We start from the raw sequence: 144179 nt of genomic DNA, 5'->3' as shown, positions 1-144179 counted from the left end.
ATATGAATCCAAAAATATCAGATTTTGGATTATCACGCATTGTTGAAGGAACACAGAGTCTAGAAAATACTTTGAAGGTTGTGGGAACACGGTAAATAACTGATTTTTCACTTTCATATACACATGGCAGTTTTGTTTAAGCCAGAAACCAGAAGGAGCAATTTTATAGATACAGGCTAATCTGTTTCCTGTGCAGTGGCTATATGTCCCCGGAGTACGCTATGGGTGGGGTATTTTCCGAAAAATCTGATGTCTACAGCTTTGGGGTGTTGGTATTGGAAATTATTAGCGGCAAGAAGAATACCAGCTTCTATATATATGACCAACAGCTAGGCTTTCTAGCTTATGTAAGTACATACTTTAACTTGTAGTGTCACATGTAAATTCATGAGCAGTTTATTCCATATAGCTAAAGCCATATATATGAACATTTTTCAGGCATGGAACTTGTGGAATGAAGGCAGGGGGGTGGAATTGGTAGATGAAATGTTGGGTGATTCATACTCCTCGTCAGAAGTACTGAAATATGTGCATATGGGGCTTCTATGTGTACAAGACAATGTTGTGGATAGGCCAACAATGGAAGATATAGCTTTGATATTAAGTAGTGAGAACGATGGTCCACAACCTAAGCTGCCTCTATTCACCATCCCAAACTCTAATTATCATCCTCAACTACACACTGAGAACACTACCTCCTCCAAAAATGAAGCTAGCTTTACAATACTTGGAGGACGATAAGAAGAATACGAGCTTCTATTTATATGAACAACAGTTAGGCTTCCTTGGCTATTTAAGTTTATACTCTAAATCCTAATGTAATTGTTGTCTACAGATTTTGGGTGTGAATGACAATTAATGGGATTATTTTTAGCCATGGAACTTGTGGAATGAAGGGAGGTCACTGGAGTTAGTAGATGAAGTAATGGGTGATATATTTTCCTCATCAGAAGTAATGACATGTGTGCATGTTAGCCTTTTTGTGTATAGGACAATGATAACAAATTTGTAGTCATATTTGTAAATATGTATAGGACAACCATGGTGGATGTAGCTTCAATTCTCAGCAGCGAGAAAGAGGGTCCCAAACCTAAGCTGCCGGAATTCACTATAAAAATACTTGGAGTATACTAATGTTTCCAAACACTAGCAAATTGTTAGGATCACAAACTTAATACCTTCCACAATATTGACTCATTCCGAGATGCCGTTTTGATTTCCAACTTCTTGGCGGATGCTTTTTTGCCTAAGTGAGTCACTCCACAAGCTTGAAAACCGGCCGGTGTAACAAATTCCGATCCAAACCATATAGGAATTTTCTTAGGTACCCACCACTATAGGTAAAAATGTCAATTTGCATTCTAAATTTGGTCATAATTATTAGTTTTCCATCCCGAACTTGCATTTGAGTCAATTTACCTCCTAAATTTAGTAAAAATTGCCGATTTGCTCCACATCCGTTAAATTTAATGTTTTCCATCCAATTTTAAGTCATTTGAGGAGTAGTATTGTCATTATATATTTATTCATATTTAATAATAAAATAAATTAATAAAATTACTTAAGAGGAACACTTGATACTATATTTTTTTGTTTTTTTCGAAACATGTTATTGATTAATATATTTATTATTTACGTGATATGGTATGTTAAAAGATATTAGAAAAATATAAATAAATACATAGAAAATTAAAAATAAATGTGTACATATAAATGTATGTATATATATACACAATACACTATATTTGAATGAGTTGGTATGTTGAATATATAATTTCAAATAGGGTTAAGTATGTAGAAAAAAGATGTAAATAAATAATTTGATTAAAAATAATCCTCCTTTTAAATAATATATATATATATATATTTAAAGAAAAATATAAATAGAATATGACAACATTACTCCTTATGTGCATGACATGTGACATAAAATTGGATAGAAACGATTAAATTTAAAAGATGGGGTGCAAATTGACAATTTCAGCCAAATTTTAGGTGTATTTTAGCAATTTTGCCTTCAGTATATGATATCTACATTTACAAATATGACTACAAATTTTTTATCATTGTGGTCAATCGAATTATTATTTAAATAATTATAATTTTATTATAGATAATTACTTCACTTACAATATTTTACAATTTTTTAAATAAATTATTGTAATGATAGTAATTTTAATGTGATAATTTTATTTAATTAATTGTAAATATTTGTACGTTATACAACTATGTAATGCTTTTGCCATCAGATTAATTGACCTTACGGTAATGTAATTTATAAAACAACTATGTATGTGGGTGATATCATATACTGAACATAATTGGAAGCAATGAAATAGCCATTGCCACATCCTAGCTGCAGTAACACGACTTATCCTCATCTCATTATTATGCTCCAGCCCTGCCGTAGGAGTTAAAAACAACTCTTTTGCATTCTGTGCACTAGCAAGCAAGGAATGAGCTGTAGATTTCCATTGTCGCCAGATTCCATCTAACTCCATTTCAGTATGCAATTGCAGGGTTTCATATATTACTACAGGACTAAAATTAGCTTCACCAGTATCACCATCCAAGAAGCCAGGCTCAACCAAAACAACAACATCATTATCCTCACTACTCGTTTCAGATGCCTTAACAACATAACTAGCATCATCCAAGCCTAAAATCACTTCACCATGTGAAAGAGTAAAATGTGAGCTCTCCGAGATTGGAATGCTACCTCCGAATGTAGTTGAAGCTGATGATGTCTCCACCGACCACACAGACGGAGCAATTGTAAAAGCTGATAGTGACCCAAGCTGCAACAAATTTGCATCCGCTTCAGTCATTGGTACCTTTTGCCTGAGTCCTGATGGTTTTATCAAATCTTCAAGGTGGGTCTGTGAGTTGGGGTTGTGGCACAACTGATGAGACGGGTGACTGAAATGTTGGAACGATGGTGAGACTAGCAAGTTCGCGGTCGAGCTTGGAGGTACTAGTGACGACGACGACAGTCGTACGGCCCTCAGAGACGACTGTGGCGTCGCTTTTGGAGTTCGCTAAGTTTAGGCTTATTTCATGGTACTCGGAAACATTAGAAATCATGGGCGAAAGAGATGGGTGTGTCGCCGACAGGTTCGATGTAGCGGTCGGATTATGTGGACCCACACCGAGCTCACCCATCTCTGTCATCACCTCTAGAAGGGCACCGCCATTGGAAGCTTTATTGACCCAAGCACGGCGTTTGCGGTTCAGTTTGGATCGGGAGTAGCTACCCAGACCAGAGTAAGGATGTGGGTGTTGGTTCTTTTTGGAAACGCGACCTGTTGCGGCGAAGGCGAGTCAATGTCCGACACTCTTGAACGATCTCTGTTGGAGAGAAAAGGATTTGGGATCTGGAAATGGGCGTTGGGGGGCGAAAATTGGGACTGAGGGCGATGGAGAGGTTGGTTTGTGTGACTGGTGTTGAGGATTTGGGAAAGTTGAAGCAACCCGAGTTATGGACTGGGTAATTGCAGGAGTAGCAGTACCGTGGTGGGTAGTGGTTGGGTGGGGAAATTTTGAGGTGAGAGATGTTTGTGAGAGACGTTCCTGAGACCGACGAAATGCCTCCTTGCAACTGTTACCATAATCGACAATAGTTTGCTGCATAGCATCAAGCTGACTAAGGATGTCTTGTACTACTGTTGTCGGAAAGGGATGTGGTGCCGGAAGAGCATGAGGTGAAAGAGAGTGTGGTGGGTATGTCGAATAGAATGGATGTGCAAAGTGTGGTGGTGGCGGCGGCGGATAAAAGTGGGCGGAGGGTGGGACGGAAATGGTGGGAGTTGAGAAGCCAATCAGACCTGGTTCTGATACCAATTGATAGGATCGTAATCCATTAGGAATTGAAACAAGAGAATTAAAGGAACATAGAACAAATTAAAACAGGAATTTAAACAAGATTGAAAGAGAAGATAAATGAGCAAGTTTGATATTCATTTTATAGCTTTCTTCTTATAATAGAAGTTGGTTATATAGCTCAAGCTCAGAACATACTCTAGAGACCCGACACTAAGAGAACCTGACCAGCTACCACATAAATGTAAGGCCAACATTAGTAATTACTACTAAAAGGTCCTAACAGTGGGGCACCCCGTTTACAAATTACAATATTGGATTATTAGGTAGCGGATTAAATCATCATCATCAGTTTATCGCCTCAGTAATTTATTATGCGAAATACGAAAAAAATGAAGAGGAAGATGAAAAGCCAGAGGATTTGCTTGACCCCTTTCAGGTACTTGACTGTTTCTACTTTAAAAATATCTGAACACTGCAAAGATTGAATCTTTTACATCAAATTTTACTGGGTTTTATTCCAGCTGTTTGCCATGGTGATATGATGATGATGATGATAATGATGATGGGTTTTAAGATTCTGTCATGTAAAGATTGATTGGTTTCAGTCATGGGTGATATTTACGGGGCTTTCACTTACTTTTCTCGAATTTGTTTGCTGCTGAATCTACCTACCATATGGTTTCTTTGCTTAATTCTGGGTCTCTCTAAGGGATGGAGTTTACTTCCAAAACATAAGGTTCAAGTCAAATAGTCAATTGTTGATTGTGTCACTCGTTGAAAACTTTCACTTTAAGTTTGAATGTTACTATAAGCTAGTAATGTTACTATAAGCTAGTGACCAAAAGTCCAGAACATACAGAAGATAGTTTGAATGCTATTGAGATTTTAACATCTCAACATAATGTCGAATTTGTCTGCCATGACTTTGCAAACATTGGCAGAACTATCATTGAATTTTCTGCATTACATGGTCTGCATTTTTTTCTTCTCTTTTTGAAAGAAACCTGCTCTGCACTTAATTCTGTGTGGTGTGTGGTTCAGGTGTTTTCAGCACTTTCAGTAGCCAAGCTAACCTTGTGAAACAGAAAATTATTGAGATTGTTCTTCCGCTTAGCATTTTAAAGTAGGGATGATGCAACTAGGTTGTGTTAGTTTGTTTTCTTTATTCATCTTTAGTTTGCTTCCGTTGCAGTATGGTGTGGAAGTGTATAACATAACTCCTTCACACCATTAGCAGAGGGACAAACTCTAGTCTCTCCTAGCCTAATATTCGAATTAGGCTTCTTCAGTCCAAACAATTCTGCTAATAAGTATGTGGGGTTGTGGCACAAAAGTATATTTCCTCGTAAATATGTATGGGTGGCTAATAAAGTTAGTCCTCTTGCAGCTACAGACACCTTGGCTACTTCCAGATTGGGCAGCAATGGGAATTTGGAACTCATAGATGGCAAACAGAGCTATGTCTGGTCAGCTAATATATATAATTGTTCATCTGCAGTTCTCTTAGATGATGGAAACTTTGTTGTCAAAATTTTTATGGGAGCTGTTATGTGGGAGAGTTATAATAATCCTAGTGACTCACTACTTCCTGGCATGTTGATGGGATATGATAGAAGTTCTGGTAAACAGAATTTCTTGACATCTTGGAAAAGTGAAAATGTTCCATCACCTGGGATATTCTTGCTCGGACTGTCAGCAGATTTGCCAGCGCAAGTGTTCATTTGGATTAATAGATCTACTCCTCACTGGAGAAGTGGGCCATGGGATAAATCAAATTTTATTGGCATACCCTCATATGTGAATGCTCAATATCAAAATCCAAATAGTCTGATTGATAATGAGACACAGGGAACAAGGTATTATTCCTTCAGTCTTGATAGTCTTCCAGGTTTCCTTGGATATGTAGACATATCTTCAGAAGGAATAATGGGAATTTTTTTTTCAGTAAGTGGCAAGAACTGGTATCTCGACTCGTACTCATTGAACAACCCATGTGACGTTTATGGTGCCTGTGGACTGTTTGGGGTTTGCAAAGCTTCTGAATCACCAATCTGCAAGTGTTTGAAAGGGTTTAAATCCAAGTCAAATGAGGAATGGAGAAAAAGAAACTGGCCCCAAGGTTGTGTGAGACGACCAAATTTGTCTTGTGAGACACGCTCAAAGGGATCAGTCTCATCAATAGAATCAGATGGATTTCTAAGATGGAAAGATTGAAAGTACCCGATTTTCATGAATATCTGAATTCTGTGGCGGCAGACAAGATTGAGGACTGCAAGATAAAGTGCCTGAATAATTGTTCTTGCCTGACTTATGCTTATGTTAATAACATTGGGTGTTTGGTCTGGTACAAGGACCTTATTGATATTCAGCATTTTCCACCATCACTTGGAGTAGATCTTTATGTCCGCCTAGCAGACTCAGAACTAGGTAAAGCTACTAGCTATTTCACGATTCTAACTTCTAGCCTTATCTGTATTTGTATGTTGATTAGATTTTTTAATTATTTTTAATATTTTGTTTTTGTTTTCTCCAGGTAAAGGAAAGCCAATAAAGTTAATTGGCAGCCTTACAACTATTGGATTTATGGTCATCTTGGTGGCTGTAGTCTTCAGTTTGCACAGGTGGCGGGCTAACCAGATGCGTAAGAGAATTTGATAAGGAAGTTGAATTATTTACACATCATAAGAATTTATATTGTCTGTTACCCAAATGTTGCACCTTGTTCCTTTCCAATTCTGTGTTTGATAGTGTCATTAGCAAAATTAGGATACACCGAATTAACACGACGCTTGGAACATAGAGACGGTCTGCGAGAATATATAGGAAAACATGATTTTGCAGAGCTAAAGATATATGATTTTCATAGCATATTAATCGCCACAGACAACTTCAGCATCACAAACAAACTCGGGCAAGGAGGCTTTGGCCCAGTTTACAAGGTATTTTCTTTCCTAAGAAAAACATATATAGCATGTCTTGAGGTTCAAGATATGACTATGCATGCAATGATGCAATGACTAATATGTGGAAAATCGTGTAGGGGATGCTACCCGAAGGGAAGAAAATAGCAGTAAAGAGACTATCTAGTAGCTCAGGACAAGGTGTCGAAGAGTTCAAGAATGAGATGATGTTAATCTTCAATCTCCAACAAAAAAACCTTGTTAGGATGATGGGTTGTTGTGTTAAAGAGGATGAGAAGTTATTGATTTACGAATTCTTGCCAAACAAAAGCTTGGACACTTTTCTATTCGGTTAGTTCCACTAGCTAGTGTGTTATTTTTTTAAATGAGCTAGTGTGTTATTTTATCTGCAGCATTTTACTGTTTTTACTCATACTTACCTGTATTCATTTTAACATGAAGATGCATGAAAAGTTCTTGCTAGCATAGAGTTGTGTTAATTTCACATGAACTGAATTTGTCAAGTCAAAAGTACCAAGGAGTTTGACTGAGGAAGACATTCAGCCTGCTCGTTTAATCTCATCAGTACTGTCAAATACTTTTTGTTTCTGTTCGGTTCATATATGCATTATGTCTCACTAAGTACACATGTCAATATTTAGTACTCATGGTCAATAAGAATAGCATTACAAGTCTAATTGTGCCCATTGAATATTGATTAGATCCGACAAAGAGAGCAGTGCTTGATTGGGCTACACGCTTTAATATTATTCAAGGTGTTGTTAGAGGGCTTCTTTATCTCCATTATGACTCTCTTGTGAAGGTGATACAAGAGATTTAAAAGTAAGTAACATTCTCTTGGATGAGAAAATGAATCCTAAAATCTCAGATTTTGGATTGGCACGCATAGTTGAAGAAAATACTCAGAAGGTTGTTGGAACACGGTTAGAATCAGTTCTATAAGCCAGAAATCAAAAGAAACAATTTTGTTAGATACGTACTAATGAGTTTGCTGTGCAGTGGCTATATGTCTCCGGAGTACGCCATGGGTGGGATATTTTCTGAGAAGTCTGATGTCTATAGCTTTGGAGTTTTAGTATTGGAGATTATTAGCGGGAAGAAGAATGCTGGTTTCTGTTTACATGACAAACAACAAGGCTTTCTAGCGTATGTAAGTTTATACTCAGAAACCTAATGTAATTGCTACAACTTTGGGGATTAAACAAGTCTTAACGACTACTAATGGGATTGATTTTCAGGCATGGAACTTGTGGAATGAAGGCAGGGCACTGGAGCTAGTAGATGAAGTATTGGGTGATTCATATTCCCCATCAGAAGTAATGACATGCGTGTGTGTCGGGCTTCTTTGTGTACAGGACAATGTTGCGGATAGACCTACCATAGTGGATCTAGCTTCAATTCTAAGCAGTGAGAAAGATGGTCCACAACCTAAGCTGCCTGGAGTCACTATCCAAAACTCAGCTTATCATCCTCAACCACACCCTGAGAATACTAATTCCTCCAAAAACGAAGCTAGCATTACTATGATTGAAAGACGTTAAGCAACGTACCATATATCACTGAAGGTGCAAGTAACAACCCCCGTTATCTTTGGGGTAGATAATACTTTGTATCAAAAAGATTTATCTTTTATAGTAACAAAACTTAATGCACACTGTTGAGTTATATTTGACAAGTAACCTCTTTTCAATTGCTCTAATTAAACCTTGTTTAATGGAATATTCGACTAAATGCGAGCGAAACCTCAAAGTTGGCACCATTATCTTCCTCTATCAGCTAATGCTTTGTAATTTGACATTTTAAGGAACTGGTTGTGTGAGAACTTTTATGTTTGAAGTTTGAACTTGTATATTAAGTACTATCAGAACACAAAGTCTTCAACTTAGTAATCATCACTAGAAAAATTAATAATAATAACTGACAAGCAATAATTAAAGTCTGCATTCTATGTTTTCTATCAAAATTTCATGAAATTAATGGATTCATGAGACCACCTATAACAGTTTTCAGATATAGAATCTTGCTGTTACACCAACTCATTTGAGATAAAAAGGCTTTTCCTTGTGCAGACTGCACTGAAATATATTGGTATTCGACAAAATGCCACAACCTGTTCTAACCATAATTTTACTAAGCTATCCTGCGCACTAATTATCTATACCAATACCAACTGTCTTTTCAACTTTCTTTTGAACCAAATCAAAACAACAATTTTTTTCTTCACAAAATTCAGGGTACACTAGGAAGACACATAATACTGGAACTGTGGGTATACCAGAACATGGAAACCTATATGTTGCCATTGTTCCTAAAGAAAACATAGCAAATACTTTAACTAACATTATTTACGTGTATGCATTCAGTACTAAAGACGTGAATAAATACTGAAGGCCAAAAGTGCCAAACTTAGTAGGTTCTCAACTCATGAAAAAAAGAAGTCTATTTCATTAGTCTCCCAAGTATAATGATTCACGTAAAGGTAGTCTTTCCTATGTCCCAGTCATCACCATCTGAAAGAACAAGATTTTAACAGATTTCAAAAAAATCTAAGAAAAGAGCCACTTATTTTATGTCCCATTCATCTATGTTTACACTTGCAAATGCACAAAGTGCAAAGCTATAGAGAAAGAAGCAGGTAACCATCCGATACCAAAACTTGGCCATAGCAACACATCCAGAAACAACTACCTTGACTCTCAATAGATTGATCCTGTATACTACTTTGAATGCAAGATTTAGGAAGAAAATGAATAACAAATCCGGATGGACTGTGGATGAGGCATGATATATTGTTCGAGTAAAATCTATCCAGATTCACCTTCTTTTGGATCAATCAGCTCATTGAGCTCTTCTTTAAGCTTCAAATAGCAGTCCATCAAACTAGGATCCATGAAGAAGTCGATATAGCCATCCAACATTCTCAAATGCCCAGCCCAAGGGCGAAGGAAAAAAACACAAAGAAATGAATCAAGGAACACAAAATCACAAGAAAATTCCCTGGGATGAATGTCTTTGAAAAACAAACCTGGATTCCATGTTTAAGAGCACCACCGAAAAGGATCAAAATGGAATCAGAGACACCAGTAGAATCGCGTATGAAAACAGTGTTAACCTTTATTTTTTCACCAAAGACCAGCCAGGGGTAGGGAATTCTTTGGTAACGTGCATTTACAGAATTCTGAAATTGAGACCATACAATTAAGTACTTGGAGACTTGAATGTTCTAAAAGAGACATAAATCTACATATAACATAAGAACATTAGTAGAAAATCTATTTACATAATCTATGAGAATGAAATTCACACTCCTTAATTTGCAACTCCTTCTCCTTTTGGATTGAATTTCTTTTGAAAGACAAACTTGGTTACATGCCAAAGACAAATTTAAGTAACTAAAAAAGGAACCATGGAGCGTGGATCATAAACTAGGGAGTGTGAAATTCACTCAACATTATTTACTATGATTACTTATATGTATTTATAGATCTGCGCAAGATTGCAATGTAATAGAATATAATTTGAATGAGTTCCATTTTATCTGTAGATTATCGAAAACCAGCTCTAAGCAACTTACAGCATATAGTAGAACCTGGCCGTCAGCCATAGTTTTGAAAGACATGGATGTCTCTCGGTGCTGCAGATATGGAGATAAGTTAGCTAGTGAACTGACAAGTAAGAGCTGATGATAATTTTCAAGGGAGAAATCACACCACTACAGATGATATGCCAGGGAAGAGTCCAGAAGTCCAGAACATATAATTGCACGGACCAAGGACTGATTGTGACTTAGCTTGTTGTTAATGCTTGCATCCGCATCCACCAAACCAGCATCTTTTAAGATATAACTAAACTGTTTCCGAAGAGACTTGAAGTGTTTGGGCAGAGAGAAAATTTCACCAGCAGTATTCATATGCTGATCCTTCTCTTTCTGCATCTTTCCATCCTTCATATGCATGAACAAGAGCCATATGATCGCTGTAATCTTTTGCAGAAAATCTAGATTTCGCTGTACCTGCTAACTGAATGGTACAGACACGCGGAGTACGAAGACTATAGCTCACTTAGATAAACACTTCTAGCCATGCAAAGGAGCAAACTTTAAATGCACAAACAGATTGTCATATGGAATCCTGCACTCACATCTTTTTTGTCTTGGGGCAAAAGAAATGGATCTCGAACACTTAGCCCAGACACTATTGTAAGAACTGGGTCAAAGCAATGAATACAGCACCCATAATCAGCATTTTCCCTAGTTTGGGATCTACTGGAAGAATTGACAAATATTTTCCTGTTAAGAAACAAAAGAAAGAGGAGAATTAATAATTTGAGAATTTAGAAGACTGATAACAAATTTAGTTACACATAACGCAGTACAGGTTCAATCAGGACACAGACTTACCAAGATTTGTCAAATTTCATTCTCATCCAATGCTCCAATTAACTTAAGAAATCCAATAGCATTTTGAACCTGTCAATCAGTGATAAAAAGAAAATAGTAAAATTTGAAATATACACAGGTAAGAAACAAGAAATGAACAGGGTAGCATGAGCTGTAAAAGTTAAAATGCCAAGTTATATTTATCTGACTTTGAGACAATGGAAAAATAGGTCACATAGAACAGCTGTAAAATTTAAACTGCCGAGTTACGTTTAATTGACTCAATGGAAAAGTATAAAATTGAATGCATTTGGGACCAGAAGAAGTCAGAAGTATTAGGCCTACTATTGTATGTACTTGTAACAAATAACAACTATGAGGATGAGAAACATCCAACTGTACCCGGACTTTCATAGTTCCTCCAATGCAACAAAATTCCTTATCACTTTTTACTAACAGTCCACTTTCTGGACTGTAACAGGTCGACATCCACATTAAGAACCTACAAAGCCTCAGGGAGATATTTGAAGGAATATGTGTTTATAATGATGCGTAAACTCCCTTAAACTACTAAACCAACCGGAGACCCAGTAAGGCCAATACAAATAGTTGAATATCTTACTGTGGCAAGGTCACCCACAGACAAGCACAAACAAAATACATGAGAATAAATAAGAGAATATCACAAAATAAAAAAGAATCAAATTAAGGCAGAATTCATCTTATGTGTGAGAAGGGATCTGGTTTACTTTCGTGTCTGTCACTTCAAAATGTGACTTGACTTTGACTCTACTGTACCAAGCTTCACCCATCAATCAAAAGGGACCACATTCTAAACACAACAGTGACAGAAATCTGAGACATGCATACTATTGAATAATTATCCTTTTTTTTTTGGGACATAATATGATAATCATTCAAGACATTAATTTTTGGACATAATATGCTAATCATTCAAGACATTAATTTTGGTCATCAAACAGATAACATAAAACATTATGATCAAGAGTTACAGCAAGTGGTTCAGGTGGTTGCAGAGCAGCTGATAAGAATTCTCCTATACTACCAACCTGTAAACTTTTGATTTGCAAGCTGAGAGAATTCAAAGGAGTCCTTAGAAGTTCAGGAAGTTTGTATTCTGCAAAAGCATGATACACACATTTGGAGTAAAGGTGGTAACACTCACCTGGCTGCACCCGACCAGCCCTTCCCCTTCTCTGCAACCAGGTACAATACAGCACGACATAAGTAATTCCTTCCCATACTCAACAGATAAGTCTAAGCAAATAACTATTAAGAAAAAAAAAACACATATAAAGCAGTACAGAGAGCATTAGTGCCGGTTCACCAATATAACTCAATGCTTACCAAATATACCGGGGCATATTAGAATTTATGGACAAGAAAATACTAAACTACACATAAGCAATCACATCCATTCAAACACAAGGACAGAACAGATGAAATTTTACACACAAGATACATAACAAAGATGACTTTAGCAGAGAACTTTAAATGGAAAAGAAACTTAAAAAAGAAAAAGAAAGACGAAAGAATCAATAAGTTATGATGCCAAATAATTTAGTGCTTTGCTATACAGAACACTACTGGTAAAGTGGCCCAAGGTACAACGACTTACTTGCCGAGCAGATGCTTGAGATATCCAGGAAGGTAGTAAACAAGGTGTATTATTCAAAGCATCATATGTAGTTTCTTTTGCTTTTCCACAATCCACCACAAAAACTACGTCATTAATTGTAATGCACGCTTCTGCCATATTAGTAGCAAGAACTATTTTACGTACATTAGGAGGCGGTTTCCCAAAAATGAGGTTCTGCAGGAAAAAGAAAGTTGATGAGCAGTAGACTTAAAAAACATATCTAAGGGCATCTTGAACCCTTATTCCTTGTCAAATTTGGGACACTTCTAACTTTTGGTCATCTCCATCATTGAACAGTTAAGTCTAAAGTCATTAGAAATGAGCAGTAGGGAAGACTCTACCCTGGGAGCCAGGGCCTTTGCGGCTTACAGGAGTTACAGCACAGAAGTGATCATTGCTATCAAACAATACAATTCTGAAAGAATAAATAGGAGATTACTTTCCCATCAGACTTCAAATATACAGTAAAACTGTAAAGGTACTCCCTGGTGAACAGGAGCCGATAGATAACAACACATCAGATACAGATGGCACAACAAATGGTGGAACAAATTTGGTCCTTGCTGAATGTCTGTGTTGTACCGGCACTCCAATAGTAGTCATAAAATTTATTGCCAGGGATCAAGTAAGTTGGAAATGAACAGACCTAATTAAATCTAACTTAATGTCAGAGAAAGAAACATATAACTAAGATTGACTGCCACAGTTAATCCTCAATACAAACAGACAGTTGATTTTAATCATATTGACCAGAAAATATATAGAAAAAAATTACCAATGAACTATATATTTGATGATTATAGATTATTATTGGATTATTCAAAACCTAGTGAGGTTTTGATTATCATTAATATTAGTAGTAAGAATAACTGAGTGAAAAAACTGAAATCATTGTTGCAGCAGAAGATCTTGTTAATTTATAATATGAACAGCAGCGCAATAAGAACTGGTTTACCACCCCCTTAATGACACTATCATTGAAGATGCGCTAACAGAGAAGACAAATCCACACGGGTACACAAATCATGTAAGAAACAAGTGTTGAGCAGCACTATCACATGTGATCAGTAAACATAGTATAAGCAAATTGTTAATTATGTTTAAGTTTACACTGCTGGCCAAACAATAAAGAGTAAACTAATTGTTTTGATAAGGAGAATAATATGACACATTTTAAGGAAACCATAAGTTTGAGAGGGAAAGAGATTATTTTTTGTTTCTTTTCTGAAAGCAAAACTTTAGTGTAATTAAAAACAACAGATTACACAGCGGTGGACAAGAACACATGATGAGGATACGTCACAGATCATCAAAACTTCACACACTAAACAAATTTAGGAAAAGAAAGCAACCACCTAATACAGGAGAACCTTAATTCCTATACATTAATGATGCGATCAAAGATGGAGTCCCTGAATTCAGTGAATTAGAGTGAAACGTCCAAAGGAAACTCAAAAATAAGAAAGCAGAATTCTGAGTTTTTTGTGTTGTGTGGTATATCACCATCCTAACAATTAAGCTAATCGTATGTACAAATTACACTCTTTTACACGAAGTAACAGCTAAACATGTGCAGGTGAAGCAATATTGATTTTTACAAAACGTTTTTCATTTTCGAGCATGTTAAAAGCCTAGAACACATTGATACAATGTTATCGAGCTTCATGAGTTAATGCACATGTATAGGCAGATATTGATATACACTAACCTGTTCAGAAGTGGCCATCGACCCATGGCAAGTTATAAGCAAAACTCTGTTAGGATCACCTAAAAGAGGATGGGCTTTTGAGTTGATCCCTCAAACAGCTGATATCCTCCCACCCAGTCATGAATACCAAGACAGCACCAGGCCGTTCCTTCCGACATATATGACATAAAACTGCTTCGATAAGATTAAATCCTATGCAATCAGCTGTCCAACATGATAATGAATCACGTGCTCTGGGGCTATAATTCTCAAAGCTTGATTTACTAAGAGCATCCTGTGTAAGAGTCATAAAATAGGTGAGACCAAACCAGCTTTATGCATACTATCAAAATTACATATGCAGCCTTTTGTGTTCCACAATTAGTCAATATGTTGCAAAACATAACAATAGAAAGAAAAACATTGGAACTTTGGGTGTTTTCCCATAACAATGTATGGGCGATCTCAAAGAGTGAGTAATGGAAGATATCAACGATGACTAAAATTTTAGCAAATTCTTGTTTGTGTATGCATCTTGTTTTCTAGCATCCACATCTCCTACTAAGCTCAGTACTACATACAATGCGGCATCTAAAACTATGTTATGAAAAATAAACGCTCCAACAATTTTCCACACTATTCGGATCAGTGCCAATGGATTAGAAATGATTGTCATATTTCTATTTGAAGTAAACATATAAGAATACTAATTAAATAAGATACCAGAATTAATGGCACAAAATTATAATTTATGTCTATCCTAGAGCTCAATGGTCAATCCCCGGTATCAGCCTAATACTGTAATCTGCTCCCTTCAAATGATAAAAAAGCTGTCAACGGCAAGCAACCACCCATCAGTTCAAAAATTGACAAGCAACCACCATTAATTTAGCTTTCTTTCCCCAAAACCTGGAAAAGGGTGCTAAACGGCTCAGAGAATATATAAGGCTTGTCTCTTTTGAGCTTGACTGCCAGTGATGACCCTCTGAAGAGCCGCCAAACAAAGGAAAACTATTTCCGGTCCACCCTGTGAACCTTCACCCACATGACCACTAACGGCGCGTGTATCTCACGCTCTGTTAATCTAGTTTCAAATTAGGGTGGAATTGCTTATCAAGCATATATCCACCCGGCGTAGTGCTCATATTAGGATTGTTCCTCATCTCTGCTCCTATAACCGCCTTCGCATCCTCACGGGTCACCGCTTTGTCTCCGCCCATTTCCTGAGTGGCTTCCTCTAAAACATCAACCAGCTTGGTCTTCTCAGCCTCCCTTGCGTTAGCACTTAGCAGAACTGCATACTGAGCTATAGCAGCAATCCTCCGGGAACAATCTCACTACTTCCAGTGGCTCTCATCTCTGCGGCTTGAATCGCAGCTGCGTCGCTTTGGTCTATCGGCTTATCACCGGCAGAGAGAGCATTTGCCTCGAGCGCCTCGCCAATTGTGATCGCATCGTGCTCAAGAACTACTGCTGCCGGAGACGCCCCAGGTGGTGGCTCCACATATTGTCCCACAACCTGCCCAGCAACTCTTTCCGTTTGGATCTTGGTTTGGGGAAACATTGGTTGGGAGGAACATGCAGGTGTCATCAGTGCAACAGAGACTTTCAAGATTGACAATTGTGCCTCTCTCTTACCATACTGGAATTCAATTACTCTTTCTTTCTTCTTTGCTGATCTCTTCAATTATCCAATTGAATAATTTTCTTCTCCTTTTCAAAGCTTCATAGTCGGTTTACATAGAAACCCAACCACTTTTATAATCAATTCCGCATCATAAACATGAGACTTATGTTCTGCAATTATTAATGACTGGAAATTAACCAAAACCCAGATCCTCAACTTCAATCCTCAACCGAACAAACCCAATTATATGCAAAGGACAAAAACAATTCTCTAATCCCTCCTTCGTCATCCTCGCCCAGCTATTTCTCGCCACCGAGATTGAAAAGTCGGCGGTCGGCGGTTTTTGACTTCGTCTTCCCGATCCAAGTCCGGCATCAGTTCTTGGTCTACTGGAGAGGAGAACTTCAACAAGCAAAAAGAAAATGAACTTTGTTCAGGAAGGTTTCGTTAATCTCACCGATTCCTTTCACCAAGAACTGTATTTTTACCTTCCACGTGCATTCAAAAAAACGTTAACAGAAGTATATTGACTAAAGTGAGATTTAATCAATTTCAGAAGACGTGGTTGTAATAGTGCCATGTAAGCCAAGTGAACCTTCACCATGTGAAGGGAAGAATAAATCACGAAGTATATTCAACTCCCCGCAACCAAAGAAACTCTCATTCTTTGTACCAAAAAAAAACTCTCATTCTTTCGCAACCATAGCTCCACACAAAAGCCAACAAATGCACAAAGAGTACCACCTTGATTTTCCCACCAACAAAATTCTGTGCAACAAAGATTAACAATTTTCAGAATAAGCCCAGATCACCAACAAACGCCTCCATAAACTAAGACCATCTTTAATAATGTAAAATTAAAGGACCCACATTCCACCACTCTTTTATGCAAGATACACCAACATGGGTGTTATCAAGGTCCTCACTTTTCACATGAGAAGAATTCCACGAACCACCAATAAATGAGTAGAAGCACCTCAGTGGGAAAACCAGCCTCTCATATCGAATTTTAGGCCCTATCTTTCAAGTAATGACTATTATCTTGTTGACAAGCTAATCTAACCTTCTCATTCAATTTCTGAACAAGATGGAAACTAATTCAATGATCCATCTTCACCGCTCATAAGCAAAATATCTTCCCAATTTTTATATAACCCTTGCTACTTTAATTGGGATTATGAAGATGAGACAAAGTAAAAATGCTACTCAAGACTGAAAGCATGGGGACCTCCGCATACAAACATAATCTTTCCTCTGTCCACTTGACTTCCTCAAGCTCCATCAAATTCCCAAAAAGTTATTTTGGACCCGCACCAAATATACTTTAATATCGAGTCAGATCGTGCGAGAACTACTATTAAATGAGATATACCAAAAATTTCGGCATAGTCTCCCTTGAAAGTAGCAAACTCTACCTGCACAAAAAGACACTCACTATATCTCAAATTCAACCTCGACACCTGGAGCCTCCGTGCTCTCCCACAATTTCACAACATCCACAACATAATTTATAAATATAATTCAAAATGCATGACGGAGTATGCAATATTCGTTACCTAATCTCATTAGACCCCTGAAGTTCGTAGCTCGTCCTATACCGCAACCGCCCAACCCACTAAGACCACGGGGTCACAACTATCATACAACATTCTATAAACATTGAATCGTGTAAATTTACACTTATAACGACATTTCACTCGGGAAGTAAACACGAGACCATACGACACTCAGCGAGTCACTAGTCATCTCCTTTCTAATCTCTATCGGAACTATGCTAGTACATCCCCTCTCTTCTAGCGACTCGATAATATCAATACCGCTTCTGTTTCATCTCCTCTCTTCATGTTCTGCCAGTTCATCCCCTCTCTTATGGTTCCCCCGGTTCATCCCCTCTCTTTCGGTACCCTCGGTTCATCCATTCTCTTCTGGTTCTCCCGGTCCATCCCCTCTCTTCCGGTACCCCCGGTTGATCCCCTCTCTTCTGGTTCATCCTCTCTTCCAATCGAATCATGCCTAGTGTGAAGAATCATGTCGATTGGTGTAACCCCGAGCTCTGGAGTCGCCGGAAAACAACGGCGGTGGCGTTAACCTTCGGCTGAAAACTTGCGGTGGTGAATGTGTTGCGTACGGCGGTCAGTGCGGTGTGAGACCGATATGAATCGACAGGAAACCACGAGACGGTTCGAATGGAACTGGTGGCGCGTCGATCGGTGGCCGGACATCGGAGATCGGCGCCAGAGACGGAAATGGGGTCAGGATGAACAGTACCCGCCCGATTTCAAATTTTCAAATTTTCTGGTTTTCTTTAATTTAACCCCCTATTTATACTAAATTAAAAAAATGCCCAAACGCTCTTTTGATTCGTAACTTTTCCATACGAACTCCGATTTAGCCGTGTCGCATGTCCACGAATTCGTATCGACGAGCTCTACAATTTTCGTGAAAAAAGTTTAATCTAAATGCATGAACGATTTAATCTAAATGCACGAACGATTTATGCATGTGATATGTAACTCATAGAGGGAATACAAAATACAACGAATTCTCAATGAATATAATCAACACAGAATAAAGCTATGAGACTAGCTAATGCAACAACTTCTTTTCCCAAGTTTCTCTCTCTCTCTCTCTCTCTCTCTCTCTTCTCTCAATCGTTGATGCTTAATATCACATAGGCATATGTATGAACGATTAAACAATAATTATGTAAAATAGAGATGCATGGTAAACGCACTAAGCAATAATCTCTTCCTCTATTTTCCTCCTTGATCTACCATAAATGTTTTCCCATAAGCATGTATATATAATGGACGTGAGATAAATGAACGTTTCCCAGCAAGTCCACATATTTTGATTGAATCACAAAGATCATTGATTCTTAAGTGCAACAATGCAAATACGAATAAATAGTTTTGGTTAAGCACACAATCAAATATAAATGATGCAATTAAGATTAGAGCTTTCACAAGTAGAGATACTAACATGACCTCCTTACTAGCATTCCGGGCTAACTTGTGAGAAGCTCTATTATAATGAGCACAACATCATATATGAGAGATATGAGTTTATCAATGTCAATAACAAGGTATCACAACCTATTCTATATGCTCATAATCTCTCCATCACAATTTCTGAAATGTCGATTGATAAGAGAATAGACTTCTTCCCCTTACTTAATGCATATCTCCTACAAAAAGAAACACATATCATGCACAGCTCCACCACCTAGCTAGGGTTAAATTTCTTAACAAACTTACCCAAAAAAACCGTGAGTGCACTTAGGAAAGAATTAAATAATATACCATGCAAAAACAATCCTAATTAACTTCAAAAACCTTTTCCAACCAAAGAATGTGTTTCCTTATATATATAGGACAACTAGCTCTCTACGTACATGCATAGGTATACACCATTTAAACCCTAGCAACCATATATATATATATATATATATATATATATATGAAAATAAAGTAATTAAGAAGATATGCTCAAGAATATCGGAATTAAGTCTATATGGTAGCAAGGAGACCTTGAATCCAATGCTCTCATTCTCTTATTAGGAAATCTTTTTTCTGTTTGATCTTCGATTTGATTTCCGTTTTCATCTCTTACACTTTAAGCTCCATCAACTATGGAGGCCAATGTATCTTCAATCTTGCATCGGGATGGAGTATTCGAACATGGGTCGTCTATCCTATTTATCAATCACTATGGCATGCATCATGAAGCATTGTCCTATCATGAAAAGAGGTGATACGGATGGATATGTAATGGAAATCTTGGCATGCACGTGCATTTGACAGAATGAGTTCATCTTTTAAAAAGAAAACCTTAATTCCTCGAGTTTATTTTGTGCGTATCACAACCTCACTTGACATCCATTTTTCATATATTATAAGAAACTTCAATGACATAATTTAAAAAGAAATTATTTTAAATTATATAAATCATTCTTCTCATTTGTATGTAATAAATTAATTATTGTTCTCTATATTTACTTTTTTGTATGCTTTGTACATCGATCATCTCTATTAATTAAGCACAATTAAAGTGTTCCCAAAGGAGAACGAGAATGACAAATATGATGGCTGGGTTGGTAAGGATAATGTGGATGAGCATAAAGCGGGGGAATGATGGAGGCAATTATTTAATTTGAAGAATGAAGAAGTGGCACTAAAACAGTATGAAGATGCAACCATGGATGTATTGAAATGTCCCTGCTATATTATGGGATGTAGTATGAAACGAGATTAAAAGAACAGTATATTCTCAGTATGATGATTTCATATATACTTTAACCAACAAAATTTCAAAATTGGTTTCTAATTTGACACAAGAAGATTTATTGAACTTTGTATGGTGCTATAACATTTTGTTTGTTTTTTTTTAGAACGACATTTTTTTTTCCTTTTAAGTTTTCTGCTTTTCAAAAGACTTAGATATAGTACTGCTTCGAACACCCTACCCCCTTTATAAAAATGTGTGGGTTTAGTTATGATGTGGAAAAGAAATATAGACCTCGAGTTCTATGATAGCTCCGAAATTTTTTTAGATTTTGTACACATCAAACCTTTCAGGGAAATGTTGAGATTCATAGGGTTTTACGGTCACCCTAAAGATAAGCCGCTCCTATGGAAGTGCCTTGAGCAGTTATGAAAATAACTTTCAAAAGATCTGTGGGTTATGGGTGGGGACTTCAATGAGATTTTAAATCAAACAGAGAAAGTTGGTGGATCCATTTCGGAACTGGAAAGATGAACTTGTGAACTGGACGACTTACAGTTTAAGGGTTCTATATTTACTTGGAGGGGCAATGGCAACATCTAGGAAAGCTTGATAGGTGTGTGGCCACTTCAACTTAGAAGAGGTTCTCGCCTAACTACAAGGTCGTTACAGATAGATTATCCTCTAACCACACAGAAAAACATACGGCATAAATCCAAAATCATAGAATAAAAATTGAAATCATTATCTCTATATATAATTCGAAAGTCATATAAAATCTCATAGACAAAATCATAATAACTTAACAAAACCAAAACAATAATCATCCAAGAACAAGAACAAAAAATTCTGAAATCTACACAAGAAAATCATAGAGGTAACACGTTGAATTATCCTTCACGGCTTAAGACAAGATAACTAAAGATCTTCAAGAGGATGAATGTCATATGCTTCGCGCTTAGAAGTAGAAAGATGGTGAAGGGCTGGATGAAATCAGATTCTATGGTTCTTGGTGGTGAGTCTGTGTTTGGGCAAAGCTTTAGCTATACGTATGCAAGGATTGATGATGATTCTTTTGTCTTTGCCATGCTCTATATATAGGAGAAAACATGGCCCCAAGTTCTCCTCACAACCATTAGATCAAAATAAAATTAATGACTGAAATAATTCGGCCGAGCCCACTGGACCTCTGAGTAATGTTTTCGTCATCACTTCCTCCAAGAATAAGATATTGATGCGATCTAAATAAGGAAAATTCACCAACAGTCCCTGAACTCATGTGGTAAGGACAATTTGATCTCTGACCTTTAAAAATGATCAAAGAGATCCCTGAACTCTTATTCTGATATCAATAAGGTACTTATGTCAAAACTTTTGGAATATTCCGTTAAAATATTTTGTTATTTGTTAGTTGAGAATTTATTTCTTTGAGTTGATCTAATCGAGGATTAAACCTTTGGAGTTGTTCTGTAACTTTGTTATTGCTTTTTTCTCTAAATAGATAATCTAGAAATTCAATCAGACTAGGTCTTGACGGATCAATATCTGCTACTCCAATCTCCTTTTGGAGATGAATATGTTCGTCGTATAAGATTTTAATATTATACAAACGTATTCTATGGAGTACTGGCTTTCTCGAATATGTTTTGAATGAAAGCACATTGCCACTTATCAGTAGCTTTTTCAGTACAAAAAGACTGGTAATTTTTAGGTCTGACTTCTTATTTATTAGATAAAAGGAGCCAATTTTGTGGCATAAGCCTGATTTTCACTTGTTTCTGAGCGAAACAAGCTCTAATACCAGCTAGGGCGAATCTAACCGATGCTTAAAATGTGAAGAGGTTTCTGATCTTCTTCAAAAATTTCTTGAAGAACTTTGATATTTTCTTGGGATGCGTAGATTCAACGCTGTATTCTGTAGATAATATCCCAATAATTTTTGGTATTTCTTGGAAGGTTCTCTCTATTTCTTATTTGTTTTTTATATTTTTTTTGTTGCAGTTCTTTTAAAGACAGTTTAGCAAATGCTAAAAGTCTAAGTCTATAAGCTATGATAATTGCTATGATGATAAAATAAATGTTTACCTTTGAGTATAGATGGTATATTTAAATATTAGTAAACTGCTTAGAAAAATAAATTTTAAGAATTAGGTCCACCATGTTCCGTCAAAATTTTAACAAAATGACAAAATTAACAGAAAAAAGAATGTTTTAACGGAATATTCTAAAAGTTTTGACAGAATAAGAGTTCAGAGATTTATTTGATCCTTTTTAAAGGTCAGGGAAGAAATTGTCCTTACCACATAAGTTCAAGGACTGTTAATGAATTTTCCTCGATCTAAATTCTACGAAAACTAGACTCGTTGATCTTTCCATCCATATATGACACGTTTTCTGATTTATTGTAAGCTGTCCAACGGAGTCCGTCGAAGTTGGACTATGATTTCTGACGTATTTTTAATCTTATCTGGATTGAGCTTTAAGTGCATATCTTCTTCCTTCTTAATATTCTGATTTATTATGCAGGAAAATCTCTTCAATTATACCTTGGAAATCCATCTCCAACTCTATGCAAGAATCCAACTTCGAATAGGAATCCATCTCTTAAATGCACACATCTAGAACTTCTCATAATCCATCTAGGATTTGTCTTTCCTGAGAAGAATAAGAAAGTTAGAAAATAGGAAATTAGAGTCCTAATCAAGTAAGGAAACCTATCTCAACAATGATTTCTAACACTTATCACGTTTTTGTCATCAAATCACACATATTCGAGTTAAGCTTTCTAAACACTTATTCTAACAAAATGAACTAAAAACACTAAATAAGAAGTAACCAAGAGTAAGAATATAGCATATATACATTAAGAATGTCATACTTTGTCCTCCTATCACAAACCAAGAGTATAAAGTACCAAGTCCAATACAGTTTCCTCCTTGTATGGCAAACCTTAAAATCCCACACAATTTTTCGGAGTATCTTGCCCAAACATGGAAGCTAACCGAGTTCGTGCCAATAGATGGTAAATTATGCCTACAACAAATTGTGCAGTTGATAATAGATAAGCGAGTGGAGGATTCTATAAGATGGTTTCAACTAGTATATTCAACAAACAATGAACCTATGAGATGAATTGAAATGTCTCTACTATATTATGGGATGTTGATCAAGGAGCATCTCTAGACTAATTAAAGAATGATTATAATTAATATGGTTTAAACAAAACCATACAAACAGTTTACGGCTGAGAGTATAGATTTCTACACCAGTCAAATTTGACAGTAGAAACATTTTTAATAATTGAAGTTTTCTAATTAAGGCAATTAGTAATGTATAAAAACACGACATTCATAATGAAATAAAGAGGCACTTTACAAACGATTTTTGTCTTGTAAATCTTTCCTTGTCTAGTACAAAAGTCACTCTCCATAAATGTGATAGGAGCACATATTGTGACGTTCTTAATGTATATATGTTCTATTCTTATGCTTTGCTACTTCTTATTTCGTTGTTTTAGGTTCATATTTGTCATTTGTATGTTCTAAGTAGAGCTATGCCGAATTTGGATAATTTAATGATGAAATTGTGCTAAGTGTTAGAAATCCTTATTAAACTAGGATTCCTTACTCGACTAGGACTCGATTTTCCTATTTTCATTCTTTCATATTCCTTAATTGTCGATTTCTTTTCAGGAAAGACAAATCATACTTGAACAAGGAGTAGTGACGCCATGATGCATTCCTAGTGAGACAAGGAAATCATGTCCGAGTTGAAGAAGGAGAAGAAGAGGCCGGCCTAGCTATTCGTAGTTGAACATGGAGAGATGCCGAGCAGCCATATGTGTTCTCCCTATTGGATTTGGTTTCCTACATCAAGTTGGATTTGGAGTACATGAATCAAAGTCCATAACAAATAAGATTTCAGCTTCCCAATTGGATTCTATCTCCTAAAAGGGACGGCAATAAGGCTTTTGTGACTCCTATATATAGAGGCACGGCCTCCCCATTTAATGATCATCAACCTTGCACACAAGCACAAGCCATAGCTCTGCCGAATCAGTCCCTCATCCACCAAGAAATCCTAAAACCGAAATTCATCATTTTCCATCCTTTGGATTCGAAGCAAGTAGACTAGGATCTTCGTTTGCTTGGAATAAACCCCGTAGGATTATTTCAAAGTGTAACTCTATGATCTTTATGTTTTATTTCGGTTTTCTATGTTCTTGTTTTTGGATGATTTCTGTTTTTGTTTTGTTAAAGTTTAATTCAATCTTGTCTATGAGATAGTTGTGACTTTCGAATTGTGTAATGATATGAAGTTTTTGATTTCTATTTAATGATTTTTGGTTTTATGCCGTGAGTTCTTGTTCTATGTTCTTGATTAAATTTCGGTGTGTTCTTATATTACATGTGAGATTAAGATAAGTAGTTGATGTTACATATGTTAATCATTCAAAGCTAGTAACGATTATGATACAAGTAGTGGATTAATTGTTCTTTGTTTTTTCCACCGATTTTGATTCTAAGTTCGGCGTTGGATAGGTACTTTAAACATGTTGATTTCTCTATGTGATAATTAATTGCATGATGAATTGGTATGTTAGATTTCGTAGCAAGACAAGTAGTTGAGCTCGAATGTATCCATGTATTAGGAACCAAGTAGGAACTTGATGAATGATCGAACTTAGTTTGAACCTTGATACCTACGGCATGAACTTGATTGAGAATCGATTTCGATTGCTTTGTTCTTACATGATTTGTTTGGTGATTGTTTATGTGTTGGTTGGTTGATCACATGTATATATTAGTTTAGGTTTTATTTTCTATTTTTAATCTGAAACTTATATCTCAAACTCTTTTATATCTTTATGAATTCGTATTAAGTGTTTATGATCCTAAGCCATTGCTGGATCCCCGGTTTGTGAACGATGCCCTCTTGCTTTATACTACTTACGATGCTTACAAGGTTAAATATTGATGTCGAGTAATCAAGTCCTATCAAAATGCATTGTTTTTTTTTAATAATTCTTGATTAAGGGTTCCCTAGAAACAAGGTCAGGTTTAAAGAACATTAAATTCTCAGTATGATTCATATCTACTTTAACAACATAATTTCAAAATTGATTCCGAATTAACACAAGATAATTTATTAAACTTTGTACGGTGCTATAACATTTTGTTTGTTTTTTTTAGAATGAAATTTTGTTTTTTCCTTTTAAGTTTTCTGCTTTTCAAAAGACTTGGATGAAGTACTACAACGATATGGTTGTCGAATCCGATCTGATTTCTTATGGATCTTTACTATTGTTGTCCTCATCTTTGATCCGGAAGGATTAAAGAGTGAGAGGTATGTGATGCTACTTTTCATGCTTTTTATTATAGACCTATTCACATACCCACCATCTCTCTAAGCAACATCATGGAAAAGAAACTGGATTCATTGTTGGAAGATTCAAATTTCGTGTATGTTGTTATATGCAATTAAATTGCATGGTTGAAGTAATATAAACAACAAGATGATTGAACAAGTGCAAATCCGATAGGCAATAGGCACTAGCAAGTTTGGATGAAAAATAGTGCAATAGCATGTATGGATGAATATATTAGCAGTGGATTAAAAGAGTGTTAATGCAATAACTAGTAGCAGGTCTAGATGGATACATGTACAGTAGTAGAATTCTTTGTAAAATGTCAGTAGTAATAGAGCGTTTAAACAATCGGTAGTAGTAGTGAGTTTGTTAACAATAGACAGTAGCAGCTTTAGCAGCCGAAATAGCCGAGTGTTTTTTTTTTTTCAAAAACAATAAATATCATAAATTTAGACTTTTTCTTTTTCCCATATATTATTTTACAAATGGACTGTTTGGGACTGCAGCGTGGTTAGTTTACAATTGACAACATAGTTATGGATTGTGCAAACAGCTACATCATTGATAAAGTGCCGAGAAGCGGCATAGCACCAGAGGCCATGCCGACATGCTTGGAGAGTGTAAAGGAACTTGTTGAATAACTACACCCGTCAGGTAACTACCCCTGGGTTTTCTCAGACTTCTTGACGAAGCTAAACAAAGTGCAAAATCTATAAGTCCTCTAAACTATCAGTACAAAACATTTCTCAGCCAGCTCGATGAGTTCTTAGAGGACGAAAATATAACAATAGAAACGGGCCAGTTTGTCTCCCTTTTAAATCTACATCCTTGAGAAAGTCCTTTTTGGTTATGGTTTTTGTGTTCAAAGACTCTAAACTCAGTATCAAAGATGAATCAAATCTTCCAACATAGCTGAGTCAAATATCTGACCGTCTTTTTGTTAGAATTGTCCAATCTTAATTTGTTGTTCTCTTGTTGAAACTAGAATTCTTTCACATGTGCAGCTCTTTCTTTTTCCTTTCTAACTGAAAAACTACTCATCTTATTCACCCAGACTGTCTCACATAACCTTCATAAGTATATATATATATATATATGTTTTTTAATGATCTTCATGTAAGGCCTATTTCATAATCATCTCTCTTTTTCTTTTGTGGAACTGCTCTCTCCGTCTTCTGGATTATTTTCAACCACTCTCTCAAAATAGCTGTGATATGAGCACTTTGTGCGCCGTTCTTAACATGTTTTTACCTCCAGTTGTACTTTACTTAGCTCTTGTTGTTGTAGTAGTATTGAGTCATTTAGTCGAATTAGGAGTCTATGGTGACGTTGGTTGCATTTTGGTGTTAAAACAGGTTGAAACACACAAAAATTATCGAGAATCCTATTTAGAGTTGGATTCCTTGTGTAACTAGGAAACTTAGTTAAATTAGGAGTCTTCATTAATCGGCATTTTTATAACATTTGTGATATATTGAGAATCCTACTTGCATTAAGAATCCTTTTTAAACTAGGAAACGTACTATTTGGGAAATTCCTACTTAAACTGAAACTCTTATTCCGTAACTTTCCTAATCGTACTTTCATATTATGTAACTTACTTGTCTTTATTCTTGTCTTTTATTATTTTCAGATTTTAAAGATGAGATTGTGTAGCTAGATTGAAGAAAAAAAATAGAGGAAAAGAAGCAAAAGAGGAAAAGAAGCAAAAGAGGAAAATAAAGAAAGAATGAACCACCTAAAAATGAGAAAAAAATAAAGAATTTATCAAAGGAGATTGCACCAACCAATGACAAAAATTAGTGAAAGAAAAATAGAGAAAGAAAAAGGAAGAGATAAAGGAGGGATTAAGTAAATAAAAAGAGATAATGCAAGAGATAAAAAAGCAGACATCTAAAAAGGAAAAAAAATGAATTTATCAAAGGAGATTGCACCCACTAATGACAAAAATAAGTGAAAGAAAAAGAGAGAAAGAAAAAAGATGAGATAAAGGAGGGATTAAGTAAATAAAAAGAGATAATGCAAGAAAGAAAGAAGAAAACAACCAAATTAAAGGAGAAAATAAGGAATTGATCAAAGGAGATTGCACCATTTGCATGTTCTTATAATTATTGAAGTTTGTATTTCTATTATTGTGTTCTACTCTTCTTTTACTTGCTCTTAGATAATTTTCAGATATGTGCATATGAATTTAGTGCTTGAATGCAGTCCCTAAGATTGTATTTGAGTGCTATCTTCATCATCCATATTGACACAAATCGAATCATGCCCTAAGTAGGTTCGGTTTGTGTTAATTAAAGTGTTGGAAATTTGCATGTACCCCATGGTGAGTGACGCCACCGTGAAGCATGTCTACAACAAAGATATGGTGCTTAAATGTAATCTTGTTTGATTTCTACCTTAACTGTTGTTAAACTTGAGTGCATGCAATTTAGGTGAAGCCCTAAGTCAACTTAAACGTCAATAGAAATCTTGCATGAATTAGAATGCATGATATAACTAAACTTGTATTTATGTGGTGCATTGCTAAATTTGATTTAGTTTGGTAAAGAGAAGTCAATCATGTAAATAGTTATTTAGGTTTTATTTTAGTAGTTAATAATCAATCTCAAACCCTCAATTATTTGTTAACACTAAAAGTTTAGAGTTCTCTTCAATTTTCCAGACTGAACGATATCTGCTTATTCTATACTAACGATGAGATTTTACAGGGTTAATTGTGTAACGCTCGCGCGTCTCATCAAGATGCGTGTGTGTAACTTACTTTTTAATAAAGAATATGCATTTTACTAGAGAAAATGAATTTTAATGAATCCTACCATATGCTGTTAAAAATTTTCTTTATCTGATTTGAACAATGGTAATGGATTTTTATGTCAATTATGTGTTTCGTACCTTTCACATTAAAGCATACGTATACTAGCAATAGGATTTCAACAATTAACATACTAAAATAGAAAAAGGATAATAAAATTAAAATTAAAATTTCGTATCATGGTGACTATTAATATCACATACTTATGCGACGAGAAGTTCTCACGTATGTTGTGGGAAACACCTAAGATATGCATTACATGATCTTAATAGGGGTTAATATGACGTATCAGAAAGGCTGGTGATGAATGTATTCATGTGCAGTCATAAGCTCTGTGCAAATGGGTAGATAGTCTAATGGTGTGTCTGTTATATTTATCGACCTATTGGTGTATTTAACTGGGAGATGACATCACCATATATTAGTAGATTATACATCACAATATCAGTAGAAATTATGAGACCACCAGCAGCACAGTTGAAAATATTTTGATCTTTAATCTATTATTATCAAAAGACATGTGAAAATGAATATATATATTTATACACATAAGTGAAGTTGATTGGCACTGTGGATGCATATAGCGCTATGCTGGTAAAAGTAGTCGAATGGAACGCACTTGAATGACAAAAAGAAACCTGTCGTTAGCATCTTCAATTGCAAAGAGAGAAACACAAGAACATCTGAAGAAGCATCAAGAGCCATATATATTACTAAAATGGGAAAAAGATATGTTCATCTGGATACAATATTGAATATTGTTGTACATCAAACTCAAACCCCAACAAAATGACCAGCCTCAGTTTGCAGCCAACAAACAGTTTCAGTTCAATTCAAACAAAGAAACCCCATGGACCGCAACTGAAATAAATACTAGTAAACACTATCCATCCTCCCCTTCCTTTTTACCGAAAAAAATCTTTCCCCTTGCCATTTATGCAAACCTTCATTGGGAAAACCTAGCATAGCTACCATCTATAAATATATCTGAACAAAATCTTAATCTCAAAACTAGACATGCACCTACTGATGCTGCAAAAAGCAACCAAAACTTCTTTATTCGCAAACAAAGATGCTTCAACCCGTCCTGGTTTTGCAGATGAAATTCAATCTGAGCAGCTAGTCCTCATGATGCCGTTGAATTACCACCTGGGGTCTGTTTAGCCACATAAACTTGCTTCATCTTGGATGGAAAGCTCTTTTCAGCACCGATAGATTGATTCCTTCCATGGAACCCCATCCTTCGGTGGGGCCACTCACCACCTGAACTATTTTTCTGGGATCCACTTCTCTGATAATACGAGGAATGGCCATACTGCTGATTAGATGTGTTATTCTTGTGCTGAGAAGGCTGAGATTTGACATTAGAACTTGTGTTGTTTTGTCCACTAACACTGCTACTACTGAGATTCTGATCAACATCTGTCTTGCTAGCATCCCCACTGGTGCTTAAAGCTGAGCTCTTAGTGCCAACACTCCGTGTTGAAGCCCCAGTGCTGCCGGAGCTGGAAGGGTCTACTAATCCCAGTTCATCTGGGAATCGGGCAACAGTAGCATCTGAAGCCACAGGAAAATTCCGACTATTATCAAAAGCTGCTGAAGCTCGAGACTCGGGGAACCTGCTCCCACTTAATGCTTGGTCAACAGAACCATGGCCTTGGCTAAACTTCATACCATCTCCCTGTTGCTGCAATGGCATTGACAGAGGAACAGACTGAGGAGGTGCAGCAGGACCATGAGGCCAACGAGCTTGAATTGACATGTCAGATGACTGGAAAACAATTTATAGCAATGGTTAGATATGGTTAATACACCACACCAGCATAAAATGCATGATATGTATACAAGGAGGGGCAACCCAAAAGGGCCATATATGACATGAAAGGTAAGGGATTGACCTCAGGTTAATAGTTTGAAATTTTACCTGGAAAGGAGAAACATCAAACATGGCCATAGGTGATGGCATAGGAAGGAGCGGTGACCCAGGTGCCAAATGCTGGATTGGAGCAGGTATGTTAGTAGGATTACGCTGTGTAGAAACCATATTCATGTTGTTCATCTCCACTTCACTCACACCCATGGCTGAAGATGCAGGGTTGTGCTTCCAGTCAGGCTGCTTTCCTGATGGGATATAGGTAGTACCCATGAAACTCAAGCCAACTTGCCCAAATTGTCCAACAGGTGCGAAATGGTTATAAACCACCATGTGGGGTGGCCCTTGAACACCTGGTATGCCTCCAGCTGGACTGATAAAAGGACCAGTAAAACCTGCTGGAGGACCATAGAATGAATCTACCCCAGAATGGCATTGCTGCCAGGTCCCAAGCGGAGCTGAAGGAGGCGCACTGTTCTTTTGGGATTGTGATTGGTTTGTAGACGCAGATTCATCTGGAGGTCCAAAAGCATACACAGGAGCCCCCATCATGGGATTCATCTCATAAAAGGGAAAATGGGAAGGTGGGCCACCAGGAAAGTGTGGAAGCATCTGGGCCGAAGGATTCTGAGGACTTGGTACAGGTGGCCATAGTGAAATTGGTGGGGTCTCTACTGATAGATCTGCTGGAAGGGAAACACTGAGAGACTCTTCTGCCCTTGATTGACTGGCTAATTGCTGATCACCATATCCACCTAACAAAGATAAAAGACCACTTTAATTTAATAATACTCTTAAGAACGAGAAAATATAGCTCATTACTGACACCGGACAAACCTGTTGATATCCGATCAACATCAGCACCTTCAACACCCTTGGGACACGGGGCCACAACATAATTGGTTATAAGGAAAGTATTCTGATTTGGTAAGGGTGGCTCTAGGGAATTTGGAGCCGTCTCAACAGATAGATCTGTTGGAAGGGAAACATTGAGAGACTGTGTGGCCCTTGATTGACTGGCTAGTTGCTGGTCAGTGGCTCCACCTACCAAAATTAAAGATGCTCAGTATTAAAAAAAAACAGAGAGATTACGAAAAGAAGAAACAAGACACATTAAGTAAAAAAATTAATCACCTGCAGTTATTCCATCAATATCAGTACCTACAAAACTCTTCGAATCCGCACCAGAGACAGAGCAAGAACCCAAATTGGCAACGATTTCGTCACTACTGATCGCTGCAACAGCAACAGCTGAAGCAGCTGCTTCAGCGTCAGAGTCTTCCAACTGACCACAAGATTCAGCAGGGTGTTTTTCTTTCTCAAAGAGAAGATTACAATCATTCTCAGCTGCAGAAAGATTTCTGGAGAGTTGAATCTCAGACCGAGATGGTCCTGGTGGGCCAATTCCATGAGTAACAGCACGGCTGCTAGATGGTAGAATAGTTGGAGATGTGACCGCGCCTGAATACAAAGACCAATCTAATCAGAGAACACGAAATGCAGCATTCAGTAACATCCCCAATTTTTTTTATTGCTCACCAAATTGAATTTTCTCGCCAGCAAGTAGAGAGTTTATTGGATTTGCAGCAGAAGAAAACGATTTATCCTTTGTCAAGGTCGATGATGACGACATGCTGGAAACTGAGGTAGTGAGAGATTCAACAGCAACACGAGAGTCAAAGTGCCCAGGCTTCATGGCATCATCAAGTTGAGTCTGTGTCAAGGACATAACCTGCAAAATGTAGTCAGTCAGTTTGGAATATATTGAACTTGATTCAATGATACATCACCACCACAAAATGAAACAGACGAGAATTAGATAGAAGATTGCGTTCACAGGTTCTAACTACAATTCTCTCTTTAACTCTCTCTTTCCAATGTCTCAACACATATCGAAGATACAATGACAGTGTCATATTTGGACCTCTGGTGTTTGTTAATTAGCAACAAGCATTTTACTTCATAAAAAAAATTCAACATGAAGGAATATGCAGGATGGATAACCCTTTTTTGGCACATATGCTAATATCCCCATCTTATAGTTTAGATAAACATGTTCACTTATTAATCAGATATCAAAAATTCAGATGTACCCCTCCCACTATGCATCTGTCATCCATATCCTTTCTCTCTCCATATGAGATGCTACAGTTGGCTAAATTGAATCCCGATGCTAAAGAAAACAATATCGAAACTCAGCTAAACTGTCAATACTGCGTATAAAGACACAGGAACATAGGAAACTTCTAAGTTCAGTCAGCATGATGGTCCTGGCGAGCAGGGACAAATAAATCTACTCAAACTAAATTCAAAATAGTATTTTGTAATCGACATGCAAACTATCAGGTATTACATCAGTCAAAATCAACATACCAAAGAATAAGTGGACATAAAGTTCCTTTTAGAGGCTGAAAAAAAAAATCTAAACCTCTAATTTTTGAATCTTTATATACCTGTTTTCACCAACTTCAAAAAAAAAAACATTGACAAACTAGTAATAAAGCACCTCTCCCTCCTTCCCTCCACATCATCAGAATACGCAGAGAAAAAGGCCATTGCAAGACAGCATGCTTGGCGATGGTAAATATGCCATGACATTTGTGCATAACTAGCCAGTAAAATATTTAAAAGGACATGAGGACAGATAAGTGCAAAACATGCAAGTGCAGTGCAACACATTGTATCATACTCTTATCTATCCAGAAACAAATAGTCATTGATTTGGAATATAACTGTATTGCACACCTGTTGATTAGACCGTGAATTACCCCATGAGCCCAAAGACGACGGAACATTATCTGGTACCTTATTCTTGTTGTCTAGAATCATGCCTCGTCCAAGGTTCTTTTGACCACCTGATACTACAGTTAGGGAGCTTGTGTGGTGGGACCTGTTGAGAGGAAATAAATTAGTGATTACAAATTAGGTACAATATAGATTTATACAAGAAACAACCTACCTCAAAGTTTGGGATCTGATATCAGCCTGACCATCACTTTTCACAGCTGGAGTACCAATTGGAGCCAGTGGTTGAGTGACAGTGGTGTTAAATCCAGCTGATACTTCAGTATTTGCCAATCCATGTCCCTCAGAACCAACGAAATCAGAAAGAATGCCGTTTCCTACTTCTCCATTTGCGACTGTAGAATTCTTAACCAAGTTGGCAGAGATAGTGGAACCTTTTAGAGTTGAACGTGGTTTCCGTGGCACCTAGAAAAATCAATACACAAATGAAGTTGAACAATACTATTTGGTAATAATTCAAGGCAGAGAGCAAAATTGAAACACAGCAGGGATTTCTTACTACGATCTTTGTAACCCGAGATTTTGCCTTGATTTCTTTCTCTCTCTGTTCACGTCGATCGTTCAGCATTTGCCTCTTTGATCTCACTTCAATGAAATCGTCTTCATCACTAGGAGCCTCTATGCCAGGTTGCTCGAAAACCCGCACAACTCCACTTTGCAAAGGAGCATAGACATCTTCTTCAGAATGAATGTGTCTTTTAGGGTTTCCCTCTCCAGATTGAGGGAGATTCTGGCTCTTTGCCAAGGCATCTTTTCCCACACCCTTATCAGGCCTGCTTCCATACTCTATTTCTTGTGAATTACTTGAACAAGGGATCAGGCCCTCTGACTCTGACATTTGTCTTGAATGTTTATTCAACATGCCAACCTTTCTAGGCCCACTTCTCAAAGAAGGTCTCAAACCTCTTACAGGGGCATATTTATCTTCATGTCCAACATGGTTGGATGATACTGGACCAATATGCTGCCTTTTGTCAGCACTTGCTCGAACCCGAAATTCAGTACGCTGCATATTACGTCGAGGTCTCCTCGGATATCCACTAGAATCTCTATGGGTAGGCTCGGAATCGGGAAATGATCTTGAACCCGGATTTTTCACTGTAAAGACATATTTCTTTCCTCTGCCACCACCAGATACCGGGCCATGAGCCTTTGGCCCACCTATATCTCTTCCTTTGACAACTGACTGAGCAGATGATGCTCCGAAATTATTGTGTCCCTGATATTCCCCTTGAAATAGTGATCCAGCCCTACCTCTGCTGTCACCAATATAGGATTTTGCTGCTCCCTGCTGACCTATAAAAGTGGTTTCTACATTTTGTCGTGCTGCCTTTGGATTTACATTTACCCCTTCAGATACATTCCCTTGAGATGGATCCAAGTGCCTTGAAGCAAGGCCTTGACGGTTATCAGTCGTAACTGATATAACATCACTTTTCAAATTCTGAGTAGTACCTTGACCAGATTGTATAGGCTGAGGACCTCCTGGATTTTGATTTACAGAAAATCCAGATGGCATATTGGGGTGAATAAAGGACATCGATTGAGGAGCCAATGGCAGTACTCCCTGGGATATTGGAGATGTGTACCTTAGCTGTCCAAACTGGAAGAGAGGAGGCTGTGATGGGTGCATTTGAGCAAGAGAAGGGTCAATCTGAGGGTGCAGAGGAAGAGGCATCTGTATAGAACCAATTTGAATAGCTGGGACTGGAGATGGTATCAAGGATGGACCTGAAAACAGCCCAAATTGAAGCTTGACAGACCCCTCCGTCTGATTTTGAACTGCAGATACTGTAGGCATGACAGTCTGACTAGACAACAGGTGGGGGGTAAGACTAACTGAAGAAGCAACATGATGTTGGGACAATGGCCCGGAATTAGAAACATCCACAAAATCCACGCGTTCAGGAGCAGCTGTATTATGAGGGACGTTATTTGGCTGAATAACTAAATTCTGAATTGCCTTCTCAGTTTCCTGGAACATTCTGGAAGAACCACCTACACCTAACTGAGAGGAATCATCCACATGTTGAAGGGTTTTTTCACCACTATGAACTCCATCAAAGGACCCATGTTCTTCAATAATGCCAGAGGAAACATGAGGTACAACAAATGTACTTTCTCCATTCCCTGAAGTTCTATCAAATTCATCATTTGGCATTCCAACCTCAACGCCTTCATTGAAGCACAAAACAAAGTTGTCCACATCAGGAGACTCCTTCGCCTCTAAATGCATATCTTCATGAACTTCATCTTCTTCCTCATATCCATCTTCATCCTCATCATACTCCTCTTGCTCCTGAAGTTGTTCATTATTCTCAACAGCCCATTCCTCATCATCACCAATAGAGACAGAACTTGACTCCCTTCCAGGTTCAGTAGGTAATACAAGGGCTTCGTTCTCCTGACCAAGAAGGGAAACATTTCTACCACTCCCTGGGGCAGATAAAACTGATGAATCTTTGGATTCATCCAAGTCATCATGGGAAAGAGGAGTTGGAGAACTAGGGGGGCTAGACACAGAGAGAGATGACTGTGAGTCACACCTTGGAGTGGTGTCCAGCTTTTGTTCCACATTCGCAGCATTTTCTCGTTTGACATCAACAATTCTTGGTTGTCCAAGATTCTCTGGCCGACTCCCATCACAACCTGTCTGCACCGTAGATTCACTTCCCACTGCACGGATATACTGCATCTCGTTTTCTGAAAAAGCTGAGGGACCAGGACGATCCAGTTCACCCCTGTAGGAGGGTCTGGGCATAGAAGATAGTGATGGAGGTGGAAGGACACGAGGCTGCCTCATGGAATACCGTGACCTGCCAAAGGAATAAGGCCCATCTGCATCAGAATTTGGATATAGTGGTTCAGGGTAAGGAGGATAAGGACTGCCATGGACTCGGCCTTGCCCCCATCCAACATCATTGAACTTTGCAGAAAAGTTATCATGAAAATCAGACTCAATCTCCATGTTTTTGCTATAATGATCCGCATCCCCTGAAAGATTCCACCTTTGCCCCCTTAAATGAGAGATGTCATCCATGTGAGATTCTGCAACCTCTCCTTTATGATAAGTCCTAGAAGACATCAATCCACTGCCTCCATAGAGCTCTTTCCTTGACTGAGTTCTTCCACCGACAGGTGAATCTCTATCTCTTCGCAGACTATGATGACCGTTGTCTTGATCTTGTAGAAGTATTGCCGAGTTGTTCCCATTCTCATACACATCTCTTCTCCATGAATTAACAGGTTTTCCACCATCCACAAAAGCAGAACTATCTCTAGGTAAGTGAGACCTAGAACCCATCTCAAAGGACCTGTTTAAACTAGAATCAGAAGATGCCGAGGCTGTTATCCTCTCCACCATTCTTTCACCATCCTCCCAGTCACCAACATCCCTTGAGACATCTTTGTCATTGACCATCCTAGAAAAGTTTTCATCCGCAGCGGTCAAAGAATTACCACCAGCCTTTGCTGTTTCAGCCTTCCTCTTGGCAATCCTCTCCTCCAATTCTATAAGCTTCTGCTTAGCAGCATACTTCCTTCTTTCTTCCTCCATAAACAACCTCCTTTTCTCCTCTTCCCTGGCTACTCTCTGCTCTTCAGCTCTTCGCACGGCTTCAAGTTGTTCTTGTTCTGCTCTCCATGCTGCTTCCCTAGCTTCTTCTTCCAACCTTCTCTGCCTCTCTATATGTTCCTTAGCCAGCCTTACTCTCTCCTCCTCTTCTCGTCGAGCTAACTCTAAAGCTTTTTCTTGTTCTTCAAGGATTCGCTGGCGCTCCTGTTCTTGCATTTTCTGAACCCTCTCAAGTTCAGCCTCAAAAGATTCTCTAACAGGATCATGAAAATCAGTTTGCCTAGTCACATCCTTCTTCTTTTTAACCACACCTAGAAGACCCCCAGAGAAGGGATCCCGGGTGTCAAAATCTGTACCTCCAAAGTCTTCCACATAAGGCTTTTCACTCTTTGAGAATTGACGCTTCTCCCTTCCAAAATTGAGTAATGGATCATTCACAGGAAGTCCTCTACCACCCAAAGAGTATAAGGGTTTGGACACTGAACTATTCTGCACGGCATCAGTTCTGTATCTGTTCTTCTGTTCACTGCCATAATGGTCCCGTTTATTCCACTCAGACCCTCGGTTTGTATGTGAATCCATAGCATTGTTCCAAGTTTGTCTCCCTCCATGATTATACCCTGCATTAATTCTACCGAAACCATCTCGAGTATTTTCTTGGTAAGGGATCAATTTATGCTTGTTTTCATTAACTGCCTCTCTGTTTAGACTGGATGGCCCAACACCAAAACCATTTCTGTCATTTCCAACTTGATCAGTATTTCCATCTTTTGAAGGAGTAGCATTTCTCCATGAGCTTCCTTCCCTTTCTTCTCTACTAGGTGTTCTTACATCTCTAGAATATTGGTCCAGCCTAGGGACTTCACTGGAAGAAACCTTTCCAGTTTCATTGTCACGCAAACCCCGTCTCTCAGAGAGGTTATTTACTAGCTTGTGCGGAAGAACACTAATTCTCGGCATATCAAAATCCCTATCCCAATAAGATTCTGGGTTTGAGAATCCATGGTCTCTGCCTCGGTCTGTGAAACCATGACCCGTATCACGCTCGTCATCTGCCCAATCTGATCTTGGATTCAACCGAACTAGTGGCAAGGGACCGGGAAAGTAGTCGTCCTGCTTCCGTGTTTGCTCTGATACTCTATTACCACTAAAACTCCGACTCTCACTCCCGTTGTCGTTCAGTGCACTGCCTGTACCACGGCCTGATGCCTGCAACTGCGGGCGCATGTCAACAACCATACTAGAATGACCACTGCTTCTCTGCTCACTTTGTGATTCATCATGCACTTGCCTCTGTTTTTGGTTCAGACCATCCTTCTGCTTCTGTGCAGGCCCTGACGCAGAAGGCAAAGTAGCAGCCTGCAGAGAAGGGAAATCCTCACCCCTTAAGAGCATGGCTTTCTCCACCGAATGATGAGCTGGAGCAGAAGAGGCAGTAGAAATCGGTCCCACTGAACCAGGCCGAGCTGCCGGTGGCATATAAACACTGCTCCCCCTACTATGCTCAGCTCCATCACCTCCATGATCACCCAACCCTTCTTTCTCCGGCAACGCAACAGGAGCAGCAGCAGTGGGCTTGGTCCACCCCATTCCGGCCGAATTCGGCCTCAGCCCACTCCCAGAGACCCCTCCGCCGGCTGGCCCGCCACCGGGGCCTGCAGAATCAAATCTCTCGTGCTCTTTGCGCAGCGAAGGGAGATTCAAGGGGGGTGGTACAGAAAGCTTCGGCCCAGCCTTGTGCGCACTGCGAGGCCTCGAAAGGACCACCATTCCTCCACCGCCGGGCCTGGACCGACTGGAGCCGAAGGAGCTAGGATGCGGCTGATGGTGGTGGTGGTTGTGGCTGTGATGAGAAGGCTGGCCATAGGATTTGTTGAGATTAACCGATACAAACTTTGCCCCGACACCGGGATTAGCCATCAGAGTATGATCCAATTCGCCAACGCATCAAAAACCCTAACCCTAAGGCTCCCGCCCCGCCCCTAAATATTCAATCCACACCAATCGATTTAACCAAACCCTAGAGAGTCCCCCTCTCCAACCCTGATCTTGATAACAAACACAACAAAACAATAAATCAATTCAATTAATCGACGATCCGTAATCTCAATTCCTAATTCGAATCCTAGTCGTAAAACAATAACAGGTTTCAGACCGTTAGGGTTGTATAGGAGAGTGTAGGAAGATATGATAATGGGAAGGGGAAGGGGAAGGAAGCTTACCTCCGGGAGCGTAAAGATAGAGAGAACGGCGGTGCGCCGGGGTTACGAAGGCGTGAGATAGAAGAAGCCCTACGGTGTCGCCGGAAACAGGAGAAAGGAGAAAGAGGGAGGAAAACGAAAAATGAGCTGAGAGAGGAAACTAAGGAGGGTCTTTTTTCGCTTCTACTTTCTACCCCGCTATTTTGAGATTATTAGACTTCCGCCCATTCTTCTTTTGTCAATCTTCTTTACTGGCCCCCAGTATACAGTTTTTTTATTATTCACTACGGTCTATTGTCTGCGAGGGCTGAATTATCGGGATTCGAAGAAAATGGTCCGGAAATTAGAAATTTTAGAAGAAGCAGTGAAGATATTTCGAGATTATGGAAATTTGAGGAAATAAAAACAGAGAGAAATATCATAATAAAATATGGATGTATAATATAAGGTGCAAGTCTTGTCACATAAGATGTTCAGTAAAGATGTTTAAGTCAAGTATACTTGTCATGTGCGACCGTGGTTCGACTCCTCCTTGGCTCATTAGCACGTGGGAATAATATTATCTAGATTTTCGTGATTATCGTCCAAATACGCGAGATTTCTAGAAATTCACAAAAAAAAAAGCTCGATATTTAGTTGGTAAGTGGTAACGCCAGGATATATCGTCAAATTTAAAAAAAAAAGATTTCTTGATTTTTTAGACCTTGGTTACTTGTGTATGACCACTTTGTGTGACGATGTTATATTGCGGGTCGAGAACTCTACAATATATCTAGGATTTCAGCATTTAGGGTTACTACAATATAGTTGTCCAAAAAAAGAAGAGAAATATACAGTATGCTACTGACCAATGAAATTGTGGTATTACTTGTAGCCCCATTCATTGTTAAACCAAGCGATAAGCTTCACAAAGTTGTCATTCAAAGTAATTTCCGCAATGGCATCGAAAATGCTCAACCTGAAGCATAACATGTGTGAAGATCATAGTGTTTGTGGTATGTAAACCTAAATAAGAATGGTGGTATGTAAATCACCACGTACAATTCTTCATACTAACATGTATGATAATCTTGTTTGCTTAACATGTACTAACATGTATGCTTATCGAATCCTTATAGATGGTGGTTTGGCTGTGAATCTCCTACCAATCAAGACACTTCGTATGATGGGAGTGAGTACAAAACAACTTTCTCCATCCGCACTAACAATCCAAGGGTATAATCAGTCCGGGCAGAAAGCCATGGGAACCATCGCTCTTTAAATAGAAATTGGTGAATCATACTCAGATGCACTTTTTCATGTGATTGACACCCCAACATCATTCAATATACTATTGGGACGCCCTTGGATCCATACTTACGACATTGTGCCCTCAACACTACACCAATGTTTCAAATTCAAAGCAAATGATGTCATAAAAAAGGTGCTAGTAGATTTAGACCCTTTTCAAGGAGAGGATGTAAACTACTCAGATGCCAAGATTTACAAATCTCCGACCCAATATATGAAGAAAGTGTCTAAGAGTGAAGTTGTTGAGACTAATAAGTCATCAAGGCCAATCCGAGTAAGGATAACTGCACGACCCCCATCTTCTCAAGGTGAAGAGTCTTCAAAAGCAATAAAGGTGAAAGTAATTTTCAAGTATGCAAAAAAAAAAGACCAACAAGAGCCTGGACAGAAGGCATTAACACCGGTTGAGGATACAATGGAGGCACTCGTAACCAGCTACACTAAGCCCCTTCGAAAAGTTGATCAATCTATTCCTAAAGAAATATGATAATCTCTACAGTCTTTGGGAAGAACAAGGGTCAAAATAAGCAAATTGTCTCCTTTAGAATTGTACCATCTGTTTCGATTCAAGTAAATCCCAAGAGATTCAAGAATAATCAAAGGGTTCACTTAAAATCAATGTTTAGCATGTCAATGGTATGCTCAAGGTAAATGTTCCTCAAACAGAAGAATCTGAGCTCAAAATTGAAAATCCACCTCGCATCTCAGTTTTTGAACGATTGGGGAAGCAAACTTCACCTCGAGCTCCAGTCTTTCAACGATTGGAAATTAATACTCGATCTCGTACTTCTGCCCTCAAAAGTTTAAGCGAGATTCCTCTATCAAAACCTAACAAGGTACATGCATCAAAGAAGTGGAAGGTTAAGCGACATATAAAGGTAATCTTGAAGAAAAGCACAAGTACATATGAAACTCTAATAGTCAACCGTATCTCATTTAATGAAGAATCAAGTCAAGAGAAACTCCAGAATTTATTGACACCGCTCAGGCTGCTCCACCACAATTTGAGGATGGAGGTCAAGCAACACTTGATGACCTTAAGGAAATTAATCTCAGAACTTCTGAAAATCCAAAGCCTAATTTGTGATTGTCTTGTTGACTCCAAATGAATTAGAAAGCTATAAGACTCTTCTTCAGGAGTATATAGATGTTTTTGCTTGGGCATATCAAGACATGCCTGGCTTGGATCCGAATGTGGCAGTTCATAAGTTGCAAGTGTCAGACCCGAAACGCTGGATAAAACAAGCTCCTCGACGCTTTCACCCAGAGCTCGCTGTGCAAGTTAAAGCTGAAGTTGATAAGCTAATTGACGTTGGTTTTATCTGAGAGGTCAAATACTCAACTTGGTTGGCAAAGCATTGTTCTTGTAAAAAGAAAAACATACAAATTTGAGTTTGTATTGATTATAAGGACCTCAACGGCGCATGTCCCAAAGACGAGTTCCCACTTCCGATCACATAATTATTAGTTGATGCTACAACATGGTACGGTGCTATATCATTTATGGATGGATTCTCAGGCTACAACCAAATTAAAATAGCACCCGAAGACGAAGAGCTCACAACATTTCATACACCAAAGGGAGTATATTGTTACACTGTAATGCCTTTTGGTTTGAAAAATGTCAGTGCCACTTATCTGAGAGCCATGACTGTTATCTTCAGTGATATGCTCCACAACATAGTTGAATGTTATGTAGATGACTTGGTATTGAAGTCAAAAAGAAGAGAACGTCATCTAGCGGACTTGAGGAGAGTATTTGATAGACTTCGAATACATGAACTCAAGATGATTCCTTTGAATTGTGCATTTGATGTAACGTCCGGAAAGTTACTAGGGTACGTGGTCAGATATCGAGGGATAGAGATTGACCCTACTAAGATCACATTAATTAGAGAAATGCCTCCTCCCAAAAATTTGAAAGAGTTAAGAGGGTTACAGGGAAGACTAGCCTACATTAGAAGGTTTATTTCAAACCTCTCCGAATGATGTCAACCCCCACAAGCTTGGTTTCGTTTGAATGGGACCAAGCTTGCTAGAATGCCTTTGACAGTTAAAGAGTATTTACTCAACCCTCTGGTATTAATGGCAACCATTAAAGGAAAGCCACCAATCCTCTATATTGCTGCGCTTGAGCGATCTCTGGGGGCATTACTTGCTCAAAACAAAGAAGATGGTACAGAAAATGCTCTCTACTATCTGAGCAGGACACTTGTGGGGGTAGAACACAATTACTCCCCCATTGAAAAAGCCTGTTTAGCCTCGGTATTTGCTGCCCAAAAGTTGAGACACTATTTGCTTGCTCATAACGTCAAAGCGAGTGTTGTCAGGACGTCTAACAAAATGGTCCATGTTTTTATCAGAGTTCGATATTAAATATGTCTAGCAAAAAGCCATTAAGGGACAAGCACTTGCTGATTTCTTAGCAGCACACCCTGTGCCTGATTACATGGAATTGCCAGAAGAATTAGCAGATGAAGAACTTCTCAACAGAAACACCAATTTTGATGGGTCCGCTAGGAAAAGAGGAGCAAGAGTAGGCATTGTGTTCCATATTCATTCTCTCTCATGGCTGTATGTTCAAATAATGTTGCGGAAATATGAAGCGTTGATCATTGGCCAAGAAATAGCATGTGAGATGAAAATTGATACATTACAAGTCTATGGTGATTCATAGTTAATTGTCAGACAAGTAAATGATGAGTATGCAGTCAAGAATGATACTTTGATTCCATATCATCATCGAGTCAAAGATCTCATGGGACAATTTCATGAAATACATATTAGCCACATTCCTAGATCAGAGAATGACAAAGCGATGCATTGGCTAATTTGGCAACGTCTCTAACTTTACCAAATGAGAGAGATGTCCAGATCACAGTGGGGGAGCATCGATCATTGCCTTCTGCGCTCGAGAGAATTGATGAAGTTCAAGAAACCTATGTAGTCACAGTATTCGAGGTTGAAGAGGAATTTGATTGGCGAAAGATCATGATAGACTATTGTCAAATGGGGAAATTGCCTAGTGATCCGAGAAAAAGAGCATATGTGAGATGAACTGCCTTCCGATTAGTATACCTAAACGACACCTTGTACATAACGTCTTTTGATAGGGTACTTCTAAGATGTTTATCGAAAGAAGAGGCTACTCAAGCACTTAAAGACACTCATTCAGGCATTTGTGGAGCTCACCATGCCGGCCCAAAGCTCGCAGCTTAATTGAAGAGGATAGGCTATTACTGGCCAACTATGGTACAAAATTCAATAGATTGTACCAAAGCTTGTAAGTCATGCCAACTACATGAGATTTCATACACCAACCACCATTACCTCTTCACCCTTCCATTTTGTAGTATCCTATTGAAACCTGGGGATTAGATGTCATGGGTGCCATAAACCCTAAATCATCACAACTACATCAATATATATTGGCTGCGACTGAAATTTTTCCCAAATGGTCTGAAGCAATTCCTCTAAAGACAGTTAAGGCAAAAGACGTTGCATGTATTATTCGAAACCATATAATCTATCATTTCGGTGTTCCTTCAAAAATAGTCTCAGATAATGCTTCATATTTCAAATGCAAGGCTATGGTTCAGTTATGTGAAAAATACCATATTCAGCATGCATTCTCTACAAGCTACAATCCTACATCAAATGGGCAAGCTGAAGCTTTCAACAAAGTGCTTGGCAACATCCTAAAGAAGATGGTCTCAAAGAACAATAGAGATTGACACGAACGCCTACCCGAAGCATTATGGGCCTATAGGACAACAGGATGTACCCCATATAATTTGGTATATAGATGCAAAGTAGTGTTACCACTTGAGATCCAATTACCATCATTAAGGATAGCTACAGCTTGAAAATCCGGATGAAAATGTGAGAGTAAGGCTTGCTGAATTAGAGGCACTTGATGAAAAAAGACTTGCGGTTCAACAAAAGCTCGAGATTTACCAGGCACAGGTGGTAGGCGCGTTCAATAAAAGGGTTAAGTTCAAATCTTTCAGAATTGGGGACTTAGTTCTAACAATATGAAGACCTATTATTGTCACCAGAAAGTTAAAAGGGAAGTTCGAGCCAAAATGGGAGGGACCCTATGTCATCACCAAAGTCTTCACTAAAGGGGCATACGAACTTTCAAATAAGAACGGAGATTGTGTCTACTCTTGTGTAAATGGAAAGTTTGTCAAAAAGTACTGTACATGAGAAAATGCTCGCTGGATTAAATAGCCGGGGAGGTGGTCCAGGCAAAATTTAGAGCATAAAACCTCTTTGAACTACGACGGCTTGATCCCCCAATAAACGGGTGTGTAGGCAGTCTAACTCAAAAAGTTAGATGCACTCACCCCATCCAAAAAATCTTTCCTGAACCAATTAGGTGAACTACGTTTGTCTTGATCCCTTAACGGGGTACGTAGGCAGTCTATCACAATTAGATCCAGCCATACCTTCTAACAAATCTTTTTTATTCATTTTATCTAGATCTAATAGTCAATCATTTTCTACCATATTGAACTATTACATGTATACAGATAAATAAAGAAAAAAGATGGATAAATACATACTTCAGTTGTCTTTATTACAGATGGGGGCAACTTCAAAGATTGAAATATAAAACATCAAAGCTCGCAACATGAAAGGAAAGGGAACACTTACTCAAAATGAAACTTCAATTAAGTTGTCTCAAGGATTTTCCACCACAACACGATTCTGGAGTAATGGGAGCAAACAATCAAACAAGCTTTGATACTCTAAGGTCTCACTCTTCAATATAGCCACTGCAAGTTCAATCTCTGGACGCATATTTACCATAGAAATAGACTTGTCCTCAACAAGCTTTTCCCTTTTTTCTTCTTGTTGCTTCAATGAGTTCTTCAGGCTATGCAGATTATCTTCGATGGACTGCTTTTAGCATCATGTTCAAATTGCTTTATCTGGACATGTTCCTCTTCTGCAATGATATCAGACTCCGTAGCTAACAAGGCTTCAAGTTTCTTAAAAAATTCCGCGAGTGGAGACTTTAAAATTTCGTCGGACTTCACACATTCCTCAATTTGGTTGTCCATGGTAGAACTCTGCTCGAGAATTTTGATGGAAGCTGATGATCGGTCTATTATGCCTAGCATTTGTTCGATAGTATATACGAATGCCTCAACCTGATCTTTGCCAGTTTTCAAAGGTTTGATCGCTAGACGAAGTATATCGAGGCTAGATGTGATATCAGGAACGTGAATAGATAAATCCTTCGGAATCAAAGAAGAAGAAGCTTTGGCATAAATATAAAAATTTTGAGCAGTGATGTAGTCGTTTTTAAAGGGTGGTAGCTCTGAGCCAAGCAAATCAGATATAAAAATCTTCAACTATGATAGGGCCTCATTTGAATATGCATCACTTAAATAGGAAACTAGTGCAATTGATTCATCCTCAATAATTTGATCTGGGATTGTCAAAGACTCATGAACATTTAACTCTGGTTTGGCTTCAGAAAAAGATTCCTTTGGTATATCAATAGTCTTTTTCAACATTTGTTCAGCCTTGAGTTTTTTATGGCTTCTATGATCTCCAGTTGGATGGACCCTGGTAGTCTTAGAACGAGAGCCTCCGCCAAATAATGGTTGGAGAGCTTTTCTTGGAGATTTTTTTGAAATTTTCTTTTTCTCAAAAAGTTTCACCTCTCGTTTTAGGCCAATAGAAATTTCTCTCAAATTTTGCAGAACAAAGGTACGTTGTGGTTCTTCTGAAGGTGGACATTGGTTTAAAGTCTGAAATATTTTTGTAACCAATAGAGCCAAATAAGGTGCACAAGATCTCACCCACCATCTACAATACCACTATGAACATTGCCCGACGTGAGAAGACCGCGGAATAAAGAAATGGGGGGTGGTGTCCTTTTTATATAGAATGATTTGTGCCTTCAACAGATCCTCTATACCACACTGCTGTCTGTTGGGAACACTAAAGGATAGTTTGTTGGAGGGAACACTCTAGTCCAGGCCAAATTGACGAGCAAATCTGTTCGGATAGTATGGCTCTAAATAAAGACTTTCATCAACTTGTACAAGAAACATTGCAGAACCCATACTGACAAGAATTTCAAACAACAAGTAAGGAAGTTTTTCATCGTCAAGCAAGAACCGATCTTGTTCACACGCTACAGAATTGGGACAATGTACAACAGACCTGTCGGTTCTGAAAACCATACCAGCTGCAGTAATCCCTAAACTTCTACCTTGAACACCTACATACCTGGCCAACAGTGGGTACCCTTGTGGGAATTATTTATCACAACTTGATAAATATAGAAAAGGAAAATACTCTCAGAGCCAACCAATGACATAATGAATTGGCAAACAAAGTTAGATGAACCAGGGCCGCTTGGATGAGTGGCCATTTCACCGAGTCCATGGTATATATAACCTAGTACTGTCGGTGCAAGTGATACTCTGAAACGTTTTGCCATCAAAGAAGCCATACAGAAAGTTTCGGGCCTTACTTTCTTACATTTTGAAGGAAGAAAAAAACGGCTTAGCCAAAATGCTAATAATGTAGCTAGCTTTCCTTGAGTCGAGATTCGTAGATCAATCTTCGGTTCTTTCAGTTTTGGAATTCTAGAGTTCTTGCAATCACCATAGGCCCCATAAATTACATCTCCACGGTAAAAGTGTTCGATCCACCATGGCTAATAAACACATTTGCTTTTATACGCATTGCACAAATAAGTGTAAATCCTCAAAAGCTCTGCCACCATGGAAGAGTATGTTTCATCTCTCTCCAAATCTTTGTTGGGAGGGATAAATTCTTCAAATGGGTTTCTCGAAATTGTCAATCCCCCAATTATGTTTAAAACATACAAAGTGATGCTCATATCATCATCTGCATGATGAAAGGTGTTGGTCAAAGGCCCATATAGCTCGCAGAATGCTTTCGATACATTTCCACAATGTTCATAGGGGTAACGAGAAACCGCAACTGCTCCATAAATACCGGTGTCATACAGAACATCTTCAAACTCATTCAAGATAGTTTTTGTCCATTTTAAGATGTCGTGTTCAAAAACGGCTCGTCCTCGGAAACGAAAGTCTTTCTTATTTTTGAGCATTTTATGCAATGCGGGGGTAAAATTCTTCTGTAAACAGAAAATTACAGTCACCATCGTGATCATTGTTTAGTTTCAGTAGAGTTAAAGCGTCAAACAAAGCACCGTAACAACAGACATTCTTTACGACACCATCTTCGGCATATGGGTCAAATTTAAGGTGTCCAGAATTCAGCTTAGCAGATGCAATCCAGGTAGGACGACTCTCGAGGGGTAGCTTGAGATCTACAGAATTCAAAGGTAATGATCTTCAGTACTCCATTCCATAAACATGAGACTTTTTGTCCCTCTTAGAAGCCGGTTCAGAGGAAAGAAATCCTTGAGCATCCATTTTTTGCACGAAAACAAAAGAAGAGTTAGCAATACAGTAAAACAAGCCTGGCTACTACTGAGCCTCGTCGCCCATGGAAAAGGTACATTCAATCTAATGTTGTTTTTGTTGAGGATAATATGTCTTTGGTGGTGCAACATAAAAATGGGAAACTTTGCGTTTCTCCTAAAGCTAAGCGTAAGCTTGGCCGTCCTAAAGGTAGTACCAACAAACCTAAGGTTGCCAGGGAACTAGTTATGGATGAACCAAGGGCGGCTAAGAATGCTCGAAAATTGGCGCATAAGAAGAAGAAGACCTTAGGCGGCTCTTCTGTTCAAGCTTTGGAGGTGGACTCCAATAAAGATTCAATACGGGTTGAGAAGATTGATCTTGTGGTTGTATGTGCTATTGGAAATCCGGTAGAGATAGGAGCGCGATCCCTCTGCCGTATCTGCTTAGTTTGAGTCACCTCGCAGTGATACAATAATGTGGTTGTTAAAATTTAATCATGTCTTCTACATTATATGTATCTTGTTTTATTCTGTTTCATGACCGTGAAAATGTGGGTAGTTTCTACCTAGGGTTTACTAATTGGTAGCTAGTTTTTTTCTTAGGGATAACTGGTTTATTGAGTGAGAAAAAGGTAGCTCTTTTTGTCGGCCTTCGGGTGTGTTATCTTAGTTATGTCTGCTGAAATACAAATGAGTTGACGTTTGATTAAAAAAAATGATCACAAACCCATATTTTCTCATCAGAGTATGTCACATAATTAAAATCATTCAAGATACTCCGTTGTTATATATGGATACTCCATTGATATATACTTAAAATCATTCAAGAATCTCCCTCAGTCCCTGACACTAATGTGGTAGAAGATGATGAAGTTATTGCTGAAAATTGATGGTGAATCAAATGAAGAAGGTAGTGAAGGTGAGGAAGTTGGCTTTGATGAGTCCAATGATTCATAATCAAATTAATGGAGGCAACTTTCATTGGTCATTCATTATTCCTTAGCTTTTAAGTTCCATTTTTCTCAAGGGAATCAAACTTTCTTTTTCTCAAAATGTTGGACTTATTTCATTTTGTGGCTGTTGATTTGGTTGTGTGAATTATTGAACTTGTGTTGTTATTTTTAGACTGAATGTTGTATGAATTTGTGATGGTAATGGACAAATGGTGATTATATGTGTAGGTGCAGCTGGTGCACACTGAAATTTGCCAGTTTGATGCCAAAAAAGTACCAAATTATTCAGTTCGATACCAAAATATAAAATCAGTTCAACATCAGTTTGAGCAGAATCTCAAACCGTCTCGTACCGGTCGCAGCCTACCTTCAATGCATCTGCCTCGTAGCGTACAAGAATGTTACGACATCTCCAAAAGATGAGAGAAACACGTGGGAGAATAGGGTGCGCGAGTAGGTTATAGGTACGTGGTAGATAATGGGCGCCCCACTTCTCCTCCATTATCCCCCACCAATATTCCCGCGCGTAATCACCACTCCTCCACTCCGTGGGGTTTAAAATTAAACAAATTAATAGATGGGTCCCACCCATGTTCAAAAACAACAACCCAACATTTACTCTCACAGTAAACCTTAATTAAACGAAACAGAAAAGAACAGAACTTGAACTGGGGTCCATATGACTTCCTATGTTGACGTGTCTAGGTTCAAAACGACGCCGTTTAGGGAGGAACGCAACTGTCGTCGTCTACCTGTCTCTGTCTTCTCTGCTTAAATATACACATAAGAGGCCAAGTATGATGCTTCCTTTTGCTTCTGGCTGCTGCTTTGCTTCTCCTTTTTTGCCATTCCTTTCTTTGCTCGAGTCTCCGAGACTCGAACAACTTCACAAGAAGAAGAAGAAGAATTTGAAAAGCAGCTTTCCCTTCTTATTCCCATATGCTTCTCAAAGTTGCAGCCATGTTCAATCCTGTAAGTTTCTCTCTCTCTCTCTCTCTCTCTCTGTATTTAGGAGTCTGCAAGTGTTCTTTTATCATTCAATTCAACAGTGCTCTACCTACCCAGTTTGGTATGAGTTTGATTTTCCATTTGGGGTTTCACTAGTTCATATTGGTTTGGAGTTTGAATTGTCTTATGGGTTGAATTCCGGTTCACCATGTTGAAAATTCTATTTTTTTTGTTTAGCTGATACTTTGTGAGATACTAATTGGATTGGAATATGAGACTTTGGAATTTGGAGACAAAAGTGTCTTCTCTTGGGTCAGAGTTGCACCAATCCTGATTTCTACTATTACAATACAACTATCAACTATTGCCCTCTGTTTGGTAATTGAGCAAGGATTGTTTTCTAAATTTTAAAGCTTGAAAAAAAAAATACTGAAAATTTGGAATTTTCAGACCTGCTGACCGAATTTTACTTGTTCAAACGCCAATAATTCGGTTCTCACCTAAACATCAAATGCTGGAAAATTATGGTTCAATGATTAACAGAAAATTTTCGTTCCGACTTAATAATCTTGCCCCAGTTTTCTCTTGTTTTTGGTCCTGATGGTATGTCTAATGGAATGCTGTTCCTGAGATCAAATGTGGACACAACGCGACTTCTAAGCCTACTTGTGTTTTTGTATTTTTCAGGTGTCTGTACTGTCAGATCCAAAGAATAGATCATTCTACTTCAGTCTCTTCATTGTAGTTTCATTGATTAGCGGTGCTTATTTCATTGGTGGTGCTTCCATTGCTAAGGAGTATAAGGAAGTATGAATGCCTTTCCAACAGTATCGTCTACTTAAGTGCTTTACTATTATATAATGCCGTGTTAAATAACTCATAAAATATATGCTTCTTTTATTATCTTATAAAAAAAGTTTAAAATGGAAACACGAGAATATTATATGTGCCGTATGATTGACCTCATTATTCATCTGTAGACAATTATATATGAATAACTAGAGTGTATTGTCTAACTGTTAGCATATTTTGTATTCAGAAATTAATGAGATGGAAGGTTACCTACAATATGCAGAATACGAATTCTGATACTTGCAAGGTGAGTGTCTTACAGAAAAGTGAAGTTTCCTTTTGACTACTTGTATGTTTGCTGATTTTCCCCCATTTTATTTTCAGAAGCAGTGCCAGCCATTGGGGGCTGACTCATTACCGGAAGGAATTGTTGCCAAAACATCTGACCTCCAAATCAGGCCTTTATGGGGCTCCTCTAATAAAAATGTATGAGAAGCTATTGCTCACTCTTACTGCTTGTTATCTTGTTGCTAAAGTGTTGAATTATAAGACCACGCACCAGTATTTAATTATGAAATTATGCTAACTAGTGAGTTCCCAATTTATTCTATGATATGATATTCTGCAAGCTTAAATCAGTTGAATGATGATTATTTTGTTGCTGACATGCTTGTAAACCCTGGCATGGCCTGGAAATTGGTGTTTCTAAATTTTCTTCTTCTCAAAGTGGAACATGGAAATAATGCAAGCGGTTAACTCAGAACTGCATTTTTATTTTTGAACTCCTTGTTGCTGCAAAATCTTTTAGACCTTGTAAAAGTGAGTCAGCAAACTTTCATTTTATGTTTTCTAGAAAACAAAAATTACATTTTCTAGTGACTGCACATTAGATTCTTGGTGGACTTTCTATTACAATGTTGTGCGTGTATATAAAGTTCTCGATCTCTATCTCTTGTATTGTGAATGCTAGGGTTGACTGCCTCTGAATTGCAATTTCATGTATCAGAAAAACTCAAGACCTTCAAAGAGCTTGCTGGCCATTGCAGTTGGAATAAAACAGAAAGAAATAGTGGACAAAATTGTTAGCAAGGTGACTGCCTCAACTCTTGGTTATGACCTTTTGTGAAATATGTTCCACCTCTGTGTTAAATATCTGTTGTGTGATTGTAGTTTCAATCAAGTGATTTTGTGGTAATGCTTTTCCATTATGATGGTACTGTGGATAAGTGGAGGGATTTACATTGGAGTGATACTGCCATTCATGTGTCTGTGATAAACCAAACGAAATGGTACATCAATTCTTCTCATAGTTGCTCAGATATTGAGTGAGCTCAGAATAATTGGCAATTATCGCATCATTTGCATGCGAGCAATCTATTTGTTTTATTTATGAATTATGTTGTATGGTGATGTAGGTGGTTCGCAAAACGTTTCTTGCATCCAGACATAGTGACTGAATATGAACATATTTTTCTCTGGGATGAGGACCTTGGAGTTGAGAATTTTGATCCAAAACGGTACGCATGACCAGGTCACTTTTGAGAATGATCTTAGCATATCTATTGAGATCACTGTTATATTTTACATTATTCCTGTCCTCCTTTCACTGTTAGATTTGAGGCGCAATAATCTGTATTTACAGCAGAATCATAATCTATCTTTACAGAAAATTCATAACTGCCTAAACTAAGCTTGATTTGAGGACTGAGTTACTCTAACAGAGTGTCTGTGCGAGCCTACATTAAAATAAATATAAACTTGAGAGCAAAGAAATTAAGTTTCCTTATCACCCTTGTGCCCCTTTTTTTTAAGGGACATTTCATTAATTTTATGATTGGAATATAATACGCATACAGGATCAATGGTGCATAAGTAAACCACTCAACTAGGACATCGAACTCTGTTGGCATTTGGCTAGCTAGTGTGTGAGCTACACAATTGGTTTGTTTAGATGTGTGTTGCCCTGTGGGTATCACCCTTGATATCCTAATTAAAATGAAAACAAATAAAATTTTATTAAACTCTAGTTTTTACTTATGATAAGTATAAAACCATAAAGTAAGTATATCCCTGACATGGTTTAACAGTTCAAATACATATAGTATTGCATCTAAGAGATGTTGATTTCATGCAGATATCTATCAATTATTCGGGATGAAGGACTCGAGATATCACAGCCAGCACTTGATCCTGTCAAATCGGAGGTTTATCATCCAATCACTGCACGTGTTAAGAAATCAAAAGTGCACAGGTCAGTTTAATTTTATTATTATTATTTAAGGAAAGTGAATTGTTAGTTAAAAATAATAGCAAATGCATGTCAGGTCCCGCTTTGTCCATATGCTCTCTTAACACACTGACAGAGGAATAATAGAAAACTAAATAATAAAGGAAAAGAAAAGAAAATGAAAATGTAGAGGTGATATCTGGCAATTTTTGTTCTGTTAGGAATTATGAGAAATTTTGTTTTCTGATATTTCTCCTCTGTCTTGGAGGAATTTGCATTAGTAGGTTATAAATTACTAGACTAGGAAGGAACATCGAATTACAAAATGTATGCCTAATTACCGAGCAAGTGCCTAATCACCTATTGGACACATATCCCATAATCAAAGGATTCAAAGCTTGGTTTACGGGATTGTAATTGATCAATACTGTCTAATAGATGACTGGGGATCCTAATAATGTGAACAGAATTAGAAAATCTTTTGACTACTTTGAAATCCATCGGGAAAGTGAAGCCATTAGGAGTTAAATTACACCATAAGATGATCTTACTTATCGCATGAATTGCTAAACCCGTTATGGTATCAAGATTACTCAGCTCCCTCATATGATTAAGGAACCCGATTTCTACTGTTCCGCAAGGAGCCCCATAGTAAATACAGCACAGATTTAGATAACCCTGTGCTAATCCAGCCAACATGTCTTATTCAAATTTACTGCACCTGTATTTACCACTCTGAAGAGAGGGTTATTCTTCTTGAATACATGCCAATTGTTACTAGCTTTATACAAACCATGGACATCAAATTTATGTAACGTGCTGTTTAGAGTCTCAACGGGAAATTATGAACTAGTATGAATGACTTTGATCCATATCTTTTTCCCTTTTTTTTTTCCATAACAGAAGGTTTTATAAGTTCAAAGGCAGTGCAAGGTGTGACGATCGAAGCTCTGGTCCTCCGTGTATTGGGTAAACAACTGTGTGCGCTCTGTCATCTATGTTGATATTTATGATCCGTTATTACATGCTGCAAAACTTTGTTTTCTGTATTTGACATAAACTGTCACAACAGTTGGGTGGAAATGATGGCACCTGTATTCTCAAGAGCGGCTTGGCGATGTGTATGGTACATGATTCAGGTACCAAAACCCTGGAAAACATGTAGTTTATGATTATTTGCTTTTGGTATTAAACAACAGTATATGGCAGAATGAATGAAGAAATTAACTGGTTAGAAATTAAATAGTACAAACGACCATTGTATGAAAAAGTGTCGTGGAGAACCCAGTTTGGTGAGTAAGAGCCTGGCTATCGAAATAGTTACTATATTCTATTTAAATGTGATTAGAAAATTGCTGTGGTCACTCAGAAATTGTATTAAATAACAGTCTTTTTCTTATAATTGATATTTTCTCACAGAATGACTTGGTCCATGCATGGGGACTGGATGAGCAGCTTGGTTATTGTGCACAAGTAATATTCCTACCATCAGTTTCAAATCGTATTTGTCTTAGCCATGCTTCTGACACCTGGGCATTATTTTTTCAGGGCGATCGAATGAAAAATGTTGGAGTGGTTGACTCGGAATATATAATTCATCTTGGCCTTCCTACACTTGGTGTCACGGATAAGGCAAGTATTATGGCTTCATGCCTACTGAGGATAAGGATGTTGATCAAAATTATTGAACTGGATGATTTGATTTGATGCAAGATGCATTTTGTTATGAATAGTAAATATCTTCTGATAGGACAGATAGATATCCTATGGTCTTGATGTTCAATATTCTTGTCTCACTTTTAACAATCTATTCCTTTCATGCGCAGGGTATCAATGAGTCTCACAAAGAGAACTCACAAGCATTGGTGAGGTTTCAAAACATTTTTTTTTCCAAGACTATCTAATGATATATAATCTGATTTTATCTTTTGTTATATCAGGCACCACCTGCTCTTCCCGAACCCAGTGATAGAGCTAAAGTAAGCCTTCTCAATTTGTACTGTTGTCACTTTCTTTCATTCACGAGCGAGATTCTAATATTCTTGTGCTCTCTCCTCTTTTCGCATAGACATGTGTATATGTTGACAATGCAGTTATTCATATACGTTGCAATCTGCAAGCACTTATTTGATGACTGTATTCTATTGGCAGGTGAGGATGCAGTCCTTCATTGACATGAAAATCTTTAAGGAAAGATGGAGGAATGCAGTGAAGGACGATAAATGTTGGGTAGACCCTTATTAACTGTTAGCAAATTCAAAATCAACCGTAAATTCTATTCATACAACTTTCTAAATGTGAAAATCCAAGGTTGGGGACAATTATCATACACAGACGGCAGACATCAGATCAAATAGCTGATCAACAATTATTTGAAGACCGATAAAGATGTGATGTGCAATGACATCACTGTTTTGTATAGGCAGTATATATTGTTGTATTACTTGTATATCATCCATCATTCTCGATTGTGATAGCATCCTCTTTTGTTGTAGATATCACCATGTAAAAACACGATGATGTAATTTAAGGGTAAGTTCGAGCTTGATTTTATTCATCAGTTGTACAGAATCAATCAAACGTTCTCATAAGGTAAGCTCATGATTTTCTTTCATAAGGTAAGAAAGACACAGGGGGTTGGCCAAAGGTAATATATGAGGCAATATGCCAGAAATCAAGAATCTGAGGACAAATATATATGCCTTGCAAACTAGGTTGTATCCTGACTTCCTGAGACCACCAAAAACTAACTAGGAGCTTCATATAGTCCTACAACTTGTGCTGCAGCAACTTAATTATATATGTATTTCACAGGGTCTTGGGATGGCAAAAATGTATATCAACATACATGTTTAGCTAGCCATTTGCATGTCCAAAAAGATCTATAAGCTAGCTACGGAATGCAAATGAACATTTGATCAATGAAATTTAGCTCATGTTCAATTTTTATTTGGAATCTTTCATAAATAGGGTAAATTCCTCATATAATACCTGATGTTTGGCTACTTGGACAATTTGGTACATGATGTATGAAAATTGATATGTTGGTACCTAAAGTTCTCAAATTTAGGCCATTTTGATACTTATGTCAATTTTGACCATATTTTTCAGGGTTAATTTCGTCATCCTAGCTCTACTTTACTTCATTTTTTCACATTATCTCCAAATTGCCTCTAAATTATCACCAAAATTTTGATAACTCATCCACTTAGCATCTGCGATGATTTACGTATAGAAGTTTTCATAATGTAGCTATCAATCTAAATTACTTTTAGTTATGAGTAATTAAAAAAATATTTTTTGAAACAAAAAGTTAAAATTGCATAAATCCAATTTATTTATTTTTTATAAAAAATAATTAGGATGCATTAAGTATATTAAGAAGAAGAAAAAATATTTTCGATATATGCGAAGTAGATATTAAGTGGAGTAGATATATTAATTTAATTATCTCTAAAAATAGGCAATTATAGGAAGAAATGAATAAAAATGTGAATTTAATGAGTTTAGAGCTAGAATGACAAAAATAATCCCAAAAATAAATTTAAATTGATAGAGGTATTAAAATGACTTATAAATGAGAATTTCAGGTACCAAATTGTTCGTTATCAATTGTCCAAGTAGCCACACATCAAGTATCAAATTGTCCAAGTAGCCATACATTAGGTACCATACGACTTATAAGAGGAATTAACCCTTCACAAAAATTCTTTTATTCATTATAGTAGTACGTAATCCAACCATACGAATTAAACTAGGGCAAATTATAAAAATGTATCATCTCCTAATTTATATTAGAAAACAAATCACTACTTATGAATTAATTATAAAAAGGTCATCACATTTAAGTGGAAATTATAAAAAGTTCAACAAAATTAGAAAAAAGTCACTTTACAAATATTTTCTGGACTATTTGCCCTTTCTCACTTTTTTTTTCTTTCTTTTTCTAATTTCGGCCATAATTTTCTCGTTCGGCGATAGATTTTGACGAAATTAGTACCGTAAGAAAGATCTCGCTAATCTCTTTCATTTGATATACTACCCACTCTGAATCAACAAACCGTACAAAGCGTATCAACCATCGCAAAGGGTTGTCGCCATCGATAGCGGTGCTCCAAGCAATTCTGGCGAAACCGAAACTCAAGGTTCCCTAATTCTAGCTATTCTTTTCATTCTGAGCATACTTATACCAATCTCATTTGAATTTTAATAAAATTTCGCATATTTCCACATTTCCTCTCGGCATGTCACACCTCCTGTCACAACATCTGTCACACTACCTGTCACACCTACTGTCACAACCGCTATCACACCTATTGTCACAAAACCTGTTACACTATCTATTTACACTAACTGTCACACCCACTGTCACAACCTCTGTCACACTACATGTTACAACCACTATCACACTACCTATTACACTAACATTCACACCCATTGTCACACCTCCTATCACACCCGTTGTCACACTACTTGTCACACTACCTATCACACATGCTGTCACACCTCATATCACACCTGCTGTCACACCTCATATCACACCCACTGTCACACTACCTGTCACACCCGCTGTCACATTACCTATCACACCTCATGTCACACCTCCTATCATACCCGCTGTCACACTACCTGTCACACCCGCTATCACATTACCTATCATACCCGCTATCACATCTCCTATCACACCCGCTGTCACACTATCTGTCACACCCGCTGTCACACTACATGTCACAACCCCTGTCACAACTTTTATCACACTACCTGTCACAACCACTATCACACCCCCTGTTACAACCCTTGTCACACTACCTGTCACAACCTCTGTCACAACCCTTGTCACAACTAATATCACACTACATGTCACAACACATGTCACAACTCACAACCCCTGTCAGGCTGTCATAACCCATATCACACTATATACATGTCACAACCATTGTCCCACTACCTATCACAACCACTGTCACATTCACACCTCATGTCACAATATTTTATGTGACTATTGTGACTAGAAGAAGAATAAGAATAATGACTAGAAATAACGTACCTTTATTTATTATTATGTGATCTTGAACTTCTTAAATCAACTTATAGATTCCAAATATTGACACTAATGTGATGTATTACATTGCCTATCCTAATAGTTATCACACTGCCTATCACATTTCTTATCACACTAACTGTCACAATCTCCTTTGATTTTTAACATAATTTTGCATATTTAGACATTTCCTCTTGGCACACTCATTGTCACACTACCTATCACAAGCGATGTCACACCTGCTGTCACACTATCTATTACAGCCGTTGTCACACCTACTGTCACACCCACTATCATACATGTTGTCATACATGCTGTCACACCCGTTGTCACACCTGCTATCACACATACTGTCACAATCACTGTCACACATTGCCCCTGTCATAACCTCGGTTACACTACTTATCATAACCTCTGCTACACTACCTGTCACAACCTCTGTCACAACCTTGTAACATGCAAAAAATTTGCATATGGGGGAAATTAGAAGCTTCCAACAGAAAGAAGATAGTTATACAAATGAACACATGACTAGCTATTAAGCCTTAATTATCAAACCCACAGTAGTATAGTTCTTCCATATCAAATCCATGACTCTCTCCCTTTCACGTAGCTATTAAGCCTTAATTTCTTCTTCTTCATATCTTTCTGTCCTGAAACTTCTTATTCCCCAAAGGCCCAAACTACCACCATCAAATCCTCGAGTATATATATATATATATATCAAATCAATCAAGTTGTGTAGTTAGCAGGTTGCGGCATAATTGATCTTGACGGTAAGGAATTAAAAGAATAAGGAAAAGCCAGAACTGCATCTAATCGAATAAGAAGACCCAGTAAGCAAGTGTCCCGCTGACGACAATGGACTCTCTGTCTCTTTGAAAATGAACTACAATGGAGTGACGCCGAAGAGATTGAAAGGCTTCGGTGGCGACGGAGAAGAAGATACCCGACTCCGCAACAGAGATCTGGTTTTTAAGGACCAGTGGCACTCGTGTAAATATTGCGACTTGTGGGGGCAACGCTTTAAGAGTTTTAAGACATGATTTTTTTTCTAATTTTCAAAACTTAAGTGACTATTTTCTCAAAATAGATTTTTTTATAAGAAGCCCATTAAACTAGAGCACAGCACCAGAGAAGAAAAGAAATTATAGGAAGATTATACCCGGTCCAATTCTTGACATCGGTTATAGCTGTAGAAACAGAACTGCATTTACCAAAAACCATAAATTTGAAGAATCAGAATAATTCATCTGCAACAACAGTTGAAAATAGACGCAATTCCATGGACAGTATTGAAAATTGTATCTAAAAGATTGAAAGATTATATCATCAAACTAAGAAAGCCAGTTCAGACGTTCAGTTGATCTTCTTACTTCTTGGTCTCTTTAGCCACGCATAATCGGGAGCTTCTATTTTCTATAAGCCTCTTCGTCCAGACGGGCAGCTGATTCATGATGGAACAGAAACCCAGTTGACCCGGCCAACTGCCATTACAGACGCAGTGATAGGCAATATCGAGGTCTTTGAGGCAGAAGCACCCATGGTTGAACACATGTCGTACTCTGTGACCCTTTAAGGCTGCTTATGCCTAGGGTTCGATAATTGTGTCTATATTACTTACGATTCCTACTCAAGAAACCATGAGACTTAGAAGTTTGGGGTTTTACAGCTAGTTCTAATAAACTTCTAACATAATTATAATCATGAGGATTCTTGAAATCTTCTTTTTCTTCACGGCAAAGTTAATGGTAAATTATGTTCATTGAGTAGGACGGAAATCCATGTATATATCCTACTCAAGAATATCCATGTATGTTTATATAACATTTCTCAATCAAGAATCATAGTCGAATATCCATGTATATATAGGATTTTGTAGCTACTCAAGAGTCAAGAATCATAGTCTTACCTTGAGTTGGTAACTGTAAGACTGATCTCACACAAGTGATCAATAAATTATATCAGATTATCAAGTCAGGACCCAATAACAAAATCAGGTTATTTTACTAGAGTGTTTCGATACAATCAAATTTTAAACAAAAAAGGGAAATGAAGTTTCTGCTCCAACACGAATATAGTGATGCCTCAGTAAGCTACCTACAGAGTGATGACACTAGATTTGGGAAGCTCAGTTGGATCAAAACCGTCTTGATTGGGAGAGTCAAAAGCCATGTTGGCTAGCCTGAGCAAACTCCCAGTAGCCAGAATAGCCTTGGGATTGACATCATGCATGGACCTCGCATATAAACTTCTACACGCTTCACTCGCCTTGTCTGTCAGCTTCTTGTTCTGATTAGGGCACAAGAGGCAGTGCCCTAAAATCCTCAAAACTGGTTGCATCAGTTCGCATGGCAAGGGAACTCTCCTCATCCCTTCCTTATTATTACTATTCCTCGCACTACTCTCTTCCTTCTCCTCCTCCTTCTGCTGCTCCTTATTCGCTTCGATTGTGTTGTTTCCACTGCTCTTCTCCACCACCTGTTTGTACATTTCTCCGTCTTGACCGGCCCAAACCATGCAGAACTCGCAGAAATCCATCTTGGACTCGACCGGCATTTCATATATTTTAGTGTAGTACAGTTCCAACGCAACCCCGACTATCCTGGCCCTACGGGTGGATCTGATGGTGCCGTGAGGCTCCAAGCTGGGTGATATAACGGCGAGGTTGAGCCCGGTGGCATTGCTCTTCACAGCGGCGGACTTGGTTTCGTGGTAGAGGCTGGTGTGGGACAAGTCAGGGACGCTGACGGTAACGGACTGACCGCCGCGGGCAGTGGTCTCGTGAGCGTAGAGGGCCAAGAGGACGGCCTCGAATCCGGCGAGGGGGATGCGGAGGGGGACACGGGAGAGGTAGAGGCCGGCGACGAGGGGGAGGAAGCGGAGGACGAGGAGCTGGAGGTCGGGATCAGAGGACTGGAAGGTGTCGTAGAGCCAGCGGCAGAGGTTGTTGTCGCCGGCGCCGGAGTCGGGTTGTTTGAGGAGGGAGGAGATTGCGGAGGATGTGTGGGGGTCGTGGAGGAGGGAGCGGGCGGTGGTGTGGGAAGTGGGGGAGAAGGAGGGGAGGATGGTGGAGAGGGATTGGAATGCTGCAGCTTGGGATTTGGAGGAGGTTGTGGATGAGTCTAATGAGGTTGAGGCTTTGCTGTCGGCGGTTGTGGTTAGGGTGGTGGTGTCTTCTGGGATGGTGGTGGCAGGGCTGATGTTGTCGTCTGTGGTTGCCTTGGTGGTGTCGCCAGCAATGGAGGAGGTGGTGGTGGAGGGATCATTAGACATTGAATTACCAGAGAGAGAGAGAGAGAGAGAGAGAGAGAGAGAGAGAGGGATGGATGGAGAGAAATAACAAAGGAAGGAATGTTTCAAATAGGAAGTTTCGGGTCTAGAGATAATTGAGGAGGAAGTAATTTCTATCGAGAGCTAACTAAGGAGGTGGACATTCCTTGCAAAAAACCAAAAGAAAAAGAAAAAAGAGAAGGACATCATGGATGATCGAGGATATATATGCAATTATGCTCTGTGTTTAATTAACCCTAAACCCTAAGTCATTAGGCCTTCTTTGCCAAGCTATGTGTTGTTTGTTTCTGTTTAAATAAAAAAGAAAAAAATGAATGAAAAAAGAAGAAGTTTTTTATTTATTTGAGTCAGTTGAGTTTTAAGATGTCGCTAAAATCTAAGATGATTATGTCTCTAAATGTATAAAAGATGGTTTTGCATTTCATAAGAATTGAATTGTGAATTTCATTGATAATGTGGATTTGGTATGAACATGTGAAATTTGGATTGATTGTGATAAAACATGCATGTTTTGGTTAGGTTCAGTCCATAATAACATATGTGATCTTTTGAACAAATATGTACTTTCTTCATGAGTTTTGATCTGAAATTTCGTGGTTGTTTTTAACCTCATTATTCTTTTTAATTTCAATGACCATGTGTCATAGCTTTTAATGAACTCTAGAATTTACTAGAACTTGCTTTTGTGATTGTTGAAGTTTTTAAGTCATAAAATGCTCTAACTTTGAAAGAGATCTATGGATCATTTCTAGGAATACCACCACTTAAGCCAAACAACCATGTATCCCTATATGTGTCATATTTGATACCCCTTAGGTGAACCCCTTTTGACCCCTTAGTTATCTCTACCTTGTCTTGTAGAATTAAGCCAAAATCCATTTGAGATGATGTTGTGATGTTGTATGAAATAAGTGTGGGGTGGAAGACGTGTGAAAGAAAAAGAAAAACAGAGAAAAAAATCAAAGTTTTGAAGCATATTGCCAAAAAAAGAAAAGAAAAAATGATTAAAAAATGAGATCAGCAAAAAACAAATCAGAGATGTTGTATTCTATTTGTGATTTGGAGTTGAGTTGTAATTGAATGTCTATAAATGTTTATTTGACATTTGTCCATTTTCACTGTGTATAAAATGATGACTGAGCCTAACTTGTTTATATTTGACCATTGAAGATATTTGATATTATAAGGATGATATTTACTCTTCTAACTCTATAGGATTATCTTTGTGATTTTTTGATATTTCATGCCTCTAACAGAGCCTAAACACTAACCTTGTATAATGATCCTAATGATTATTAAAATGAGCAAATCTTGGTATGTAGAGATGATCATAAGGGTTGAGCATATGGTTTTTGTCATTTGTGCAATTAGTTGTTAAAATAGGTTTTTCCAAAAATATTCATAAAGTGCTTTTATTTGATGAAATATGCAAGTTGTTTGTTGCCTCACTATCTATTCTCTTGCATATACTTATGTGTAAAATATAGCCATGAATCTCAGTGAAAAGAATATAGTATGTATTGTGAGGAGAATTGAACTTAACTAAACATGTTAAATGCTTATTTTCTTGTTTTTGACTTATTCATACCTTGAAGCATGATTATGAAGTTTGGAAGTTATGTGCTTACATTCATATGCTAAAACTTTAAAGCTATATGTTTTGAGATTCTGAGATAATTTTTTAGGGGCAATAGTGTATTTGTAATTGTAGAGTCTTTGTTTTGTTTAGTTTGCTATGAGACTAGCAAAAGCCAAGTGTGGGGTAGTTGATATGAGCACTTTGTGTGACGTTCTTAACATACATAAACTCTCCATTTGTACATTGCTAAGGTCACTTGGGGTTGATGGCGGCTTTTATTAATACTTTGAGGGCACTCTAACACAAAATTTATTTCAAGCTGAGGGAGGGGCATGTTATTTTTATTACCCTAGTTCAAGATTTACAAAATTGGATCTCAGATGCCCATATACTGACATACATCTCGGTAATGGAGTCAATAGATAGCTTGCTTTCTGTGCTTACCAACAAATGAGTCATGCCTTGCGACTATTTCTGAATCTAGCTATCCAGCATTCTAAAACAAATGATTGAGTTTGTGTATATACAACATACTTAGGCCGCACGTCCACCTTGCTTTATAACTTAGGAAATAACTTTGTATAAATAAGTATATATAGCTTCAAAAGAAAATGATACCCTAACTTTTAAGGTATATCGGATAAAGAATGACCATACCTGGGACTGTTTCAGTCCATTACACAATTAGCTCATCTGCTTCACCTGCCTTAAACTTCATTAGAAGAGCCAAAACAATTAAACGAAGTAAAACTAATATAAATCTCAATTTCATCACCTCAATCACTTGAAATTGCTAAAACATATACATAATTTCAAAATCCCCAATTCGATATAGGGAGTAGGTTGAACAGCGTTGCACAATCGCACTTGAGTCGTCAACAGACGACAGTGGTGTTGTGGATGAGTTAAGGCCCAAGGCCCCAAGCAATTTAGGGATTTTGTTTAAGAATTAGGGCTTTAGTTTTTAGGGTTGGGGAAGAAGACGAAGAGAAAGTAGAATTTAGTTAATGGCTTGGTTAATTGCTCTTATGTTCGTGAGAAAGGGTTGACTGTGGGTGAGTGTAAGGAATGCTTCCACTTAAGAAAAAATATATATTACTACTTTTTTTTTGTGATTGGTTGGGGATGCTTGAGCATCCCCCTTGTTATATAGAGGATCCGCCACTGATTCAATCATCAAAACTTATAATCTCAATTCTCAAAGGAGGAGGAGAAAATATTGATGATGGGTCTGACATGAGCACGAGCATGAGTTCGTCTTATTCTGGGTTTAGGCTTTATTGCTTAATGAACGCATTCTCTTTCATCTTATATAAGCCTCACCATTTAGCCCGCGGAAGCCCGCAAGCCCGATGAGGTTTTACCCAGGCCCGCGAGAAAGCCTGCTTTCATGGGTAGACGACCGAGCTTAGTTTAGAGGTGTGAAATCCGGCCCGGCCCGTCAAAAACCCGCAAGGCCCGTCCCGTAAAACCCCGCCAAGAAATAAAATATTATACATGCATATAATATATTATACATATATCAATTATATGTCTTTTTGGTAATAATTATACATAAAATATTATATAAGTTAGTAATACTAGATTTAAAATTTTATATTTCTTTATAGTATAACTCTATACTAGATTTAAAATAAAATTGTAGCATTATGAATCAATTATATGAACTATATGAAGTAAATGAAGTAAACTTCTCGGGATTAATCGACACCAGCTGATGTTATCGGTACTAATATTTAGGGCTTTAAAAGTTTCATCTAATTTGGACCTTGTTTGACTGTCAGAATTTCTGGTATACTGAAAACACCACTAATACACCCTAAAAGAGGACCCATTACCAGGATGCGAACATTGAAAGTCGTTTTCATATATTAAATCATCTAATTTTTGTCATCGATCGTGTGCGGTCGCACCGAGGAAACTCATTTGGCAAAGCCCCGAACAATGGGCTTTTAACATGTCAAAATGTCTTTTTTTTTGTTGACCATAGGTACGGACGGTTAAGCTATGTCCAAAACGGATGAAATTTTTACAGGGTCCCTAAATATATATACTGATCACATATGCTGGTGTCGATCGAACGTATTTATAACCGGAGTTATCGATCGCTGAAGTGTCCACTAATGTATCATAACCTTTATACTAGATTTAAAATAAAACTATTGCATTATGAAGTTATTATATGAAAGAAACTTCTCGGGATTAATCGACACCAGCCGATATAATCGGTACTTATATTTAGTGAACCTGTAAAAATTTCATCTAATTCGGACCTCGTTTGAGCATCAGAATTTCTGGTAAACTAAAAATACCACTAATATGTCATAAGGCTAAGGAAGACCTATTACTAAGATGCAAACACCAAAAGCTGTTTGCATATTTGAAATCACCTAATTTTTGTCACCGATCATGCGTGGTTACATCAAGGAAACCCATTTGGCAAAGTCCTGGTCAATGGGGGTTTTAATATGTCAAAACGCATCTTTTATGGTTGACCGTAGGTACGAGCGGTCAAACTATATCCAAAAAGATGAAATTTTTACGGGTTCCCTAAATATATATATCGATCACATTTGCTGGTGTCGATCGACCATATTTCAAACTGGAGTTGTCGATCCCTGAAGTGTCTACTAATGTATCATAACCTTTATATTAGGTTTATAAAAAAAAACTATCGCATTATGAAGCGACTATATGAAGGAAACTTCTTGGAATCAATCGACACCATCCGATGTGATCGGTATATATATTTAGTGACAATTTTAACATTTCATCCAATTCGGACCTCATTTGACCATCAGAATTTCTAGTATTCCAAAAACACCAAGATGCGAATGCCGAAAGATGTTTACATATTTGAAATTACCTAATCTTTGTCACCGATCGTGCGTGGTCACAACGAGGAAACTCTTTTGGCAAAGCCCCGGGAAATGAGGTTTTATTATGTTAAAAGGTCTCTTTTTTTGTTGACCGTAGGTACAGACGATCAAACCATGTTAAAAAACGGACGAAATTTTTACAGAGTCCCTAAATATATATATATATATATATATATATATATATATATATATATATATATATATATATATATCGATCACATCTATTGGTGTCGATCAACAATATTTCGAAACTAAAATTTATTTGTGACTTTTTTAAAATGTTTTTTAATAAATTTTTTATTGTTCCAAACCCTTAAATAAGAGTATTATGTTTTTTTTCTTTCTAATATAAGCCTCAAGGCTCATCCCGCAAAAGCCCGTTTTAGGTAGGCGAGTTTGGATCTTCATATTTGTGAAAATACCCTGCCCTTCAGTTATTCAAATGTATTAAGGCCCGAGCCATTGATGAGCCCTAACACTAGGCCAAAAAAGGCTTCAAACAACAGTTGTAAATGCTGACTAATAAAAAGTATATGCTGAGTACCTCGTGCCTATGTGATAGCACCTCAGACAACAGTTTTAAACCGCCGTATGAACTATTCTTAGACATCACATTTTTTGGGTCAAATGTTGTATGAGTGATCTCCAATTCACCCAAAACCGAGACAAAGATAGGCTATATGTTGTGTGATGTATAAACAAATCACATATTAATGTCATCTTATCTATACACATACAGCATGATAATGTTGTGTGATAGAAATTTTATAGCGAATTTTTAATAGAGTATATGATGTCTAAATTATATCATCTTTCATAATCTTGGGTAATTGATCTTTCAATAACTATTCAACGGCAGATAAGTGTTGTCTGAGTAAGCTTGTAATAGCAGAAGGTTACATGTTATGTCATGTTAATGTGACTGAGACAACATTTAAGCAATGTTCTAAAAATCCCCGCCTAGGACCGCCTAGGCGGCGCCTAGGCGCCCGGAGATCCTTAGCCGCCTAGATTTTAGGCTGATTAATCCCCGATTAATCCTATGGGCGCTGATTTTTAGCTGTCCGCCCGATTAACGCATAGCGTTTTTTTAGAACATTGCATTTAGGTAATGTCTAAATCAAAATAGAACAACATAATATATTTTATTTATGTTGTTCCTCTCATGCTAATACAATCACAGTTGACCCTTCACATTACTCATATATGCTTATAACAACCTTTAAACCATTTAAACCACATTCCTTTCAAAAGGCAATTAAACTTCAATTGTCATTACATATTCAACCGAAGTACAATCAATCTATGTTCAAATTCTACCAAACCAAAACAGTTCTATCACTTGATCATATACATAACCAAACCATACAAAGCTTAGCCCATTCAGCTCAGATGTCATCTACGGGTTACAAAAACTTCAACTTCTCTTCTCAACAATCGCTAGATACCTCAATAGGTCTACAAGTCTTTAGAACATGTAACAATCATGTAGTTGCAACAAACAATGATCCCTGCAACAAACACAGTAGAAAAAAATGCATAAGGTCATCTAAGTTGCACCTAAATTTATGATGAAGTTATACAATAAGTCAGAAACAAGAATGCCTCTTAATGCTATTTGTAAAACTAAACTAGGATTTTGGGGATTAAAGCTTAAACAAACCAGAACAAGAGAGAACACCTTATCAATCTTAATTATCAAACAATTGTGTATCCCAATTACCTCATTCTCAATGTAATGTTACTGAAAAGGATAGCATGTTACAAAACAAACACCCATCCTTTAATTAACTTTGATCATAATGAAAACTTGAATGAATGAACTTTCAAGTAAGCAACAAGGTCAAAAATTACCTAACTAGATTCTCATGTTGATGTCGAAGATAATCACCAATAACAATGGCATTTAAAGCCCTCCAAGCATTACTCCAAGTAGTAAATGCAAACCATGTTGTCCTCAAGCTATCAGATGATTTTGAACTCTTAACAATCCATATTTGACATAAATAGAGAAACAAATCCATTAATGCAAAGGTAACCTACATAACTTAAAAACTTGACCAAAGCATAACCATTTGAAGTATGTGATTTAAATACTTGGATTTGTCACCTGTAAAGGAACAATAAAAGAAATCCTCCTAAGCTGTGACAAAATCATCTTCACACATTTGGACATCTTTGAAATGATTCATTGCAATTAAAACAGGCCCGTTGGTCTACAAAAGCATAGCGAGATTCATAAAGGAGAGTAGAAGGAGATGTGAATGTCATGGGAAAGTACAAGCCATAAGAAAGAAGAGTAATTAACAAATAACTCCACAATATATCAGTAGACAGAAAATTTAAGCTCACCATCCTGTATTTTCAATTTCTTTTTTGGAAATAGAGAACTTGATCAAAAGGCTTACCATTTTCATGTACCTCAACAGGCCTCAGCTTGGACACTCGCTTTTATTTCTCCAAATTTTGGATCATCAAGGATGACTCTGAGGTTAAAAATTAATACGTTGAGAAACAGAAACATTGTAGATGCTAAACAACACCATGAAGCAACATAATAGCAATGTAATATATATGAGAATTCATGGTTGATAGGAAACGTAACATGCAAAGTACATAAAGGTTAAGGCAAGAGTGCTTCAATTGCATTATGAACATATATATGACCAAACATTGCAATTGAAACTTACTGTGTAACAACTGATTTTACTTATAGTTAACTGCTTGTTGATTCCCTATAGCCTGGATCTTTAAAGCAGCTATAAAATTCAAAGATCATTAAAAAACATGTAACATACAAAGAATAAAGACCAAATGACTACAAATCAAAAAACCAAAAAACAGCGAATCAAAACAATGGATTTGGTCCGCCCTAGTTGATAATCGATTTGCTCCTAACATACAAAGCACACGAAATTATTTAATTAAAATGCTCACCCTACTAGCTTGACAAACTCGAGAACCGATTCTCCAATTGCTAATAACATAGCAATATCCTTAGAAATCAAACAAAGTTTGAATATATAGTAATACCCCTAAGGTTCACAGAACAAGACTTTGAGTTTGAAACCTTCATAATTGCACCCATAGCTCAATTACATTTCACTCCATTCCCACACTTGAACAACTTCCTTTTCACTGTTCCATTTGAAAACTGAAACAAGTTCACAACGTAAGCAGATTGTTACCCATTTCATAGTGAAATATAACCAACCAAACTTTAGAGACTCTAAAGTTAGGAATTCATTTCCAAAACGAAACCACAACAACATTAAAATTTTACCCACTGCTCATCAGATTTTACATAACAGGGAATTAACCCATTAAGAACTTAGAATACAAGCTTATAGCTTACTGAGCCACAACTCAGAAATTGCTTGATTAATTAATCTTTACAAATCTGAAACCATGGAGATATCAATTCACCAAAGCTATGATGACTCAGTACCACTGCATTAAAATTCAGAATCACAACTCATGATTGAAGTACTAATTTAAGCTATACCAACGTATTCTACCAAGTCCTATTAAGTTTCAATATGATCAATTGGGCAAAACAATGATAAGAAGACTTCCCAATTACAAACAAATTAGAACACTACAGTGGCGTAGTTTCACTGCATACTAGCATCATACAACCATCATAATTTTCCCAAAACTTTCTAAACAATCAGTGATACTCAATTGAATTTCACAGTAAGCAAACTTTGTAATCAAAGCTGTACTTTACCTTTTGATACAGAATAACAAAAGACATTCCAACGAACACAGTAGAATAGAATCATCCCTCTTCCTTTACTCTATGAGCTTTCAAGGAGTATAATTGCAGCCTAGCTTTAATCTGTAACAAAACTGAAAACTCAAGCCACAGACTTCAACACTAACTCTAAACTGATCACACAACCATTCCACAAGACTAAAGCCTTGAATTTACCTCCAGTATATGTACATACCGTAGGCTTCAATCTCTCTTTCTGGCTCTCAATTGCTCCGTGGATCTCAATTGACGATGGACTCATGAATTTGATGCAAGGACCCAACAAGCTTGCTAATTTCTCACTCACAAGGATAACCAATGTATAAACCAAGCTCCAAAGCTGAAGAGCCACTGCCGCTAAAGACGTCGGCCTCAAAGAACATGTAGAGGCAGAAAACCTAGAATCCAAAGAGATTAAAACTTAATGGAATCCAAAAACCAAAGTCACAGAGGGAAGGAGCACGAAGAGGAGAACAAGTTTATTACTAGGATGAACTCAGAGATCAGAGATGCTAGAGAGAGAGGAGGCTACGACGTCATTGAGGAAACCCATAACTGTTAAGGTTTCGAGCCTTCGGTTCTCTCTTTTCCGGCGGAGATATGGCAAGATACCATCACCAGTACGCTGGTGACAACCAGAGGAAACCACCGGTACCAATACGCCTACAAACCTGAATTTGTTGTATGCCTGTTAGATCGTTGTAGAAGCCATTTAGACGATTGTTGCAGGTTGGTTGCACATAAGTTTGAAAATATGCTTCTAGGCAGAGAGAAGGTAGACGGCGCTGTTGCGCTGAAGATAGGAGAAGAAGATTCGGGTTAGAGAGGGGTTTGGAGCTTGTGTTCAACTAGATATGAAAGGACGATCCAGATCTCACGATGTAAAACTAACTACTCAGATTTTATCTTAACCCTAGGTCGTTGAAATGGACTCGAACTTCTCAAAACATTTTGGTTAATAAGTCAGCATATAATGTTTCTCTGTCGTCTAAAGTTCCTGCAATTTTTACATTCTAATTATTCAGACAGCGTATAATGCTAATATGTTGCCTGAAAGTTCAAGTTAAGAAAAAGTTGAAAATTCTCAAATATGATATAGTAACCAACCTCACCGCACATTTGGGATTATATGTTGTCTAAAGAGGTCGATCAAAGTTCAGACAACATATCCAAAACATATGCTGACTAAAAGGTGTCGTGTAAAGCTTTTTTGGCCTAGTGTAATCTTATGCATATCCTTCTAGAATATATATAGTTTTATTCTATACTTTATATATCTATAAAAAAAAACAAGTTTTGCAAGCATTACGGTTTACTAAGGCCAAAATCAAGATGAAGGTACACTAATAGACACATGTCCAACGGGGTGATATCGAATTGTCAACACTGAATTCCTCCCTCAATTCGCTAATGGCCAAACACCTCTAATCAACTTAGTCAGTCACTGTAATCCAGCGTCCAATGGCTGCCAAGCCATTAGCAAGGAAATTTGAAATTGCCAAAACCAAGATTCAAATACTTTTTCAATTGGTTGTGGTGCTAGGAATTAAACACTATCAGATGAAGATGATATCAACACTGAAGCAGACTATATATATGGCTAGAATGACTTTTAGGGAGCAAATCAAACTTAGGCCTTTAGGCGACGCTGTATAAGATGGTGTGGATTTCGTCATTAAGATGGGCAAATTTCACTATGTTGAATAGGCAAGCAAATTATCTGATTTTAGCACAAATATCTTATCTACAGCACCTCAATGCCAATTTCTTGTTATAAAACTCAATGGTTCATTAGTTACTGGATTATTTGATTATCTTTGGGTTCAACAAGCACACTGTAAATATAGTTCTAGTAACTTTGATGCTTTCAAGAATTCAATAAACCAATGGAACAACATAGACACTAAATTGTTGTTTGTAAGTCTTCCAGCATTGCAGCCAATTGTTGCCGGTGGGTATGTGCTTTCAAATGATATGATAAACTATATTACTTTTTTTAAAGATGTCTGCCAATTTTTGAAGTAGTACCATATGATAGGTTTCAAGGCAATGTGAATAATATGACATCGGCACTGGCGCTACTCCAGGAGATCGGCCTCTTTCTCCTCCGAGCTCAGTGAAGAAATGAAAGAGCAAATTCTCTGGTAAAACGATTATGGTTATTACGGTTGCACTTATGTCTTCTTTAGTTATTTTTGTGACCAACTAGTGCCTCATTAGTAAGAGGGTAAGAACAAAGTGTAATACAGTATTAGAACCAAGTAATAAGAATGACATTTTTTGGGCTAAATCTTTACGATTTGATTTTGGTACCATTCAAGCCGCTACAAACAATTTCTCTAATAATAACAAGTTATATGTAAGTGAATTTGGTGTAGTCTATAAGAGTTTGCTTTCAAATGGTCAAAAAATAGTTGTCAAAAGGCTATCAAGGAACCATAATCAAGGTGTAGAAGAACTTAAGAATGAGATGGTATTTAGAGTCAAGCTTCAACACCAAATCTAGTTCAACTATTGGACTTTTGCTTGCAAGGGGAAGAAAAGATGCACGTTTATAAAAACAAATTGGGTTGCTATGTGTTCAGGAAGATCTAGCTAAAAAATCTACAATATAACCACTAGTTCTCATGCTCAACAGCTACTCTGTTACTCTAACATTAGCTTAAGAGCCAACATTTTTTCTATAGGATTAGATCAGAGTTCATGCAAACTATATTACAGAGTTTATTGGTTTGGTAGTTGTAGAGAGTTGCATAGAATCTTAAAAAGTGGATGAAGAAGGGGAATGCGAAATCATTAATAAAAAAATAATTTATTAAGAGATAATAATGTGTGCGAAATCATTAGGTTTTTTGGCACATGTGATGTGCACCACTACGCCCCACACTTTATGATCAACTTGAACACTTTTTCTCTCCACAAGCATTCTTTTAGCTTATGTCTGAGGCATTGATTATTCTTTTTTTTATCATTAAAGCATTAATTGTTCACTTTCACAAAAAATCGATAAAATCGCCATTAGAGTTCCAATATAAAATTCAATTTCATACAAAAATTTCAAAAACTTTCCGATATTTTGGGAAATCTTCAATAATTTTCAGATTTTTTTGGAGCATTTATGAGACTCGAGCCTTAGTTGCCTACTAAATACCAACAGATTAGCTACTTCTTTAGTTCTCGCAAACCTAAAGAATATGAACCACAACCAAAGATAAAATTCTTAATAAAAACAATGTATTTACCAAGAAATAGCAGAATATCTTCAGCACACGACATACATCTTCACATAGTGTGAACAACCCAGATTAAAGGAAATCATATACATATACACTGGGCCCTAAGTATAAATTAATCTCAATTGTTAAGATTGTGTTGTGTATCATACACATCATGCATACAAAAGTTTATGAGAAAACATAATGTAGTAGACAAATCATTTAATTATTTCTACAACCTCTTGCAACTTAAGGAATACACGTCAAGACAAAAAACTAGCTAAATTCTACAATTTACTAGGAACACTAGCTACTCAAAATTATATGACCATTTGTTACAATTTTTTTTATTTTAATAATTTGATTTGCTAACCCAGATTTACTAGGAACACTAGCTACTCATGATGAAAGACTTGCTAATTTGGAAAAGAAAAAGGTCACAATGCAACAGACTCTTGAATTGACTATCGAGGAAATTGAGGAAGCAAAGAAGTTGAGAAAATTTTATAAAGACCAACATATAACAGCTTCAAGGGCTTGATTTGGGTGTAAAAGATGATTTACCTTCATGATCAAGAGTGATTTTGCATAGTCTTATATTCCATTGTCTTGTAATAAGTCAATTTTGACAATAAACTACATAACTTCAGAAATATTAAGGGATGAACTATAATTCATAACCAAATGAAATAGCAGGAAACTAAAATGGAACTGGAATATTTATGTAGGACCAAACAAACTTTGGTCATCTCATTCTAAGTGTACTCTACAGTACAACCATCACTTTTAGTGCTACAATGTAAAAGCTTCACTGTATCATTAGCTTCACCGTACAAAGGTGAACAATATCACCTTCCACATTTTCATAGAGGTGATGCACCGACGGGTCCTAGAGAGGTATTTAATTATCTATGGGAACAAATAAAGGTGGTATGGAATGAGATTGGTTTTAAGTGGAACTGTGGAAAGGAGATAAAAGATGTGTAAAACAAATAATCCATTTCTAAATGCGGAGGATGGCGAGAGACTTGGTTAACAAGACACTAGGATTTAAGTAACTGCTAAAGGGCGTGTATGAAGGTAACGCACTGATACGTATCCAAAACCAAAAGACCCCATTCATCCTTTCATTTTGCATATTATAAAGGAATGACTTGTCAATCTTCATTTTATTTATGTTTAACCATCGCCATATGATATATCTAGCTATGTATGTCATTAGTGCAAGGTCGCCATTACATCAACAAGAAATCAACATTTTAGCGATAAATAGATCATGGACATGACACCATAACAACTACAAATTAAATCACCGTAGTTTTTGTCGACACTTCCAATTTCCATTACCAATGGCTAAATCAAGTTTCCATGTATGAATAGTGTAGAAAATTATTTAATTAATTAGATGAAATATTCGACAAAAAAAGTTATATGAAATATGATGAGTTTCTTGGTCTGTCAGTTGTCAGTGGATGCATAACGGCTACAAGATTTGAAAACTGAAAAGCTAAAAGGGAATGCTAGTCGTTGAGAAACGAAGGCACCGCTCCTCCACATTTTAAAAACAAAGTTCAAGATGCCATTCTCATTTCCTCATCAATATTCCATTTAGCTCAAGATCCAAAGTTCCTTCTGATAGATTCGTCAATCCGAAACCGAGGAAGCAATGATAAAAGCTGTGAAGAAGCTCAAATCATGGTCAAGAAAGAAGAGAAGCAGAAAGATTCATCGCCATCCTCCCCCACCACCCTATGATCCCCCACCACCACCGCTCCGATGTCAGTGTCACTGCTGCTCCTCCTCCTCAACAGCTCAGCCATCGGCTCCACCTCTACCACCATGGATGGATTATACTGAGCAGACACATGAGATTGAGCCTCTTCCGGCGCCTGAACTTCACTGCCCTGCTCCAGAGGTAGCCTATCATCCACTTCCAGTTCCAAGCAAACAACCAAGTGCTGCACCTACATCATCTTATCAGCAATATATGATTCCAGTTCCAGATCCTGTCTACGGCATACCAGTTGCACAAGCCCCCACAGTAGAAAGGGAGAGATCTGCTGGCTTCTTTGGATATGTTGTTGACTATTTGTTTAACCTCTTTCCATGCTTTCGCATTAGAGAAGCTGTTAAGTAATGTCATTCTTTTTCGGGCTTTTCTCTGCTTCCTGTAATCCAAGGGAGATATCAATACTATTTGAACAGTTAACAAGTGACCTGTAACTGGGAATTTTGGCAAAACATTAAGGATAAAACACTAAGGATAAAGTACTCTAAATCCCAACCAAAATTTTCTGTAGAATTCTTAAATCAGTCTGTATAACTCTTATCGCCAACGTTCCAGCCGATCTCTTTGAGAGAAGAATGCATCCGATGGCAGAATAATTGTAAAACTCTATACAGGGATCCATCACCTTGTATATTACTCCAGAAACTAGCTTCAAACAATGGCAAAAACAAAGATGCCCCAGGAAGATGTTACAAGTATAAGGAAGCTGCACAGACAATGTCTCTCTTGATTTTCAAAACAGCCTCCTCAAATTTTGATTCAAGATCAGTTTCTCCAATAGAATTGGCTGATGTATAAGTTGCTGAAGAACTTCCTCTAATCTCCTAATTGCTCTGATTAAGCTACCCTCAAAACCCCTGTAACTGACATTATCTCGTAAAATTTTGACCCTTTTGCCCAATCATATGCAGCCTCCATAATATCAGGCCGAAATGAACTCACAAAGCTATCAATGTCAATTTCAACCTGCAGTACATCCAACAGAAAGCAACAACGTCTCAATAACACATAAAAGATTAAAACCATCCATTTTGCAATTGCATAAAAAAACCAAACATGGAGTGCCTTTATGATAGATAAGCACAGGTGGGACAAAGCAATGCGATACTTCATTTGAAGATCTTAGCAATTTGCCACATGCCCAGTTCACTGTGTCTGTGCTTGTGCATAACCTAATCATTTCATCTCAGATAATACAAACCAATTGGTGGTTTAAATCTTACTCTAAAAAAGAGAGCACATTTTCACAAACTTTATTAATGAAAATGCATCTATGTTATTTCCTACATGTAAGGTGTTACTAATGACAAATACACTAAAAAGAACCAATAAACTGAGGAAACCGTTAACATTCACTTGACCCAAAAAAACTTTGAAGTAACTTTTCTGTTATCTCAAGCTGAACAAAAACCTTAAATCAACAATTTAAGTCCACCAGAATGAAAAGTACCTTGCATTCAAGCTGACCTTCAGCCACCCTCCTAGCAGTTTCTTGTAATTGCAAGAAGAGCAAGTCAAGCTCTTCTCTTGGTTTTGTAGCATCTTTTAGTTTTTCTCGCCAAACAAAACATGAGAGAAGAGATACCAACTCTTCTACCTTGATGTCCTTAAAAAACGCCATTGAACATGAGCTCTGTGAGGGTCAACTCATCTGCACTACTGATTTCACAAGCAACCTTACCCTTCAACTCCACGACATCATCACGTGTAACATATCTGCATCACAATCCACCCAATCATCTTAATATAATTTCAAAAACTACTTGAATTGTCATAGTCGCCTGAGCCTTCCAAATCTCATCTACGAGATTTGTAATTTTTGACTTTCATAAATATGCAAACAATGACAAAATATCCGGTGCAGGACACATAAGCAACCCTGTCATAAGAAGTGAAAAGCCTGAGGAAGGAAAATAAAATAACTATTTACCCTAGCCTCCGATGAACCCGTTTTCGTGCCTTAAGTTCATCTTTAAAAGCCAATGCAGTTGAAGAGCGCATTGTTTTCTTAATTGACTTGATCCTAGCTGCAATTCCTGCTTCATATGAAAAACCTTCAGATTCTCTAAAGCCTCAATCCTTCGAGCCACTTTTTTGTACGAACTACTTTGGATCTGACGACAGAAAATACGAGGTGTGCTCAGTAGAAATAAGAGCAATCTTTTAAATTAAAAAAAAAAAAAAAAAAAGCAAAACATTGCACTAGCATACCTTCATGTCTTCTTCAGGATCTAGAAGAGGAATCTTGTCCCCAAATCTTGAAAGAGTTTCAAGAACTTTCTTCAGTGTGTTTTCTCAAGCTTGTAATGACAAAAGATCATTTGGTATGACCATACAAAGTCGACTCATGCTATTAATCTGAACAAAAAAAAAGGTAATAAGTTTTTAGCCGTCACAGTATAGATGAAATTAGCACAGTTCACCAAAAAAAAATGTAAGCAGCTTTCAATTACAATCAAACACAGGACAAGTAAATAATCTAATAACACTTCAAATAAATTAATTATATATGTAACTAAATAATTAATAATATATGATTATATATATGCTTAATTAATCATACCAATTCATAATTTGAAGGAGATTATAGGAAGAAACGGCCTAAACATGAAAATTTGATGCAAAAAAAAAAAGTATCAAGCATTTGACCTGAGATATGGAAATGGAAGCAACGACAGGTTCTCCAAGTTCTTTAAGAGGAACAATTTTGAGAGTTCTTTTTGCAATTCCATTTGTACTGACCACACATCTTGTTAAAACATCCACTACGTAGTTAGAATCTTCTGGTTTCTTAACTGCATCATCTGAAAAACTAATGAACCATTTATTAGTGACCTAAAAGCTCGAATAATAACGAAGAGAAAGCTATTGAGTTCTAACCTTTGGAAACAGTTTTCACCCGTTGAAAATTAAGAATAACTCCCCATGTGACGTGGTCCTCAGTACTGCATTGAATTGATACAAGCCTACCAGGTTTCAGAAATGGTAAGCAGTACTTGGGAGAAATCACAATCTCATGAAGATCCTGCTTTAAACTCTTGTATTGCTGTACTAGGTTGTAGTAATTCTTTACACTATTTTCTTCTTCAATAATAACTGAATCCCTCTCTTGTTCAAGTTCCTTTGCTTGTTTCTGCATTAATAACATAACACAAAATTCATTATTCCGTATGCTGAGATAAAAAATTGTAGATCGTTGCTAACTCAAATAGATTCCTTTAGTCCTTTTTTGAACAAACAAATCAAAACCAAGTTATACAGATATAGAAGACCAACTGCAACTTAAAATTATTAGCCCTGCATCCAGCAACTAACCTCCAAATTGGGAATGGCACGATCAGCTTGGAATTGATAAAATGAGTTACGAAGCAAATTTTCTGGATCACCATCTTCAGAGCGCAATTGATTCAAAAGCATATTGTAGCTTAAATGAAAGGCACTGGAAGGCAAAGAAACTGAATTAACAGAATTAACAAAAGAATAGCATATATTTACGGCGAAATGATAATTAAAAAAAAAAACCATCGAAAGACATGTTGATACCTAGACCAGTCAATCTAATAGTTTTGATCCAATTTTTGGTTTTGTACTTTGAACCATTTCATCTGGTTTACTATGGAACATCTAGATCCAAACACAAATAGTCTAACTAAAGTGGTCCAACATTTAGTCCATTAAATAAAGTGCCCCGAAGGTCTTATGCACAGATAATTCCGAATTAAGAACACATGTACCTGTTCAAACTATCAGCATTTCCTTTAAGCATCATTTTCGCAGTGGATGGCTCTAGCTTTTCATCTACCATGAGTATGCATATCCCACGTTTATCAATACCCCGGCGACCAGCACGACCACTCATTTGTATGTACTCACCACTTGTTATCCATCTGAACTTATTACCATCAAATTTTCGGACATTGGTAAATACAACAGTTTTTGCAGGCATGTTCAACCCTATGCTGAAGGTCTCTGTCGCAAACAAACACTAAAGAAATGCCTATCAGATTTTATACCAGTTTTCTAAAACACATATCCGTGCATACAGTGAAAGCAGACAACTTTTGAGTTTGGATGAAAGTGTTCAAGGGGTTTAGCAAGCAAGCTTTGCTGGTCTATGTTTGATGATAATTGGTGAAAATACACAAATGCTACAAGTAATCTGTACCTTGATAAGACCTTCCTGAAACAATATCTCAATCACTTCCTTTAGAATGGGAATCAAACCAGAATGATGCACACCTATTCCACGCATTAAAAGGGGCAACATAGTGGTAGCCTATTTTGAAGAACATATAAAGAAATGAATGTCACCATATAAAATAAGATAGAAAATTCAGGGTTCACTTATTTATCATTAAACACAGTATTGCATGTAAACCAAATTCTCACACCATGCACATATATATAGATGGCACAGAGAGAGAGAGAGAGAGAGAGAGAGAGAGGAAGTCAGGACCATTAAGTTGGCGTGTTGGTAGTCTTATATTTGTTGTATTCAAAGTAATAAGAGGAACCAACTATTGAGTATGCTAAAATTCATGTGCTTACCCAACTAAATATGCCCTTAAATAATTTGCATATTTGGGGGTAGTGAATCACGCAAACCAGGATAGAGAGAGAGAGAGAGAGAGAGAGATATGCTAACTTGGAAAGGAAGGAATGAAAACTTGCCTGGGGTAATTTCTTATCGTCGTCCGAAAGGATATCCATAGCACTCCAGAAGATGGTTTCTATGTTTGCTTTCTCACTGTCCCCGTTTAGGTCCAATTTTGCCATCTAAATGCTGAAGCAGACAAAGAAAAAAGTAGTGAAAAACTAGCATTCAATAAAATGATGAAGAAACTAGTAAGAATCATAACAAAGTGTATACTAAAATATTGGTCCCCTCGACCATGAATTTAAATGAACAACTTCCACTAGCCAAACAAACAGGAACACTTCTGAATGGACAACCATGAAGGTCTCATATTTAAGATTTTATCAGAAAGTTTAAGGAAGGTTTTATCATATTTAAGATTTGTACCTGCATCGCGAGTGATTCACATTCCCTTTTGCTAAAACAGAAAAGAATGAGAGGGTCGTACTGCCGCTGAATGATCATTTTCACCATCTTGAAGATATCACTTTCTTCACTGGCCTTGCCAATGACAAGACCCTTCTGCCATTTGCCATTTTCCTTCTTCTTAGCGGCGTTGGAGCCAGGAAGAGCCTGCTGAAAGCTGTCCTCGCGAAACTTCCCCTTCTCATCCACCACGAGGAACAGACCCTCCCCTCCGGAGGGGAAAACATAGTGCTGAAGAGGAGTGGGCCTGTAATCCGTATTGACAATGTGGCAAGGCTGGCGATGGACCTTGGCATTGGGAACAGTCGCAGAGGAAGGCAAACCGAGCCTTCTTAGGAGCCATAACAATGCTCTCTTCCCACACCACACCTCTCTCGAGATCGCGCATGTAATGCACCTCATCAAAGACTATCCAAGCCACCTCTCGCGTCACCTCGGAATCCTTTGTACTGCATGCTTCGCCAGATCTCTGTCGTCATTACCTGAAGCGCACATAACTGATTAAACTCGTAATCCAATTTCAATCAATAAAATTAAAAAGAGGAGGGAGGGAGGGAGGGGGAATGTGTACCAAGCAGAAAGCATTGTATATCACCGGAAAACTCCTCTCTGAACTCCCGGTACTTTTGGTTTGGTTGCTGAGAGCTTTGATGGGGCAGTGTATATCACGCGCTTTTCCGGCGGAGGTGTGAGCACACACCTATCATACCATATCACAGCATCAACCAAAACAATCGGTGATTCCGAATTCGGCTAGAGATATTGGGGTGTTTTTAGCATGACGGATTCGCCGTTGTCGATGCAATTGATGGCTTCGGACTGAAAGGGGTCGAGAGTGAAGGGGAATGTCTTGGCGGGCTCGGAGCAGGTGTTGGAACTTAACGTGGGATTCTATCCCACATTGAATGAGTGGAATAGCTTACAGTGGAATTAATAGACTTTCTATTAAATTTTTAATAAAAAATGATATATTTTTATATATGTTTCAGGATGAAATACTTGTGTATTATTGAATGATATGGGGGCCTATATATAGGCATTACAAAACCACAATCCCGTAGGATTCGGAGTCCTAATCTATTACGGAGATGCTAATCTATCTCCTAACAGGAAACCTATTAGGCTAAGACACACATAAGGGTAGAATAGTAATTCTCCCGGAACACTCCCCCTTGTGTCGCATGCCTAGGTTGCATGGTGCACATATCGTTGCCTCGGTAAAAACCTTGTCAAGCAAAATAAAAACCTCTTGGGTAAAAACAAAAGCTTGATCGAAGGGAAAAAGAGCACAACGCACCGTCTACATTTGATAGCATCATGTGAGGTAGACTCCCCCTGAAGTCTACAAAACAACTCCCCCTGATTAGTGCCATAATCATGGAGTACAAAGAACAACGTATACAACGTTCATTACATGCTTCTCAAACGTAGTCTTGGGCTAATGATTAATCATTAATCTAGCCACACATCCTTAGATCATCCATGCTATACTTAGCCAAACTTAGATCTTAGGAAACAAGATTGCATAACAACTCAAAACAAGAGTTTGCAATGAAAATCAGATTCTCGGGTAGAAGGACCTTCACTCACTTAAATGGCCATAACTTCTTCGTCAAAATAGGTATCAGCGAACCGTAAAATGTTCTGAAAAGTAGACACCCGTGTCTTTCCATTCACATAAGGTTCACAACCTCATCCGATCGGAGCAGTTCACAATGCTCTGTCGAAGTTGACTGACTTGCAAATTTCCAGACAGGACTGTCCTACTTTGCTAAAACAGCCATAACTCACTCAATATGATAGCTATGAACGAATGGTTGATGTCCATGGAAAGTAGACACATAGGCCTTTCCAACGGTACCAATTTCACCATATTTCATCAAGCGAGCTGTCTTGTAGGTCTTGTTGAAGTTGACCTACGAAACTGGACAGATTCTGATTTGTCACATTTAATGTGTCTTTCGCGAAAAGAATGGGGGAATGGACCAATGAAGGACTGATTTTGGTCCAAGACGGAACCGTACGCATCCTCTACGCTACCAGTGTCGACTGCTACACCAAGGCGTACGTTGATGTTGCTGGAGCTGCTGGCGGCGTTGGTGTGGATAGGATTTGTGTTGGTTCACTAAGTGTAGAACTAAACCCATGTCAAAGAAGCAATGCAAGTCCAATGACAATGCATAGGCGCATAGCTAATCACGTCATAATGAAAGCAATAGTGTCCCAACAACACTAACATGTATGAAAGTATAGCTCATTGAATCTCTTCATCATCTATACTTAGACGGAATAGAGAATCAAGAATTAGCTTCATATGAACACATATGGGTATGAGTTCTTGCAACCGATTGTACTACGTTCTCTCAAACGTCGCAATCTGATTACATAAGCTCTCCGTGGTCTGGAGGCATTTAAAGTCCCTCGGCCACTCTCATATCTGCGTCAAGATCCCTTTACAGATATTCAATGACCACTATCATATGCTGCAAATCAGTTTTCATGGACACTACTACTGATCAAGTAGCGGAAAGCAATTATGTCCATAACGAGAGAATATAACTCATCGTACTCAATACTAGGATAATGAGACAATCTTTGCGCCATAAGTCCTGCATATATTGCATGACTTCATCTTTCTCATTACACTTACGAACAACGACCAATATAACAAGTCTAGTTCAGCCTGTATTGATTCTTTCCACTTCGGTCAAGTTGCTCATCGTTGATGCTTTACAACGGAATAAGAGCATAAGCGAATACATCATCAATCATGGGAGATCAATACATTAAACACACGCGCGCGTTGTATATGATCAATTCGTGAGAGTTCAATTCTTCTCTAATATCAACAAAATGAGTCTGTAGCGTCCCACAGAAACTTAGTTGATACACATGTTTAGAGGATATCTCTTGATGATGGGCGAAATACTTGTGCCTACGCACTTCGCTTCTTTCTAGATTTGATTCTAGAGAATAATGGTCTCCCCCTCATCTAGGCAGGAGCCAAGACCGAAGCTATGACCCTTACTAGTCCATCTTTGCGTTTGCCGCCCTTGTTTTGTGGTGCAATGCCACGGGCGCCGACAACACCACAGCGTACGATGGTGCCATCGCCAGCTTCCTTCCCACTATCAGGGATGGTGCCAACGGTGCTAGGACCAGGTCATATGAAATTCTCTCATATTCTGAGAGTTCCAACCCTACCGGCACATCACAGCATTTATGTGCGATCTCGTCACTTTCGCAATATCGGTAAAGTCATTGAGCATCGAATCTTTGACTTTCTGGAGGTCGATAATGCGTTGCACATTTGCTCACTTTGAGTAGTGCGGGATCTTAATGAGACATAGTGCCACACCACGTCAATTCCTGGCGTTAAAACCAGAATGGGAGCATTCCATATCTCCCCCTAACGACGGGAAGTATGTCTCATCAAAGTGACCATCTGCTAATATCGCAGGATAGAGATCAACGGTTGTAGATTGGAAATAGCGGACAAGTGTTGGTGATTCATAAATCATAACCAACCAGAATACTTAATCGTTTCAAGTAGACCCATTGAGATAACTACAATAGAGGCACATAAACAACTTTAACCAAATAGGTGTTAGTGAAAAGAACGTTGAGACCGTATCCAGTGACCATCTGGTACGCACTAAACGCTTGGCAAGTTGTGGGTCTGAAACGAATAAGTGTCGCTGCATGCAACATCATTACATATCTCCATGCAAAAATCGGCAGGTTAGTACCCATAACCAAGTCCGAGCTCTGCTAGATCGTGCAGTGAATGAACATGAGGAATAATATGTTCAACGACGATCCCAGTAGACATGTAAAACGAAATCATCAAAGTCTTGGGGGTGAACTCTCCAACGGTATTCATTCAAATAGATTTGAGAGGATGGGAAGGGTGGTGAGCCCTTGGTATGATGATCATAGCGAAAAACTTTAGCGAATGCAGCGTTTCTTGTGGAAAGCAAAGCGACGTGTGACCAACGCGTCGATGCTCTTAACCTATGCCATAAAAATACCGAAAAATGTCCGTATTCGGTTGGATAGGGTCCACTAATGTCACCTTAAATACTTTGTAAGAATGGAATGTTCTCGGTTAGAGCCTTAGCAAATAAGGACTTCCTTGAAATCTAGCAAAAGAACAAGCTTTGCAAAATGAGCGATTGGCATCAGAGATTGTCATGGAGGCATTAGAAGACACGGGAGGCATCACAAGCTCCTGTGAAGGAGGGGATGCCGCCACCGACGGCCTTAATGCCATGGAGCCGCTGAAATAGGCAGGTTCGGCCTCACCGTGCATGGCACGGATAGGCTCGGCCTCACCGTGTGGAGCATGGGTGAGGTGGTCCTCCAATCGCTTCGTGAACATGAAAAATAGATGATAATGTGAATTTCAAAGAACTCGAATCATCATATCTTGTTCAAAATGACCAAAAAACGATCATGTCAAAACCGAGAAGACAGTAAAACCGAACCCATGATTCAAAGAATCTTGAGTTACATAAAGCTACTGCTGCACGCAAGCAAAACGATGTCTGCATGCTAACAAAGCTACTGTCGAAGCTTGAAAAAGATACTGTCAATGAAATCTGACAGATTTATTCCTCTCCATTCTTAACACAAATATCAAGATGGAAATCCATCATTGGCATGTATGGCCTTTAAAACTTAGCAAGGCACGAAGATATAGAACACAATCTCCGCACGAGATCCGTAAAACAACTACATGCGCCGTAGGACAGTGTGGGTGGTTACGCAATTAGCAAGACACTCGATTTCACGGCGGGACATTCTCAAAATGAAGATTAAGAGAGTCAACGACGCGGTGAACTTCTCTACACAATACGCCGTAGGATATTGTAAGAGAGGGGATTGAAACAAATGGTAATCCCATCGAATGTATCACATGGCAATAGAACTACATTCTTCAACTCAAGAGTTGGAAAAACATGGTATTGGAGCAGTTGAATACCAAACAATTTGGGTGGTAAAAACCATCCAATTGGTGTGGGTGGTCACCAATAATAATAAAATCATTTGAGCTATGAAACGACTTGGAGAAAACCGGAAAATTAACCGGAAAACCATGTCAAATTAACTCAAAACCGGGTGAATTTTGGACTAGGAAAACATGGCAGCAAGAACTGCTGAGATATGCCGGAAAAATGACGAGAAACGACGAAAAAAAAAAACGTCGGAAAAACTCGTCGGAAGCCGGCGGCACCAATTGCCGGAAATCCGGCCGGCGGTGGCCGGACCTGGCCGGTATGGAGGCCGTAACTTCAGGTCCGACAGGGAACGCCGTCCGGAACCGGATGGCGGTGCCGGAAACGCCGGCAAATGGCCGGAAGGCGGCGAATACGCCGGTAAAACGCCGGAAAACGTTCCGGAAACGCCGGAACAGTAACCGGAAAAAACGACGTCAATTTTGACGTTCCGAGGTCCGTTTTCCAAATTTCAAAGTCCAAAATCACAATGTAGTGCTATTGGGGTCCCATGTAACCCAAAAGCGGCCAATTTAAAAACCACGTGAGTTGTAAACGTTGACCATGCATGCTAAGCCAAGGCAAATAAAATTCTCACAAGTCCAAGAAAGACGAGAAATTTTATAGAATATGCCAATATTTAATACAACACAAACAAGCTTCCAATTCCAATAGACGACTTAGGATAAAGTCGAGCAATAATCATGGCAATGCCAACGTCATACTTGAAAAATAGTAAGCAGAAGACATAGTCAAAATAGAGTGACTAATCAAAAGTCCGTAGCAACAAAATCTTGCATATCGGATTGGGCGGAGCCTTAGCTCGAGGCTCAAAAATGTGCTTACTTGAGAATGGAAGAATGTTACGTTTCCATCTCCAAAATTCCCTTGAGAAATAGATACAGGTGCCAAAAATGGCATGCGTTTCTTGGATATGGAGTATGCATCAAGGTCAACTCTGATAATACAACGTCATAGACGTTCATTAAATCACTTTAAGTGTGTCCCATAGAATTCTTTATTTTTGCGATCTTTTGTCAGCAAATAGTGCTGCATCAGAGTAATGAATCAACTCAAATAAATGAGTACGTAGACCTTGGGATTATCGTTTATAGGCATGAGTTTAAGAAAACTCAAACATTCAAATAACAGTTGCGATGGCGACGCATCCATAAGAAACGAGGGTTAGATAGGTTTCGAATAATCGAAATATTCAAGTATGTAACCGGAATTAGAAGGGTTGTGATGTATATGGTCACAAAATAATCGATATGCATATCGGCGATTCTCATGATCGCACCCAAAACAGCGGTGCACTCAGGCGACCACACGAAATCGATATCTTCCTTTTTAAATAATAACGTGACTCCCCCAGGACCGTCACACGAAAAACGTCGACCAAGAGGGGAATCATATCCCTCTTTGGTCTCATCGGCGTTATAAGAAAGGCCGGAAAAGAAGACATGAAAAAGGCTAATAGCGCCCGATAATTTATATATATATATCTTCAAAAGCAGCAACTTTAAGAAAAACATACTTGTTGGTCTGCCAAATAGACCGCATATAAGTAAATTGCTCTGCAAATCGATCGTCATGCATGAAGTTGCTTGTTGAATTCCTTTTCGATCTTCGTCCGATGACATAAAATCTTGGGAGCATACGATCAAAATCGTATGTAGATGACAAAAGTATCATCCATCTCGGCATGAATGTCATCACCATAGTACGACGAGTGATCACTTTTCCTATGCAAGCACGTGAAACATAGTTAGAAAACGAAAACGTGCAAATAAACGATTTAATAAGCAATAGGAAAATAAAAAGGAAAAAAGAGAAATAGTTTAAAGGCCCAAAAGGGTAGAGAAGACGAGAGTAGCTTCTCTTGAGCGAAGAGTTTGCTTGTGCAGTTCACGTTCATTGCGTATATATGCGGGAGGAGCAATTTTGAATCCTCTGATGCGGGGTTTTTCGGGGCAAAAAGATGTTTTTGCGGAGCGAATGCGGAGGATACCCTGCGGGGCTGCGGAGGCTGCGTGCAGGGGCAGCAGGGGGGTCGCAGGGGCAGCAGGGGGGGCTGCAGGGGTGCGTGCAGGGCTGCGTGCGGGGCAGCGTGCATGCGTGCAGGGCTGCGTTGTGGGGGCTGCAGGGCAGGGCAGCGTGCGGGGCTGCGTGGGCAGCACGCAGGGGCTGCGCGCGGGGCTGCAGGGCAGGGCAGCGTGCGGGGGTAGCATGCAGAAGCTGCGCGCGGGGCTGCGGGGGCAGCACGCAGGGGCTGCGCGCGGGGGCTGCGCGCAGGGGCTGCGCGCGGGGCTGCAAGGGCAGCATGCAGGGGCTGCGCGCAGGGGTTGCGGGGCTGCGTGCAGGGCTTGCAGGCAGGGGCTGCGGGGGGGGGGGGCTGCGGTGCGGCGGCTGCAGGAGGTGCGCCGGCGAGGAGATGCCGGAGCTTGGAATCGACGGCGGCCGGCGGAGGAGAGAGAGAGAGAAAAAAAATAGGGCTCTAAAAGTTCAGGGTTTTAGAGCAACGTGCTGATAACGTGTTTCAGGATGAAATACTTGTGTATTATTGAATGATATGGGGGCCTATATATAGGCATTACAAAACCACAATCCCGTAGGATTCGGAGTCCTAATCTATTACGGAGATGCTAATCTATCTCCTAACAGGAAACCTATTAGGCTAAGACACACATAAGGGTAGAATAGTAATTCTCCCGGAACAATATAAAGTTTTTCAATCTCGATTTCATTATTATTATTCGTTGTTAATTATTTTGATTCAATTATACTGTTATATATACTTTGTTTGTAATCGTGAATTTGGTTGGTCTTAACAATCTAAGACATAAATTCTCTAATCTTGTAGAGATGGATCAATCAATATTATCGATTGGGAAAAATCATGTTGAGAAACCTGAGAAATTCAAGGGTTCTGATTTCAAACACTTGGCAACAGAAGATGTTGTTTTATTTGACAACTTTGAATGTGGCAAACGTCCTCACTGCTGAGGCTCATACTGTTCTAGTTGGAGACGGAGATAATGCTCTAATATCAGCACAACAGGCTGAGAACAAGAATGCTATAGATTCTTGGGAGACTAATGAGTTTCTGTGCAGGAACTATATTCTCAATACCTTGGACGATTCCTTGTATGATATCTACTCCACATTCAAAATTGCAAGGGAGTTGTGGCAGTCATCGGAGAACAAGTACAAGACTGAGGTTGCTTGTTCAAAGAAGTTTGTCATTGGCAAGTTTCTGAATTTTGAAAATGAGTGATGCCAAATCTGTTGTCAAGCAAGTGGAGGAACTTCAAGTCATTGTTCATGAGTTAGATGTGGAAGGTATGGGTCTTAACCCGAATTTCCTTGTTGGTTCCATCATTCAAAAATTACCTCCTACATGGAAAGATTTCAAAATATATCTGAAACATCTAACTGAGGATATGAATTTTGAGCAATTGGTTCTTAAACTTCAAGTTGGAGAGGATAACCGGAAAAATGAGAAGGCTGATGCTATTTCCTTGGAGCCAACTGCTAATATGGTTGGAGGGAGTCCATCAAAGGCCAAGTTTCAGAAAAACAAAGGCAAGAATACGGCTGCTAAGCCTATTGTAATTGCTGGAAGGAATCCCCTCGCCCCACAAAAGACCAAACCTTTCAAGAAGAAACACATTGGAGGCTGCTGGGTCTATGGCAAACCAGGGCATAAAGCCAAGGAATGTCGCCTGAGGAAGGATCAAGGAGGTGGTGCTGGAGGTTCTGGAAATTTCAACCAAGCCAACCTTGTTGAATCTGAAAACCAATTCATTGGAGTGGTTGCTGAAGCAAATCTGGTTACTAATTCAACTGATTGGTGGATGGGCACTGGTGTTACAAGGCATGTTTGTTCTCAAAGGGAGATGTTCTCATCATACCAGTCAATTAATAAAGGTGAATCATTGTTCATGGGGAATGCCACAACTGCAAAAGTGGAAGGACAAGGGAAGGTGATTTTGAAACTCACTTCCGAGAAGGATCTTGTGCTTACTAATGTGCTTTATGTGCCTGAAATTTGTAAGAATTTGGTTTCCGGTCCTGTTCTAAGTAATAAGGGCTTTAAACTTGTATTTGAATCTGACAAATTTGTACTCACCAAGGGTGGGTTATATGTAGGAAAGGGTTACCTTTGTGAATGACTCTTTAAACTAAGTGTTGTACCTACTATGGATGCTGCTATTATTAATAATAACGCATGCACTAGCACTGCTTCTATGTACATGGTTGAGTCCTCTTCTTTATGGCATTCTAGATTAGGACATGTTAACTTTCGTTCTCTACAAAGAATGATAAGTTTAGGCATGCTACCTAAGTGTTCAATGGACAAAATGACTAAGTGTGAAATCTGTGTAGAATCCAAATATGTGAGTCATCCTCACAAATCTGTAGAGAAATCCAATGAAGTACTTGGTTTAATTCATAGTGATTTGTGTGATTACAAAGCAACTCCATCTCGTGGAGGAAAGAACTATTATATCATTTATAGATGACTGCAGTAAATATTGTTATGTGTACTTGATACATACCAAAGATGAGGCTTTAAACATGCTCAAAACATACAAAGCCGAAGTTGAGAATCAACTTGAGAAAAGAATCAAACTTCTAAGGTCGGATAGAGGAGGAGAGTATGAATCCAACGACTTTACTGAATTTTGTTCTGCGCATGGTATTGTGCATCAAACCACAGCTCCATATACTCCAAAATAAAACGGTATTGCCGAACGTAAGAATAGAACATTGAAAAATATGACCAATTCTATGTTAATTACTTCGGGAGCACCACATTGTCTTTGGGGAGATGCGTGTCTTACTGAAAATATGATATTAAATAGGATTCCTCATAAACAAAGTGATCAACTCCATTGTTTGCTATTCAAGAAGAGTTTACTTTCCTTGTTGGTTGAGGGCTTCTCTCTTTGTTTCCTAAGTTGACCCAGAGCGATAGATAGGCAGAGGATCGTGGTTGTATGCCGTAGCGATATAAACAAGAATACTCATCCGAGCCGCAGGAACATGTACATACGGAATACGAGAATTTCCACCTTGTTGAAGATCTAGTGGTGCTACCCGAAGACTTAAATGAATAGCCATTGCTGTTAAGAACAACCGTCCTTATGAAATTTAGAAGGGACGATTGCCAACTTTGAAAACGATGAAAGTGTGGGGTTGTCTTGCGAAAGTTCAAGTTCCTTTGCCAAAAAGAACTAAACTTGGACAAAAAACTATCGATTGCATCTATATTGGCCCTGCTAATGATAGTGCTGCACATAAAATTTTGGTCTACAATTCGGAGGTAGAAGGAATTAACAAAAACACAATCATTGAATCTGCCGACGCAGAATTTTTTGAGAATATTTATCCTTACAAGGATAAAGATAAAGAAACATTTAATCCAAGGAATAAAACCATGTCTCAAAGAGAGGTAGACAAAAGTGCCGAAATTGGAAAAGAAGCATCTTCAGTTGGTCAAGAACAAGTTGAACCAAGAAGAAGCAAACGTGGAAAAATAGCCAAAGATTTTGGACCCGATTATATGACCTTTGCAATTGAAGGAGAACCTCAAACTTATAAGGCTGCTATAGAGTCATCAGAAGCACCTTATTGGAAAGAGGCTATCCAAAATGAATTAGAATCCATTATGCAAAATAATACATGGACATTGGTTGATTTACCTCCGGGAATAAACCAATAGGCCATAAATGGATTTTTAAAAGAAAATTGAGACTTGATGGTACCATAGAAAAATACAAGGCTCGTATAGTAGCCAAAGAGTATCGCCAAAAGGAATGTATCGACTTCTTTGATACTTATTCACCGGTCACAAGAATTATGTCTATAAGGATGTTGATTGCTATTGCGGCTGTTCACAATTTGGAAATATACCAAATGGATGTGAAAACTGCGTTCTTGAATGATGAATTAGATGAAGAGATATACATGGAACAACCCGAAGGGTTTGTCGTTAAAGGTCAAGAAAAGAAAGTGTGCAAATTGGTTAAGTCCCTTTATGGACTTAAGCAAGCTCTAAAATAATGGCATGAGAAATTTGATAATACACTATTGTCAAATGGTTTCAAAATCAACGAATGTGACAAATGTGTCTATGTGAAAGAGTGTAAAAATGCATGTGTCATTGTATGTTTATATGTGGATGATATGCTAATAATGGGAACAAGTAAGGATGTAATTAATCAAACCAAGAAACTAATGCATTCTTCTTTTGATATGAAGGATATGGGCATAGCCGATATCATTCTTGGAATTCAGATTCAAAGGAACCTGGATGATTACACACTTACTCAATCTCATTATGTGAAGAAAGTCCTTAGGAAATTTGGACATTTTGAAGATAGGCCGGTTGTTACTCCATTTGATCCCACTAGTCATCTTAAGAAGAATCAAGGTGATAGTGTGTCTCAATTGGAATATACTCAAGTTCTTGGGAGCTTGATGTACATAATGAATTGTACAAGACCAGATATAGCATATAGTTTGAGTAGACTTAGTCATTACTCTCACAATCCCGGAAAAAGATCATTGGTTTGCACTAGTGAGAGTGCTACAATACCTAAAGTATACAATGGATTATGGATTGCATTATACAAAATATCCTCCCGTGTTAGAAGGATATTGTGATGCTAATTGGATTTACAATCATTCGAAAAGTAGGTCTACAAGTGGTTATGTATTTACACTTGGAGGGGCAGCCGTTTCCTGGAAATCATCGAAGCAAACCGTGAATACACATTCGACTATGGAAGCTGAGTTTGTAGCCTTAGACAAAGCTGCTGAAGAGGCAGAATGGCTCAAAAACTTCCTAGAGGGTATTCCGTTGTGGCCAACGCATGTTACGGCCATTTGTATTCATTGTGATAGTATGGCTGCTCTTACAAGAGCTAAGAACCAAATCTACAATGGCAAATCAAGGCATATAAGGCGACGTCACAAGACAATACGAGACTTGCTCCAAAATGGAATTATTTCCATTGACTATGTAAAATCAAAGGAAAAAATAGCGAATCCTTTGACAAAAGGCCTTAATAGAGAGCAAGTAGTATTTACATCGAGGGGAATGGGCTTAAAGCCAATATAATGAGTCATTACTTGGCGGAAACCTAACCTAGCAACATTGGAGATCCCATGGTCTAGGTTCAATAAGTAAACTAGTTAGGGAAGACTCAAGAAGCATAAACACACATATGTTCATTCCTATGATGCAATTTAAGTGTGTTATTCCGTTGACGTATAATGGATGAATATTACATTATTCTTAATAATACTAATAGCCTTTGATTAAGGTGGGATAGTACGGACTATTCTTAATTGGCACTACCTATATGAGATTGATGTGGGGTCGCATCTTTGGGAACCGAGTTTGCTAAGTTCTCTAAAATTCTCATGAAGTAAGGAGTTGTTCAGGACCAAAATGAACACGACCGTAAGAATTGAAATGTGTATAGATATGATATGTGTGATATTTGTTGTCTCGATTTACTACAAAACGTGAATAGTTCAAGACTTAAGTTCACTCTTTCACAAAGTAGATCCGATAAGTATTCACTACGAAAGGTTCAAGTCCAAAAGACACCTTTTCCGATGCATTTCATATCTAGTTTCTGGAAAATCGATAAAGTTCATTATTATCTTATTTTCTATTCAAATGTGGGATATTGTTAGAGTTTGAATAGAAAATGTGGGGTATTGTTGGAACTTAGTGTGGGATAAAATCCCACATTGAAGAAAAACTACTTGCTTGGTTGTTTATAAACAAACACCCATGTGAGCAAGTGAATGAGTGGAATAGCCTATAGTTGGCTTGATGAGCTTTCTATTGGATTTCTAATAGAAAATGATATATATTTATATAAAGTCATAGATGGGCCTTGGGTTCTAGAAAATTAAATCTGATTAAAATTTTTGAATTAATAATTTTATTAATTTTTATTATTTTCGGATAAAACCAAAGGTAATAACTGTTACCAACAGTTACAACTTTTTGAAAAGTTTTACATGTTCGAATTTGTCTTTGTATAAAGACGACACTGTGTCGTTGTTTTCAATCAGAAATTCATCTCTTCTTCTTCCTCCCCAAATCGATTTCTCTGAAACACAAAGTAAATTCGCCAGGGACAAGTTCTTGGGCAATAACTTGTACTAGATAGTTGTATCTTCAAGATAGACGTCCGAAACTGCAGCACAAGTGAGGACGAATTTCTGTCTTAGGTCACTGCAAAGCAGGCCTCTATCTGAATCAAGTTAGTGTTTTTCAATCTCGATTTCATTGTTGTTATTGGTTGTTGTTTGTTTTGATTCAATTATACTGTTATATTGATGATTGCTCGATTACTCGACATCAATATTTAACCATGTGCGCATCATTAGTAGTATAAAGCAAGAGGGTATCGTTCACAAACCGGGGATCCAGCCAGGGCTTAGGATCACAACACTTAACACGAATTCATAAAGATATAAAAGAGTTTGATTTATATGATCCGATTAAGATATGAAAACAGAAAATAAAACCTAAACTAATATATACATGTGATCAACCAACCAACACATAAACAATCACCAAAACAATTCACATAAAGAAATCGAAACAAGTTCTATGTCTCTCTTTAGAATCATACCGAGACCTCCTTATGAACACTTAAGGCTGGATCATGCAATTAGGGTTCTAAGCAGTAATCTAAACACATAGACACTTAACACATTCAATTAATACCAAGCAGCCATAATCGAAATCTAACATGTTCATCTTCATCATGTAATTCCAAAGCCATGCACATTGAATTCATTAAGCATGTCACCTACTTAACCAACAACCATGCAATTTGAAACTTCCATATAAAATAGTAAACATGTTCTTAGCATAAGTCTTTAATCTAACAACCTAAATATCATGCTACAAGCATAATCATAACACTTAGGAATCGAAATTGTTCATATATAGTACACGGCAGAAACCAAAACAGAAAATTCATAAAACCAAAACATGAATTCAAATCTTTATATAAATTGAATCAAGTAGCTATTTCATAGACAAAATTGAAACAAGATTACACTACACAAATCGCAAGCTCATCCAAGAACAAGAAAACCAAAACCGAATTGAAACAAAGAGTGAATCATGGTTACACTTTATAAATCAAGCAATTCCACAAGTATAGCCGTGACTTCTAGGGGATGGAACCTTCTTCACAAGCGTGCTTGAAGGCTATAGATTGGTGGAGAATGGTGGAATCAGTTTTAGGATTTCTTAGAAGGGTGAGGGATTGATTCGACAAAGCTAGGCTTGTGCTTGTGTGCAAGGTTGATGATGAATGAATGGGGAGGCCGAGCTTCTATATATAGGAGAAAATAAACCCTCTTTGCCGTCCCTTGTAGTAGATAGAATCCAATTGGGAAGCTGAAATCTTCTTTGTCATGGATTTTGATTCATGTACTCCAAATCCAATAGGGAAACATATATGGGCTGCACGACATCTCTCTTTGTCCAAGTATGAATAGCTAGGCCGGCATCTTCTTCCCCTTCTTGAACTCAGACATAATTTCCTTGTCTCACTAGGAATGCATCATGGCATCACTACTTCCTTTCCAAGTATGATTTGTCTTTCCTGAAAAGAAATCGACAATTAAGGAATATGAAAGAATAAAAATAGGAAAGTAGAGTCCTAGTCAAGTAAGAAATCCTAGCAAAATAAGGAGTTCTAACACTTAGCACAATTTCATCATCAAATCATTCAATTTCGTCATAGCTCTCCTTAGAACATACAAATGACAATTATGAATCTAAAACAACTAAATAAGAAGTAACAAAGCATAAGAATAAGACATATACACATTAAGAACGTCACATTTTGTGCTCCTATCATATATATACTTTGTTTGTAATTGTGAATTTGGTTGGTCTTAACAATCTAAGACAGAAAATTCTCTAATCTTGTAGAGATGGATCAATCAATATCATCGATTGGAAAAAATCATGTTGAGAAACCAGAGAAATTCAAGGGTTCTGATTTCAAACGCTGGCAACAGAAGATGTTGTTTTATTTGACAACTTTGAATGTGGCAAACGTCCTCACTGCTGAGGCTCCTACTGTTCTGGTTGGAGAAGGAGGGTATAGATTCTTGGGAGACTAATGAGTTTCTATGCATGAACTATATTCTCAATGCCCTGGACGATTCCTTGTATGATATCTACTCCACATTCAAAACTGCAAGGGAGTTGTGGCAGTCATTGGAGAACAAGTACAAGACTGAGGTTGCTTGTTCAAAGAAGTTTGTCATTGGCAATTTTATGAATTTCAAAATGAGTGATGCCAAATCTGTTGTCAAGCAAGTTGAGGAACTTCAACTGATTGTTCATTAGTTAGATGTGGAAGGTATGGGTCTTAACCCGAATTTTCTTGTTGGTTCCATCATTGAAAAATTACCTCATACATAGAAAGATTTCAAGATATATCTGAAACATCTAACTGAGGATATGAATTTTGAGCAATTGGTTCTTAAACTTCGAGTTGAAGAGGATAATCGGAAAAATGAGAAGGCTGATGCTTTTTCCTTGGAGCCAACTGCTAATATGGTTGGAGGGAGTCCATCAAATGACATGTTTCAGAAAAACAAAGGCAAGAATGCTGCTGCTAAGCCTATTGTAATTGCTGGAAGGAATCCCATCGCCCCACAAAAGACCAAACCTTTCAAGAAGAAACAAATTGGAGGGTGCTGGGTCTGTGGCAAACCAGGGCATAAAGCCAAAGAATGTCGCTTGAGGAAGGATCAAGGAGGTGGTGCTGGAGGTTCTGGAAATTTCAACCAAGCCAACCTTGCTGAAACTGAAAACCAATTCATTGGAGTGGTTGCTGAAGCAATTCTGGTTACGAATTCAACTGATTGGTGGATAGACACTGGTGCTACAAGGCATGTTTGTTCTCAAAGGGAAATGTTCTCATCATACCAGTCAATTAATGAAGGTGAATCATTGTTCATGGGGAATGCCACAACTGCAAAAGTGGAAGGACAAGAGAAGGTGATTTTGAAACTCACTTCCGAGAAGGATCTTGTGCTTAGTAATGTGCTTCATGTGCCTGAAATTTGTAAGAATTTGGTTTCCGGTCCTGTTCTCAGCAACAAGGGCTTTAAACTTGTATTTGAATCTGACAAATTTGACCGTTCGTACAAACGGTTAACTAAAAAATAGGCGTTTTGACATATTGAAACCCCATTAACCGGGACTTTCCCAAATAGATTTCTTCAGTGCGACCGCGCACGATAGGTAACCAAAATTAGTTGATTTCAGATATGCAAACGGTTTTCGACGTTCGCATATTTGTAAGAGGTCCCCCCTTATGGCATATTAGTGGTGTTTTCGGTTTACCGTAAATTCCGACTGTCAAACGAGGTCTGAATTGGATTAAATTTTTATAGGGTCACAAATAATATATACTGATCACATCGCCTGGTGTCGATCGATCCCTATAAGTTTTCTTCATATAGTCGCTTCATAATGCAATAGTTTTATTTTATACCTAATAGGCTAATAGAAAGGTTATGATATATTAGTTGACACTTAGGTGATCGCCAACTCTAATTCGAAATATGGTCGATCGACACCAACTTATGTGATCGGTATATATAATTAGGGACCCTGTAAAAATGTCGTCCGTTTTGGACATGGTTTGACCGTTGGTACGAACGGTTAACTAAAAAAGAGGAATTTTGACATATTGAAACCCCATTGACCAGGGCTTTCCCAAATAGATTTCTTCAGTGCGACCACGCACGATAGGTAACAAAAATTAGGTGATTTCAGATATGCAAACGGCTTTCGGCTTTCGCATCTTTGTAATAGGTCCTCCCTTAGGGCATATTAGTGGTGTTTTCGGTTTACCGTAAGTTCCGACGGTCAAACGAGTTCCAAATTGGATTTTATAGGGTCACTAAATATATATACCGATCAGATCAACTGGTGTCGATCGATCCCTAGAAGTTTCCTTCATATAGTCGCTTCATAATGCAATAGTTTTATAGGAGTGCCTTCGCGAATGAATGTAGGACAGATATTTGAATTCTCACTCGGGTTAGCGAGGGGTGGGGGGGGGGTCTGTTAGATAGACATTATCGAATAACACCTTTTGATGAGAGATATGAACAAGAGGCTTCAATAAAACTGGTGTTTTCTGAATTATATGAAGCCAGTAAGCAAACACCGAATCGATGGGTATTTGAACCTGAGTATTGGAGAACTGGGCACTCAATTAACATTAAGAACTTTTCATACCGGTGGGGTATTCACAGGGGGTACTACAGAGCATGTGCAAGCCCCTTCTAATGGAAAAATAAGATTCAATGAGGATTTGGTTCATCCCACACGCACATGATCGGTTCGATTACTCGAGATCAATATTAACTATGTAAGCATCGTTAGTAGTATAAAGGAAGAGGGTATCGTTCACAAACCAGAGATCCATCCAGGGTAAAGAATCACAAACATTTAACAACGCATTCATAAGAGTTTAAAGATTTGATATATGATCGTATCAAGAACATAAAAATAAACCCTAAACTAATATATACAAGTGATCAACCAACCAACACATAAACATCACCAAACAAATCGTCACAAGTAGCTTCAAAATCATAATCTCATCCTATGCAAACACCGAGCCTTAGCGGACAAGTATTGAGTGAACAAACAACAACCTAATGCCGAACTAGGTTACTTAGCGCATCCCTAACTCGAAACATGGCCTGGTAATTCTATCTTAGCGCTTAGAAATTACAAGGTAACATGTCATTCTCAATCTTACCACTTTATTGATTCATTTCTTATCTAATTACTTAGCGCATCTTAGATAACAACAGATCATGGTTAATTCCTAGTGATTACTAACAAGTCAAGCATGTCACTTACTTTAACAAGTTAACAAAAACACTTAAGAATCCTATATGCAAAACTAACTTAGCGCCTTGAATCACATATAGTTAACGCACAAGAAAGAGAATCATTAAATCATTGAATTATAAACTCACGACATCTACATAGAAATCATAGAAAACAAAATCAGAACTACTTTATAACATTTTGCAAAATTGTAAACTACATGAGAGTATTCCACAAATTCGGAACTAGCCAAAAAGATAAACACAACATCACACAAAGAATCCAAACCGAAAACATAAGTGAAGAAGTAGTGAGTTACACTTTGTAAATCTCCTTAGCGGTATCAAAACAAGGTAGCACGGCTTCAACTTGAATGGAAATCCTAGGCGTAGTGCTTCAGATCAAATGGAATGAAGGGAAGATGGTGTTTTCGCCTTGAATGGCTTTGAGGATGATGAGTAGTGTTTAAGGCAGAGCTTTGGCTAGTCTTGTGAGCAAGGTTGATGATCCTTTTATGTAGAAATGAGGTGCTATATATAGAGGAAGAAACCCAAGGGAGGATGACCACAAAGTCCACAAAGTTGAAACCAAATTGGTTGAGGTTTCCTAGATTCGACAGATCTGACATTTGTCCCTTGTTGTGACCATAACTGTCTCTAGAAAATAGATATTGAGATGATTCCAACTGGCAATTTCAACTAGACTTCCGTGGATTTTCATCCATATATCATGAATTTTCTCAGTCAATTTGAGCTGTTCAGGGGAGCCCGTCAAAGTTGGATGATCTGTACTGCCAGAATTCTGATTTCTATAAGGATTGCATATCTTTTGCATTAATTGCATATCTTCTTCCTCATTTAATGCTGATTTCTTTTGTACAAATTTCTTCCTTTGAATTAGGAAGGCAGCAAAAGTCTTTAATTGCTGCAGCCATATTTGATTTTTCTTACATCTTCTCATTAAATTTGCTGCATGTCTTCTTTGACTTTCTTGCCTCTTCTCATTTAATTTGCTGCATGACTTCTTTGACATTATTTGGTGCAGGGATTTATGGATATTTTGATACATATTTGTGCTCTATATGCAGGAGAAACAAGGTCCCAAGTTTCCCTCATAGGCCTTGGATCAAAAGCAAATCAATGGCTGAGATAATTCTGCCGAGCTCACTGGACCTCCGAGCAATGATTTGGTCATATCTCCATATAGGAATAAGATATTGATTTGATTCCAAATCCTACAGAAGCTAGACTCACATAGCTTTCTATCCATATAGGTACGTTTTCTAAATCGATCAGAGCTATCCAGGGGATCCCGTCGAAGTTGGACTACGAATCTTGACAGCATTTTCATTCTTGCATGGATTGGGCTTTTAAGTGCATATCTTCTTCTCTTTCCTTGTGGAACTAGGATTGCTTTCCTTCTCCAAAATGGATTTGTATTTCCTAATAAGAATAAGTATGTTAGAAATAAAGAAATACGAAAGGATGAATCCTGCTCGAACAAGGAATCATATCTCAACAAGGATTATTAACACTTAGCACGATTTCATCATCAATTCACTTATAATTGATATAAGCTCTACCTAGATAATTATTCATGAAAAAGAAACTAAAACATACTAAATAAGAGGTAACAAAGAGTAAGAATATGGTATAATCACATTAAGAACGCCACACTTTGTGCTCCTATCAGCACACGTCATGAGCATCCCGCTTTTCTATGTTATATAGACTTTAAATTATTGAACAAAAAAAAAACCTTAAATACTTCCCCAAAAGTATCAATTTGGTAAGAAAACTTATGCATGCATGTGTTGTGTAATCTTATAAAAGATACATCATTAACGAAGTGGTCTAGCCCCGCTAGACGGAATAAAATAAGAAGATATTTAGAAAATGTAACAATTCCACAACGTAAAGGGACCATCCCCCTAGCCCAAGTAAAACAGCACTGAAATAATTATAAGAACTGGACTAGCCCCGCTAGTCAAAATAAAATACTCAAGTGTGAACTAGCCCCGCTAGTTTGGTAAAATAGTCAAGCCATACAGTATGCCCCTCGGGAAAAATAATTACTCCCACACTCTAAAAACCGTCACGTCACATTAACAGAGAGGGTAACGGGTTTTCGTGGTAAAGCCAACCATACCCACATCGCCTCCCAGGCGGGAAGGACTTGGGTGCACTACTTGGGGGTAGCCACCGACATCATAAGGTAGAATCATGCTAGCATCATCATCATCATCATTTCAACGTATGGCATCAAAACATCATATATGAAAATCCGGAAGTCCCACATCCAAATATATATTTTACCTATACCTCGTTGATTCCAATGGAATGACCGAGTTGATGAGACTTAGTTGAGAAGAAGAAAATAACCCAATATAATATCAACAACGGTTCTCAACTATATAAAATAAATAGAATAAATATGACTCCTGAAAATATCATTTCCGACTCGACATTTGAAATATCAACAACAAATATATTTCATGGAATTTAAATCATCAAATTAAACATGCATGTATTTGCATTAAAATAAATATCCACTCACTGTAACTAATTATGTCGGGGGTTGGTTCGAAGTCTCTCGATTCGAATCTCCTCACGTCCTATGTAAAAGACATATTTTGGAATTAAATACCATAATTTTGGAATAATTGACAAAAAGGGCACAAACGGCCTCACACGTCCAAAACGGTTCCAATCTCAACCAATCCTCCAACCTAACCAACAACCTCCTCACACTCCCCAAAATATTATAGGATTATTACGTTAAGAGTTCATTGATAAAAAATATAGAACTCATCACCTTTTTGTTAAATTTGGGGAAAAATAATGTCCAATTCCTCTCCAAGCTCCTCCAAAAATTCCTACACCATCCTAAACATATAAACGACTCAAAATGCCTTGGAAAACATCTCCGACACGGCGGCGGCCCCTAATCCGACCACCACTACTGACTACCAAATTTTACCACCACAATATAAGATGTCCTTTAGTTGCAAGCGCTCTAAGCCAAGAGCGTATCTATGTTGTAGGCTTTATGGGCTTAAGCCTAGACACAAATCCTGTTAATTATTTATGTACATGAGATATTTCCAGGTAGTTCCTACTAGTTCAGTTGGCTCAGTCTTATTTTAGACTCTCATTAATTTCCCATGTCTCTGGTTCCAATCACCTTGGAAATATCATTTTTTTCCTTCCTTTCTTTCTAATTTTCTTCTTTGTTTCTATCTTGTCTTCTTTTTGCTCTCACAATGTTCTTCTATTTTCTACTAGTATTTCTTACATTTGTTCTTGTTTTCTTCCCACACTTCCTTTTATGATTTCACTTCACAAAATAGGGTGTAAAACTATTGATATGAACTTCACATACTCTTTGATTAAAAAGAAAAACAGACGCACACCCTCAAAAAAAAATAAAGGAAAATAAACACTAGAAAACAATATTGGTAAACAAAAGATCTTTTAAGAACTCTTAATTAGCCTAGAGGGAGTTCACATCCTGGATCCGCCCCTACTCTAAGCATTGGGAAAGCACACGTCCTCATAGCTGAAACTACTGCTCTTCGTAGTGCTCTCTTGAAAGCTAGAGACCTTGGTTTTTCTAAAGTCGTGCGCTGTGGGAGATTCTTTGCTAGTTATCAACTGTGGTTGGAAAAGTTTCAGCCCCTTGGAAGATTCTGCCCCCCTGTTCAAGACCGAATGCTATTGCAGCAGGTTTTTGAAAAAGATCTTTTTTTAACCATGTGTTTCGCGAAGCCAACGCCCTAGGTTCTATGGGCTAGAATGAATCTTCTTCTCTTTGATGGGACTTAAAATTTCCTTCCAATGTACTTCAGAAGTTCTCTTTGTAAGTTTTCTCCTTTTTTCCGTATCATATCAAACCACCCACCCACCCCCGAAACACTAATACCGCGCTTTAAAATCACGTTTTCAGTTGACTTGGACTTGGATCTGATTTAGCTTGACATCCACGCAAACACAAATACTAGCTTCTTTCTAGTTAGCCGACCTCGAGTCTTTATATTCATTTTGAATTTCAACAAATGCCCTCATTTCGTGAAACAGCGAGAAAAACAGAGTGAGTGCGATGGCTATTGTCAGAGAGAAAGTGAAGAGGAGAGTGATGGCAGCCAAGAAGACTAAGGCGAAAGTGATGGGTTCTGGTAATAACTGGATCAGAGGGATGGGAACCAAGAAGAGTAAGGCGGCGGAACTGAGCTTGGGTTCCGGGTTGAGATGGGTCAGAGGAGACAAGATCGGAGAGGGAGGCTTCGGCTCCGTTTTCGTTGCATTTTCCAACGAGATAGATGTCAAACTTCTACACATGCCTGTATCCATGGCGATCAAGTCGGCAAAAGTGAAAGATTCAGATCCCATCAAGTACGAGTTTGAGGTTTTTAAAGAGATGGATGGTGAATCTTGCCGCTTCATTATCGAGCACTACGGAGAAGAGGTCACGAGCAGTAACAGAGGTGAACAAGTCTACAACTTGGCTATGGAGATTGCTTGGGGAAGCCTTGCAAGGTTGCTCGAGGTGCGTGGTTTTCGGGGGTTGGAGGAGTGCCACGTGAGGAGCTTCACGGGTGATATTCTTAAAGGAGTTCGGCACATTCATAACGCTGGGTTTGTACACTGTGACCTGAAACCAGACAACATATTGCTCGTGAAATATGTATATGATGATGATGAAGATAGGCCGGTTACTTTTACGGCCAAAGTGGGAGATTTGGGGTTGGTTAAGAAAGAGGAAGTTGGGGAAAGATGGAAAGGCACACCACCCTACCTGTCGCCGGAGACGGTCTCCGACAACAAGCAAAAAAAGCCTAGCGACATATGGGCAGTGGGTTTGATTGTTCTAGAATTGCTTACAGGGGAGCGGCCTCGGAGTCATTTCTATGATGATGAGAGCGATACTCTCTACGTTCTTGACGGTTTCGAGCCTAAAATTCCCGACACAATATCGAGTCTTGCTGGGGAGTTTATCGGTTTTTGCCTACAAGAGGTACCGGAGCATAGATGGACTGTTGAAGAACTTCTCACCCATCCATTTGTGGCAGATTTTAGGGAATCTGAGTCTGACTAGTTTAAAAGTTATTTAGAGTGTAATTGAGTATAGGAATTCCAATTGTAAGTCTGTCCTAGCTGTGGGAAACAAAGTGTATATAAGAACGTTTCCATTCAATCATTTGCAGTAATCCGGCCATTTCCTTCTTGTATCTGTAATCAGTTTCGTATATGATTCTTTTATTCCTTATCTTGAATACAACCAGAGTTCACAATCTTAGTTCGATTCTTACCTCATAGTATTCCTATTTAACAAGCTCAGTTGTATTCTGGATTTGTTGGCCATAATCAGATAGAAGTGTTAGGAAATGAAGTGTGTTTGATGAACACGATCAGGTTTACTGATATGGATACAATTAAGGGTCTGTTTCGTTCTCTTCCTTTTGATGGATAGATCTTCGATCCACAAAGATGACGACAAAATGATACAGCAGCATGCCACATATACTTGAAAAAAGAAAAGCAATGGAAATATGGAATGTTATACCAAGAATGTTACAGTTCCAGCAAAGTCCCGATCCTCAAAATATACCTGTGCAATTCTTATGCATATTGGTCAACTCTTTAGTTTGAAGCCTAGTATAAGGTATCAAAATGAGAGAGGGCATAATCATAATTCATCTGTATTGTCTCAAACAAATTTTCAGCCTATACATTTATGGAACAGAAATGAATATATGGTGAAGTGAGCAATATCTTCATTGAATATGTATTGAATTTCCAGGTATACAAGTTTTAGTTTGCTACTGTAATTATGTACAGAATCTCCCAGTGCAATGTTCAGTATTAAAGGAAGAAAAAGATTTCCGTCCACAATTCACAAAGTACTAATCTGCTTCTAGTAAACCATATCAATACATTAGTGTACATCTTCCTTGAAAGGACCCGAATCATGCAGTAGTTTCATCACAATCTTAACCTGCATGTAAAGTACATGAAATCGTTAAATGAAAATTGCCATCACTGAAGCAGAGATTGTGTACTGAAAATGACTCAAGGATGTTGCAATTCAGTGTATTCATTCTCAAGAATACAAAAAAATATACCTGAGTTGATATACGCACTAGAAAGTCCTCTATGGCCTTCCTGAAACTTTGATTCATCAAGTAATGGCAGCTATAAGTTGCCACATGCATATAACCTCTCTGAATCTTATGCTCTCCCTGCGCTCCCGCCTCCACTGTGCTTAGATCAAGTTCAATTGCAGCTTCTATTGCCTGTGACAAAGCTGACTGTTACTTTTATGTACTTACTGTAGTTTCTTATATCAACATCCGGGATTCAAAGATCGTCTGGACGAGATCCCATGACTATGCATATTTTTGATGAGGACATCATGCCAACCCTTTCAAGGTTTATGAATGGAAGAGATGAAAAAATAAAGATGGTTTGAACTAGAGTAACCCTTTTGATACAACCATACATATCTGCAAATATATATAAAAAAATATGTCAGCTATTCATCATCAACACTACAATAAAAATGATATAAATATAGAATTGTTAAAAATGAATCAGCTAGAAGTACCCTCTTCTTCCAATTAAGTTTGAATTTCTTCTAATACAATTGGCATTGTTCTTTGCAATTCAAACATACTTTTCCATTTAGGAACAGCTGAAACTGTACTTCATGGTCAATTAAAACCAGTATTTATTACAGGTTACTGAAATATTGAAATCTCAAAGAAAAGAAAAACAACCCAAAGAAATAGAAGGAAAAGAGAAAATAAAGGAATAAAAGAGTTCTTCGAATGAAAAAAATATCCATTTACCCCAAATTAGAAAGCATATACCGGTAAATCAGTAACAGAATTAAGGAAAACGTTTTAATTGAACTATGAGCCAATAAATTGAGCATAATCATTAATATCTTATCTATACAATAGTTATATAATAAAACTGAATCCAATTATAGATTCACGTTTGGCAGGGTATTTTGCCATGGGAAAAGACATGGCTACAGGACGTGTTGATCAATTAAGTGGGCCGACTACAGTAATCTATTTATATATGTGTGTGTGGTATACCTGGGAAAAAATCTCACAGATAAGTCATACACAATCCACTCAAAACTAATAGGTGGAAAAATTCACACTTAACAAAAACCATAGAGCCTTGATCATGATACAACACCACTGACAATCCTAGTTCATAAAAAATTACAAAGCATCCATAATTCATATACACTGTAGGGATTAACCATTTGAAGAACCTCAATATTAACCATGTAAAATAAGATGAAAACACTGTTGGGATTAAAACTACACTCTTAATTTGAAATCCATATACAAGACAGATTTTGCTGGTTTGAGGCTGGATCTGAAGGATGATTCGCATGAGGGGCTTGCAGATTCAGTTCTATAGGACTTGGATCCATAGATCTAGATTGAGGGGGAGAAAATAATTCAAACATACCTCTTGCTATTGGATGATGACCCCAATGGAAGAATTCCCAATCTCTTGTAACTGTCTCTTCTCTAACCTGCTCTCAATTAGAAAAATCTCAAAAGGTTTTGGCAAATACCCTTCTCCTCCACAAACAAACTCACAACAACAGTGATGGCAGCGGCACAACGAAGACTAACATGCACCCACACAAAATTTTTGCGAACAAAATAGAGTACCCAAAGAGGCGCGTTTTTTTTTTTAAATTCAACGAAAAACGAAAATGCCTTACGAAATATTCTTTCAAAAGCTTTCTAATCTCGCCGTCTCCCTCTCTCTCTCTCTCGCGTTGAACACACAGAACCACATCCTTCTTATTATCGGGTCATTCTCTAGTTTTCATTGAATTTGAGTTGGAATTTAGATCTAGGGTTCCGAAACCCTCAAAACTCATGGTTAGAGAGAAAACAGTAGCCTCCTTCTACTGGAGGCTCCGTGAATCGGCGAAAGCCTCATCTGGTTCCCCACTGCTGATATTCCCGTCGACTTCAGATGTCGACTCTCTCTGTGCTCTCAAAATCATTCTTCATGTTCTCGAATCCGATTCCGTCGGGTACTCGTGTTATCCGGTGTCTTCCTTTCAGGACATTCACAAGTACGCAGGGCTGTCGGAGGAGAATCCGATTACTATTCTTTTGATCAACTGGGGATGCCACCGCGACCTGAGGAGGCTGCTCGGTTTGTCCCCATTGTCGCGTGTTTTCGTGGTGGACAGTCACCGCCCCATTCATCTGCATAATCTGAGTGAGCAGAACGAGAGCGTGGTTGTGCTTTATACCCAGGAAGATGAGCTGCAGGGAGATTTAGCCTACGATTTTCATGATGTCTCGGCATTGGCTAATGCGAGTGACTTGAATAGTGATGATGAGCTGGATGGAGATAGTGAGAGTGGGGATGGGGATGGTTCGAGAAAGAAGAGGAGGGTGTCTGAAGAAGAAGAAGAACAAGGCCCGGAGAAGCTTTTCAAGAGGTTGAAGAAGAAATACTACCATTTGGGTTCTTTTCATGGTAAGCCTTCTGGGTGTTTGATGTATGATTTGGCGCATTCGTTGAGGAAGAATACAAACGAGTTGCTTTGGTTGTCTTGTGTTTCTTTGACGGATCAGTTTGTACACCATAGGCTCACTGATGAGAGGTACCAGGCTGCTGTCATGGAGCTTGAGCAGCTCATTATCAGCTCAGGGACTTTGGAGGCTGTGACTTCAGTGACAGATAGAATTGCATTTGAAGATGTACCTAGGCTGATGCTGTTACATGAATGGAATTTATTTGAATCCATGAAATGTTCCTCATACTCTGCAACCAAAATGAAGACGTGGAATGACAAAGGAATCTCTAGGCTTATTTTTCTACTGGCAAGGATGGGATTTGCGCTCGAGGATTGCCAACAGAAGTTCTCATTCATGAATGTTGAGGTAAAAAGGAGGATGAAAGCTCAATTCGAACAGCTTTTACCTGAATATGGACTCACTGATTTCTACTACCGGAGCTTTTTGCGTATCCATGGCTATGGCTCAAGGGTATATGCAGCGGATGTGGTTTATGGAGTTACAGCTTTGCTTGAATCGTTTGTGGAATCAGATGGTTCTTGTGCTGCCAAGCAGTTTGGGGTGGCTTATGATGCACTGTCATTGAACAATCTTGATAAGCTGAAAGCTGGAATGCAGAAAGCAATTCTGGTACAAAGGGCAATTGCTAGACAAGGAAGTAGAGCAGTAACGAATATAAGGACTGGAACGAAATTTGTGTCGGTGAAACTCGAAGACTCTGTAGATGCAAAACTATTGGGGTACCCCCAGGCATTGACAAAATTCTGCTATTTTCTGATGGATGCTCTGAAAGAGAAGGGAGCTAGAATGAAACCTCTGGTTTGTGCTTGTTTGGCACAAGATCCCAAGAAGATGATCGTAGTTGGTGTTTGTGGGAAGCCTCGAGTCGGAGCAGTCAAAGGAAATTCATTTGGACTTGCATTCCGAAGTGCAGCCCAGGAGATTTCTGCAGAGTTCTTCCATGAGATGTTTGAGTCTTCATGGATCATCCTGGACTCAAATTCATTTGACCCCTTTATGAAAAGCTTGATGTTGAATTGTTCTAGAACTTCCCCAGGCAAAATGTTTTGACTCTACCCTTTAGTTTCTTTGAGCAAGTTGACTGTAATGCTGTGTTTCCAAGTCACATAACTGTTTTTTTCTTTTAATAAATTTCTCATTTCTTCAATCGTCAATTGTAACATGTTCTTTTTCATATATGGACTGAACTCGACACTTTGCAGCAAGATCTTTACTTTTTTTTTTGTCCCTGTAACAAAACTTTCTTCATTTCCTATATATAAAGCGGCCTCAGGCTGGCTAGTGTTCATTTGCTTTTCCGTTTATTTTATTAAGTTATCTCTAGATTATTGGTTTATTTTATTTTTCAAGTCAGTGTAGCTCATATATATTGAGTTCTGCATGTGATTTTTGGTTAATGTGAAAAAGTCCAAAGTGTCTGTTTCTAGGTTCAGCATTCTTCAGGATGAAGCTGATACTACTAATACTCCTCCTGATGACCTCCTAGTGGAAACTATTGTCTCTGATCCTCCTAAGATTGTTAAGCTTAGGAATAGCTTCCAGGACAAGAAACAGAAGAGCTAGATGTCTCCTAGGACTTCAAGTGCTAAAGGAAGACCCTCTGCATACTCTATGGCTCGCTTTGAGAGATCACCGAACTCCTCACTCACTTGGTTTGTTCTGAAGGCATGCTTCATGAACGATTCACTATGATTTAAACACTTGGGGTCATATGTCTCATTAACTCCAGCTAGTGATTCATTATCCCTAGTTGTTATGAGGATTTTACTTCCAACACCAAATGAAGAAAAATCTCCAAGTAAGGCCTCAATCTGGGAAGAAGCTTCAACATCATCAAGAACAACTAAATTTTTTTTTATTACCTAGCCTTTCCAGTATCAGATTGGAACCTTCATTGAAAATGTCAGCACTCTGCTCATTTCCCTTCATGAGCATAGATAGAACTTCTCCCCGCATTTGTGCTGCACCTTTCTTCAATAGACCTTCTTTCACATTATAAACAAAACACTTGTGTTCAAACTGATGAACGAGTTTGTCATAAACAGCTCTAGAGCAATAGTTGTTTTGCACGAACAACATCTCTCTCTCTCCCCCCCCCCCCCCCCCCACGACCCAACCGCAAAGTCACTTCCTTAATGTGATGTTCCAACCAAATTGTTCGGTAAATTGGAAAGTCGGGGGAAGTGAATCCATTTTTCTAAAATGTCTCCCACAATATTCTCAATGAGCTCGATGTCATCCCTAGAAACTTTGAAATCAGTAGTCAGAGCAAGACAGTCTTATACAATATCGATCCATGTCCGCAACAGTAACAAAAAATCAACAAAAGAGATAAAGCCAAGTAATTTCCATGTAAGTACATACCAACTGGGTAGACTTCAAAAATATAAAGAATTCAAGTAAAGAAGTAAACAGCAGCATTTAGAAGTTAAGTGAGAGAATGAAGAAGACTCACTGATACTGTCGCGAATCCCAGCCAGATAGATTCGCGATTCTCTTAAGTGCAGCTTTCCATGTCTCCACTTCTTTCACGTCGAGGTTGGGATCTCCTTCATATACGGTAAAAGCAGCACCAAACTTGTTCTTCAATTTCCGAACATCAGAGGGATCTACTTCATAGAAAATGGGCACCACAGTCTGCTTCTTCTCATCATTATCACAGCACTCCATGATTTTGACGACCTCTTTCAAACACCAAGCGGAAGTGGCATAGTTTTGAGACAAGACTACAACCGAAATATTCGAATCGGCAATTGCGTTGAGTAGCTCGGAAATTTGGTTGCCTTTTTTGAGCTTCTCAGAATCGATGAAGGTGCGGATGGCTTTCTGTTCTAGAGCTTTGTAGAGATGGCAAACGAAGCTTTTGCGAGTGTCCTCCCCTCGAAAACTGAGGAAGACATCGTACTTCCAGTGACCGCCGGAAGAAGATGTAGATGAAGAAGCGGCCATTATTAGAGAAACACAAACAACATCAAAGCTAACTCGAACAGTCGAACTGGTCGTCTGATATTTATTAGAGACAAAGATTCCACTCTACCGAGTCAACTCCTCAAGACGAGTCGTCGTCGTCGTCGTCTGGGAAATCATCGGGACCCAACGAAAAAGTTTATTTTCTATCTTCTGTTAATGGATTGGGCCGGTAAATGCTGGGTTGCAAAACTTTGTGTCCAACATGGAAGTATTATGAGAGCATATTAGAAATCACAACTTAAGTAAACATTAAACAAACACCTGTTTTAAACTCATGTCACGTGTATTTTTCATAACTAAATAATTAAACACATATTTTAAAAAGATAAACACAAAGTGTACAAATAAACAGTGGTCGTCAAATTTCATAACTCATAATTAGATAATAATTAAATAATTAAACACATATTTTAAAAAGATAAACACAAAGTGTACAAATAAACAGTGGTCGCCAAATTATATTCATCCCATAATATGAATCAAATTTCACATAAAAAATCAAATCAAATCACTCACTCCGAACTTCTACTTATCCCTTAAAATAGCATCTGTTTATAAGAAAAGCACTGCCTCAACTTATAAGAAAAGTCTGTACCAAAAAAAAAACTTATAAGAAAAGCAGCCAATAAGCTCTAGACAGTCCTGGTCGTCCATTCTGTGGTAAATCAGAGAAGAGAGAAGAGAGGCATAACGTGGTGCCTACCAAAGCAGCCAATGCCGGTCGGACCGTTCTTATAACCGGAGTTAGCAAAGGCCTTGGCCGCGCACTCGCCGTCGAGATGGCCAAAAGGGGCCACACCATTATCGGCTGCTCCCGTTCTCAGGATAAGCTCATTTCCCTCCAGTCCGAACTCTCCTCCGACAACCACCTCTTCCTCCCCGCCGACGTCGTCCGTACTCTCTCCTCCTCCTCCCTCAATTCTCATATTCAATTGAATCCAATTGTGACATGTTTTATATTGATTTTGGGGAGCTGGCTCGTGTTGTGATGGAGAAGAAGGGCGTCCCCGACATCGTGGTCAACAACGCCGGAGTCATTAACAGCAACAACAGGCTCTGGGAGGTTCCGGCCGAGCAGTTCGACAGCGTCGTTGACACCAATGTCAAGGGCGTCGCCAACGTCTTGCGCCACTTCATTCCTCTGATGCTCAAGCGGGACCCGGCTCCGGCCACCGGAATCATTGTCAACATGTCCTCCGGCTGGGGCAGATCCGGCGCCGCTCACGTGGCGCCTTACTGCGCCTCGAAATGGGCCGTGGAGGGTCTGACCCGCTCGGTGGCCAAGGAGTTGCCCAAGGACATGGGCATTGTGGCTCTCAACCCGGGGGTGATTCACGCTGACATGCTTGAATCTTGCTTCGGACCGCAGAATATGGATAGTTACCCGGAGCCTCGTGTGTGAGCTGTCAAGGCTGCTACAATGATATTGCATCTCACCCCAGCTGACAATGGTGCTTCTCTCACCGTTTGAGTATGAGCCGGAGTCGATCAGTGTCAGTAATACTAATCTCTTATGTCACTTTGTAATATATCAATCACGGCTCTTACTAATCAGGACTATGAAGCTCTGCATTTAAATTCAATTCTGTAGTTTAAGTTAGGAGTTGCTAAAATAGAGACTTGTCCACTAATGAGCAAATGTTCGGTTTTATGGTTAATTAGCTGCCTGCTATGATATAAAGCACTTGTTGTCATGGCGGATTTGCAGACTGTTAGTACATAGTTGAAATGGTGGCAAAAGAATTCGTACATTATACACCCTGAGATTGAATTGTACCGAAACATAGTCATTACTTCTCATTATATTATCATGTCTATGAGTCTATCCATCACCAGAATTTAGTATTGCGCATAATCTAAGCCAGACGGAGAGAAAGCATAATGATATCTGCAATTGGAGTTTGATCTTCTTCTTATAAGCAATTAATTAGGTTATGGGCTGGTCGGGTGTGTTTTGGTGCCCCGTTGCAAGTTCTACCGCCTGCAGTGCCAAAATGCATGGAAATTAATAAAATTGGACCATAATCAACTGATATGGTGAATGTACAGTCATGATTATTGTGTATCAGTATGAGTTCTTTCAGACTCCCATGAAGCACTTCTCTTTCGTATTGTCTTCATGTTTCGTTCTTGCATGGTAAATAAGTGTTATAGTGTTCGCTATTATAAGTGGACTGACTTGTAAACTGACTCCACTCTGCGTTTGATGCTCAGTTCAGTTACATTTGGTGAGCCCGAAGATACTCTCTCTCTGCCCCTCCCAATTTCGATTTTATGTTATTGTTTACCATGAGCGGTTAAGTCAGTTGCAGTCTCTTGAATATTTCTTTGTTCAGTCTACTGATTGAGCTTTTTACAATTTACTGTCTATCTGTGTCTATTTTCTATTCGCCTCAGTTGTTATCCACAAATTTGTTTGAGCATTTAAATAGTTTGCTATTCATACTTAGTTATAGTGAACATTGAGTTGTAGGAGAAATCAAAACCTAGAGAAGTTGTTATGACACTTAGAATTGCTGCATTATTTGCGAAACAAGTCGCCGAGCAATAAGAGATAGAGATAAATCTTTCACTTTAACGGCTTCAGGTCCGAGGTATTGCCAATCTTAATTCGGTGATCTTTTTTCTTTAGCTGTGCAACTGTCTCATCTTTATTATATCATTTTGATGAGGTTATTTCCAGGGTGTCTGAGAGGTGAAACCTAGAAAGGCATCCGTTTTAGTTGTGTCTTCCATCTATGTGGTCTCCTCCACTGAGAAGGATGGTACAGTTTGGATGCTACCGTTGTTGATAAGTTTAATCCCATTTCTGACTCATGCATTTCCTTGAAACTTGGAAGAGGCGGCTTCTGCAATAAAGGTTAGCAATATTCTGGCTCTGTTTACTTGTTAAAGTAAGACCATTTTCTTCATATTTAACTTCTTAGTGGTTGTTTAGTTAAATTGGCGGTGTGATTATATTGCAGTATTGTCTATATGCCCCACTGCTCCTGAATATATGATTCTCTTTTAAACACTACCAATGATAAATTCATCCTAGCTGCAGTTACAATTGTTACAGAATAACGTAATACGCATCGAATATGGAGAAATATCATTTTTATTCATTGATAAGGAGACTTTATATATAGGCATTACATTGATACAAAAATTATATACCATTCTTTAACTAGACTAACCTATACTAAATATGACAAGATACACCGGAAGATTACGTATAGTAATTCTTCTACAACACTCCACCTTGTATCACAATCATAATGTGTCATGGTGCATAACTGTTCCCTCGGTAAAAACCTTGCCAAACAAAACAAAAACCTCTTGGGTAAAATAAAAAGCTTGGTCGAAAGGAAAAAGAGCACAACACACCAACTACAATTGAAGATATAGACTCTCAATGAAGTCTACAAAACAACTCCCCTTAATCGATAACTCAATCTCAGAGTTTAGATAAATAGCGTTTACAAACGCTCTTCACATTCTTCAAAAGTAGTAAAGGGTTAATGATTTGAATATCAAATTTCACCAAAGATTCTTAAATCAAACATGTACAGTTATCTGTATATGGATCAAAAGAAAGAGAATTGCATAACAACTCAAAACAAGAGTTTGCAATGAAAAACAGATTCATGCGTGGTATGACATTCACGCACTTAAACAGTCATAACTTATTCGATACAATAGGTATGGATGAACCGTAAAACGTTCTGGAAAGTAGACACCCGTGGCTTTCCAGTGATATATGGTTCACAACCTAGTTCGTTCTGAGCTGATCACAAAGCTCCGTCGAAGTTGACTCAGCTGCAGTTTCCGGAAAGTAGACATATAGAGCTTTCCAATGGTACCAAATTCACCATTTTGCAACAAGTGAGCTACCCTATAGGTCCCGTGGAAGTTGACCTACGAATCTGGGCAAATTCTGATATCACTTCATCGAAGTATCTTTTGTGTTGGGATATATGATTTGATGTCATAACGTCCTGTGATCAAGCATTGACATGTGTGTGGGCGCACTAAGCCATCATCTTGGCCTTATCATACATACACATGCATACACATATCATACTTAAATGTGGAGAGTTTCATCTCTTAAGACTTATCATCGCTCATACGGCGGAAACACGTCTTTTATGACTTCGACTGATTCATGGAATACTTTTAGGCATTAGTTTAACGTGTTTGTTTCCTTTAGCCAACCGATGAATAACATCATCAATAACGATCATCACTTTTGAGACGTAGTATTCTCAAGATCATTTCATTCTAAGTACAGCTGCAGCCTATGAAGCACGGACACTCCATTTGGGTCGCGTGTCGCGTGTCGGACATGGACACGGACACGGACACGCTTGGACACGCGAACTGACTTTGGACACGGCTCAGACACGCTGCAATACGTAATGGACACGCGCGTGTCCAAAATGGACACGCAAATAAGGAGGACACGTTGGGGTATTTTTGTCCTTACCAATTTTTTAGACAATTCACAATTGTTTTTGTCTCAGTCTCACACGCACTCATTCAATCTCAAAAACAGACCTCCGATCTCACCACCTCCGATCTCACCACCTCCGTTTTCTCTTCACCGATCCGCCCTAAATATTCACCGCGTCCGACCACCCACTACTCCTCCCACTCGTCACTTCTCTTTCCCTTCTCCCAGGTCACAATTTCTATCTTAAATTTTCATTTTTTATGATTGAGTGATTTGGTTTGATTGGGATTACATGCTAGTTGAATTGGGGTTTTGTTTGATGATTTTGGTTTCACCATTTTAGATCACAAATTCAAGCTTTACTGCTTTAGTTTTCATGTTTGAATCTCTTTGGGTTTTGATGATGTTTGATGAAGTGGGTTGGGTTTGAGAATGGTGAGATTGGAGAGGTGTTTTGAGTTGACAATTGATTGAATATAGGAGTTGAATTTTGGGAAGCTGAACAACTATCTGGTTTTGTTGTTTTCTTTACAGGAGAATCCTGCATCTCTCGTTTTTGCAAGACTTAAAGTGAACAGTAAAAGAAAAGGCCAATACACCAACAACCCAGGTAAGGCTGTGAAGAGCTGCTATTGGCTACTGTCTTACTGATAAAGTTCATTGCTTTTTTATATTTTGAATGTAAAGTCTGAAACTTTGATTCGAAGAGGTGAAATTTAGAACCTATGCAGTAAACGTTTTGGCTAAAAATGAAGTAGTTAGGTTGGTTATTTGCAGATAATGTCTTCTAGATATTTGTAATAGACATCTTAAAGAAAAATTGAGAACTTGAATCATAGATAAATGATTTTTCTACAATTACTTATCAGTTTTTGAAGTTGCAGATCTGCATTGAAAAAATGGCAAATGTTACATGGCTTGAATCTGTGATTTTTATGCAGTAAAAGTTTTGGCTAAAATGAAGTAGTTAGGTTGGTTATTTGCAGATAATGTCTTCTAGACATTTGTAATAGACATCCTAAAGAAAAATTGAGAACTTGAATCATAGATAAATGATTTTTCTACAATTACTTATCAGTTTTTGAAGTTGCAGATTTGCATTGAAAAAATGACAAATGTTACATGGCTTGAATTTGTGATTTTTATGCAGTAACAGTTTTGGCTACTGTCTTACTGATAAAGTTCATTGTTTTTTTATATTTTGAATGTAAAGTCTGAAACTTTGATTCGAAGAGGTGAAATTTAGAACCTATGCAGTAACAGTTTTGGCTAAAATGAAGTAGTTAGGTTGGTTATTTGCAGATAATGTCTTCTAGACATTTGTAATAGACATCCTAAAGAAAAATTGAGAACTTGAATCATAGATAAATGATTTTTCTACAATTACTTATCAGTTTTTGAAGTTGCAGATCTGCATTGAAAAAATGACAAATGTTACATGGCTTGAATCTGTGATTTTTATGCAGTAAAAGTTTTGGCTAAAATGAAATAGTTAGGTTGGTTATTTGCAGATAATGTCTTCTAGACATTTGTAATAGACATCCTAAAGAAAAATTAAGAACTTGAATCATAGATAAATGATTTTTCTACAATTGCTTATCAGTTTTTGAAGTTGCAAATCTGCATTGAAAAAATGACAAATGTTACATGGCTTGAATCTGTGATTTTTATGCAGTAACAGTTTTGGCTAAAATGAAGTAGTTAGATTGGTTATTTGCAGATAATGTCTTCTAGACATTTGTAATAGACATCCTAAAGAAAAATTGAGAACTTGAATCATAGATAAAAGATTTTTCTACAATTACTTATCAGTTTTTGAAGTTGCAGATCTGCATTGAAAAAATGACAAATGTTACATGGCTTAAATCTGTGATTTTTATGCAGTAAAAGTTTTGGCTAAAATGAAGTAGTTAGGTTGGTTATTTGCAGATAATGTCTTCTAGACATTTGTAATAGACATCCTAAAGAAAAATTGAGAACTTGAATCATAGATAAATGATTTTTCTACAATTACTTATCAGTTTTTGAAGTTGCAGATCTGCATTGAAAAAATGACAAATGTTACATGGCTTGAATCTGTGATTTTTATGCAGTAAAAGTTTTGGCTAAAATGAAATAGTTAGGTTGGTTATTTGCAGATAATGTCTTCTAGACATTTGTAATAGACATCCTAAAGAAAAATTGAGAACTTGAATCATAGATAAATGATTTTTCTACAATTACTTATCAGTTTTTGAAGTTGCAGATCTGCATTGAAAAAATGACAAATGTTACATAGCTTGAATCTGTGATTTTTATGCAGTAAAAGTTTTGGCTAAAATGAAATAGTTAGGTTGGTTATTTGCAGATAATGTCTTCTAGACATTTGTAATAGACATCCTAAAGAAAAATTAAGAACTTGAATCATAGATAAATGATTTTTCTACAATTACTTCTCAGTTTTTGAAGTTGCAAATCTGCATTGAAAAAATGACAAATGTTACATGGCTTGAATCTGTGATTTTTATGCAGTAACAGTTTTGGCTAAAATGTAGTTAGATTGGTTATTTGCAGATAATGTCTTCTAGACATTTGTAATAGACATCCTAAAGAAAAATTGAGAACTTGAATCATAGATAAAGGATTTTTCTACAATTACTTCTCAGTTTTTGAAGTTGGGGATCTGCATTGAAAAAATGACAAATGTTACATGGCTTGAATATGTGATTTTTATGCAGTAACAGTTTTGGCTAAAATGAAGTAGTTAGGTTGGTTATTTGCAGATACTGTCTTCTAGGCATTTGTAATAGACATCCTAAAGAACAATTGAGAACTCAAATCATAGATAAAGGATTTGTCTACAATTACTTATCATTTTTTGAATTTACAGATCTGTATTGAAAAAATGACAGATTGTTTTTTCTCTTTCAGGAAGTATGAGTACAGGAGGATCAACTCCTATTAGTTCTAGTGCCAGATCAGTTAATACTGGTGCTAATGTTGGAGATGGAGGTAGTCATGAAGATTGTCAAATATATGATAAAACTCCATTGTGGGCATTTGTGAAGAAGATTAGCAAGTCTACAAGTGGAGGTAATTGGAGATGGCATTGTAGCTTCTGCAATATGTACTACAACGGCTCGTATACTAGAGTTCGGGCACATTTGTTGAACGAATGAGGGGGAATTGCTGGGTGCCATAAAGTTAATCCCGAAGCCAAATCTAAATTGGTCAAGTTGGTGAGAGAATGCAAGGAGAGATTGACAAATACAGCTCCAAAACAAGTTCCTCTACCATCAACGAGACAACAAGGGGGGAGTGGTGCCACTAGTAGCGTTGGGTTGAGCACTTATCATGCATATGCACACGAACCAACAATAGGCGATATAGGAAAGAAGAGGAAAACAGTTGCTGGTTCTAGTTCCATTGAGAAAGCCTTTCAAAACTCGGCTAGGGAAGAATGTGATGCTGAGATTGCAAGGATGTTCTACACCGGTGGTCTACCATTCAATTTGGCAAGAAATCCACATTACCGGAACTCTTATATTCGTGCTTCTACTCTCCCGGGATATGTTCCACCAGGTTACAATGCCATAAGGACCACACTTCTTGCAAAGGAAAAGAAGAATATCGAGAAACATCTGCAACCACTCAAACTTTCATGGAAGGATAAAGGTGTGAGTATATGTAGTGATGGTTGGTCTGATGCACAAAGAAGACCATTGATTAATGTGATTGCTATTTCTGAGAGTGGTCCGATGATGTTGAGAGCTGTAAATTGTGAGGGAGAATACAAGGACTCGGAATTAATTGCAAACTTGATTATTGAATCCATCAAAGAAATTGGATATGAAAATGTAGTGCAAGTGATTACCGACAATGCTCCCGTTTGTGCAAAAGCCAGTGCAACGATAGCAAGTAAGTATCCTACTATTTTTTGGACACCATGTGTAGTTCACACATTAAATCTTGCTCTGAAGAATATTTGCACACCTTCTAATTGCTTGAGCAATATAGACGTATATGACCCATGTTCTTGGATACAACCTATTGCGGAGCATGTTATGTATATTAAGAACTTCATAATGAATCATGGAATGAGATTAGTTATGTTCAATGATCATTGCCCTTTGAAGTTGCTTTCGGTTGCTCCCACAAGGTTTGCATCTACGATTATTATGTTTAAGAGGTTTAAGGCAATTAAGAATGGTTTGCAACAAATGGTGATTAGCCCAAAGTGGGATGATTATAGATTAGATGATCAACTTAAAGCAGCTAGGGTAAAAGAGATGTTGTTGGATGATTTAATGTGGGATGATATTGACTACATTCTTACTTTTACCGAGCCTATCTATGAGATAATTAGAAAGGCGGATACCGACAAGCCTTGTCTTCATTTGATGTATAAATGGTGGGATAATATGATTGTTCAAGTGAAAAAAATTATCTATAGGAAAGAAAGAAAAGAACTTGAAGAAGACTCTCTTTTTTGGAATGCGGTTCATAAGGTGTTGATGGCTCGTTGGACCAAAAGCAACACGCCTCTTCATTGCTTGGCTCATTCTTTGAATCCTAAGTAAGTGTTATTTTTTATCTATTTTAATTAGTGCACTTTATATTCTTATTTAGTAATTTTATAGAATATATTCATATTTATTTAATTGGTTAGTAGAAGCTCATATATATTTATATTTCAATGTTTAGGTATTATAGTTCGGAATGGCTTAGTGAAGCTACTCATCGTGTTGCTCCCCACAAAGATTTGGAGATTACAAGAGAAAGAAAAACATGTCTCATGCGGTACTTTGCCGATGAAGATGAGAGAAGAAAGGTTAACATTGAATTTGCCAATTTTTCTATGTGTATGCAAGAGTTTGGAAGTAGAGATGCTATGAAGGATAGATACTTATTAGAGCCAATTACTTGGTGGGCAATCCATGGAGCTTCGGCACCTACTCTTCAAGGTATAGCCTTCAAGCTTTTAGGTCATCCTAGTTCTTCATCTTGTTGTGAAAGAAATTGGAGTACATACAATTTCATTCATTCTTTAAAGAGGAACAAACTACTCCCACAAAGAGCGGAAGATTTGGTATTTATGCATACCAATCTTCGCCTCTTATCTAGGAAAAGCCCAATTAACAATAGTAGTGCAACTCTTATGTGGGAATGTAGGAGGTGATCAATTTGAATCCTTGGAAGACATTAATGTTGGAAGACTTGAGATGGCCAACCTTACACTTGATGAACCACAATTGGAAGGATACTTATTTGATGATGTTGATGATGATGATGTTATTGAAATGGAGAACATTGTGGAAGATGACATTGGAGTTTGAATGAAGTTATTAACTATCGCCAAATGAATTTTATTATGTATTTTGTTTAAAGTTTAAAACTTTGTTGGATTTGTATTTGTATTTGATATTTGAGATGATCTTGTTATAATTTAATAAATTATGCTACTTATTTTTTTAAAATTAGGTATATATATTTAAAATAATATTTAATTAACGTGTCCAAAACGTATCCGTGTCCAATAAAAATTTCATTTGGCGTGTCCGCGTATCGAACTGTGTCCAATACGGACACTCGTGTCCGTATCCGTGCTTCTTAGGCTGCAGCAATATTGCATATCCCAAAATAATTATTGGTAAATTATTTACGCATAACGAGAGCCATAGCTATAAGCTTTAACTTCTTAATTGTTGCTCATGCTCATCCATTCGTGCAGAATGAACATGGGGTTACAAGGATGTCCAATCCCGGCTATCACCATCAATTCCTACCGGATAACACTTTCCATGTAGGCCAATCTACAATGTTGGAATTTTGCTTCAACAGAGTATGTATCGTTCGAAATCAAACTCATTCAACATCGTCATTCTTTGAGATCTCTTATTTGGATTAGTATTGACACTGAGGTGTCCCCCAATGATAACCATCATCCAAGATAATAGACGAGTGAGTATCATTGATCATAGATTAAGTTGTGCCATACCTCGCATTCAGTAAGTATATCGAACCAAGTGGTCTCTCTATACTTTCGTAAGAGCCACGGCCTAGTGACACCATCTACCATATTTCTGGAGTCACCATGTCACCAGCAAAGAGTGACTACATGTCTATTTGTCGGACATCAATCCTTACAGGCATAGTTGTAGCATGTCTCTCTTATCTCGTCACTTCCATTTATAGGACTATTAGGAACATGATGAGACACAGTGGGACAAACCACGACAAAACCAAGTCGTTGAACTTTGAACAAACTTGTTCTTCTCTTCCCCTAACGACGGGAAGACTGGCTCATCCAAAAGTGACTAAACGAGATCGCTTGTTAAGGTCTTTATATAAGCGGACATAGGTGGAAGTTCATCTCTTATTCAAAGACGAAATTCAACATCAAATAACCCATCATTATGCGCTTGTGGAGCCGCAATTTGGCACATAAAATATGTGGACGATAAACTGTTAACATAATCCGTTAACAAACATGTATATTGTTAGACTTGAAACACTAACATGTGAATCATTACAACCGTAACGTCAATTATGGTGGTATAGATGAATACCGTAAAACAAGACACACTACAAGCAATAGCTTGTGGTTCGAATTGTTGGTTCGTTAGAAGCCTAGGCACATCAACGACCAATACCAAACTTCTGTTTTACACTTCCGTGAATGGTTCACTGACTTTCTAAACCTCGAATGCTACGAAATTTTAGAAGCAAGTAAACACGGATGTTAGAAATCCAATGTCACCGGCCTTATTGTCGGAACCGGTCGGAAAGGCACCGAGCCAGCCGTAATACTCTCCGGAAGTCAGTGACCACTTGTGTCGAGCGGTTCACCATGTTCCAGGTCTCCAAATTGGCTCAAATGTTTGTGAGTAGGTAACCTTGGATGTTAGGAATCAGTGGCCGCAAGTAGCTCCTCAATAGCCCACTGAAAAGTAGGTGAACCGATCCTCACAATGACAAGTCCGGAATTTGTAAATCCTGAAAATTTAAGGCTTTTTTAACTTTTGTCATTGTGTTGGGTGCTCCATAATATCTAAGTGTTATGGTTTGAGTTTAACCATGATATATGTATCACCATAATATATTTTATCCTCAAACTGAATCATGAAAAGCCAATTTCAACTTCCATCTTATGTCTCATTCTCTTTAGCGTAGGAGGGTGGATGTCACTCCTAAATTGTGCTAAAGAATACGCTTGGAGATTGAGCATAGTTAATGAAGGATCATAGAGGGGGCTTATGCACATAATATTACATAGATTACATCTCCATTACTTTGGAGGAATATTATTGATCCGTATAACATCTTTGCTCAAAAAAATGCCTAAACAAGTCATCGATTCATTATTCTGAATCATAATATCGTAAAATAATACAATTCACACTATTTTGACTCATGAGATGCGCTACATCATTAGAAGCGATACAGAAGAACTCTTTCACAATGAGTTTGTAAGTGATAAATAATGTTGGCACAAAGATTGTCTTCAAGTAGCTTATCGTGTCACCAATTTTATATAAGGTATCGTTGTGAATTCATCAACGTAGACAACTACTATGACAAAAATCATTTCATAGGTTCAATTGCTTTCTTGATGCATAAAAGCATGTGACTAGAATCATAAGGCATTTAAACTTGAGCACCTAAACCGCTCTTGATTCTATGTGTGATGATCTCGTCATCATAGTCACAATGGATTAAAACTAAATCCATTAATAGCTTTCATTTAGCTATGCACTCAATGTCTCTTTAACATATGAGAAACTTATGTGTGCCAAAGAGTAAGCACGTTGCCATTAGATCAAGTAACTATGATCGGCAGAAGACAATAAGTAGCACTGCAGGGTTGCATGGACATGGCGGGGCTGCAGGGCCTGGGCGGGGGTGCCTAGGCGGGGCTGCAGTGTCGCCGTGCAGGGAAGCTGCAGGGGCCTTGCAGGGGGAACTGTAGGGGGGGCGTGCAGGTCTGCGGGGTGGCTAGAGGGACTGTGCGAGGCTGTTGCAGGGGGGACTGCAGGGTGGCCACACGGGGACATGCAGGGGTGCCATGCAGGGGTCGTGCGGGGGGGGGGGGGGGGGGGGGGTTGCAGGGAGCCGTGCGGAGGGGATGCAGGGGGTCTGCAGGGCCGGCAGCAAGGCTGCGGTGGCTCCAGCGGCGGTCCGGCGATTTTCCGGCGACATCTCTGGTGACTTTTTCTGGCCAGTTTTAAACGTCTTGCGGGGGTAAACCAGGCGGCGGACGGACCATCTTGTGAAAACATCACCATATTATAGAACGGTAGAAATATAGAGCGCATTACGCGACATGTAACACTACAATCATCACCAAAACAAGGTGAAAACATGTCATAACAAGACATCAATCTTATGCCACAATTAAAGCCGTGGACTTATATAGGTAGTGTCATGTACTATGTAATGCGTTACATTGCATTAACATATTGCTTTTGGTAATGAAACCATAAATGCATTGAGACATTCTCATATGTTCATTTACTTGAACTACATGAGAATTTTATAGCCAACAATTGGATTGAGATCTTAACCATGAACCAATTTAAAATTGTAAAGACTAAGTAACATTAGTCACATTAAACTTGGGAATAAACGGATTTCTAGTCATTTAGACTACTAACCATAGCATTTATGCTTCATTATTTTCATTTAATAACCGTAATGTATAATTGCTTAAAAAATCGGTAATTCTTGGAAGATATTCTCATGTTCTTCCATATAATGAGTGTCTTGTTTCAAGAACTTCTCATATCTAATTCTTGTATATTTCGACCATAATGTTTATGTCTTTTAATGAAACAATGTTGCACCAAAAGAAATTAATCTGGACTAGGTGCATAAACACATCCAATATGAAAATAACAAATTTCATGCGCATGTTGCGGTCAACAAGAGGGGAGATTCATTATGTATCATTATACGATACAACTTCCAAGTATTGAATTGGAGGACAGGTTCCAAATTATGGTAACTCAATTCAGTAAACCGTGACAAATTCCGTCAGAACGGTCTAAGTGACAATTTTCGTCACAAACCAATGGTATAAGTGACAATTTCCGTTGCAAACCGATGTTTGTCCCATTTTTTTCAAACTTGTAGCTACACACAATGTCTACGAATGGTAATAGTGGCACTCCCAGCCGCTCCGAAAACTCAGTACCAGGGGACTCATATCCCTGTATACCACCCGAGAAGCGAAAGAATCGGGTTGAAAAGGAAATGGAGGTTGAAAGGCCCAGATGAAAGACAAAATTCAAAGGAATTTAAATTTGCATGAAAGCAACAACGTTAATTAAAACATTCTTGTTTGTCTGCCAAATAAACAGCGTATGAGTGTTGTTATTGCTTGATTCCACGATCATGCTTGAATCCACGAATATATGTCACGAAGTAACTCACCTTATTCAATTTCGTATCGTCATGTGATAAATTTCACCAAAATGAAAATATATGGTTAGTTTAAATTCATCACATAAATAAAAATAGTAAAATTAAAATAAAATTATTGTATATGCGATGGTAAAAACATTTTTTTCCATGAGACAAAATTACCTTGCCTCAAATTACCTATTTACCAGTTTACCCGGGCGTAACATCCTCTTCGACCGAGTCGGGTCAAGCTGTAGAAGGACAGCCGGGTCAGAATCTGGTCGAGGTTTGTAAATCCAGGTCCGGCGCAAGGATTCAAGATGTCGTCGAGGCTAACCGCCGGATTGAACCACAGAAGTCGCTGGATTTCCCTTGATGCCACAAAGCTACTGGGTTCTCGCCACAATTGTAAGAGAAGAGAGGCTCTGACTTGTTGGGTTGACGGCGGCGGTGCTGCCTTTAGGTGCCCAGATTAGATGCGATCTTGATGAGTTGTGACGGCATTAACTGGCTGCTTTGAGGAGTCAATGGTGTTGGGTCAGCGCCTTGGCTGGAGATTGGCGTTGTTTGATAGAGCGTTGGTTAAAACGTCTATAATAAACCCTGTAAAACATCATCGTTAGTATAGAATAAGCAGGGATCGTTCTTTCCGGGGAATTGAAGGGAACTCTAAATTTTTAGTGTTAACAAATAATGGGGGGTTTGAGATTGATTATTAACTACTAAAATAAAACCTAAATTATTATTTACATGATCGACTTCTCTTTAACAAACTTAAACCAAATTTACCATTACACCACATAATTACAAGTTCGAACCTATCATGCATTATAATTCAACCAATTACATACTTTTTAGACACCAATACAATTAAAGCCTTAGGGGATCATCTAATCGTGCAAGATTTCAATTAACATTTAGATTGACTTAGGGCCTAATCTAAATTTGCATGCAATCGAATTCAATAACACTTAGAGTAGAAATCAAACAAGATTACATTTAAGCACCAAATCTTTGTTGGAGACATGTTTCATGTGTGGCGTCACCCACCATGGTTTCATATGCAAATTTCCAGAATTTTTTACCACTTTTAATCAACACAAACCGAACCTACTTAGAGCATGATTCGATATGTGTCAATATGGTTGATGAATCTAGCACTCAAACACAATCTTAGGGACTATATCCAAGCACTAAATTCATATGCACATATCTGAAAATTATCTAAAAGTATGAGAAATATGATTAGAACACAACAATAGAAATACACTTGGCTTTTGCTAGTCTCTTAGCAAAACAAAACTAAATGAGACACTATTGCCCCTAAATGATTGTCTCAGAATCTCAAAACACATAGTTTTCAAGTTTAAGCATTTGAATGTAAGCACATAAATTCCAAGTTTCATAAACATGCTTCATAGTATGAAACTAACAGATACGAGACAATAAGCATTTAATATGTTTAGTCAATCCAATCCTCCTCACAAGGCATACTCTTTTCTTTTCACTCAAATTCATGGTTATCATTCAAACATAAATATATGCAAGAGAAAGGATATTAAGGCATCAAATAACTTGCATATTTTAACAAATCAAAGCACTTTGTGAATAACATAGGAAAACCTCATTTAACAACTAAGTGCACAAATGGACCAAAACCATATGCTCAACTCTTGTGATCATCTCCACAAACCAAGATTTGCTCATTTTAAGAATCATTAGGATCATTAGATAATGTAAATGTTTAGGCGTAGCTAAAGCCATGGAATATCAAGGAATCACAAAGGTAATCCTATAGACTTAGCAGAGTAAACATCATCCGTATAACACCACACACCATCAGGGGCCGAATATAACAAGTTGGGCACAATCATCATTCTAACCACAAAGTGAACATGGACAAAGGTCAAGTAAAAATTTTTAGACCTTCAATTACAACTCAACTCCAAATCACAATTGAAAGACAACATAACATTTTTTCTTTTCTTGCCGAGTTCATCATTCTTTTTTTTTTCTTTTTCTTGTTTTTTTTTTCGGCAATGCTTGCTTAAAAGCTTGTTGATTTTTTTTTCAAATGTCTTCCACCCCACACTTATTTCATGCATCATCACAACATCATCTCAATAAGAATTCTACCAAATGTATAGGACAAGGTAGAGGTAACTATACTAAGCATGGAGATAACATAGGTGATGAATAAAAGGCTCAATGTAGGCTCAAATGTGGTTCAACTAAGGGGTCCCAAACATGGCACATATAGGGATACATGGTTGTTTGGCTAAAGTGGTGGTATTCCTAGAAATGATCCATAAATCATTTTTAAAATCAGAGCATTTCATGACTTAAATGTTTCAACAATCACAAAAGTGAGTTCTAGTAAATTCTAGAGTCCATTAAAAGCTATGACACATAGTTATTGAATATGCAAAGAATATTGAGGTTCATGAATAATCACGAAATTTTAAATTACATCTCATGAAAAAAAAAGTACATATAGGCTCAAAAACTCACAGGTTGTTATGGACTTTAAACTGACCAAAACATGTATGTCATAATCAATCAATCCAAATCTCACATGTTCATACTAAATCCACATCATCAATGAAACTTACAATTCAATTCGTATGAAATGCAAAACCATCATCTTTGTATCTTAGAGACATAATCATCCTAGACTTTAGGGGCATCCTAAGACTCAATAAAGCAATATTTTTTATTTTTTTTCATTTTTTTTTGATTTTTTTTATATCATGACACAAACAATCAATGAACTTGCAACCCTACCCCACACTTAGAAAATTACATTGTCGTCAATGTAAGCTCAATAGTAAGAATGTAGTTCACAAGCATAGAATAAAATTACATATCAACACATATACAAGTCAACCATAAGAGTGAAGGGATTAGAAAATTCAAACTCCCGTAGACGACTCCTCAACAGATACGGTTAAAATGGGTTGCCTCCCATGCAACGCTTGAGTTTTATAGTCTCTCAGCCTAGACTTTCTCATGTTCATTCTCTGTTAGGCGCATTGATAGATCGTTCGGTTAGAACGTCTATAAAATACCCTGAAAAACATCATCGTTAGTATAGAATAAGCAGGGATCGTTCAGTCCGGGGAATCAAAAGGGCCTCAACACTTATCATGTTATTGGGGTTTTTGAAATTGATTATAAAACTAATACTGAAAATAAATCCTAAATTACTTATATACAATTGATCAACCACTCATCACATAACCAAAACACGAATTCTACTCAAGAAACATGTATGACATGCATAGAACAACATATAGGCAGCAAGTATTTTCGATTCTTCTTAAGTCCATTTCAATTCCAATTCTAATTAGAGTCCGAAGCGGTTCATCTAATCGTTAAGACTTCTTAATTATTTAGAATCAACGAAGCGTTCAATCCTAAACATATGCTAAATAGAGTTCAACATAACGAAGCGTCTAGTTAAACAACAAAGTAGCACATAAGCACATTAAGTCGAATTGGAGACATGTTACACAAGCATGGCGTCACTCATCTTGATTAAACATGCAAATTCCTAGAACTATCACAGCCCTATATAAGTATCCATAATTGAAACACGAAGCGCATATTCAATCAATGAACACTTTTGTGAATGAAATCGCAACCTTAGGAGAACCATGGCCTTGGCTTCCTCAAGCATTGATTTAGATGTACAAATTCAAGGAATTAATTGAAATAAAACCTAAATTAATTTCGAAAACCTACTGCCCATAGATGTTACACACGACATGCACACATATTTCATGAGTTCATGCAATCAAAACATAAAACCAAAGAAGTCTGAATTTATGTTTTTCATATATGAAACCGAAAATAACATCCAATGATTCATACAATGAATTCGAAAATTGTAGAAAACCTAAATAAAAATTACAAGCCATGGATGAATCACACATTAGAAACCTTGAAGGATGGAGGAAGATGAATTTGGTGGTGGAAGAGGAAGATGAGCACGGCTTGGTGGAGAATGGATGACGTTTTTGGCTCGAATTTTCTGGGTATTTTTGGGCAGCGATTCGGCTGTGTTTATGAGAGAATGGAGATCGTGAATTGTGAGGGAGGCCATGCCTTTTATAGAGGAAGGAGGAGAGGAGGGGCTGCTAGGGTTTTGAATGGGCTGATCCATGTATTTCCTTTTTTTTCTTTTCTTTCCTTCTCGATTGAATGATGATCATCTTTGTTGGTCACATGCATTCTCCCTTCTTCTAGACCACATGCATTCTTCAGAATTATCTCTTTGTTCTCTCCTTCCTTTTTCTTCTTTTGTTTCCTTCTTTTCTTATTCTTTCCATTTAATGGCCGGATGAACCTTCCCTCCTTTGAGGCTGCATACTTATTCCTTTTCATCTTATTCAGAAACAAAATTACTTCTTTCCTTTTTCTCCTTTTGTTTCCTTCTTCTCCTCTTTCTTTCCATAATTTCCAAGTCATTATCTCACATTTAATTCTGAAAATAAGGAAAGGAAATAATAAATATAAATCATATATGTTACAGAAATATCGAATAATAAAAATCTTAACCAAACTAGGTTTCCTAGTTCGACAAGGAATACTACTCTATAGCACTCTCGACAATTTCTGCATTTTACACCCGTTTTAGCACCAAAAGGGAATGAACGTCACTAAAGACTCCTAACTCGACTCAATGACTCTATACTACAATAATAAGGGCTAAGTAAAGTACGAATGGAGGTAAAAACATGTTAAGAACGTCGCACAAAGTTCGCCTATCAACTACCACACACTTGGCTTTTGCTAGACCCTTAGCAAAACAAAACAAAACTACACAAAACTTTATTGCCCCTAAATGATTGCCTCATAATCTCAAAACACATAGCTTTCAAGTTAAGCATTTGAATGTAAGCACATAAATTCCAAGTTTCATAAACATGCTTCATAGTATGAATAAGTAAGAAATGAGACAATAGGCACATAACATGTTTAGTTAATCCAATCCTCCTCACAAGGCATACTCTCTTCTTTTCACTTAGATTCATGGTTATGATTCACACACAAGTATATGCAAGAGAAAGGATAATAAAGCATCAAATAGCTTGCATATTTCATCAAATGAAAACACTTTGTGAATAACAAAAGGAAAACCTCATTTAACAACTAAGTGCACAAATGGACCAAAACCATATGCTCAACTCTTGTGATCATCTCCACAAACCAAGATATGCTCATTTTAAGAATCATTAGGATCATTATACAAGGTGAATGTTTAAGCTTAGCTAAAGGCATGGAATATCAAGGAATTACAAAGGTAATCCTATAAACTTAGCAGAATAATCACCATCCTTATAACACCACACACCATCAAGGGTCAAATATAACAAGTTGGGCCAAGTTATCATTTCTACCACAAAGTGAACATGGACAAAGGTCAAATACACATTTTTAGACCTTCAATTACAACTCAACTCCAAATCACAAATGGAAGACAGCATCCTTTCTTCTCTTTTTCTTGTATTGCCGAATTTATCTTTTTTTTTCTCTTTTTTTTCATCTCTTTTTTTTCGGCATGCTTAAAAGCTTGTTCATATTTTTTCTCATGTCTTCCACCCCACACTTATTTCATACATCATCACAACATCATCTCAACAAAAGTTATGCCAAGTCTATAGGACAAGGTAGAGGTACTATACTAAGCATGGAGATAACATTGGTGATTAAGAAAGGCTCAATGTAGGCTCAAATATGGTTCAACTAAGGGGTCCCAAACAGGGCACATATAGGGATACATGGCTGTTTGGCTAAAGTGGTGGTATTCTTAGAAATGATCCATAAATCCCTTTCAAAATCAGAGCATTTTATGACTTAAAAGTTTCAAAAATCACAAAAGATGAGTTCTAGTAAATTCTAGAATCCATTAAAAGCTATGGCACATAGTCATTGGATATGCAAAGAATAATGAGGTTCACAAAACAACAACGAAATTTCATATTAGCACTCAAGAAGAAACCATATATAGGCTCAAAAACTCACAGGTTGTTATGGACTTAAACTAACCAAACATGTATGCCATATTACATTCAATCAAAATCTCACATGTTCATACCAAATCCACATTATCAATGAAACTTACAATTCAATTCTTATGAAATGCAAAACCATCATCTATGAATTTAGAGACATAATCATCCTAGACTTTAGGGGCATCCTAAGACTCAAAACAACACATTTTTTTTTCGATTTTTCAAACATTTTTTCGATTTTTTTCTTTCTTTTTTCGTTTTATATCATGAAATCAAAGCAAAAATCAGCAAACAATGAAATGCAACCCTACACCACACTTAGAAAATTACATTGTCCTCAATGTAAGCTCAATAATCAGAATGTAATTTATAAGTATAGATTAAGATCACACATCAATACATATACAATTCAACCATAAGAGTGAAGGGATAAGAAAAAGCAAACTCCCGTAGACGACTCCTCCACAGGTACGGTTGAAATGGGTTGCCTCCCATGCAGCGCTTAATGTTTATAGTCATTTGGCCTAGACTCTTCACTTCTTTTCAAGTTGTAGGCGACGCCACTTGGAGTTGTACACCTCCAAATCTGTGCCTATTTGACTATCAAAACTCAATCATGTTCACTCCACTCTTAAACTGTATTGCATCAAGAAAAAGAACGTTAGAAGAGTGAAGATGGGAACTCAAAGAATAAGTTAGTATAATGTTAATGATTAAGTAAAAGTTAGTATGAGTTAAATTAATTACAAATCATGAATCAAAAGTTAGAGTGTGGTAGAACTCCGCTTCTTGCAACACTTGTCGTCCTTCCCAAGTCATTGAGAGCTTCAATCAATTATTAACAATAGAATTCTCCAACTCTTTCTTAGAATCCACAATTGATGACTATGCTATACAAAGACACAAAATGTTAATGATCAATTATATATAAAATGAAATAAAAGACATGTTAGCAATTGTATAAATGAAATACAAGTATAAACGTTAAGGACAATTTTTGTTTTACAACAAATGTGTATGAATATCCTAAAATCTAATTGGTTTTATTCACAACATCCTAATATTTAAGGTACGTGGAGCAGAGGAGCTAACTGTGCAATGGACTGAAACAGCCCAAGGTAAGGGTCTTGCTTTATCCGATATACCTTAAAAATTAGAATATTATTTTCTTTTGAAACTATATACATCTATTTATACAAAGTTATTTTCTAAGTTATAAAGCGAGGTGGACGTGCGGCCTAAGTACGTCGTCTAGACACAAACTCATTCCTTTGTTTCAGAAGGCTTGATAGCTAGAATCAGAGATAGTCACAAGGCAGGACTCATTTGTTGGACACCACGGGGGCCACAACCTCGAAAGGATGTTTTCCCAATCGACTCCATCACCGAGATGTATGTCAGTCTATGGGCCTCTGAGATCCAATTTTGTAAACCTTAACCAGGGTAATGAAAATAGCAAGCCCCTTACTCAGCTCGGAATAACTTTGTGTGTTAGACTGCTCGCAAAGTGTTAATAAAAGCCGCCCTCAACCCCAAGTGACCTTTGCAAGGTACAAATGGAGGGTTAAGGCTAATATTAACAAAATGTACTTTACATATTCCATTCACCTTATAACTTACAATAAACTAAGCATAAATAAACATTTAGCTTTCTTAAAAATATAACTAAGTGTAACAAGTATCCTATATGCATACTACTACAACAATATAACAAATAACAACACAAACTCTATCACAATTAAAATTTACGTTTTTTTTTAACTTTCAAGTTACTGTTCACAGAAGCACTATTTAAGATTACTATTCACAGAAGCATATTAACTAAAATACAATTATACAATTCACAATATAACACAAAATTAACACTTCAAAGCATTGAAAATTAATCAATTCCCCGGCAACGGCGCCAAAATGATAGATCGTTCGGTTAGAACGTCTATAAAATACCCTGAAAAACATCATCGTTAGTATAGAATAAGCAGAGATCGTTCAGTCCGGGGAATCAAAAGGGCCTCAACACTTATCATGTTATTGGGGTTTTTGAAATTGATTATAAAACTAATACTGAAAATAAATCCTAAATTACTTATATACAATTGATCAACCACTCATCACATAACCAAAACACGAATTCTACTCAAGAAACATGTATGACATGCATAGAACAACATATAGGCAGCAAGTATTTTCGATTCTTCTTAAGTCCATTTCAATTCCAATTCTAATTAGAGTCCGAAGCGGTTCATCTAATCGTTAAGACTTCTTAATTATTTAGAATCAACGAAGCGTTCAATCCTAAACATATGCTAAATAGAGTTCAACATAACGAAGCGTCTAGTTAAACAACAAAGTAGCACATAAGCACATTAAGTCGAATTGGAGACATGTTACACAAGCATGGCGTCACTCATCTTGATTAAACATGCAAATTCCTAGAACTATCACAGCCCTATATAAGTATCCATAATTGAAACACGAAGCGCATATTCAATCAATGAACACTTTTGTGAATGAAATCGCAACCTTAGGAGAACCATGGCCTTGGCTTCCTCAAGCATTGATTTAGATGTACAAATTCAAGGAATTAATTGAAATAAAACCTAAATTAATTTCGAAAACCTACTGCCCATAGATGTTACACACGACATGCACACATATTTCATGAGTTCATGCAATCAAAACATAAAACCAAAGAAGTCTGAATTTATGTTTTTCATATATGAAACCGAAAATAACATCCAATGATTCATACAATGAATTCGAAAATTGTAGAAAACCTAAATAAAAATTACAAGCCATGGATGAATCACACATTAGAAACCTTGAAGGATGGAGGAAGATGAATTTGGTGGTGGAAGAGGAAGATGAGCACGGCTTGGTGGAGAATGGATGACGTTTTTGGCTCGAATTTTCTGGGTATTTTTGGGCAGCGATTCGGCTGTGTTTATGAGAGAATGGAGATCGTGAATTGTGAGGGAGGCCATGCCTTTTATAGAGGAAGGAGGAGAGGAGGGGCTGCTAGGGTTTTGAATGGGCTGATCCATGTATTTCCTTTTTTTTCTTTTCTTTCCTTCTCGATTGAATGATGATCATCTTTGTTGGTCACATGCATTCTCCCTTCTTCTAGACCACATGCATTCTTCAGAATTATCTCTTTGTTCTCTCCTTCCTTTTTCTTCTTTTGTTTCCTTCTTTTCTTATTCTTTCCATTTAATGGCCGGATGAACCTTCCCTCCTTTGAGGCTGCATACTTATTCCTTTTCATCTTATTCAGAAACAAAATTACTTCTTTCCTTTTTCTCCTTTTGTTTCCTTCTTCTCCTCTTTCTTTCCATAATTTCCAAGTCATTATCTCACATTTAATTCTGAAAATAAGGAAAGGAAATAATAAATATAAATCATATATGTTACAGAAATATCGAATAATAAAAATCTTAACCAAACTAGGTTTCCTAGTTCGACAAGGAATACTACTCTATAGCACTCTCGACAATTTCTGCATTTTACACCCGTTTTAGCACCAAAAGGGAATGAACGTCACTAAAGACTCCTAACTCGACTCAATGACTCTATACTACAATAATAAGGGCTAAGTAAAGTACGAATGGAGGTAAAAACATGTTAAGAACGTCGCACAAAGTTCGCCTATCACGCATCTCTCACAATTGTCTTCTCATACGTGTGCTCCTCAAATGGCTCATAATAGGGCTTAAGTCGATGCCCATTCACCTTGAATGCCTTTCCTGTTGTATCACTTTTAATCTCAACTGCACCATGAGCAAACACGTTAGTAACAACAAATGGGCCAACCCAACGCGAACGAAGTTTCCCTGGAAACAACATAAGCCTCGAATGGAATAACAGAACTTTCTGGCCCACTTGGAACTTCTTTCCTCTAATCATTTTTTTCTTTTATTCTTCATTATTTTTTCTTTTTCTTTTTATTCTTTTTTTTTAATTTTTTTAATATATTTTTTATGTTACGAAATCTACAAGCGTAAAGTATTACTAAGTCTAATTAATTTTATTCACACACAATCCTAATATTTAAGGTACGTGGAGCAGAGAAGCTAACTGTGCAATGGACTGAAACAGCCCCAGGTAAGGGTCTTGCTTTATCCGATATACCTCAAAATGATACAATATCATTTTCTTTTCAAACTATATACATCTATTTATACAAAGTTATTTTCTAAATTATAAAGCGAGGTGGACATGCGGCCTAAGTATGTTGTCTAGACACAAACTCATTCTTTTGTTTCAGAAGGCTGGATAACTAGATTCAGAGATAGTCGCAAGGCATGACTCATTTGTTGGACACCACGGAGGCTACACCCTCGAAAGGATGTTTCCACTATCGACTCCATCACCGAGATGTATGTCAGTCTATGAGCCTCTGAGATCCAATTTTGTAAACCTTGAACCAGGATAATGAAAATAGCATGCCCCTTACTCAGCTCGGAATAAATTTTTGTGTTAGACTGCTCGCAAAATGTTAATAAAAGCCGCCCTCAACCCCAAGTGACCTTAACAAGGTACAAATGGAGGGTTAAGGCTAATATTAACAAAATGGACTTTACATATTCCGTTCACTTTATAACTTACAATAAACTAAGCATAAATAAACATTTAGTTTCCTTAAAAATGATCTAAGACAAAATTAAAACATTTATCACAAAAAATATATTTTAAAAAAAGTTTAATTTTTTACTGTGCATATTTTACTGTTACCTAGTACTGTTCACATACATTTTTTTAATTTTTTTAATTTACTATTTACTGTACACAAAATGTATTTTTACAAAGATAAAGTTTTTTTTTTTTGATGTAGGATGAAATAATTGTGTATTATTGAATGATATGGTGGCCTATATATAGGCATTTACAAAACCACAATCCCGTAGGATTCGGAGTCCTAATCTATTACGGAGATGCTAATCTATCTCCTAACAGGAAACCTATTAGGCTAAGACACACATAAGGGTAGAATAGTAATTCTCCCGGAACACTCCCCCTTGTGTCGCATGCCTAGGTTGCATGGTGCACATATCGTTGCCTCGGTAAAAACCTTGTCAAGCAAAACAAAAACCTCTTGGGTAAAACAAAAGCTTGATCGAAGGGAAAAAGAGCACAACGCACCAACTACTTAAGGATCTTAACATGTGATGTAGACTCCCCCTGAAGTCTACCAAACTCTAATGTTCCGATAAACGACGCATGCCAATGCTCTTCACATGTTTCACAAAAGTAGATTTAGGCAAAGACTTGGTGAACAAATCCGCAATATTGGATTCTGAACTCACTTGATTGATCTGAACATTCAAGAACTTCTGTTGTTGATCGTTGTAGAAGAACTTAGGCGAAATATGCTTGGTGTTGTCTCCCTTGATGAAACCTAACTTCGTCTGCTCTATGCAAGCAGCATTATCTTCATAAATGCACGTAGGTTGATCAGTTGTAGAGACTAATCCACAAGAATCACGAATATGGCGAACAAGTGATCGTAGCCAAACACATTCTTTAACTGCTTCATGGAGAGCGATGATCTCCGCGTGATTCGAAGAAGTAGCAACAAGAGTTTTCTTTGTGGATCTCCAAGATATCGCCGTATTCCCAATGGTAAACACATAACTGGTTTGAGAACGAGCCTTGTGAGGGTCAGAGAGGTACCCTGCGTCGGCATAACCAACTAACAAGTTGTTTGGAGTCTTTGCATCGGGGGAAAGAGCTGCACGGGACCGGTTGCTGCTCTCGGCACCGCGCACGGTCTCCACGCCATGGCGGCCGGCGGCGTCGCTGCGGCAAGGCCGGGGTCGGCAACGGCGGTGGTGTGGGGAGATACCGTGGCGTTGTTCTCTCTGCAATAGGGGTAGAACAATCCCATGTCAAGGGAACCTTTCAAGTATCGAAACAAATGCTTGATTCCATTCCAATGACGTAGCGTAGGTGCGGAGCTAAATCTAGCTAATAAGTTCACTGCGAAAGATATGTCCGGTCTAGTGCATTGGGCAAGATACAATAGTGCCCCAATCACACTAAGGTATGGAACTTCAAGACCAAGAACTTCTTCATCATCCTCTTTAGGACGGAAGGGATCCTTCTTGATATCTAGACTTCGGACGACCATGGGAGTACACAATGGACTGCATAGATCCATATTGAAGCGTCGAAGCATCTTCTGCGTGTAATTTGACTGATGCACCAAGATGCCATCGGCCCTATGCACAAGCTCAAGGCCGAGACAGAATTTCGTCCTCCCTAGGTCTTTCATCTCAAATTCCGACTTCAAATAAGACACGGTCTCTTCAATCTCATCAAGAGTACCGATTATGTTTATGTCATCAACGTAGACCGCAACGATGACGAATCCGGAATTTGTCTTTCGTATGAACACGCATGGGCATAGTTCATCATTCTTGTAACCCCTTCTCACCAAGTATTGATGCAACCGATTGTACCACATTCTTCCGGATTGCTTTAACCCGTACAACGAACGACGTAATCTGACTGCATGAGCACTCCGTGGTCTGGAGGCACTTGATGGAGGTAAAGGTAGTCCCTCTGGAGCTTTCATGTATATCTCTGCGTCAAGATCCCCATAGAGATAAGCTGTGACCACATCCATAAGCTGCATGTTTAGTCTTTCGGACACTACCAGACTAATAAGGTAGCGGAAGGTAATGATGTCCATAACAGGAGAATAAGTCTCTTCATAGTCAATACCAGGTCGTTGTGAGAATCCTTGCGCCACGAGTCTTGCCTTATAGCGCACGATCTCGTTCATCTCATTACGCTTACGAACGAAGACCCATTTATGTCCAACAGGTTTGACATCTCTTGGAGTCAATTCAACCTTTCCGAAGACTTCTCGCTTCGCTAATGAGTCAAATTCTGCCTGGATTGCTTCCTTCCACTTCGGCCAATCTGCTCTGCGTTCGCATTCAGCTACAGAGCGAAGTTCAACGTCGTCTTCAGATATGATCTCAAGTGCGACGGAATAAGAGAAAACGTCATCAATGCATGTAGTGGCTCGGTTTCGGACCGACTGCTCACTTGTGTAGTTCACTGAGATTTCGTTGTTCTCTGGCATCAAACAAGGTTCCATATCGTCCCACGGAAACACTTGAGTTGATTCATGGACATAGCTGTAATCAGAGACAACTTCATACGATGGTGATTCATCGTTGATGACGAGCTGTGCCTTAGTCATTCGCTTCTTTCTAGGTTTTGAATCCCTGGAGTTTATCGGTCTCCCCCTTTTTCTTTGAGGAGCCGAGGCCGAAGCTGCTCCATGCCGGGCCATCTCGGCATCGTCGCCACAAGGGGCGCCGGCAACACCACGGCGTACGGTGGTGCCGCCGCCGGCCTCCGTCCCACTGTCAGGGGCGGTGCCAACGTTGCTAGGTCCAGGAGCTTGTCTTCCACGCCCGTATTTCGGGACATCCAACCGTGCCGGTACGTTCGCAGCGGGTATGTTTGATCTCGTCACTTTAGCAATATCTACAAAGCCGTCGGGCATCGAATCCGCGACTTTCTGGAGGTCGATAATGCGTTGCACTTCTAACTCGCTTTGAGCAGTGCGGGGATCATAATGAGACATAGTGGGGACACACCACGTCAATTCCTGACGTTCATTTGGAATGATAACATTCCCATCTCCCCCTAACGACGGGAAGCATGTCTCATCAAAGTGACAATCTGCAAATCTTGCAGTAAAGAGATCTCCAGTGGTTGGTTCTAAGTAGCGGACAATCATTGGGGAATTATAGCCAACATAGATACCTAATCGTCTCTGAGGACCCATCTTAGTACGCAGCGGAGGCGTAATAGGCACATAAACGGCGCAACCAAAGATGCGTAAGTGTGAAATATTGGGTTCGTAACCAGTTACCATCTGGTACGCACTAAACGGTTGGTTAGCCGCGGGTCGGAAACGAATAAGTGTCGCTGCATGCAACACTGCATATCCCCACGCAGAGACCGGTAGGTTAGTACCCATAACCATTGCCCGAGCAACAAGCTGAATACGCTTGATGGTAGCCTCTGCTAGACCGTTCTGTGAATGAACATGAGGAACGGGATGTTCAACTTCGATCCCAATAGACATGCAGTAATCATCAAAAGTTTTGGAGGTGAATTCTCCAGCATTATCCAAACGAATGGATTTGATAGGATAATCTGGGTGGTGAGCCCGAAGTTTGATGATCTCAGCTAATAACTTAGCAAATGCAGCATTCCTTATGGATAGCAAAGCGACGTGTGACCAACGCGTCGATGCATCAACCAATACCATGAAATATCGAAAAGGTCCACATTCTGGTTGAATAGGTCCACAAATGTCACCTTGGATACGTTGTAAGAATGGAATGTTCTCGGTTGAAGCCTTAGCAAAAGGACTTGCTTCAAATTTAGCAAGAGAACAAGCTTTGCAAAACGAGCGATGGGCATCATAAATTGCCATGGAGGCATGTGTAAGCACGGGAGGCATCACAAGCTCCTGTGAAGGAGGGGATGCCGCCACCGACGGCATGAAAGCCGTGGAGCTGCCGAGTGGGGCATGCTCGGCCACACCATGCGGTGCATGGGTAGGCACGGCCTCACCGTGCGGAGCACGGGTGAGGTGATCCTCCAATCGCTTCCGGGACTTGAAAAATGGATGACCATGTGCATTCTTAAGAATTCTAATCATCATATCACGTCCAGGGTGCTCGAGACGGGCATGCCAAAGCATATAAGAGTCCGAATCACAAAAGTTGCGTTCAACCGCATATGATTCAAAGATCCGAATGGAAGTAAGATACAATCCATTCCCAAGACTCTTCATCTTCTCTAAGATGCGGCGATGGCCTGCTTTCTTAGAGGTAACACAAAGGTATTCCTCTCCATTCTCAACATAAGTATCGAGGTGAAAACCATTGGCACGTATGTCCTTAAAACTTAGCAAGGTGCGGGGAGACTTCGGCCCATAAAGAGCGTCTACGACGTTAAGAGTCGTACCATTAGGCAATATGAAAGAAGCAGTGCCTCTTCCTTGAATGATGGATTTCGAGCCAATCATTGTAGTCATCGAAGAAGTCGAAAACACTAGATCCGTGAACAACTGCATGTGCCGTAGGACAGTGTGGGTGGTTCCGCAATCAGCTAGACATTCGATTTCACCGCGGGACATCTACAAAATGACAATTAAGAGAGTCAGCGACACAGGAACAATTCTATACAATACGCCGTAGGATATTGTAAGAATGGGAATCGGAACAAAGGTCGATCCCATCGAATGTATCACATGGCAATAGTACTACATTCTTCAACTAAAGAGTTGGAAATCATGGTATTGAAGCAGTGAAATACCAAACATTAAACTAGGGTGGTATAAACCATCCAAAAATAGTGTGGAAAACACACACAAAGAGTACCGGTGAGTGCATATAACGGACTTGGAGAAAACCGGAAAACAAACCGGAAAACCATGTCAAAAGAACTCAAAACCGGGTGAATTTTGGATGAGGAAAACGTGGCAGCAGGGACTGCTGCAATATGCCGTAAAAATGACGAGAAACGACGAAAAAATCGTCGAAAAACTCGTTGGAAAACCGGCGGCACCGATTGCCGGAAAACCGGCCGGCGGCGGTCGGAAATGGCCGGTATGGAGGCCGGAACTTCAGGTCCGACAGGGGACGCCGGCAGGAACCGGGTGGCGGTGCCGGAAACGCCGGGAAATGGCCGGAAGACGGCGAATACGCCGGCAAAACGTGCCGGAAACGCCTGAATAGTAACCGGGTCCGGCCAAGGCAAAACGACATCGTTTTCGACGTTCCGAGGTTCGTTTTCCGAATTTTAAGTTCCAAATCCACAATGTAGTGCTATTGGGGTCCCATGTGACCCAAAAAGCGTCCAATTTAAAAACCACGTGAGTTGCACACGTTGATCATCATGCTAAGTGTCGGATAAATAAAATTCTCAAAGAGATCGTCTTGTAAGCAAGAAATGAGAAATTTTATTGAATGCCAATCTTTAATACATCACACATGAAATTCTAATTCCAAAATCAAAAGACTATTACAAAGTCAATGAAAATAACAATGGCGGTCGGCCATAACAATACTTGAATCATAAAGCTAAAGAAGCTAAAACGACTAATCAAAGTCGGGAGTATCCATGGTAGCAACCGGAGGCCTAGCCTTAGAAGCAAGGGGCTCGGGTTTCATGGAGATATGGTGAGTCTCGATCTCATGGTCCTCATCCACATGATTCGATTCGGGTTGTAGAAACTTCTTGTAGGCGGAGTAAGCCTTGATCATCTCTTTGCTAGCGCGACAATCGCGATTAAAGTGCTTGAAGGAGCCACATTTGAAGCATGGAGACTTGCCATTACCGGAAGTGGAGGCATTAGGAGGCGCACGGCCTCCTTGGAGTGTGGGACGGGGACGGCCTCCCCCGGAGGGTGCGGCGCCGCCACCATCACGGGTCCAAGTATTGGACCGAGGCCGAGATCGGCCTTGTTGCCTCCCACCACGAGAGTTGTTATTTTGGTGCTGATATGGAGCGTTCCTTGATTGATTCTTTTGTTTAGGAGCTTTCCCATAGTTAGACTGTGGCGTAGAAATTCTTTTAGTGCCAACAGGTCTATTGTTGTTGTTGAGGAGAATTTCATAATGTCTCTCCTTCTTAGCCAAGAGTGCCATTAAGTCGGCAAAAGACCGGATCTTCCCTTCCTCTACATGAGTGCGGTACGTATGAGCTTGAACCTCATAGTTGATTGGAAACGTGTCCAATGTCTTATTGAGAAGATCTAGGTCGGTCTTGATGACACCAACGGTGCCAAGATCGGATTGCAAGCATAGCATATCCTGATTGAAATCATCCACTCTCTTATAGTCTAATAGACAGATGTTATCCCATCTAACGGTCAATTCAGGAAGAAGCTTATCATGAACGTTGTTGTACCGCAAGCGTAGTTTGTCCCATAATTCTTTAGGATCTTTTACATTCAAGTATTGCCTCTTAAGAGTTGCATGGATGTGACGTCTCATGAAGATGAGAGTCTGAGTCTTAGCCATGGGTGGGAAATCAGCAGGAGGGTCGGCAAACATGCCTTCAATCCCTCGGCTCTCGAAAGCGAGTTCCATGTCGGAAACCCAGCGGTGGTATTCCTTTCCTTCTAGATCAAGAAGGCCAAATTCCGGTCGAGATGGCGATGACATCTACAAAACGAATACAGAATCGATTAGATTCAAGTATAATAGGAATTAGAAGGGGTGATGTATATGGTCACAAGAAAAAAATCGATGCAAGCGGCGATACTCATGATCGCACCCAAAACAGCGGTGCACTCAGGCGACCACACGAAAATCGATTAACTTCCCTTTCAAAACAATCGTGACTCCCCCAGGACCGTCACACAGAAAACATCGACCAAGAGGGGAAACCCATCCCTCTATAGTCTCATCGGCATTATAAGAAAGGCCGGAATTAAGACAAGAAGAAGGGTAATAGCGCCCGATATAATATATCTATACGTTCAAAAGCGGGAACGTTTATGAAAAATTTACCTTTGAAGGTTTGTAGTATACGGGAGTAGCTTCTCTTGAGCGAAGTCCTTGCTTGTGAATTTCACGTCTCTTGCGTGAATATGCGGGAGGAGCAATTTTGAAGGTTTTGATGCGGGGACTTGCGGGGCAAAAAGATGTTTTTGCGGAGCGAATGCGGAGGAGACCCTGCGGTGCTGCGGGGCTGCGTGCAGGGGCTGCGGGGCTGCGTGCAGGGCTTGCAGGGGCTGCAGGGGGGGTTGCGGCAGGGGCTGCAGGGGGGGGCTGCGGCAGGGGCTGCGGGGCTGCAGGGCGGTAGCAGGGGCTGCGTGCGGCAGCAGGGGTTGCGGTGGGCAGGGGCTGCTTGCGGCGGGCGGCGGAGGAAAAAAAAAATTTCTAGGGTTCTAAAAGTTAAGGGTTTTAGGGCAACGTGCTGATAACGTGATGTAAGATGAAATAATTGTGTATTATTGAATGATATGGTGGCCTATATATAGGCATTTACAAAACCACAATCTCGTAGGATTCGGAGTCCTAATCTATTACGGAGATGCTAATCTATCTCCTAACAGGAAACCTATTAGGCTAAGACACACATAAGGGTAGAATAGTAATTCTCCCGGAACAATTTTTTATTTTTACAATTTATAATTATTTTTACATTTTTACACTTACAAAAAAAAGTAAAAAAAATTTACAGAGATTTACTTTTTTTTTAGATGTAAAAAAAAACTTATAATTGTTTTTACTGAATGTTACTATTCACTGTACTATTCACATGAATTTATTTTTACAAATATACAATATAGTACAAAATTAACACTTTAAAGAATTGAGATTTTCTCAATTCCCCGGCAACGGCGCCAAAATGATAGAGCGTTGGTTAAAACGTCTATAATAAACCCTGTAAAACATCATCGTTAGTATAGAATAAGCAGGGATCGTTCTTTCCGGGGAATTGAAGGGAACTCTAAACTTTTAGTGTTAACAAATAATGGGGGGTTTGAGATTGATTATTAACTACTAAAATAAAACCTAAATTATTATTTACATGATCGACTTCTCCTTAACAAACTTAAACCAAATTTACCATTACACCACATAATTACAAGTTCGAACCTACCATGCATTATAATTCAACCAATTACATACTTTTTAGACACCAATACAATTAGAGCCTTAGGGGATCATCTAATCGTGCAAGATTTCAATTAACATTTAGATTGACTTAGGGCCTAATCTAAATTTGCATGCAATCGAATTCAATAACACTTAGAGTAGAAATCAAACAAGATTACATTTAAGCACCAAATCTTTGTTGGAGACATGTTTCATGTGTGGCGTCACCCACCATGGTTTCACATGCAAATTTCCAGAATTTTTTACCACTTTTAATCAACACAAACCGAACCTACTTAGAGCATGATTCGATATGTGTCAATATGGTTGATGAATCTAGCACTCAAACACAATCTTAGGGACTATATCCAAGCACTAAATTCATATGCACATATCTGAAAATTATCTAAAAGTATGAGAAATATGATTAGAACACAACAATAGAAATACAAACTCAATAATTATAGGAAACCATCAATTTGGCAAAGAACCAAAAATCCAATAAAACAATATGAAAATTTCGATTCTTAATACAAAACAATAATCCCACACAAACATCATACTACAATCTTCATAGACAAAGTATTGTAAAAAATCAAAAACGAACAAACCCACGGAGAAGAGTTGCAAGAATCACACGTTGTATGAACCTTGGAGGTGTGTCTCCAATAGTGATTTCAGTGGAGATGGAATTGCTATATGGGGGAGGATGGATTGTTGTTTTGATGAAGGATGTTTGAGGTAGTATTTTGGTAGAGTTTTGGCTCTTGAATGCAAATGAGAAGTCATCATATTTGAAAGGTGAAGCCATGTATATATAGAGGAAAGATGGAGGGTTTGAATTGCTTCTTTCTTCCTATAATAATGACATGCTTTAATCCCTTAAAACATGGAAAGTTTTATTCCTTAAAACATGTCATGCTTTAATCCCTAAAACATACCATGTTTTATTCCCTAAAACATGTCATGTTTTATTCCCTAAAACATGCCATGTTTTATGCCTTTAATGATCATCTTCTATTTAATTGTTGCATGACTTGGCTTCATCTTTTTTTCTTTAATTATCTCTTCAATCCAATCTGAAAATAAGAAAATAAAATCATAAGTAAGAGATAATTAGTTTCAAAACCTAACAAGGATTCCTAGTCAAACTAGGACTCTAAACCAATTATGCGTTTTAACTCATGTAAGCACAAAAATGCATCCAATACCGCTCAAGACTCTTACTACGACTCAATGACTCAATAGTACAACAATAAGGGCTAAGCAAAGTACAAATCTTTTGTTCTTTAATTATCTCTTCAATCCAATCTGAAAATAAGAAAATAAAATCATAAGTAAGAGATAATTAGTTTCAAAACCTAACAAGGATTCCTAGTCAAACTAGGACTATAAACCAATTATGCGTTTTAACTCATGTAAGCACAAAAATGCATCCAATACCGCTCAAGACTCTTACTACGACTCAATGACTCAATAGTACAACAATAAGGGCTAAGCAAAGTACAAATTGAGGTAAAAATATGTTAAAAACGTCGCACAAAGTGCTCCTATCATTGTTGTAGATCAGAGAAGGAGGATGGGTGCCCAGAAAGAATTTATGGGTGCCCACTGATTAAACTGATTTTGGTTTTTTTTTTCGTGAGTTTCTTTTCAGCAAAAGAAATTTCTCAGAGTTTTTGATATTCTTCTGTCGAAATTTTTGTGACAGAATGAATTTTTCAGTCATCTCTTGCCGAATTTTGCATGGTATAAGGAATTTTTTCCATAATTTAGAGTTCTAGACATAGGAACTCAGGGTTAGAACTACATGCTGATAATGTGTTACAAAAGAATGTAATACGGATCGAATATAGAGAAATATCATCTTTATTCTTTGATAAGGAGGCCTTATATATAGGCATTATATTGAGTATCATGTAGATACATGGATTATATATCATTTCTTAACTAGACTAACCTATACTAATTAGGACAAAATACACCGGAAGATTACGTATAGTAATTCTCCTACGACAACAATCCAATTTCTTTACATTCATGGTTCTGTTAATTAATAGGAATGTATACACTGCTTCATAATCTAAACAGAAAAGATATTAATTGTATGATCAGTTTATAAGGTTGGCCTTAGAGATTTGATTTTTTTTTTCTCTGCAATTAGTGCAGTTTCTTAGATAAGATATTAATTTGCTAACTCCATGCAGCTCCGTAGCACATCTATCAATCTATATCTTTTATTGTATCTTGTTAGTTGGGTATTTAATTTTTCCACAGTTGATGTGCCAGTACATTCAGAAATACTGCCGTTTGACGTCTCTAAATCTTGTTTATATTCAAGTTCTATTTTGTCTTGTCAACTTCTTGCTCTGACTAGTGTGAAACATTTAAGACATGCGTAAGTGGTTGCATTTTGTAAGGAGTTGCTCATTTGCGATTGACTTTTCCTGCCCTTTGTGCATTAATGTGCCTATGCTAATTTCTACTTTGTTTCACTGGAAACATTAAACGATATTACGAGAGAGCAACGACATAAGAGGACTTTCTATGCTTATAGTAAAGTCCTTTCATTTGCTTGGCTGGCTTGTCCTTACAACTTTCAAATACGATATGTGCATTTGAAAATTAACATCTTCATATGAAATGAAGAATTGAATTCTACATGGGCTAAATATATATATATATATATATATATATATATATATATATATACACGCTGTTTCAACTTTTAGTTTTCTTCAATCTAGGCACTCAGTATGCTTTTGTTTTCTGGTTGAAATTTCGGTTTTTAATCAGATTCCTAGTCTGACTTGAACATATGAAGAGGTGTCACGGTCAGTTTTGCATAGACATGCAGGAAGGTTTCTTTGAAGAGACAATACTTGGTACCCTAGGGGACTCAATTCTTGCCGTGCAACCAATTTTAATCATACTATTATTTAGGTTCAAATGCTGAAAATTTATCAGACTGCTGAGCAAATTGCAACTCCTCTTACATGGAACCCCTCTTCACAAACATGTTCCA

The 144179-nt window shown here is 38.1% G+C and overlaps 13 protein-coding genes and 1 pseudogene across 18 annotated transcripts in view; 8 read left to right on the top strand and 6 right to left on the bottom strand.

The window, feature by feature from the left end:
* LOC126796487 (G-type lectin S-receptor-like serine/threonine-protein kinase SD1-29) overlaps positions 1–1185 on the top strand; it is a 4605-nt gene extending 3420 nt beyond the window's left edge. For all 3 annotated transcript variants that reach the window (XM_050523328.1, XM_050523327.1, XM_050523326.1), the window contains 3 exons: positions 1–91; positions 197–347; positions 439–1185. The exon at positions 1–91 is cut by the window's left edge and continues 147 nt beyond it. In XM_050523328.1, the coding sequence (XP_050379285.1) occupies positions 1–91; positions 197–347; positions 439–741 (545 nt within the window). In that variant the 3' untranslated portion in view covers positions 742–1185. The remainder of the gene's footprint in view (positions 92–196; positions 348–438) is intronic.
* Positions 1186–4954: 3769 nt separating this feature from the next.
* LOC126796488 (G-type lectin S-receptor-like serine/threonine-protein kinase SD1-29) lies at positions 4955–8284 on the top strand. Its single transcript, XM_050523329.1, is given in 10 exon segments — positions 4955–5045; positions 5048–6016; positions 6019–6249; positions 6356–6463; positions 6589–6761; positions 6863–7073; positions 7445–7549; positions 7552–7666; positions 7743–7893; positions 7982–8284. Coding segments are annotated over 10 exon segments (2457 nt in total).
* A 928-nt stretch (positions 8285–9212) lies between these two features.
* LOC126795659 (DExH-box ATP-dependent RNA helicase DExH3-like) lies at positions 9213–14798 on the bottom strand (annotated as a pseudogene).
* Positions 14799–15547: 749 nt separating this feature from the next.
* LOC126795658 (late embryogenesis abundant protein 31-like) lies at positions 15548–16059 on the bottom strand. The gene is given in 2 exon segments (XM_050522454.1): positions 15548–15786; positions 15789–16059. Coding segments are annotated over 2 exon segments (510 nt in total).
* A 13127-nt stretch (positions 16060–29186) lies between these two features.
* Positions 29187–39109, bottom strand: LOC126796485 (uncharacterized). 4 transcript variants are annotated; one of them, XM_050523322.1, is made up of 9 exons: positions 38977–39109; positions 33680–38797; positions 33335–33585; positions 33121–33265; positions 31915–32107; positions 31510–31836; positions 31213–31419; positions 30427–31130; positions 29187–30273 (listed from the first exon to the last, which is right to left on the bottom strand). In XM_050523322.1, exons 2-9 carry the CDS (start codon positions 38672–38674, stop codon positions 29629–29631), a joined length of 7467 nt encoding a protein of 2488 aa, XP_050379279.1. In that variant the 5' UTR covers positions 38675–38797; positions 38977–39109; the 3' UTR covers positions 29187–29628. The 4 variants fall into 4 exon arrangements, with proteins under 4 accessions (XP_050379279.1, XP_050379282.1, XP_050379280.1 ...); XM_050523325.1 differs by having other exon boundaries at positions 33181–33265; XM_050523323.1 differs by having other exon boundaries at positions 33683–38797.
* A 10333-nt stretch (positions 39110–49442) lies between these two features.
* On the top strand, positions 49443–55189 carry LOC126796497 (uncharacterized). Its single transcript, XM_050523338.1, has 15 exons — positions 49443–49590; positions 50254–50373; positions 50606–50665; positions 50743–50844; positions 51365–51448; positions 51529–51647; positions 51774–51875; positions 52493–52609; positions 53489–53554; positions 53658–53724; positions 54005–54058; positions 54134–54217; positions 54412–54450; positions 54526–54564; positions 54737–55189. Exons 1-15 carry the CDS (start codon positions 49558–49560, stop codon positions 54827–54829), a joined length of 1179 nt encoding a protein of 392 aa, XP_050379295.1. The 5' UTR covers positions 49443–49557; the 3' UTR covers positions 54830–55189.
* A 4537-nt stretch (positions 55190–59726) lies between these two features.
* On the bottom strand, positions 59727–60902 carry LOC126795657 (uncharacterized). Its single transcript, XM_050522453.1, has one exon. It carries the CDS (start codon positions 60900–60902, stop codon positions 59727–59729), a length of 1176 nt encoding a protein of 391 aa, XP_050378410.1.
* A 13114-nt stretch (positions 60903–74016) lies between these two features.
* Positions 74017–74487, top strand: LOC126795656 (vegetative cell wall protein gp1). The gene has a single exon (XM_050522452.1). It carries the CDS (start codon positions 74017–74019, stop codon positions 74485–74487), a length of 471 nt encoding a protein of 156 aa, XP_050378409.1.
* A 341-nt stretch (positions 74488–74828) lies between these two features.
* On the bottom strand, positions 74829–83513 carry LOC126795655 (DExH-box ATP-dependent RNA helicase DExH9). The gene is given in 21 exon segments (XM_050522450.1): positions 74829–74932; positions 74935–74994; positions 74997–75105; positions 75590–75751; positions 75753–75855; positions 76070–76169; positions 76172–76253; positions 76351–76497; positions 76789–76943; positions 77020–77272; positions 77455–77578; positions 77874–78124; positions 78305–78415; positions 78811–78915; positions 79163–79514; positions 79516–79640; positions 79642–79683; positions 79773–79788; positions 79790–79836; positions 79838–80092; positions 83472–83513. Coding segments are annotated over 21 exon segments (2745 nt in total).
* A 3641-nt stretch (positions 83514–87154) lies between these two features.
* On the top strand, positions 87155–88373 carry LOC126795654 (uncharacterized). The gene is made up of 2 exons (XM_050522449.1): positions 87155–87418; positions 87495–88373. The coding sequence occupies exons 1-2, from the start codon at positions 87155–87157 to the stop codon at positions 88371–88373; spliced, it is 1143 nt and encodes a 380-aa protein (XP_050378406.1).
* Positions 88374–101201: 12828 nt separating this feature from the next.
* On the top strand, positions 101202–102323 carry LOC126796500 (mitogen-activated protein kinase kinase kinase 20-like). The gene has a single exon (XM_050523342.1). It carries the CDS (start codon positions 101216–101218, stop codon positions 102209–102211), a length of 996 nt encoding a protein of 331 aa, XP_050379299.1. The 5' UTR covers positions 101202–101215; the 3' UTR covers positions 102212–102323.
* Positions 102324–102892: 569 nt separating this feature from the next.
* Positions 102893–108681, bottom strand: LOC126796505 (TMV resistance protein N-like). The gene is made up of 3 exons (XM_050523348.1): positions 108163–108681; positions 103239–103619; positions 102893–103111 (listed from the first exon to the last, which is right to left on the bottom strand). Exons 1-2 carry the CDS (start codon positions 108654–108656, stop codon positions 103541–103543), a joined length of 573 nt encoding a protein of 190 aa, XP_050379305.1. The 5' UTR covers positions 108657–108681; the 3' UTR covers positions 102893–103111; positions 103239–103540.
* Positions 104942–106955, top strand: LOC126796492 (uncharacterized). The gene has a single exon (XM_050523334.1). It carries the CDS (start codon positions 105030–105032, stop codon positions 106755–106757), a length of 1728 nt encoding a protein of 575 aa, XP_050379291.1. The 5' UTR covers positions 104942–105029; the 3' UTR covers positions 106758–106955.
* A 152-nt stretch (positions 108682–108833) lies between the features above and the next one.
* Positions 108834–110290, top strand: LOC126795653 (NADPH-dependent pterin aldehyde reductase). The gene is given in 3 exon segments (XM_050522448.1): positions 108834–108846; positions 109347–109596; positions 109647–110290. Coding segments are annotated over 3 exon segments (765 nt in total). The 3' UTR covers positions 110149–110290.
* Positions 110291–144179: the final 33889 nt, after the last annotated feature.

The sequence above is a fragment of the Argentina anserina genome, chromosome 5 (genome assembly GCF_933775445.1).
Source record: "Argentina anserina chromosome 5, drPotAnse1.1, whole genome shotgun sequence".
In the NCBI taxonomy this organism is placed as follows: Eukaryota; Viridiplantae; Streptophyta; class Magnoliopsida; order Rosales; family Rosaceae; genus Argentina; species Argentina anserina.
The sequence above is the reverse complement of the archived record's forward strand: the minus strand, read 5'-3'. Positions and strand labels throughout refer to the sequence as shown.

Excerpts from the sequence above, each read along its gene's own strand:
- LOC126795654 (XM_050522449.1), top strand. The coding sequence starts at position 87,155 with ATGTTGTTTTATTTGACAACTTTGAATGTGGCAAACGTCCTCACTGCT. Across the intron at positions 87,419-87,494 it reads AGAACAAGTACAAGACTGAG|CAAGTGGAGGAACTTCAAGT; the intron begins GTTGCTTGTTCA and ends TCTGTTGTCAAG.
- LOC126796500 (XM_050523342.1), top strand. The coding sequence starts at position 101,216 with ATGGCTATTGTCAGAGAGAAAGTGAAGAGGAGAGTGATGGCAGCCAAG.
- LOC126796485 (XM_050523322.1), bottom strand. The coding sequence starts at position 38,674 with ATGGCTAATCCCGGTGTCGGGGCAAAGTTTGTATCGGTTAATCTCAAC. Across the intron at positions 31,837-31,914 it reads TGGCGAGAAAATTCAATTTG|GCGCGGTCACATCTCCAACT; the intron begins GTGAGCAATAAA and ends CTTTGTATTCAG. Across the intron at positions 31,131-31,212 it reads TGTTGATCGGATATCAACAG|GTGGATATGGTGATCAGCAA; the intron begins GTTTGTCCGGTG and ends TATCTTTGTTAG.
- LOC126795656 (XM_050522452.1), top strand. The coding sequence starts at position 74,017 with ATGATAAAAGCTGTGAAGAAGCTCAAATCATGGTCAAGAAAGAAGAGA.
- LOC126796492 (XM_050523334.1), top strand. The coding sequence starts at position 105,030 with ATGGTTAGAGAGAAAACAGTAGCCTCCTTCTACTGGAGGCTCCGTGAA.
- LOC126795657 (XM_050522453.1), bottom strand. The coding sequence starts at position 60,902 with ATGTCTAATGATCCCTCCACCACCACCTCCTCCATTGCTGGCGACACC.
- LOC126796505 (XM_050523348.1), bottom strand. The coding sequence starts at position 108,656 with ATGGCCGCTTCTTCATCTACATCTTCTTCCGGCGGTCACTGGAAGTAC. Across the intron at positions 103,620-108,162 it reads TGGGATTCGCGACAGTATCA|ATATGTATGGTTGTATCAAA; the intron begins GTGAGTCTTCTT and ends ATATATTTGCAG.
- LOC126796497 (XM_050523338.1), top strand. The coding sequence starts at position 49,558 with ATGCTTCTCAAAGTTGCAGCCATGTTCAATCCT. Across the intron at positions 49,591-50,253 it reads TTGCAGCCATGTTCAATCCT|GTGTCTGTACTGTCAGATCC; the intron begins GTAAGTTTCTCT and ends TGTATTTTTCAG. Across the intron at positions 50,374-50,605 it reads TTGCTAAGGAGTATAAGGAA|AAATTAATGAGATGGAAGGT; the intron begins GTATGAATGCCT and ends TTTTGTATTCAG.